A 144179-nucleotide genomic window follows, 5' to 3' on the forward strand; every position below is an offset into this window, starting at 1 on the left:
CTTCTAGAGTGTTCAATGTTTTTACTATATACGTTTAGAGAAAAATGCCCCGCCAACTGGCGGCCATGTTTTTTCACCGATCTGGACCATTTTTGTACTTGTCCGAGATATCAATAAAACCAATGTTTTGACCAACTTTCATGATGAGTGGGCAAAAATTGTGACTTCTAGAGTGTTTACAAGGTTTCTCTAAAGCCAAATAAGGAAAACTGCATCGCCCACTGGCGGCCATGTTTTTCAACGGACCGGAACCACTTTTGAACTAGACCAACATATCATTTAGGCAAACATTTTGACAAAGTTACATGAAGATTGGGCATAAAATGTGACTTCTACAGTGTTTGCAAGGTCTTTCTTTTTTGACCTAGTGACGTAGTTTTTGACCCAGCATGACCCAGTATCGAACTTGATCGAGATATCATTGGGACATATCTTCTGACCAAGTTTCATGAAGATCGGACATGAAATGGGGCCTCTAGAGTGTTTACAAAACAAATGTGGACGACGGACGGACGGAAGACGGACAAAGACCGGTCACAAAAGCTCACCTGAGCAATCAGGTGAGCTAAAAAAGCCGACGACGACCGAATTAGCGTTTAAATTCCCGAGCATGTTTTAGTATATTTACGCTCGGTTGGTCATTGTCGGCTCGGGTACTACTTACATGTACCACGGGTACTCTTAAAAAAAATAGCCGACGACGACCGATTTATATTTACCGTACCCGGGGTACATGTTAGTATACTTAAGAGTACCCGGGGTACATGTAAGAAATACCCGAGCCGAAAATGACCAAGCGAGCACTGATACACGACTGGGCAAATGACTTACATACACGGTAAGGTAGTTTTCTTCTCTTTGCTAACGACAGACATGTGTATTCAGTAACGTAATAAGGAACAACATATGTTTAAAATTATCTCTGTCCATACAAAGATCTAAGATTTTATTCATATTTGTCCTGGTGACCTAGTTTTAGACCATAGACCATGTTCCGACTCATGATGATTCGGCATTCTATTAAAGTCTCTATAACGCTCAAAATCAACGAAAATTTCGTTAAGTATTTCGTAAAATAAAGTTAACACCTAAACAATCAGTGTTCCTTACAGCAATAGCCACAATTTCAACGCTAGATGTGGTATGATTACATAGATGTTTGTAGATACAAAATGCTCGTTTTTATTTATTTGTGACACAATTAATTCCCTTTTAATTTTGCGGGAAATTAAAATGGAATTAAATATGCAAACGATAATAAAAATGAGTCTTTTGTATCTAATAACATCTATTTTTACCATACCACATATGGCGTTGAAATTTCGGCAATTGCTATAAGGAACACTGATTTTTAATTGGTTAAGTTTATTTTAAGAAATATTGTACGAAATTTTCATTGATTTTGAGTAGTAATGTTACTGCAACATATATAGATCTTTGGTGCACGTAAAGCGTAAAGCGTTTGATAATTTCTTGTCACCCACTCTCCGTATTTTAGACACAACGGAATATTCCGAATATGCACGAAACTACTTGGTCAATCTCGGCAAATGCTTGTCGGTAGTAAATCAATCGAAAATTACGATGATTTGTTCGAAATCCACATCATGTCTAAAAATAACTATGACACATGCGCACAGAAGGTTCTGGATTTGTTTACTAATATAGAACACGTGTTACGAAATGTCAAATCATTCACCAGAACTTTCGAGAAAACACACAGAACGTTCGAGAAAACGCAACATTTCGGTATATAAGGCCACATTTTTGTTATGGGATCATTCAATAAATCTACAAAAGAGAAAAGATACAGAAGAAAACGCAATAGCAGCTTTGAAATTACACGTTGAACCTATATAACTAATACAAATACGATCGAGTGCATATTTTAACTTTTGATACAAACCAATTCGAATAGCGACAAGATGGGTTTATTTTCGCGACCACTCATTGTGACAATGCCAGTTGGACACCCGTACCATGGCACGAGCGCTCAAACTTCCATGTTGGATCATCTAGTTGCGGATTTGTTTGACGGCATAGTCAACTCACCGATGTGTCGGCGCTCACAAAATTGCGGCATGGTGGGACCAGAACACGCAGCGACGCTGTTTTTCCCAGACACGGTTAAGCGGAAGAGGTTTCCGTGGGTACACAAGCTAGATTTCACTGGATTTCACCCAAAAGACATAAGCGTAAAAATAGACGGCGTGATGTTATCGGTCAGCGCTAAACGTGAGCAGCGTGATGGTGACAACTATGACGTCATTGAGCGGGTCAGACGTGTAAAGATACCGGATGACGTCGACTCTAAGAAGCTGAGTTGTTTCATGTCACCCGCTGGCTATTTCGTTGTCAAGGGTCGATACGCGGATAAAGTATGCGATACACAATGCCCTGAGAAATGTAAGGCAGGACAACAGCGATGCTGCGGGAAGAAAGAAAAATGCTGCAAAGAGGACAAAATCCAAACATCAAAAGAAAAGCCATGTCCAGAAACGATAGAAACATCTGTGAAGAACGATGGCAATCCAAACAATTCCGAATTCCCAACAGAGGTGGAGCCAGTGTCTTTGGCAGAATGCATAGTCGAGTCACCGGACCAGAGTTTGATAAATAGCCGTTGCCCGAGCCCAGCACCTTCTTCTGCTGATTTCGTTATCTTGGACGAAGACGCGCATGGTAAACCCGACTTTGAACCGGTAGAACAGCTGCACCAAACCACTACGGAAGAAAAAACCGACCAACCAGTCTGTGACGCAAACAACGTCGTTGATATTGACGGCAAGAAGCATTTCCGGGTCCAACTGGACATGGGGTCCGTTCCAGTAGAAAACATTTCCATCCGGGCGAGGGACGGGTCTCTGCAAGTATATGCCACAAAGAAAACAGAAGAAGACGATGGGGTTCGCTTAGACATGGAAGTCAGGCGCGACTTCCGCCTTCCGGAACGTGCAGACGCCGGTAGTGCTAGGGCCTCGATCAGGGACGACGGCATGCTGGTTGTAAGCGTTCCACTGAGGGATGAGCAGCAAACTCGCGACATTCCTGTAGAGCAGTAACTTCTTTGTCGACATGTTTGCAATGACAAACTAGATGATAAGTATACTATGATTGGACGTATGGTTTATGTAATAAAAATTATTTCATTAAGTTATTTCTTTTTAATAAATACAACTCTAAATGTTGATTGAATAACTGGAGCTTATTATTTCCATTATGCACTAGTATAACCATGTGTAAAGGTAAATGTTTTAATTACATTTTAAGTTAATACGTGTAATAGTATTATTAAAAGTTATGAATAATGAGTTTAACCGAACTATGTGTGAAGTTTAATATAAGTGTATGCGATAGAATTAATGAAATAAAGTATGAAGAACCACCTTTTCTTCTGGTTTGTCTGACAAAATACGACTTGATACAAATCATCAACGATAGTTTAATGTTCAAATATAGTTATGTAGAATCTGGTTTACTCATATGTTATTGTTATGTTCTTAATACGTTACGGCGCAACTTTCTTTTAACGTAACGACTATAGTTCAGAGAGCGTTATTGAAACGTTTTTTAAGCAAGCTAGGACAAGTATCCTCATATCAACATGGCATACGATGATAATATAAATATATTCAGATGTGTCAATTCATAATAAAAGCGTAAGCATTATGACACAGAAAAATATTATGATTGACTTAACCTAAACATGCTTTCAGAATGTTCGTATTTTAAACGATAACAAAATAGTGTAGAAAAAAAGAAAAATAAATTAAAGTTTTGTCACATACGGAAATGCATTTTTAGTTTTTTTGAAAGTAGTGACCTAAATTTGGAAGCCATACAGGTAAAGAGAACATTGGAATTATATGAGTTGTCTCACAACAAGATGTACTCTAAGCTGAAGACATTACGCTACCAAAACATGTTCATTTATGAAGAAAATGATCATATTTTGCAAGTGCCGATAATGCTTAAATCACTAAAACATAGGCGGCTGTAAATACGTAATCATTTCATTAGTACCCTTAAAACGAACGGGACTGAAGTTTTACCCCCGTTCAGTTGCGTCAGAATCTGGATCCTGACTTAATAAAAAGTACTTAAGCTTCGTTGATGAAACCTGGTACGTGTATAGTTAGCCAGACATAATAGGGGTTTCTCCGATTAGTGAAATAATTGAAAACTAAAATCAGGCTCCTGGGAGAATTCGTAAAGTATTCACAAACAGGTCGATGAAAGAGGGCTATGTAGGGATAACAATTAAGCACGGTATTTTTTCGTTAAACAAAAAGTGTCGTTGTTATGGTTACAAACGCTATTTTACAAATAACAATAGAAAACTAACATCTTTATACGACGTTAATTTAAAAAAGTATGAAAGCTAGGTTGATTTAAATGGTAACTTGTACACAAAAAACAATAAAACTTTACATTAAAAAAAAAATATTATAATGTCCGCGAATGTTCATCTGAAAAAGTTTGGTACAGATCAATCGGGAAATGTTAGAATGTAACGCTGAAATAACGTTGAATATTAATAGACCACATCAACTTTGCAAATAAAATTTACTCACAACGTTTACGGAATGCTAGAATTTTTAAATTCCAAACTATTTAACAAACATTTTTGAAAGGAACAATCATAAATTAATTTCATGATAGCGATTGACTTATTGTTCTGCGACATCCCAAGCGTACAAAACTAAAGTTCTGTCCTTAATATGTGAGTTTAACACAGGTGTTCAGTGTGCAGATACTTTACACATGGCACTTAACAGAACTAGGGTCGCCTATAGATTCGGGCGTCCTCTGTACACTGCGCCAACCAAAAATAACATCTCTCGCGGGGCTGAGAACGAACATTATCCAAACCAATATATACATTCAGAAAATAACGCTCGATTGGTCATTAATTGTCGGCTATACTATTAATGTGCCACGGATACGGAAAATATACGGAAACGTACCTGGGAATTCGCACGCTAAATTGTTCGTTGTCGGCTTTTTCCCCCCAAATTATTAATGTTTATATTTATGTCTATATTATGTAAAGTGACCACTATCTTATTTCAATGAAGCCCCTATCCCAAAAAAGCATGTCGAGGCAGATTTTGTTCAAATATAAATCTGTTTGTATTCCGTTGCGCGATTTACGTCATCGGATTTTGGGCGGGAATAGAACTCGGATACAGTCTAGATTAGCCGGGTACGTGTTAGTATATTTTCCGTACGCGGATAACATTAAGCTAGGTATACTAACTTAAGAGTACCCAGGGTATATTTAAGTAATATCCGAGCCGACAATGACAAATCGAGCGTTATTAACCACGACTACATAGAAAAAATAACGCGACAGTTTCATATCCGACAATAAGTTTATAAGTTATTAGGTTACATGACACAAAATATTGTTATAATACCGGTAGTTGGACAGATTTACACTAAACTAGTGGCAAACAGTGCTATTCTTAAACATAACATTACGACATAGACTATTACCAGCCCTCATACACGCTCAATAACACTGACACACACAATAGGCCTTCTTGGTGTCATGGGTCAAATGTGGGTAGATAAGGGTGCTAAGCTTAATAATTTTCAGGGTTGGTGCTCATTGGCGGGCTCTTGTGCACTGGTGGGTCTGGTTCGGCTCTGGCGGCGTGGTTGTCGTGCGCGGAGAGCGGCGGATTATGAATTCTAGTAACGCCCATTGGTCATTGTCGGCTCGGGTTTTACTTACATGTACCCCGGGTACTCTTAAGTATACTTACATGTACCCCGGGTGTGGTACATTATCATATACTTGAACGTACCCGGTCGATATTAGACTGTACCCGAGATGCATTCCCGCCCCAAATCCGATGTCGTAAAACGCGATACCGATTACCGTAAAACGATATTGTTTATCTTACACAAACTTCTCTTTTTAAACAAACTGCATCAACAGGCTTTTTGAGTATAAGTTCCGATAATCAAGAGGACATTTAACAGAAAATTGACATAAATGCGAACATAATTAATAAAAAAAATCCGACGACGACCGATTTAGCGTTAAAATTCCCCGGTACGTTTTAGTATATTTACCGTATCCGGGGTACATGTTAGTATACTTAAGAGTACCCGGGGTACATGTAAGTAAAACCCGAGCCGACAATGACCAATCGAGCTCTGAGCTCGATACACGACTTGGCAAATGCCGTACATACACGGAAAGGTAGTTTCCTCCGTTCTGCTAAAGATAGACACGCATCAAACACAACCACACAGACACATACCGAAATGTATCATACCAATCTCATTCCAAAACATTCTGTAAGGGAGGCAACTCATAATGTCAAGCTAGACTGAAAGTTATAACTGACCAATCAAGTTTGGGAACGACCGGTTTGACTCAAAACAAATTTTGTATCTACCTGTTAATAAAAATTCAAAAACTTATCTGAACCGTAACACATGTATTAACAAACTACGAATTTGCATTAATCTACTACAATTTAATACACAATTTCAAATAAGAAATCGTTTCGCATATGCGGATCGTAACGTAAATGAGTCATTTCCGGGTCAAAAGTCATGTATATTCGTGTATAAATAAATGAGGGCAAAATCACGAGATCTGCGTAAATATTAAATAGCTACTGGTGGCTTTTTTTAACCACAAGATAAAAAAATGGATCAAGGACCGCCACCTGATGTAACAAATGTCTCTGTCACATTTGCCCCGCGCCCTGACAGATCGGCCCGTTCCCCAACCCGAGATTCCCGTGCCGGTGGGGGTAGCCAGGAAAGCTCCCCGTTGTTAGCTCCTAGAGGACTTGAGTTTGAATATGGTGGCTTCGAAAATAACTATCCAGATGATCCTCTGTATCAAGAAGTGGTCCGTATGTCAGAGGAAGCAATAGACTGTGGTAGATATCCAGAACGCATTTACCAAGGATCTAGTGGCAGTTATTTTGTGAAGAACATTGATAATGTAAGTGGTGATTAAATGTAAATAAATATATAGCATCTTGTGAAGATTAAAAAAAAACATTAAATTCTCATCAATCATTACAGTAAGTTTTTAGAATTAACTAGCAATTTGGAAGAGGTCTATTTTTGCCTTACATGCCAGAAATTTTCGGGTCCAAATTGGGACAGTTCATTAAAAATGTCGGGACATTTTACCAAAAAGCAGGACACCTAAAACAATCAACCATGCCACCTTTACTGAAGTCAGTAATCAGCTAAATACTTACAAAACCTCATAATTTCTGGCAAATATTGATGATAAATGTGTTTAGAATTGCATGAACACAGACGTTCTTCATTTTCCGGAAGTTAACAAACATGTGCACAATGCAGATGAACCCATTTGTGACTAAGGCAATGTTCAACGGGATGTGTGCACATCGAGCACTGTTTTTATTCAACCGATCATCCATTAACTCTAAATTTAGATTGATGCAATATGTACAAATAATTTTCTGAAAATCAGCCAAAAAACGAAAATTAATTTATGCCTCTTGTATCGGTCAGCGCTCGATTTGTTTGACATATAAAACACTCAATACCGCGTTATAATAGTATCTTTGGACTTGATTAGGGCCATGAAATACAAAAGCAATCTGCTTAATGCACTACGATGCATCTATCCCTAGCAATTAACGACCCTTATCATAAAAAATACCCTGGTGTGAATGCCCGATAAAATCAATAATTTGCCGATATATCGCTGATAATGTGTCAACAACAATACTGGATCACTCGACTTGTTGATATGGTTTGTTAATAGGGGGCAATTAAGGGATTAGTAATGGTAATTAAAGCAAGACGGAGCTTGAATAGGGAATTTTATTTTGAATTTAAAGAGCGTATATCGTTTTGTTCGAATGTCGGGACAAATAGTGTTACATCTGGACACCAGGACAAACATCCCAAAAGGCTTAAGCAGGATTGTTTGCCAAGATCGGGACGTCTGGCATGTATGATTTTTGCCCACTTCATTAATTATTCAACCCAGGGACCTGTTTGTAAAGGTCCCTGTTCAGGGACCTATACAACAAAGGGATGCGCAACCTAGCGATATCCCGAAACAGAAATCGTTTTTATACTGGATTATCGAGTAATGGATAGAATTGGAACATGCAAAAATCTATCAATATAATATGTACAGTATACTAAACATATGAAAATCTTAAAATTTTCTATTCTTTTTAGACCTCATTTCAACTTTTTATGCTCTGAGAATAGCAGTATTTTGTCCCTAAAATGTCTAGAATTCGTTTTCGGTCGGGGGGCTTTGCCACACTGACCATACATGCCATAATTTTTTAGGTCCAAAGCGGGACATTCCATAAAAATTGTCGGGACATTTTACCCAAAAGCGGGACACCTAAAACGATTTATCATTCCACCTTTACTGTAGTCAGTATAGTACTAATACTCTTGATACTTTTATTCAAGACTTAAAACATCTGATATGAAGCATGGAATCTAAAACATAACAATAACAGTTTTATAAAATAAGACAAAAGCAAACAACGAGGATATTATTCATCTTTTTAGAGTACAAAATCTAGAACATTACGACAACAATACTCATTATATTAATTTCAATGGCAAACATTAACGCAGGGGAGGCTATCCAGTACACTGAAAGTACGGGTTACAGTAAACTATCTACCAAACTGTAACATCAGTTACACACGGAATGCGCGGCCGCACACATTTCAGAGGTAGGTTTTTGGTGGAAGCAAACCGTCTTTGTGTTCATTTTAACTCTCAACAACGCCTCAACCGTTTTTACACCAACAAAAACAAAAGGACAAAAGAAGTCTATGGATGCTTTACTCGAATTATTTTTCTCTAATGTTAATAATCATATTTTGTTTTCTTCTTATATACACAGATTAAACTGAATTGTGAATTGTCAGGCGCTGTATTGGGGTAGTGTCAAACTGTCATGAATAACAACACGTTGTTTTTATTACAATAACACAAGACAAGATGGGTGCCACTTTTACTGTTTGTTGCGATGTTTATTTAAGCATGTATCCATGCGCAGTTTGTTACTTGTCAATTGTCGCGGCTTAATTGGAGTAGGGTCAAACTGTCATGCATAGCACCTCGTGGTTTTTAGCTTAATTGGAGTAGGGTCAAACTGTCATGCATAGCACCTCGTTGTTTTTATTACAATTACACCCAATTACACTAGACAGGATGGGTATCACTTATTGGACTGTTTGTTGCGATTTTGGTATATTGCACATTCGGATTATACCGTCTGCTATTTATGAACTAAACATTGAATGTAAAAGACTCATTGATGACGTAGAGTTAATTTTTCAAAACAATTGTTTTGTAAACCGTTTCAAACAAATAAAAAATAAACACATTTTCAACATTTATTTCATATTTGTATTTTATTTATTTATTTGTATTTTATAATACAACTATCGATAGCAATAAGAGACCACTATATTGAAGACCACCATGGTGTGAATGCCTGATGAAATCAATAATTAGGCGATAAATCGCTGATAAGGTGTCATAAACAACACTGGTACACACGATAAGTAGAATCGGATTGTTAATTGGGGGCAATAAAGGGATTAGCGGGGGTAAGTGTTAGCGAAACAGAGCTTGAATAGCGAATTTTATTGGAAACCTATAGACCTTACATCGTTTTTTACGATGGTCGGGACAAATCGTCTCATATCGAGACGGCAGGACAAAGGGCCCAAAAGCGGGACTGTCCCGCCGAGATCGGGACGTATGGCATGTATGACCCTGACCCCCCTACCAGGGCCTCGCCCTGGACCTACAAGGGGGCCTAGGCGGCCCCCTTGCCCCTGGCCGAATCAGTTACTTTTCCAAAATAATCCTTTGTTTACAATCATAATGACAACCCTGTGCATGTAGCATAGACCGGTCTTTTAATTAGTTAAAAATGTTACTCTGCTGTGTGAAAAATATCAACATTATCAACGCCTGTCAATTGCTTACAATTTAGAATGTATACTTTTTCTGAAGGTTTGCATGCCATTATATTATTCTGTTGGACTCCTTTTGAACATGATATCCATAGTAGTACTGAAAGTCTTTTCGTGATTTCGTGTTCAAGTATTGAAAAAAAATCAGCAGAATTTGAAGGCGAGGCGATTCATAAAAGTCGCTCATGTTTTATTTCTCAGTATAAATCAGTAAATCACTGAAACATACACATTAGTTCATGCATGATAGGTAATCTTGGTATTATTTAATTTTAAGAGTATGTGTAACAATACATTCATGTTACTAAGTGTAATGAGTATTCTGTGAATTTCAGTTAAAGAAAATATTTGAAAAACTCAATAGCATGAAAAAAAATCACATGTTTGTAAAAGATTTTGCACAAGTAAACATTTGCAATGTGAAATAGAACAACATAAATTTGATAATAATACTAACAATTTTCTATTTATTATTTCAACAACAAAAGATTGAGATTCCTCCTGACATGGTGATGCAGAAGATTTATTCGAAGCCTACAGCAATACAAAAAGCTTACTAAAATTAAATACCAAATTATCTTGTTTAAACAAGTTTGAAAATTTTATATTTATAATGAGTTTTGGGAACACATTTTTAATTAACATGATCAAAGATCTAACAGTCACTTTTGAGTTAAGCAGAGATATTCACTGCTGGAATGTGTTCATTTATGAAAAAATGATTATCAATTGATTATTTAAAACTAATTCATACTGAATTTTCTTTTGTCTTTGGCAAGTCTGAAGGTTTGTGAAGTTTGTTGTCGCCACTGCTTTATCTAGTAGACATGAATATAGTAACATCATCTTAGTGCTGGGATGGTCAAGGTACGTCTCAGGAAAAGAAAGGAATCCAATTTCCGTGTTGAATCAGACAGTATCAGTATCCTTGGCATAGCTGTGAACACCCATGTTTGTCAGCACTATTTCAAGTCCACAATGTTTTTCAACCATTAAAAGTTCTTAATGTTGAAATGACCTGGGTTTGTACGCCAAAGTTTCGCTGGCGTCATGACATTTTCCTTTGCGGGGTCAAACTTTCCTTCTCAAAAGAGCAAGAGACCCTCTTTTGCTTCTTTTAAACGCACTGAAAATATAAAACCATATGAATTTAAACCAACATGATTAATAAAGGGCTAGTATTGACTGAGCCTTTCCAAAAATGCTGCGACATTTGTGGATCAAATTAATAGTGGTTATAAAATAAAACAAGAGCGCCGCCTTGCGGGTGCAGACGGCTCATCTATTTTCTTTTTAAAGGTGAAGGGACTCTCAATTTCAATCACAAAGGAGGGAGGGGTGGAGTGAAGAGGGGTGTATAGTGTGTGAGGGTGTGGTGGTCATTTGTGAGATGATCTTAAAAAAAAAAAAAATTAGGCGGGGGGGTGGGGGGGATTCTTGGGTGCGATGGTTGGACAGTATTTCAAAAATAAAATGAAAAAAATAAATATTTTTGTTTTTATTTATTGGGTGGGGGGGTGGGGGGGGGGGTATAGTGTGAGGGTGTGGTGGTTATTTGTGAGATGATATTAAAAAATAAAAAATAATAAAAAATTGGGGGGGGGGGGCACGGGGGATGGTTTGGGTGGAGTCTATTGTGGTATGTCAGGTAAGAGTAGTTTTGTCAAAGTATCAATCAAATCTAATCATAAATAAAGAAGTTATGGCAATTTTAGCAAAATTTAATTCGACCTTGAGAGTCAAGGTCATTCAAAGGTCAAGGTAAAATTCAACTTGCAAGGCACAGAAACCTCATGACAGCATGAAAGTATTTTAAGTTTGAAAGCATTAGCCTTGATACTTTAGAAGTAAAGTGGATCAAAACACAAAATTTAACCTTATATTCAAAGTTACTAAGTCAAAAAAGTGCCATAATTCCGTAAAAATGACAACCAGAGTTATGCAACTTGTCCTTTTACTGTCCCCTTATGATAGTTTGGGATTGTTCCTAGTATGAAAGCAATATCTATGATAATTTAGGGGTAAAGTGGACCAAAACACAAAACTTAACCAAATTTTCAATTTTCTAAGTATAAAGGGCCCATTATTCCGTCCAAATGCCAGTCAGAGTTACATAACTTTGCCTGCACAGTCCCCTTATGATAGTTAATAAGTGTTGCAAGTATGAAAGCAATAGCTTTGATACTGTAGGAATAAAGTGGACCTAAACACAAAACTTAACCAAATTTTCAATTTTCTAAGTATAAAAAGGGCACATAATTCTGTCAAAATGCCAGTCAGAGTTACATAACTTTGCCTGCACAGTCCCCTTATGATAGTTAGTAAGTGTTGCAAGTATGAAAGCAATAGCTTTGATACTTAAGGAATAAAATGGACCTAAACACAAAACTTAACCAAAATTTTCAATTTTCTAAGTATAAAAAGGGCACATAATTCTGTCAAAATGCACGCCAGAGTTATCTAACTTTGCCTGCCCAGTCCCCTCATGATAGTAAGTAAGTGTACCAAGTTTGAATGCAATAGCATTGATACTTTCTGAGAAAAGTGGACCTAAACGCAAAACTTAACCGGACGCCAACGCCGACGCCAAGGTGATGACAATAGCTCATAATTTTTTTTCAAAAAATAGATGAGCTAAAAATGACTAAAATTGTATTGTTTTTGAAGTTATACAAAATTATGGTTTTGCAAATAATACAAATGAAATTTGCACGACACAATAGAAAGCAGTGTTTTTTTATGGCAATTTCGGGGCCGATATTCGGCCCCATTCCCCTCAAAAAAGAGTTTATATTTTTTCCCCATTTTGTAAAAAAAACTCCCCTCCAGAAGTTAGAAAGTTTTTTTTAGAAAGATTTGTCTCATAATCATGATAAATATATCTTAAATTTATTTCATGAACAATTAACAAAGTATATAGCTATAATTTATATTATTTTGAATTATTATAAAGAGTTGTATTAAATAGTTTTTCCCAATCAGTGGACTTTTCACATTAATTGCATTTTTCTCCCAAAATGGCAAAGAAAAGGCCTGATGTATCTATATTGTGTCAATATTTGTTAATATAAGCATTCCAATTTGGTCCATTTTATTGAAAAAAAATGCTCAAATTTGCCATTTTATCGATTTAAAAGATCCCAATTAGACTCAAAATGGCTTAGAAAACTGAGACTTTGCATGAAGGCTGAACTGTCTGAAACTTAAATGTTGAAAAAATCATTGATATATATTTTTATTTTAAGAAAAAGGACAAAGACATTCAGCTGTGAATATTATATTCATACAAACATATGTATTAATATAATAAATATCATTACATATAAACAAGTAAATTTTTTATTTTCCCCTTTTCCTAAAAAACGACGCATTTTTTCCCCTTTTGACGGGCCCCGCCACCATTCCCCTATAAGTGAAAAAAAACACTGAAATGCAACGTTTGTAAAGATACCATCATGATTATTATAGGGCTAGTATTGACTGAGCCTTTCGAAAAATGCTGCGACATATTTGATTAAATTGATAGTGATTACAAAATAAAAAAATGACTAAATTTGTATAATCTTTGAGCTAATACAAAATTATGATTTTGCAAATAATGCAAATTAAATCTGCACCACACAATGCATTGAAATGTAACGTTTGTAAAGATACAAACATGATAACTATAGGGCTAGTATTGACTGAGCCTTTCGAAAAGAGCTACGACATATGTTGATCAAACTGATAGTGGTAAAAACTTAAAAAAATCACTAAAATTGTATTGTCTTTGTGCTCATTCAAAATCATGAATTTGCAAAAAATACAAATAAAAATTGCAACACACAATGCATTGAAATGTAACGTTTGTAAAGATACCTACAAGATTAATATAGAGATAGTATAGACTGAGCCTTGCGAAAAAAGCTGCGACATATGTTGATAACACTGATAGTGATTACAAAATAAAAAAATGACTAAAATTCTATAATCTTTGAGCTATTATAAAATAATAAATTTGCAAATAATGTAAATTAAGTTTTCACTGTACACAATCCATTGAAATGTAACGTTTGTAAGAATACCATGCAACATGAATAGTATAGAGTTTTATTTGACCAAGCCTTTTGAAAAAAGCCACAACATTTGTTTATCGGATTATGGAAGTGTAAACAATGATACGCATGATTTGGTGAAACTACCCACCGTTGTTTTTATTAGTAAATATAAAGCATAGTCAAAAACAAATAAAACAATAAGATGTCTCAAATTCAACAAACCTTTGCAATGAATACTTCTTTATTGGCAACATTTGGTTAATTTGTAATCTTAATCTGACTAGATCGCTTTGTCACGGTCTCTCTGTCAAAATGGCTGCTGTAAAAATTTGCATCGTCGCGCAAAGTCTCGTTGGGTCGCAAGTCTCGTTTCCGATTTGCATAACAACGTGTTAGCTTGTTCTTCGGTTCATTGAGTAGCGAATCCTTTTGTTTGTATAAAGGTCCCTGCCCTGTTCAACCATTGGAATGTTTCTCAGCCAAAGTTTCCATGCAATCTTTTTTGAGGAAATGATTTGTGTATGCTTTTCTGATAAGAAAACACTGATAGTGGTATAAACAAGTGTTTAACCCAGTATTTGTGTGTGGTCCTACACCACATGGCCGTTTTGACATCCTGCATTGGCCTTTTTAAAAGAAAAAGATACCACACCTCCTAATTAATAACAATCTGAACAAAAATTAGCAGTCTGCAATCCAACACTGGCTTATATAATTTATAAAAAGGATAAAGTACAATAACCTCACAGGAATCACTATCAAATATTTGAGAAGCATGATATTTAAGTACGCATTGCTTAAAGCAGCACCTTGTTAGGGCTTGCCAACACTCATTGCCACATTTACTGCCAAATCATCATTAACTGAGTCAGAACATTTGATATCTCAGACTAGTTCTTGTTGGTCATATATGGTCTCAGGGCTATAGATAACAAGCGTATTTGCGTTATTACGCAATTAAAATAACCAAGAACGTAACTGAATTCAAAATAAAGCGTACAAAAACGCAAATAAAAATTAAGTAACGCAATTCCCGTAAAAAACCTTGCGTCACGAATACACCGGGCGTATTTTTTAGGCTGGTTATTTTTCGTCCTATGAAAAAAAGAAGGCAGTCTTTCCAGCGGTTATAAATCTTTGGGGTATGATTGTAATTATTTGTTGATCCGTCCATTTTCTACTTAAATTTTCAAGGTTTTCAACTCAAAATGACCCGAAAACGGGTGCATCGCTTTGAACAGCCATAACTTCATCAATTGTTCTACAAACTCTGTCTTATTTAACGCAAAAATGAATGAACTTTGATCAGAAATTCAGTAATTGTTTGTTGTTATGTAAAGGTTCCTTTTAGTCTTATTTATAAGACGCGCAAAGAATTTAGAGATACTTTTTACATGGGCTAAATTCTTTGGAACGTCTTATCGGCGACGGACCTATTATGTAGTGGAAACCGCAAGTTTAAATTTTCATCAATTTGGGTAAAATTGCAAAATAACATTACCAACTCATTTGGTCTTAGTTCAGAAGTCCGTCTTTGCCTCAAATTTCGTTGAATTGACAGGGTTTGCACAGACCTTGAAAAGTGCTTGAAAATCAAGGTTTATCTTGAAAAGTGCTTAAAAACAATCTGGAGTGCTTAAAAGTGCTTATTTTCAACCATAGCCTTGAAATGTGCTTAAAAAGTGCTTGAATTTGGCTGGAAAAGTGCTTGAAAAACGGATAAAAATATCTAATTTCCGTGAGTCGGAAGTCGTAGTTTTTTCACGATTTATGACGGTTCTGATCTGTTCATACGGGCAGGTACTGGATCGGTACAGGTTGGTGAAGGTTTTAGAACGTAAGGGAGGCAACTACTACTAATCTTCCGCCAATTGGTCTACTTCGATTTTTGTTGTACGCATTATGCCATAACGGTGCTGACAAGTTGAAATATGCCAGTGAATAAGTACATTTTTCAGAAAGGGTGGCTTTTAAAGTACCCTTGGGTTGTTGACAATGCCGATTCTAAAGTCAAAGCATCTTGTAAAGAACGCAGAACAGGTATAGAGATCGACAGTTTGGGGGAATCGGCGTTGAAAAGCCACCTAAAATGCAGTTTGTCTGTGAAGCAAATTCATTCGGTTAACCCAATTCATTCAGGCGTACTGCAAAATACAAAAGATAAAAAAGTTGCACTTGACTGATTGTCAAATAAATAAGATGATACTGTGAAGAAACTGCAATCTGGTTAAATGAGTGCAGACTCTCAAGTCTAAACATAAACAGTACACTATTGCATCTACAACAGATTTTACATGTACATGTGTACCTGCTGTAGAAAATTACTTAATAAGTATAATTTTTACTAGCCTCAATTAATACATGGCATTTAATATTGCCGTTGCGAGATTCTGTACATTTGTAGTTTTCTATTTTTACTTCAGAATTAATTTGTATCAGATGTTAATTGTCTAACATTTTGTAGCAGCTATATTATAGCATTGGAATATCTGTTATGAACATTTAGATTACATAATGATATTCAATACAAATAACAGTTTTTTTTTGTATGTTTAATGCCTTGGTCAATTACTATATCATAATGAAATATCTTACTTTTGTTTAAACAGTTGTTACTGTAGCAGGGTAGTGCAGACTGTTGAAATTCACATAGAATGTTAGGCAAGAAGAGACCAATTTAGCGAAAATATTGTCAGTATTGGCCACAGAATAATATACAGTTTTCAGTAGGTCGTACTAAAAAAGTGCTTGAATTTGGATTTTTTCCCTTGAAAAGTGCTTAAAAAGTGCTTGAATTTCATTGGAGAAAATCTTTATGAACCCTGATTGAAGTTAGAAAGGCAATAATTCTTGAGTGAAATGTCTGCTTAAATCGCAACACAATTACTAACCTCACACCTTGTTTTGAAACAGGTTTAAATGTCAACCAATCAGAAGAAAGCATTACGGTGTAACCCGTACGCGTAATTTGCCTATTCATGTCATCTTAGTAATGCATCAGCGAGTAAATTTGGAATGATTTTTTATGTACCATATAAAAATAAAAGATGTTATTCATTTCAGAACTTGCAAATTTTTAATTGTCACTTTAGACAAAAAACCAATGCTCAATTAATCCAGAAAATTATAATAACATCGCTTTACTATATGACGCTCTGCGCTCACAACAGCGAGCAAATCGAGAGATATTGAAAATTTGAATAGTGGTTGGATTTAAATTGCTTAGGCGTGCAAAATTCAAAGTGTCATTACATAATTTTTACGGATCATTATCGAGAAATGAATTATCTTCACAGGTATCATGTAAATATTATTGCAATCCGTTGATATTAAGTGTCCGATATCGGGGATTGAATGTTGCTCACAAAATCCTTGCGCAACAATAAAGACAAAGAAGGAAAACTTTCCACCATTGTTTTGGTCCTTCTCCGGTTGTACGCTCGGCTCCAAATATTACCAATAAAAAAGTAGCTTAATATTTGAGAGCGTCAACAAGTTGGACTAAGGTACCTTTTTGAATTCCATTTGTATAAATAAAATAGTAACCTTAGTAGATTTTTAGTATAATATATATGTCATTTCCCTAAATTACCCAATTGAGCTAAAAAAAAACGGGGGTGAAAAATTCAATTAAGCTTAAAAGTAGGGGGTGAAAATTTTTGCTAAAACTATCGAATTTACAAAAACCCTATTGTTGTCAAAAACAGGGGTTGATTACCCAATATACCCCAAAAGTTATCTACATGTATAGCCCTTGGTCTAATTAAACTAGGCCACAAGGAAAAAAAGAAATAAGCTTGTGAACACTCTAGAGACCACATTTATTGCTAGAATCTTCATAACATTTAGTAAGGACAATTTTGCAGATGAAAAAATGACAAAAGTCAAAACTGGGATTATTTGAGGTCAACAATAGGTCTCAAGGTATGTTAAAAAAGGCTAGTGAACACAGGCCACATTTATTGCCCAATCATCATGAAATTAGCTCAGAACGTTTTTATGCCCTTGGATCGAAAGATCGGAGTATATTGTTTTGGCCTGTCTGTCTGTCTGTCATTCATTTATTGTATGTGTGTGTCCCAAAACTTTAACCTTGGTTAAAGTTTGATAACTTTTGCAATATTGAAGATAGCAACTTCATATTTGGCATGCATGTGTATCTTACTGAGCTGCACATTTTGAGTGGTGAAAAGTCAAGGTCAAGGTCATCCTTTTTTAAGGTCAAAGGTCAAATATAATTGTATTTTTATGCCCCCTTTCGAAGAAAAGGGGGCATATAGTGATCGGACTGTCCGTCTGTCTGTCTGTCCGTCTTTCAGTCACACTTTGCGTTTAGGTTTAGAAAAATGCTCATAACTCCTATGTCCCTTGAGTAATAACCTTCATATTTGGTATGCATGTGTATATGGACAAGGCCTTTCCATACGCACAAATATTTTGACCCCTGTGACCTTGACCTTGAACTTAGGGTCCGCGTTTAGGTTTCAAAATCTGCGTTTAGGTTTCAAAAATGCTCATTACTTCGATGTCCCTTGAGATATAACCTTCATATTTGGTATGCATGTGTATATGGACAAGGAATTTCCATATGCACACAAATTTTTACCCCTGTGACCTTGACCTTGAAGATAGGGTCCGCGTTTAGGTTTCGAAATCTGCGTTGAGGTTTTGAAAAATGCTCATAACTTCTATGTCCCTTGAGATATAACCTTCATATTTGGTATGCATGTGTATATGGACAAGGCCTTTCCATACGCACACCAATTTTGACCCCTGTGACCTTGACCTTGTACTTAGGGTCCGCGTTTAGGTTTCGAAATCTGCGTTTAGGTTTCGAAAAAAGCTCATAACTTCTATCAAGCGTTTATAGGGGGCATAAGTCATCCTATGGTGACAGCTCTTGTTCTTTCCTTAAACTTTTACCTTCGTTCAAGTTTGGTCATAACTTTTTGAATATTGAAGATAGCAACTTGATATTTGTCATGCATGTGTATCTCATGGAGCTGCACATTTTGAGTGGTGAAATGTCAAGGTCATCCTTCAAAGTCAAAGGTCAAATTCATGGCTTCAAAGCGGCGCAATAGGGGGCATTGTGTTTCTGACAAACACATCTCTTGTTTTTTAGAGCCTTTCAATTTGGATAAATATACACTTTCTATGTCCCCCACCACTAAAGTGGGGGACATATTTTTTTGCTGTGGCTTTGTGTGTTTGTTTGCCCCAACTTTAACATTTGCCATAACTTTAACAATATTGAAGATAGCAACTTTATATTTGGCATGCATGTGTATCTCATGGAGCTTCACATTTTAAGTGCTGAAAGGTCAAGGTCATCTTTTAAGGTTAAAGGTCATATATATGGGGACATAGTGTTTTACAAACACATTGCTTGTTGACATTGGAAATGGAGCCATATTTTTGCCCAAGATTTAAAAACAAAAACAAGGCTTTTTCAACAGTGGAACTTGCTGGATAAATAACATGTTACTTGGTCAAATTTAATAAGAAGCTTGTGAGCCCTGTAGAGGCCACATTTATTTTCTTGAACTTTGTTAAGAGCATTAGTTCCAACAATATCTCTATAATGAGTAAGAAACTAGATTATATGGGGTGAAAAGCTTGGTCACTGGGTCAAATTAAAGAAAAAGCTATTTTACACTCTAGAAGTCATATTTGTTTGTGCCATGTTATGACACTTGCTTTGAGCATTTATTCTGATGATTTCTCGGATGATTGACACATTGTTCAATTGGAAAAATTGACCGCCACAAGTTTTTCCTTATTTTGCTGTATTCAAACCATTTGAACATTCTAGAGGTCTCATTTCTACCCACTCTATGCGAAACTCGCTCAAAACATAAAATCAACTCTTTATATTTTTGCTGAGTTCAAAATTGTGAAACCTTGTGACAGAACCTGCTCAGAACAGATAAGTTCCTTGGGGTCTCAGGGGAGCACCTTAGGGCTTCGGCCCTCTTGCTGTTGATAACTATCAGCTTTTTGTTTATGAACCCTTTCCCCCATAAGAAGCTAAGTGAAAATGGCTTTTGCAACCAGCATAAAACCAGAACTCGCAGTCTGTTTAGGTTTTATGCTGTTTGCTGCTTTTCAGTATCTAAGGGTTCGAATTGAAGCCTTTAAAACTTGAATCTAATAAGAAAGGTCTTTAATTAAATTGATCTTTCTAAGGGACTACAAATGCATATAAATATGTATCTTAAGTGGTAAAGGTTTTACACACAATTTTAGTCAAAACGACGCCAATTTTTTCAATCCAAAGAGCCCAGCCTCATTCTAAAATTTTGAAAAAAACAACATTGGTGTTTGAAAGTCCTGATCAATGTGTGTGACAATCATCATGCTATTTCAGCGACTGTTTTGCCTTAAAAAAAAATTCTTGGGAGGGGGGAATTGTATGATTTGTTATTATGCCCCCCTTCAAAGAAGAGGGGGTATATTGTTTTGCACATGTTGGTCCATATGTCCGTCCACCAGATGGTTTCCGGTTGGTAACTCAAGAACACTTATGCCTAGGATCATGAAACTTCATAGGTACATTGATCATGACTGGCAGATGACCCCTATTGATTTTCAGGTCACTAGGTCAAAGGTCAAGGTCATTTGAAAAAAAGTTATGAGCTATTGTCATCACCTTGGCGTTGGCGTCCGGTTAAGTTTTGTGTTTAGGTCCACTTTTCTCATAAAGTATCAAAGCTATTGCATTCAAACTTGGTACACTTACTTACTATCATGAGTAGACTGGGCAGGCAAAGTTAGATAACTCTGGCATGCATTTTGACAGAATTATGTGCCCTTCTTATACTGAGAAAATTAAATAGTTGGTTAAGAAAAAAGTATACTTTTTGCGATTGGGAATATAGCCGAATTTCGGCTATAAAATCGGGCCAAAAAAAAACCCTGCCTAGGATCATGAAACTTCATAGGTACATTGATCATGACTGGCAGATGATCCCTTTGATTTTCAGGTCACTAGGTCAAAGGTCAAGGTCACAGTGACTCAAAACAGTAAAATGGTTTTCGGATGATAACTCAAGAACGCTTATGCCTAGGATCATGAAACTTCATAGGTACAATTATCATGACTTGCAAATGACCCCTATTGATTTTCAAGTCACTAGGTAAAAGGTCAAGGTCACAGTGACAAAAAACGTATTCACACAATGGCTGCCACTACAACTGACCATATGGGGGGCATGCATGTTTTACAAACAGCCCTTGTTTGTTTTTTGTTTTGGGAGAAAATGTTCGATTATAATTTGTTAGGAAAAAGCCTTCTTTTTTTGGCGTAGCTGTTTAACGTCACTTTTGACCTTAGATGACCTTCATTCATGATAGGTCCCACATGAATAAATCGGAATTGTTCATTGGCTAATAATACAAAAATCACCATAAACATTGGATGCATATCATTTGAACTGAAATATGAATATATTGTAAATAACATGTAAATGACAATAAATTAAAAACTGTCATGATACAAAACATCATCTAAACATGACATTGAAACGTTTCTCCTTAGTTTACGAAGCAGTATAGCATTAATCACATGTCTCTACTATTAAAAGAAGCTTTAAGTTTTGTTTATATGCCGTAGCTGGTCACACTAAACACTACAAAAACAGGCTAGATGCACTTTACCGGTACACAGTTGTTTACCACTATCGACAAAGTGGGGGTTTGGGGGCGGTAGCCCACGATACTAAGGAAATATATAAGTATTGGAAATAAATCTGTCTTTGATTTATTCTAATCCATATTTGCGTTTATTAGTGTAAACATGTTTCTTTGTACTTTGTTTTGTTCATTTTTTATATAAAGTTCTGTCTTTCTGCAAAAAATTCATATCACTATGATGCTTGCAATATTGAGTCTTTTATGTTTACATTCTACTAACATCTTTACACATTACATGTATAACACAAGTCATAATCTCTTATTTAATTCCAACATTATGTTCATAGCTTTCAGTGGTGAATATGTTTTCTTTTCCTATTGAAACTAATGTATTACTCATTCAATTATGAAAACCTAGTCATTACAATACTTATTGACATAAAACATACAATTTCACCTCTTCTTGTTCTTCATTTCTTATTTATTAATATAGTAAACTATATTATCTTATTATCACTCACTGCCTTCATTAAAATACATGGTCGCTTCATTCCATCTCTTTTCAATGGTCGCAAACATTACAACATCAACGCCGTTTGTCTTTTTAAAGATATTTCTTGTTTCTATTATGTGGGAAAAAACAGCATGATTTTGTTATGGGAAAAAAGTCATAGCAGTGAAACGATAAAGTTTTTCGTGGAAAACTGAATTATTGGTTTAAATTTTACCAGAAGATGACAGCATATATCAACCACTACTCGCGGAAGAAAAAAGTTTTGATTATGTGACAGCTTACTTGACTGAATGCGATGTAAGCGATCTGCTTTGTCTGGGATTGCAAATGTAATAATGCCAAGGGAAATAAGAATGTGATGTGTCCTTGTGTAGGAGACAGTATTGGAAAACAGGCTGTCCTGGTTGTTTTATTGTGATAGACTCACGTTAGTGTGAATAGGAAACTGTGTTCAAATTACGATATAGATTGACAATCCAACTGGCCTTTGATAAAAGGGAGGAAATACTGAAATCATTTACACAGGGCTGGCATTATTTTGAGAGATAAAGAGTCCATGCTCTCAGGCTTTTAAGATTGCTTAACCAGTGTTTACATGGCTTTTAATGTGTCAGAGATAACATGTTGACTTCTGTGGAGTACTTGATGTTTTGTTGTGATTCTGTGGTGAATTTCATATTAACTGTATATTCAGAAAATGCATTGTTAATGTGTGAGTGTGAAAAGCTGGTACTACTTGTACATGTACATCGTTATGCAGATACATGATCTTGAAGTATTTTGAATTAAAAATGTTGTTCATATTGAAGTTTAGAAGTTAAATTAAAGTGTTCATTAAATGTGTTTAATGACACATAATTACTGAATAAAAAATTATTTTATCATAAAGAATATATTTTACATGAAATATGAATACCAAGTGCTTGAAGGATATAACATAGTGCTTAAATCTTGTATTTTAAAACATTTTACTGTACATAATAAATTTACATTTGTATGATATTGTCATTGGAAAAATGGTGTAGGGCAATGGAGCGTAACGCTTCTCCAAAGGTAATGACCAGAAGGTGTCTGTCTGTTCATCCAAAACTTTTCATGTGATCAGTCCCAATTAGCATGGATATTAATGAATTCTGTCTTTGGGATACATTTCTACTATTAAATGAACTGGTTACAAAAGTTCTTAATCTGATACAAAAGCTGATATCAAAATTGTTAAGTAGCTTTAAGTGTGGAATGTTATTGTGGAACTACTGTAAAATAAATTCTATTGTTGCCATATGGTGGAAGTGTACAGAGTCCACGTTGAACTGATATAGTAGTGGCATGTTGGTTGATAAGGGACATAACTGCCTGACAAGTGTAGAATTATGATAGTAGGTTATATTACACTAATTCCATTTCCCATAGGGTCCCATTATAAAACTGCCAACTTTCAAAGCATTTTTCTTGTATCTCCTATATATCAAATTTTGTAAGACCGGTATCATTTTAAAGATAAATCTGTCCTCTTCCAATAAATGCAGTCAAAAATATATAATCTTGCAACTTCTAAGAAAGTAAAATTCGCTCAAAGGCAAGCCCCTTCGGAAAACAGAGTTTCGAAAGTGAAATTTCTACAAAAGCCCTGTACTTCAATAAACGCACCCCAAACAGTCATCTTTCAACGTAATCCCCAATGAAATGTGCCTAAATGTTGCAGACACACACAGGATGCAGGAAATAATCACAAAAAGCATGGGTGCCATCGCTAAATTGCTTTTAATACCGAAGAGAAAAGGAACTCTTTAGAAATAGGCACTACTTTCGAATGGCCCGGACCACGGAGGGATACAAAATGATTTAGTGTAATGTAACCTAGTAAAGTTTAGTGTACTTTTGTGTACTTATTAGGCTGTATGTTAGCTTTGATATACACCACTGTTTATAGGAAAACTAATGGGGATGAAAAAGTACCATACATAATGCGAATGGTGTCAAATTAAACATTGTTTTTATGTGAAAAAAAAATAAAAATTCATTTGTTCCATGTGGATGAATAATACAAACCATTCATCTTTATTTGCTTTTAATTTTAAAGGCCAGGTTAAGATATATGTGACCATGCAAAATTACAAATTATGTAAAAGTACTGTAAAATAACTAATTAATTACACAAGTAATCAATGAAATAATAAGTATTGAGTATAAGGTATTCGTAAAATTGGATGTTAATGGTTGTAAACATGACAGTATGATGTCTGCCAGCTAGTATACTGGTATTGATTAGTGGGTTAACTTACAGTACAAACCAATTTTACTAACAGTTCAGAATAGTTGATATTTATACTAAAATCATTCAAGTCAGGATATTTATAGTGTTGATTTTGTACACAGTGTTTTGATTGGGTTGTTCAGTTATATACATGTATACACACAACTGTTCCATTCAGTAATACTTACTCATGATCGAGTGTGGATTTAGACAAACATAATAGTGACAATGTTTTTGATGTAGTGAGATGTGATTTACTGTGTGACTGTTTGTCTTCCTCATTTTCTTATTAACATTATGATTTGATTTTGTTTACGGTAGATATGATTTTAAATTTAGATCAGTTATCATGTAATTTGATACCAGGTTAATGTTTTTAATAAGCTAAGTTGCTTTTTAGCTCACCTGATTGCTCAGGTGAGCTTTTGTGACCGGTCTTTGTCCGTCGTATTTCCGTCCATCCGTTAGTCCGTTAACATATGCTCGTAAACACTCTAGTGGCCACATTTCTTGTCTCATCTTAATGAAACTTGGTCAGAAGCTTTGTCCCAATGAAATCTCAGCTGAGTTCGAAACTGGGTTATGCCGGGTCAAAAACTAGGTTACTAGGTCAAAAAAAAAGAAAAACCTTGTAAACACTGTAAAAGTCACATTTCATGTCCAATCTTCATGTAACTTTGTCAAAATGTTTGTCATAATGATATCTTGGTTGAGTTAAAAAGTGGTTCCGATCTGTTGAAAAACATGGCCGCCAGTGGGCGGGGCAGTTTTCCTTATTTGGCTTTAGAGAAACCTTGTAAACACTCTAGAAGTCACAATATTTGCCCAATAATCATGAAAGTTGGTCAAAACATTTGTTCAATTGATGTCTCGGACGAGTTCGAAAATGATCGAGATCGGTGAAAAAACATGGCCGCAAGTGGGCGGGGCATTTTTCTCCATATGTATATACACTACGCAACCCGTGATTGTTGCCTAATTCGCGGAGTCAAGGCGGACAGTTTGCTTTTTTAGTGGAAAATCGCCGCGATTTCACGTGATTCCTCACTCCGCCGTCGCGCGAGAGCAAGATAATCTTCGCGCTGATTCCCCTCAATATTTTGCCGTGATTCGCCGCGATTCGCCGTGATCGCAGTGAATATCGGTGACATCGATGATTAGCCAATTCATGCATATAAACCGAATTGTATCGATAACTGTATACATAACGCTTTTCTAATGTTCACAATTATCAAATTATCCAACATAATTACAACATCACTTAAGAAAAAATAATCTTAAACATTTATGTCGGTAAATATGTTTTAGAATTTCATTAACACAACCATATGACTACGCCATTTTTCAGAAGTGTAAAGAGTACAGTGCATAAAGTGGGACACAGCTTTTATTGGACCAGCGTATTTAAATTTAGATTGAATGCAATACGATCTTACAAAAATATGTTTTATTGCGTCATACGCCTTCATGTAAAAAACATTTTCCTCCTGGAAATTGTGCTATTAATGCATAATGTTATCACAACATTTTTTCGACACGTAAATCGTTATAACAAATTAATATTCAATTCAAAACAAATATACCATAAGTATAAATGTTCCGTTAAATTCCCAAATGAGAATAATAATTTATAATCCGAAACACACGATGTTTTAATGTTAACACGACGTTTACAAATGCTTCCAATGTAGTCATCATGTATATTTCCCGACAAAAGAGCGCGAAAATTATGCAGCAATGTACAAGGTCAAGGTATACAAGCATGCAAGTATTTGTTTTTTTTATACAAACTGTGTAGCGCAGAGAACATTGAATTCTGTTGATTTTGGTTAAATGTTTCTTTGGTATTTTTAAAACAATTATGTCGCCATCAATTTGATATTTCTTTTAAAGTCATTTCAAATCAAACACGCCGTATCCGTATCGTTACTGATAGAAGTGAAACATAATACCTTGACTTGTATAGTTTTTTTGTTGTGAAAGACCATCTGAGTAAACGCCAAAAATAAATGCATTAGTAAACTGTTATTTTTTGTCAATGCCCTTTGATCCATTCTCGCACTTAATTGGCAGTGCCATCCTGTTGTTTCTGTGATTGTCACATCTTTTCACAGTTTGAACACGTACAAAGAGTGCCAATTAGACACTAGAACAAACGCTATCACCTGCTGGACAGTACACAATAAAAAATCAAATGTTGAGGGTTTTTTTTTGTTTTGGGCGTGAAAACCCAGAGAAATGCATGTACATTATACATCATCATCAAATTTATTGAACTCTGCGAACGCTAAGTGCTATGTTGATATACTCGTTTTTTTTTAGCAAAACAAACACAATGTTTAATGGCTTTAATATATAGGCAATGATGTTATAACAAAATATTATATAACATGATGTCATAATAACATATACTTAAAAATAGAACAGTTATGTATTTCCGGCTTATCAAGCATTGTGAATGTATGTACATGTACAACGCTCGGAAAGTATCGCGAGTAACACAAGTTATCCGCATTGGAGCCTGAAACAGATAATAAATAAGTATAGCATAATTTAGTCCAAATAATTAGACGTAATCTACCGATTACATTTAACCTTTAAATGAAAGTGTTACTTAAACAATTTTCCGTGTCTTAAGACGCGAATATTTTGCTAAACACTGTTAACAAAAGGGCTACACGTTATTATTCTTAATGAAATGCAAAAATGAGTCTTAACATAATTAATAACGTCAATAAACACACACAGTAAGATCAAAGTTTAAATGGAAAACTTATATATATCATATTTCTCGTAAAGTACAAAATTATTAGTTTCGTCTTAATCAAATACCATGTATAGAGAAACAAGGTCTTTATAACCGACCAATGACAAAACAAAGCAACTTTCAATTTACACTGTGCTACATGTATATGGCAACAATATGGAATTTGAACAGTGGTGGTGTATTCGGGCCTGGAATATAATTGCTTGTAAGTTTTAATAAACATTCTGCTAATGCAATTAGTTAAATAATGTTTACATGTTATGTTCAATAATTATTGTATGGTCATTCTGCGCTTTATATTAATTAGGAGCCGTTAAAGCTTCCGACATTACTTCATCAAGTTCATGTCGGAACAGGAGTATTTTAGCTAATACGCCCATTGTATACAACAACAACAAAATCTTTTTTATTGCAATGTATAATGTAAGTGTATACATATATGTTACATGTACATGTTAGTGTAACCCTCAACGTAAATCGCTTAAAAAGGTGAACCACGGCGGTTCGCGGTGATTCGTGCTGATTGCGTAAGAGCGAGATACATCGCGCGACGGTCACTGTGGAGTCGCCGAGACATCACCCAAATTTTCTTATCGCTCGGAATCACCGTGATTTGTCACATTGCATCGATTGCGGTGATGTGAGAATCGCGACAAAAATCACAGGTCGCGTAGTGTAGTGGCAGTTTTCCCTAATTGGCTATAGAGAAACCATGTAAACACTCTAGAAGTCACAATATTTGCCCAATCATCATAAAAGTTGGTAAAAACTTTGGATTTATTGATATCTCGGACGAGTTTGAAAATGGTCAGGATCGGTGAAAAAACATGGCCGCCAGTGGGCGGGGCATTTTTCTCTATTTGTATATAGTAAAAACGTGAACACAGCAGAAGTCACATTTTTGGCCCAATTTTCATGAAATTTGCTCAGAACATTTGTTTCCTTGATACAAGAGTTGAGTTCAAAAATGGTTCCGGTCAGTTAAATAACATGGCTGCTGGGAGTGGGGCAGTTTTCTCATTATGCCCCCCCCCCCCCCCTTTCGAATAAGAGGGGGTATATTGTTTTGCTCATGTCGGTCCGTCCGTCCACCAGATGGTTTCCGGATGATAACTCAAGAGCGCTTATGCCAAGGAACATGAAACTTCATAGGTACATTGATCATTATTTGCAGACTGATGACCCCTATTGATTTTCAGGTCACTAGGTCAAAGGTCAAGGTCACGATTACCCAAAATAGTGAAATGGTTTCAGAATGATATCTCAAGAACGCTTATGCCTAAGATCATGAAACTTCATAGATACATTAATCATGACTCGCAGATGACCCCTATTGATTTTAATGTCACTAGGTCAAAGGTCAAGGTCATGGTGACCCAAAGCAGTAAGATGGTTTCCGGATGATAACTCAAGAACGCATATGCCTAGGATCATTAAAACTTCATAGATACATTGATCATGACTCACAGATAAGCCCTATTGATTTTCATGTCACTAGGTCAAAGGTCAAGGTCACGATGACCCGAAATAGTAAAATGGTTTCTGGTTGATAACTCAAGAACGCTTAGGCCTAGGATCATGAAACTTCATAGGTACATTGATCATGACTCGTAGATGACCCCTATCAATTTTCAGGTCACTAGGTCAAAGGTCAAGGTCACGGTGACCCGAAATAGTAAAATGGTTTCCAGATGATTACTCAAGAACGCTTATGCCTAGGATCATGAAACTTCATAGGTACAATGATCATGACTTGCAGATGACCCCTATTGATTTTCAGGTCACTAGGTCAAAGGTCACGGTCACGGTGACCTGAAATAGTAAAATGGTTTCTTGATGATAACTTAAGAACGCTTATGCCTAGGTTCATGAAACTTCATAGGTATATTGATCATGACTCGCAGATGACCCCTATTGATTATCAGATCACTAGGTCAAAGGTCAAGGTCACAGTGCCTAAAAATGGATTCACACAATGGCTGTCAAGGTCACGGTGACTCAACTTAGAAAAATAGTTTCCGGATGATAACTCAAGAATGCTTTCGCCTATGATCATGAAACTTCATAGGTACATTGATCATGACTGGCAGATGAAATAATTATGAAACTTGACCAGGATGTTTGTCTGGACAATACATGTATCTAGGTCAAGTTTGACATTTGGTAAAGATTAAATGAACCGACTCCTCTCAGGTGAGCAAACTTGGGCCATCTTGGCCCTCTTGTTAAATGATTTATGACAATTCGGTATTGATTATATATGGCTAGATAATTATTCATGGCTCAATTCACATATTTGATTTCTTAATTTGTTATTCTTTTGTTAAAAAAAAAATAAAAATGGGCTTCAAGTCTTCTACAGGGATGTAATTGTAATGTACTGAAATGAAAGCATATTGTTCTGTGAATAAAGTACATACAGGAAGTTTTTTTCTTCCTGCGTGGGTCAAAAGAATAATTTCCGCATTATTGTAATGAAAGCTATGGATATAACTCAATATTTATGCTTACAAAAAAACAACATGCATGAATAATACAAAAAAAGTAAGGATGACCCAGGTATGCTTGCAGTTTTAAGCCTATAAGGGAAAAAAAATTCAAAGAAAAACTTCCATTTTGCAAAACCAACAAATTGTTAAATCAGGCTTTATTTTTAATCAAAATGTATAAAACCAATTAGCCTCATTGACAGCTAACAAGTTCCAGGAAGAAGTTTTCATAACTAATGAAGTGTTTACATTACACATATGTGGATAATTAATGCCCATCCGGTTGAAGTTAACTGTACTTAGTTTATTAGCACTTGTGCAACAAAGATACTCCCCTTGTTTTTAATACGAAACAAATATAATGTTCTCGTCAAAATGCATGTGTTTATGTGTGCTGTAGTGGGATGTCATACAAGATTATAATGACACAGTGGTTACCATATGTGTATCTTGGGTTGATATCAATTTCACCTTGTTGTGGGTTTTGGTGTTGGAAAATAATTTTTAGAGCATAGTTTGTCAATCTTTTGTAATCAGTTAATTCAGTTAAAAACAAAAAGATATTGAGCAGGTTCAAAGTTTTGTCATGGTTTATATATTATGCACCCATATGGGATTTACGCAAAAAAGTACACTTGATAACCTGTATTTTCCAGATGGAAAATTAATATGAATTTACAAAGCAATAATTGATAGTTACCAAAAAGGACTTTAAAAAAATGCCAAGTAAAGGATTTAAGTCAAAACTACAGGAATGACTTTACTATTGGAAAGAAAGAAACTTTCTGTGTGAATTTATGAAAGATCAGCTTACGTGTATACATATTAGCCATGGAAACAGACATGATTCACATAGTGCAAAGACAGGATTCAGGACCTGATCTGTACCAAGCCATGGAGTGTAAGATTGACCTAAAGACGTATTCGTCACCGTATGGGAATATTTTTGAAAGTTGCGAGGAAACTTATGCTCAGGTCGTGTATGAAACCGAGCTTGCCCTGGATCTCGGTCAGAAACCAAAACTCAGTGAGAAGGGAAGCAGTGGATGTTACTTTGTTTATAATAGACTTGGAGTGAGTATATCTGACATCGTGATGCATTTTTAGGCCACCGGCAGCTACTTATGCCAAGAGACATAATAGTGATTTGTCTGTTGTTTTGTTCCTCCGTCCATACATTGCTCTGTCATTACATTTGTCATACATTATGAAATTAATTCTAAATGACATGTTAAGTATAAAATTAATAATTCTACAAAGCTTTGATGATTGCATGTATGTTAACTCTTTGAAAACACCCACATCACCTGACCTCATTTTGACCTTGACCTACTTTTTGACTGAAACTGATTCCGAAGGTCCAAAGTCTTGGTTTACCCAAATGACAGGTTTTGTGTAACATTAATACTTCTTGTTACTAAGCTTTGGTGCTTGCATGGATGTTATCTATGAACATTCTTAACACATGTGCAACACCTGAGCTCAGTTTGACCTTGAAAGCGACCTACTTTTGGGCTTAGACTTAAGTCAGAGAGTCCAAATTTTGCAAAGTTACAAAACTTTAATTTTCTTTTTAGTTGTTTGTGTTATTGCCCTTGGTATATTTCTAATGCATTATATGGTGTGTTACAAAATTAAATTGGATAATTATAATGTGCAGATCATAACTGATTAATTATTAAAGTGATTCAAATGAAGCTTTGTATAATGATATATCTCAACTCTTACAAAAATGTCCTGATCTGAATGGCTTAGAGCCGTCACGTGCCCATGGAGTAATTTCCATACTACCCAAGTAGTCGAGTAGTTGGTTGAGATATAATCGTTACACCGTTAGTAACTGGCGGTGTATGGGATATACACCCTCAGTATTTAAATACCATACGAGAGCGAAAATTACTGAGGGTGTATATCCCATTCACCGTCAGTGACTAACAGTGTAACTAATAATACAGTTTTGAGAGGAAATGCAGAGTGTACAGACCATAAACAGTTGATAACTATGCAGTTATTTCCCTTATTTATTGTTCTTGCGCACAAATATAAATTGAAAGTACAAAAATGATAAGATCGAAAGTTCATTTCTGTATTTCAGTGGAGGACTTGAATGTCAAGAAAACACTTAAGGGTCAGAAAAGTACTTTTGGTGGCATTTAGAACTTACAGAACTTGTTTCAAAATACTTTTTGTGGTTTTCTTCAAAATGTTAACCATACATTGAGAAATACAGTTCTTATCGCCAGCCAGAATTTACTCTTAACTACTGTATAACTACACTTTTTGTTTGTTTTTTAGAAGAAATACACTAAACTTGTAATGTTTTATGTGTAGGGTTTTGTAGGAAAAACTGCCATCTAAATGATGATCAATTATGAGCAGCATCAGCAGTTCTCATGACACAGTTGCATGTCTTGATGAAAGATGTTTGGTTGGTTTTTAACCAGGTTTTCCGAAGGAAAAAACTGGTTATTAGATTGGCGAATGCGGGCGGGCTGGCTGGCTGGCTGGCGGGCGGGCGGAACAAGCTTGTCTGGGCCATAACTATGTCGTTCATTGTCAGATTTTAAAATCATTTGGCACATTTGTTCACCATCATTGGACGGTGTGTCGCGCGAAATAATTACGTCGATATCTCCAAGGTCAAGGTCACACTTTGAGTTCAAAGGTCAAAAATGGCCATAAATGAGCTTGTCCTGGCCATAACTATGTCATTCATTGTGAGATTTTAAAATCATTTGGCACATTTGTTCACCATCATGGGACGGTGTGTCGCACGAAAGAATCACGTCAATATCTCCAATGTCAAGGTCGCCACGACTAAAAATAGATTTTTTTTTAAAACAAACTTACAAAGGGGGTTAATTTTGTTTGTTCATTTCAAAAGTTCAGTTTGAGTTTTCTCCCTTTATCAGATTTTTTTTTCACAATGAAAACCTGGTTTTGTGACAATTTTGTCCCTTGTTGGACTTTATGAGCATCTTTAAGTACAAATAATTTCCCAATTGTGGAAAAACTACAAATTTCACAAGTGCCGTAGAAAAAATCTCAAAAGGAAGGAAAAATTTCGTCAATTTTAGTCCAAAAGTGCATTATCTGCAAGTAACAATTTAATTGAATGAGAACTGAAACTGAACATTCAAGCCAAAATGCATCTAAATGACTATTTGAATTAGTATGAGAAATTACTACCAAGCAATTAAAAAAAACATAATTCCCAATCTGAAGATTTCAGGAGCCAAATTTCCCAATGCCAGTTTTTTTTTTCGCGATAATTTTTCCCAATTGGTACGGTACCGACACTTTTTTAAATTGAGAAAAAAAATCCCTGGTCTGGTGGCATTTTTTGCTATCAATATTAAACAAGCCACGGTCTTGGGAAATGGGGCTTATTGCATGAGCATTAATTGTCGTCCCGGATTAGCCTGTAAAGAGGCTTATCAGTGACAACAAGATTCCACAATAAAAGCCTTTCAAAATGTTGCATTGAAGCATACATAACATTAATTTTTGTTGCCAAAGGACATGAACATTTGAATTACACGTTTTCCATAAAATACAAATAAGTGTACATGATGAGGCAGTGTGCATGAGTTTCAGTTTTTTTCACATTTTTTCCCCTTAATAAGTTGCTGATAACACACATAATATCATTTAGCATTAAAGTGAATTATTGTTTGAGATATACATGTATTTAATGCATGTTGTGGAGTTAGAACTGTCAATAATGTAGTGTATTAAACATTTTATTCGTGCAATTTAATTTAAACCAAACAATGAATCTGAGGGAACATGTTATATTAAATTAATTAAAAATCATTAGATGATGCCATCAATAGAATATTGTTTGCTTCAATTAAATTTATAATGAACAGTTTTATGCTGATTCCGACATGGTTACAGGAATTTGTTGCAGAATTGAAATATTGTGTAATAGGAAGACAGCTAGACTAATAGTGTATCCTAACAGTGTACATGTTTTGTATTCTTTGAGTTTAAGGAGTTTTCTGATGTTTAGCTGAAAATTATTTACATAAAGCTCTTTTTGTATGTTTTCTAATACTTCTAAACTGTTGTTGTAATTTTCTATTCATCAAAGTGTATCTATTTTTAAGAAATTGTATATACTCAATTAAAAGTAAAATATTTTCTATTTCACGTAGCAGGATCTAATATTCTTACATCCTTGACATTAACATGTTATTTCTTTCAGAAAATCATTGCAGTATTTAAACCCAAAGATGAGGAACCCTATGGCCAATTGAACCCAAAGTGGACAAAATGGCTGCACAAGCTGTGTTGCCCATGCTGTTTTGGACGCAGTTGTTTGGTTCCCAACCAGGGATACCTATCTGAGGCCGGGGCCAGTCTTGTAGACAAGAAGTTGCAGTTAAATATAGTCCCTACTACAAAGGTTGGTGCAGTAATAGGTATTACTCTTTTTAGTTTTAATACATTTTATTTTTGCTCAATTTTTATCCCCCTGCCAAAGGCTGAGGAATATAAAATTGGCATGGTCAGTCTGTAAGTCTGTCTGTTTGTCTGTCACAAAACTTGTAAGGGCTTTATCTCATAAAATATATAAGATATCATAATTAAACTTCATGCGTGGATATCAACTAGGAGAAGTGTCATGCAGAAGAACCATAACCCTACACTTTCTTTAATAAAAGTTATTGCCATTTGTTGTTTTTGTATGATATTTCAGAGCTATATTTCAGATATGATCCAACAATAAAACTTTATTGGAGTATAGAAATCAATGGGAAGAAGTGCCATGCACAAGAACCATAACCCTAGTCTTTCTTAACTAAGAGTTATTGCTCTTTGCTGTTTTTGAATAATGTAACTTTTCAAGGCAATATCTCAGATGCTCTACAAGATTTCAACATGAAACTTCATTACTGTATAGATATTAATGTGGAGAATTGCAACAATTGTAAACAATTATTCTACACTTAATTATTTTTTATGATTACTCTGTATATAAAGGGATTTGCACCCATCCGTAAACAAAATTCATTTGGCGGGGGATTTCAATTCAACAAATATGACTGTTTTAATTAAAAGTCTTTGGCTTAAAGAGGCACTCGAGTCCATTGCCATTTAAAAGCCAATACTCTTTTATGTCAGTTGAAAGACGTTGCAAATGCTCCCCAAGTGGCAACCCATGCGAAAGACATCGGACCTCGGACATTTGCGATAAAATTTGCCGAAGTCCTGTATTATTCCCGACATTGTCGGACCAAATAAATTGTGTGTTGTGTTAAAAAAATGAAAACAAAACTAGAATATGAACAAATACCAATTTCAATGTTCAAAACCAAAATATGACCAGTATTGATGCTAATGTGTTTAAGAATTTATAAACACAAACGTCGCCATTTTACGCAAGCGCTTATGAAAACTGAATTTTCGGATGGGATATGATTCCCATTTAACATGCGTAAATCAAGTGACGCAATGTGCGAGCATATTCATATTCACTGGTAATATTTTGTTATAACAACCAATCAATTAGCGACATTAATTTAATTTATTATTCGTAAATTTATGTATTTTGTCTATAGTTTTAATGTGTCAATACTATCTCATTGTGTGCATTAATGCAGATGTATTGTTTCATTAAAAAATACTACATGCTCCGAGTTGCACGTCTACATTATATATATATATATATATATATATATATATATATATATATATATATATATATATATATATAATGTAATATATATAATGTAATGGCTCAGTATCAATTTGAAGTGAATCGGTATGGAAATGAAGAAATTATAATAAAAGGCAATTTTGGGTGGGCGTGGCCTATGTGGGCGGGGTGCCCTAGGGTCTGTTATGGGGCCATGCATAGCTGAGATTGACCGTATTGCCATAAGCGAGGTTCAGTATCAATTTGAGGTGAATCAGTATAGAAATGAAGAAATTATAGTAAAAGGCAATTTTGGGTGGGCTAGGCCTATACGGCCGGGGCGCCCCAGGGTTGGTTATTTGGCCATGCATAGTTGAGATTGACTTTAGGGTCATAAGAGAGGCTCAGTATCAATTTGAAGTAAATCGGTGCAGAAATGAAGAAGTTAATGTAAAATAACATAAAAAAATGAGTGAAAATCTCTGACCCGGCCCTGCCCCAAGCTCCATATCTTCACTGTCACCGTCGCAAATATGCTCATAGCTACCATGTATGTAAGTTTCAAGGTTCAAGTGCTAATAGTGTAGGAGGAGCAGGTGGCCAGGACCGACAGACGGACAGAAGCACATCAATACAATATCCCCACATTTTCTCCAAAAAACATGTGGATAATAATGATCGCCAGTTAACCCTGCCTTTATGATTTATATATTCAAATTATGTATTTATATATTGTGCTTATGCATATATATAATGGTTACAGGCATTCATATAAAGATCTTTTGCTTTCATATATATTGAAGTAATGCCTTTATAAAATGGAAGATTATATATCTAGATATAAGAAAATTATATCTTTATATATTAATTCTTTATCTGTATGTATTCATAATATGTATTTATATATTGTGATTATGCATATATATAATGGTTAAAGGCATGCATATAAAGATCTTTTGCCTTCGTATAAAGAAGTCATGCCTTTATATAATGGAAGATTATACATCTATATATAAGAAAATTATATCTTTATATATTAATGCTTTATCTCTATGCATTCAAAATATGTATTTATATATTGTGATTATGCATATATATAATGGTTACAGGCATTTATATAAAGATATTTTGCCTTCATATAAAGAAGTAATGCCTTTATGTAATGGAAGATTATATGTCTATATATAAGAAAATTATATCTTTATATATTAATGCTTTATCTGTATGTATTCATAATATGTATTTATATATTGTGATTATGCATATATATAATGGTTACAGGCATTCATATAAAGATCTTTTGCCTTCATATAAAGAAGTAATGCCTTTATATAATGGAAAATTATCTGTATATAATACATTCGTATCTGTGTATTTTTACATTTTATCTACATATAAGAAAATTATATCTTTATATATTAATGCTTTATATGTATATATTAGCATTATGTATTTATATATTGTGATTATGCATATATATAATGGTTACAGGCATTCATGCACAGTCAGATTGACGTAATATCACAAGTTTTAGTATTATAAGACAGTCAAGGCGTTCCATAGTTAAGGGTCAAGTAACTTATAGGTGTAGCTGACTATAGTATTGTAATTGATAAGGATAAAGTAACTTAAAGCTAACACAATTACTGCAATTGTTAAGGGTCAAGTAACTTATAGGTGTAGCTGACTATAGTATTGTAATTGATAAGGATCAAGTAACTTAAAGCTAACACAATTACTGCAATTGTTAAGGGTCAAGTAACTTATAGGTGTAGCTGACTATAGTATTGTTATTGATAAGGATCAAGTAACTTATAGCTAACACAATTACTGCAATTGTTAAGGGTCAAGTAACTTATAGGTGTAGCTGACTATAGTATTGTAATTGATAAGGATAAAGTGACTTTAAAGCCACACACGTTGAGATGAAATACATGTTACTCAATACATATAGATGCAATTTGAAAGTGTGCAAAATTGTCATTAAATCTATAGCCTAGTTAGCAAGTAATTTACTATTTTTTTTAATTTTTAAACCGAAAGTAGGACTTCTATACATGTGTACATATATGTTCATTTCGACAAACGCGATTATTTTTAAGTTTTAAAGCGCAAAGAAAGACGTATTTCTACTTTGTAACCACCAGATATATTCTAATTGGCATAGATAAAATATGTTTCATATTTATACTAAAATTTACTTTCATTTCAATTTGTGTGGCTTTAAGCTCACTGTAGTACTGTAATTGATAAGGATCAAGTAACATCTTGCTGACTCTAGTACTCTAGTTGTCAAAGATGAACTTACTTAAAGCTTATGCAATTACTGTAATTGGTAAGCATCAGGTAACTTATAACTGACCCTAGTATTGAAAATGGTGAGAATCAAGTAACTTATAGCTTACTCTAGTACTGTACGTGAAGAATAACTTATAGGCAGGGATCATATTTTCCCGCAACATCAATTGGTCTTGGTGTAAATGGGGAAAAGGTATCTGAAAATGTATATCCGAAATCATGACAAATTACGTTAAAATATATACTCTTTTTTTTTAAACGGAAGATACGGAGTTTTCTCAACCTGTATTATTATTTGCTTTTTCATTGTTGTTTCGTGTGCTGTTTTATCCGGGGTTTTATCAGACTTTTTTCATTGTTGTCAATATTATTAATCTGTGTAAGTCCGATGTTTTAAATTGTTTTATTTTATGCTTTCCGGTGGTTTATAGCAAAATATCAGTGAATTAAAACTGATAATTTCACTGTTTCAAAGAGTGAAAATTATCAGTGAAAATTATCGATAATTTTCACTGTTTACTGTCAAATGACGTCATTTTTTGACGAAATGACATCATTATCCAAGCAAAATTCTTTAGTAAAACTCTTTAACAATGTATAAACTGTAAAAAAAAAAAGCATAAAATAAAAAGAACATTTGTTGGATTCGGTGGAATATCGATTTTAATTCACTCATGATCATAAAAAAGATATATTTTAACTCGTGGCTGCGCCATTCTTGAAAATATAATTTTCTATGATCACTCGTGAATTAAAATCGATAATCCACCGGATCCAACAAATATCCTTTATGTCAACTCGATAATAGCTTACAAACATGCACTGAACCAAACAAATGTCTGTGCGTAGGTTGGCTACTGACAATAGCAAAACCAAATAATTAAGAAATATTTCATGTATATTAAAGTTTGTTGTCAAATAACCCACGGCTGATACATGTAGTTTAGATGCATAGGGATTAAATCACGAGAGCAAAGCACGAGTGATTTGAAACCACGCATCTAAACTTCAGGTTGTGGGTTATTCAACAACAAACCATAAATTAGGAGAAGTATTTTGATTCTAACACGGTTTTTACTAAAGATTTGTACAATGTATATTCTTTCTTGTGTACTATTTTATGTGAAGTTCCGCCCATAAAAATAACGTTCGGCTGTTCTGTTGAACAGATCCGCGACTTTCATTCATAATTATATTACTGGAGTATTACTCTGGTGGAAAATGTAGCAGCATGTTTTGCTTAGTTACAGTGCGTGCTTTCAAGGTATAAGCTCCGCCCATAATTATTTCAGAATAACCCATTGACGTTTTTCTTCTTTGTTTATGTGAAAGTTTTCACGTGCCGTGTTAGAATCGTTTTTTACTTCTATCTCAGATTTTATTAAATTTATTACAGGTTACAGTGATAACAATACTATACAATCGCAACATATTGTTTTGTATCACATGCAACGTCGAAGACCGATTATAATTACACCAGTGCGCGCAGTCACATTAGCAGACAAAACAGAGAAATCGCTTTAACAATGATAACTATCAATAGACAGACAATGACACCGATAAACAATCGATATGTACATCACAGGCCTTAAGTCTCATAAATTGTTTTGCGATTTTTATGCCCCCGGATCGAATGATCGGGGGTATATTGTTTTTTGCCTGTCTGTCATTCCGTCATTCTGTCCCAAAACTTTTACAGTAAAGTTTTTCAATAACTTTTGAAATATTGAATATAGCAACTTGATATTTGGCATGCATGTGTATCTCATGGAGCTGCACATTTTGAGTGGTGAAAGGTCAAGGTCATCCTTCAAGGTCAAAGATCAACAACAAAAAACAAGCGGCGCATTAGGGGGCATTGTGTTTCTGACAAACACATCTCTTGTTTCAGTTTGATTTTTTTTTTAACACCCTCATTAATTTCGGACGCGTCTTTAATCCGCTGGTCACACGTTTTTGATTCTTGGTCTGACATGCAATAAACTGGTCCTGACCGGTTTAGAGACTGCGGCGAATGGTTTATCACACCTAATCGAGATAAGAATGTCATAAGGGTGTGTTAGCATGTGCGGTGTGTAATTGATTTCATGACATGGGAATTTTAGCAAACAGAATCGGACCGACTGTTTGGGATTTTCAATCGGTCTTTGATGACCCCCATGACAAAACCGAAAAAAATATGATCCCTGCTTATGGGTGACTCATACTGTAATTGGTAAGAATGGAATAACTTATAGCTGCCTAAAGTATTGTAATTGGAAAGCATCAAGTAACTTATAGCTGACACAATTACTGTAATTGGTAGCGATCGAGTTACTTTAGGCTGACACAGTTCCTGTAATTGGTAAGCATCAAGTAACTTAAAGCTGTCACAATTGCTGTAATTGGTAAGCTTCTAGTAACTTAAAGCTGACACAAGTACTGTAATCATGTGTAAGCATCTTGTAACTTAAAGCGGACACAAGTACTGTAATTGGTAAGCATTTAGTAACTTAAAGCTGATACAAGTACTGTAATTGGTAAGCATAGTAACTTAAAGCTGACGCAAGTACTGTGATTGGTAAGCATCTAATAACTTTAAGCTGACACAAGTACTGTTATTGGTAAGCATCTAATAACTTAAAGCTGACACAAGTACTGTAATTGGTAAGTATATGGTAACTTAAAGCTGACGCAAGTACTGTAATTGGTAAGCATCTAATAACTTAAAGCTGACACAAGTACTGTAATTGGTAAGCATCTAGTAACTTAAAGCTGACACAAGTACTGTAATTGGTAAGCATCTAGTAACTTAAAGCTGACACAAGTACTGTAATTGGTAAGCATCTAGTAACTTAAAGCTGACACAAGTACTGTAATTGGTAAGCATCTAGTAACTTAAAGCTGACACAAGTACTGTAATTGGTAAGCATATAGTAACTTAAAGCTGACACAAGTACTGTTATTGGTAAGCATCTTATAACTTAAAGCTGACACAAGTACTGTAATTGGTAAGCATCTAGTAACTTAAAGCTGACACAAGTACTGTAATTGGTAAGCATATGGTAACTTAAAGCTGACACAAGTACTGTAATTGGTAAGCATCTAATAACTTAAAGCTGACACAAGTACTGTAATTGGTAAGCATCTAGTAACTTAAAGCTGACACAAGTACTGTAATTGGTAAGCATATAGTAACTTAAAGCTGACACAAGTTCTGTAATTGGTAAGCATCTAATAACTTAAAGCTGACACAAGTACTGTAATTGGTAAGCATATGGTAACTTAAAGCTGACACAAGTACTGTAATTGGTAAGCATCTAATAACTTAAAGCTGACACAAGTACTGTAATTGGTAAGCATCTAGTAACTTAAAGCTGACACAAGTACTGTAATTGGTAAGCATATAGTAACTTAAAGCTGACACAAGTTCTGTAATTGGTAAGCATCTAATAACTTAAAGCTGACACAAGTACTGTAATTGGTAAGCATCTAGTAACTTAAAGCTGACACAAGTACTGTAATTGGTAAGCATCTAATAACTTAAAGCTGACACAAGTACTGTAATTGGTAAGCATCTAGTAACTTATAGGTGACTCAAGTACTGTAATTGGTAAGCATCTAGTAACTTAAAGCTGACACAAGTACTGTAATTGGTAAGCATATAGTAACTTAAAGCTGACACAAGTTCTGTAATTGGTAAGCATCTAATAACTTAAAGCTGACACAAGTACTGTAATTGGTAAGCATCTAATAACTTAAAGCTGACTCAAGTACTGTAATTGGTAAGCATCTAATAACTTATAGGTGACTCAAGTACTGTAATTGGTAAGCATCTAGTAACTTAAAGCTGACACAAGTACTGTAATTGGTAAGCATATAGTAACTTAAAGCTGACACAAGTTCTGTAATTGGTAAGCATCTAATAACTTAAAGCTGACACAAGTACTGTAATTGGTAAGCATCTAATAACTTAAAGCTGACTCAAGTACTGTAATTGGTAAGCATCTAATAACTTATAGGTGACTCAAGTACTGTAATTGGTAAGCATCTAGTAACTTAAAGCTGACACAAGTACTGTAATTGGTAAGCATATAGTAACTTAAAGCTGACACAAGTACTGTAATTGGTAAGCATCTAGTAACTTAAAGCTGACACAAGTACTGTAATTGGTAAGCATCTAGTAACTTATAGGTGACTCAAGTACTGTTATTGGTAAGCATATAGTAACTTATAGGTGACTCAAGTACTGTAATTGGTAAGCATATAGTAACTTAAAGCTGACACAAGTACTGTAATTGGTAAGCATATAGTAACTTAAAGCTGACACAAGTACTGTAATTGGTAAGCATCTAGTGACTTAAAGCTGACGCAAGTACTGTAATTGGTAAGCATCTAGTAACTTATAGGTGACTCAAGTACTGTTATTGGTAAGCATCTAGTAACTTATAGCTGACACAAGTACTGTAATTGGTAAGCATCTAGTAACTTAAAGCTGACACAAGTACTGTAATTGGTAAGCATATAGTAACTTATAGGTGACTCAAGTACTGTTATTGGTAAGCATCTAGTAACTTATAGGTGACTCAAGTACTGTTATTGGTAAGCATCTAGTAACTTATAGGTGACTCAAGTACTGTTATTGGTAAGCATCTAGTAACTTATAGGTGACTCAAGTACTGTTATTGGTAAGCATCTAGTAACTTATAGGTGACTCAAGTACTGTAATTGGTAAGCATCTAGTAACTTATAGGTGACTCAAGTACTGTAATTGGTAAGCATCTAGTAACTTAAAGCTGACACAAGTACTGTTATTGGTAAGCATCTAGTAACTTATAGGTGACTCAAGTACTGTTATTGGTAAGCATCTAGTAACTTATAGGTGACTCAAGTACTGTAATTGGTAAGCATCTAGTAACTTATAGGTGACTCAAGTACTGTAATTGGTAAGCATCTAGTAACTTATAGGTGACTCAAGTACTGTTATTGGTAAGCATCTAGTAACTTAAAGCTGACACAAGTACTGTTATTGGTAAGCATCTAGTAACTTATAGGTGACTCAAGTACTGTTATTGGTAAGCATCTAGTAACTTATAGGTGACTCAAGTACTGTAATTGGTAAGCATCTAGTAACTTAAAGCTGACACAAGTACTGTAATTGGTAAGCATCTAGTAACTTATAGGTGACTCAAGTACTGTAATTGGTAAGCATCTAGTAACTTATAGGTGACTCAAGTACTGAAATTGATCAGGATCAAGTTAAAAAATATCATCTACATTATAACACCCACACTCTTAGATTGCATTTACACACACTTAGTTGAATTTGAGTGTCTATGTTTATTCCTATATACACATAGGAATATGTGAACTGCTTAGGCTTATCTGAAATCTTAAGACATATAATTATAAATGCAGATTATCTGCGGTGAGCATTCTCTCTACTCACATTTACTGTGACATGCATTAAAATTAAGTTCAATGAGCGAATCTCAGAGCTCATGTAAGGATATGCCATAAGTGACTGCTGAAATCTTGTAGATTACTATTCTTGAAAAAAAGCTCAACAATATTACAAGCTTTCATTACAAAGAAGATTTACAGTTTGACTGTTTTGTAGGTTGTAAGGCTGTCCAGTAGAACGTTCAACTACAATGCTATTGACCGTGCCAAAGCAACCACAAAGAAAAACATCGCAGAAAACTTCCCACAGCTTGGCAAGCGCTTTCATAGAATAGGCCTTCCACCCAAGGTAATTGAACCTAACAAGTCAAATTGATCAACAATGAAAGATAACTCAGACTATTGTTTTTAAAATGTTACATGCATGAGTGTTCTCCCTTTCCATTATGTTCATCATTGCCACTCTCTTTTACACCAACATTTGTAAATTGTCAAGCATCATATAGATAATGATTGATAAGAAAAGTTGTAAATCATGACAAATGAGAGGAAATGTCATAGTGCACTTTTCATTTTCTGAGCAAAATTTATATCAGTCCTACATTACATTATTTTTTTTAAGGACATCTCATGTGTAGATTATATCTCTTGCTTTATTGGTTGCTTTTCTCATTACATGTACCAATATGTTCATGTCACCTTATCCAAGTTGTAGTTTCTGTGTTTTTCAGCAAGGGTCATTCCAGCTCTTCGTTAACGGGTACAAGGACGCAGACTATTGGTTGAGACGCTTCGATTACGAGGCAATTCCAGAATCCACAGCTCGCAAATTTCAGACTTTGTTTGAACGCCTAGTTATTCTAGACTACATTATTAGGAACACAGGTAACAGCATGTGTCTTCAAGGGCTTTCTGTAAATTTGCTGATTTTTATGCCCCCTTTCGAAGAAAAAGGGGTATATAGTTTTCGCACTGTCCATCTGTCAGTCTGTCTGTCTGTCTGTCACACTTTTGTGTCCGCTCTCTAATTCAAATAGTTTTCATCCCATCTTTACCAAACTTGGTCAGAAGTTGTATCTAGACAATATCTAGGTCAAGTGTGAATATGGGTCATGCCAGGTCAAAAACTAGGTCACGGGGTCACTTAGTGCATTTCAAAGATTTAGCATGGTGTCCGCTCTCTAATTGAAGTAGTTTTCATCTGATCTTTACCAAACTTGGTCAGAACTTGTATCAAGACAATATCTAGGTCAAGTTCGAATATGGGTCATGCCGGGTCAAAAACTAGGTCATGGGGTCACTTAGTGCATTTCAAGGATTGAGCATGGTGTCCGCTGTCTTATTGATGTAGTTTTCATCTGATCTTTACCAAACTTGGTCAGAAGTTGTACCAAGACAATATCTAGGTCAAGTTCAAATATGATTCAAAAACTAGGTCACGGGGTCACTATGTGCATTTCAAGGTTTTAGCATGGTGTTTCGCTCTCTAGTTTATGTGGCTTTCTGATTTATTTTGATATTCTAAGACATTTTTATGCCCCCAAAGGAGGGCATATAGTGATCAGACTGTCCGTCCGTCTGTCCGTCACCCTTTGTGTTTAGATTTCGAAAAATGCTCATAACTTCTATGTCACTTCAGATAGCAGTTTCATATTTAGCATGCATGTGTATATGAACAAGGCCTTTCCATAGGCACACAAATTTTGACCCCTGTGACCTTGACCTTGAACTTAGGGTCCGCGTTTAGGTTTCAAAATCTGCGTTTAGGTTTTAAAAAAAAAAGCTCATAACTTCTACAAAGCGTTTATAGGGGGCATTAGTCATCCTATCGTGACAGCTCTTGTTTTTAAAATATGGAATGATAAAATATATATTGGGGACTTGTTTTAATTAATGTTTTGGTCTTTTGTGAAATTGGCACTTTTGTGTACAGTGATTTTATCCCAACAGATTCCAACAGATCATGCACAAGATATTATATATTAAATGTATTATCTTTTATTACACGATATAACTATTTTTAGTGTTGATGATTCACGGACAATATATTTACTAACTTAGTCACGGACGGCAGAACTGTTATAAATGGTCTGCTTTTAAACTGGCTTTAGCTGGATGTTGTCAACTGATTTGTAACTATTAGGGACAGTTGACGCCAAGTATTTATTATGTCAATCTGTTATTTTCGCTGCAAACAGCAGGTCAAAAGGCCATTTCGGGGTTTAAGGATGAAGGGCTGGGCCTTGGGATGGCACAGTGCTGTGCCCTGCTGTTTAGGAGAAGATAAGAGTACTGCATTAACTCTATCAGTGCTGGAACCGAATTTTGAAGGCCTTTGCAAACAGTTTGGATCCAGATGAGACACCACAGAACGTGGCATCTCATCAGGATCCAAACTGTTTGCTATTCTGATAGTATTCGATCTTTGAAAAAATTCGAAGAAAATGCTAATTTAAGAAATTCAGCAGACGACATTTTAGCAGACGAAAAATTTCCCAGCATGCAAAGGATTAATAATGCATTTTCTTGTTCACATAGACTGTGCTCCTTTTCAGATCGTGGTAACGACAACTGGTTGATAAAATATGAAATCGCCCAGGTTGACACTGACAATTCTAAAGGGGTATGTATATATTCAAAGTATCTGTGTTGATTAAATAATGTTTTTTAGCCCAGATTCCAATAACATCCTTTACCTGCCATACATTACATATTATGCAAGTGAATATAAGATTATCTAGCATTGAACTTAAATCCTCAAACATAGGCTGACACTACCATTTGCAAATAAGTGCTTGGCAACACATTTTTTTCTGCTCACCTGAGCTTTAAGAGCTCAAGATAAGGTATTGCCATCAATCCTTGTCTGTCATTGTCTTTGGTGAAATTGGGTTTAACTACACCATAATTACTACTTGTATCCCCACCCAACAAATTCAACTTAGAATTTTAAAAGAATGATTATTCAAACTAGCCGCACAATAATACAATATGTGTTTTCAGTGCATTGACAAGCTTTAGTTTAAAATTCAAATGGGAAAGCCACTTGTTTCAATTAACAAAACAGCCACGTTCTGTGAAAATTTGGCTTTATGCCCGTGCATCCCAGCTGAGTCTGTGAAGTCAATACTTGCAAATCCTCGACGATGTTTTCTGCTTTTTCAGAAATTTTCTAATGAAGGAAGTCTCTTTTTAAAAAAAAAATCCAGTGTAGTCGAAAAGTGTTGTCCCTGAATAGCCTGTGCGCACTGCGCATGCTTATCCGGGACGGCTTTTCCCTCATCCATTAAGTTCGGCTTTTCCAGAATGACCCTCCTTTGAATATATCTCTTGTTTCAATTACAACTCAGACCTAGGCTTTCATTGCAGGACAGTGACTGGAACATGGTGGACAATCCAGATATCTCCATAGCAGCCATAGACAACGGGCTCGCATTTCCCTTTAAACATCCTGACGAATGGAGGGCGTGTAAGTGGCTTTGTTGCTTCTTTCTTAAGTTTATACGAGACTCATTCTCGGAAAACTGGCCTAAATCATGTGCATAAAGTGTCGTCCTAGTTTTGCCTGTGCAGTCTGCACAGGCTAATCAGGGATGACACTTTTCGCCGTAACTGGATTTTTGTTAAGAGAGACTTCCTTTAAACCAAAAGTTCCATAAAAGCGTAAAGTGCTGATAAGCCTGTGCCGACTGCAATACTCAATATTAAATCAAAATGATCTTTGTGTCATACTTATTTTAGCTGATTGTAGTGTAAAATCAAATTATGATTTGTTTCAACTATGTGTATCACTATGACTTCTCAATAGTCTCCCCCTGTTTCAGACCCGTATCACTGGGCGTGGCTGCCCCAGGCCAAGGTTCCGTTCTCCCAGGAGATCAAGGACAAGGTGCTACCCCAGCTCTCGGACATGAACTTTGTACAGGAGCTATGTGATGACTTGTACAAACTCTTCAAGGTAGGAATAGTTATATATGTTAGGACTTGTGCAAACTCCTAAATGTATTATACAATCTCTTTATTATAAATTTATATGTGAGGACTTATACATAATCTTTTTTACATTATACAAACTTTTCAATGTGTTCACTGTTGGTCTATGCGAGGACTCTTTCACATTCTCCAATGTATATGTGAGGACTTATACAAACTCCTCAATGTATAGTTATATGTTAGACCTTATACAAGCTCTCTAATGTATAGTTATATGTGAGAACTTATACTAGATATACACTGTAACTCCAATATAACGCGGATGACGGGGTCCAAGTCACGCAACAGCGTTATAAACGGACAGCGTTATAAGTTTTGAGCTTATTTATTTAAGAGGGCTTTAAAAACAGGTAAAGTATAGCCTATAATATAGGTCCTGTGTATTGTCATGCTGTGTTGTCATCCGCATATACATGCATATAAACCGAATCGAACGATAACAGTATACATACCGCTTTTCTAATGTGCACATTTATCCGATAATCCAATATAATTACAACATCACTAACGAAAAAAATAATGTTAAACATTTATGACAAGAAATATGTTTACGAATTTCGTAAACAAATTCATATGCCTACGCCATTTTTCAGAAAAATTAGTACAGTGCATTATGGGACACAGCTTTCATTGGACGAGCGAATTTAAATTTAGATTGAATGCAATACGATACATGTACAAAGAAATATTTTATTGCGTCATACGCAGCATGTAAAAAACGTGCTTTCCGTGGACTTTCTGATAACGGGCACAAATTTAAGTGCATCTCTGTTAACCATTACACTGCGTTAGCATGTAAATAAAACGCAGGATTTTTTAATTTCTTTTTCGTAAATGTACTGAAACATTAAACACACACACACACAGATATTTTTATTTATCAAGCATGTGTAGCATACAATAAACGATAACACACTTACACAGGCATAGTTTATACAATGAAATACAATACACGATAAATACAAAGCATAAACAGGTAATTGTTTTAAATAACTTTAATTTGATAATTATTCCGCTTGCACGTGCCTTATTGAAATTAGCGCACTGAACCACTCTGATAGGGAATACATGTAATAAACACGGACTAGCGAGTTTTCACACCTTTATTGACATTACACAACAGATTAACACCAATTAGCTGTCGAGTGTCGTTTAACCTCTAATCGATTAAAATCAGTTAAACGGACGGATAAAGCAATCAAGCTGTGATCGCCGGCTTCTTTGAATTTTCTGAAAAAACATGAAGTTGCATAACAAGGATTTGAATCAGAAATGGAAGGTTGGAGAAAAAATGGGATCCAAGGACACCCCGCGTTATACTGGACACAGCGTTATAACGGACCGCACTATATTGGAGTTACAGTGTATGTAAGGACTAGCGGTAATACAAATTCTTCAAGGTATAAAAAGTTAAAATATATGATGATTTGTACAAACTTTTCATGGTATAGTTATATATGAGGACTTGCAAAATCTCTTAGAGGTAAAGTTGTATGTTTAGACATACAAAGCGTTTAAGGTATAGTTTTATGTGAGGACAATATACAAAGAGTATATTCAAGGTATAGTTATATGTGAGAACTTATACGAACTCTTCAATGTATTATATAAACTCTTCAATGAATTGTTATATGTGATGACTTATATAAATTCTTCAATGTATTATACAAACTCTTCAATATACAGATATATGTGAGGACTTAATACAAACTCTATAATGCATAGTAATATATGAGTACCAATACAAACTCTTCAAGGCATAGTTATATGTGAAGACCTATAAAAACTTGTAAAGGGAAAGTTATATGTGAGGACTTATACAAACTCTTCAAGGTTATTTGTCACATTGTATGACTAAACGTGTATATATCAATCTCACAAAATATATGAAGATCAATAAATGTTATGAGTGTACATTAGTTTTACATTGGTTCAAACACTGCATGACATATGGTTCAACCACTGCATGACATATGGTTCAACCACTGCATAACATAATAAATGACATAATAAATGAAAGTTCTCCTCAGTATCACTGATATCACAAATACCAGTTTTGTAATGAATATCACATTTTAAATGCTGATTTATTTCAATACATTAAATTAAATATTCTCCGGAAAAGCATGATTGAAGGCCATTAAACATGGAAATTTTTGAAAGTTGTTTGAAAATGTTGTCAAATTAGTATAATTATAGCGAATTAATGACGGATGAACAGAGAGGATTTTTCTTTAAAGAATTCTTTAAAGGGTTCTTTGCCTGGCAACAAATATAGCAAGTATTTGCATAGCATAAATTCTTATTTCTTAGACACAATTTGCTGGCCTGATTTAAGAAGAAAAAGCTCAATCATAACACTGAACTATTGAAAATGCCTCACACATTGTGTAGACCTAACACATTGTGTAGATATTGTCTATGTTTGACTTATAGTGAATACATCAGTGTACAGTTCAAGCTTAACTATAGCCTCACCAGCATCATACAACAAGAGATGTGTTTGTCAGAAACACAATGCCCCATGTTACGCCGCTTTGAAGCCATATATTTGACCTTTGACCTTGAAGGATGACCTTGACCCTTCACCACTCAAAATGTGCAGCTCCATGAGATACACATGCATGCCAAATATCAAGTTGCTATCATCAATATTGCAAAAGTTATGACCAAGGTTAACGTTTTGGGACAGACACACACAAACAATGACAGACAGACAGACAGACACATACAATTACAGACAGACGGGCCAAAAACAATATACCCCCCGATCATTCAATCCGGGGGCATAAAAATGAGTTGTATACCATATATAGCCAGTGTAGCTCTGGTCTAGCCTGGGCAATTTTATAGTATTACCCTTTATTGCCCTATCATAAAAAAAATATACAAGATAATGATCTACACTGTCGCCCATATAGTCATGCAAGGTTTGATGGTCTAACTAGCGGAGACTGGCTGTATTTTCATAGGGATTTGTCCCCCATGTTGTTACTAATGTTAACCCTTTGCATGCTGGGAAATTTGTTGTCTGCAAAAATGTCGTCTGCTGAATTTCTAAAATTTGCATTTTCTTTGATTTTTTTCAAAGAATACTGTCAGAATAGCAAACAGTTTGGATCCTGATGAGACGCCACGTTCTGTGGCGTCTCATCTGGATTCAAACTGTTTGCAAAGGCCACCAAAATTCGGTTCCAGCACTGGAAGAGTTAAAACTTGCTAATTTTATCAATCGTGCTTATAAAATCTTATTGCATATTTCCAATTTTATCAATAATGCTTATAAAGGTTATTGCATAACTTAACAGTTTCACAGCTTGATTGTGGATCCATGTACAAAGACATTTTTAATAAGCATTTACTTGAACTAAGAAATCTGTTATACATGTAGTGCATTACGGCTTCCTCCCAAACCTCTCACAGAACAACAAGCACTACATCAAGGAGTCGTTACATCAAAATTGTTCAAATTTCAAAAGACAATTCGATGAACAAATTGTATTCAAACGAACTTTATAATATGTGAACAAAACACTTCTTAACAACTTCTTAACAACTTATCTTGACAACAAACTCACAACAATCGTTGTCAAAACATATTGCATAAGACCCATTTTGTATGATGCGGTTAATATAAATTATTACACGCAGATTTTAATTGTGTCATAATTTCAAGTCTTCTGTTCAATTAATCTGTACTCTTTGTTACATTCTTGGCGTTGTTCAAGTCTTCTGTTCAATCAATCTGTACTCTTTGTTACATTCTTGGCGTTGTTCAAGTCTTCTGTTCAATTAATCTGTACTCTTTGTTACATTCTTGGCGTTGTTCAAGTCCTCTGTTCAATCAATCTGTACTCTTTGTTACATTCTTGGCGTTGTTCAAGTCTTCTGTTCAATCAATCTGTACTCTTTGTTACATTCTTGGCGTTGTTCAAGTCTTCTGTTCAATCAATCTGTACTCTTTGTTACATTCTTGGCGTTGTTCAAGTCTTCTGTTCAATCAATCTGTACTCTTTGTTACATTCTTGGCGTTGTTCAAGTCTTCTGTTCAATCAATCTGTACTCTTTGTTACATTCTTGGCGTTGTTCAAGTCTTCTGTTCAATCAATCTGTACTCTTTGTTACATTCTTGGCGTTGTTCAAGTCTTCTGTTCAATCAATCTGTACTCTTTGTTACATTCTTGGCGTTGTTCAAGTCTTCTGTTCAATCAATCTGTACTCTTTGTTACATTCTTGGCGTTGTTCAAGTCTTCTGTTCAATCAATCTGTACTCTTTGTTACATTCTTGGCGTTGTTCAAGTCTTTAATTTGCTGTTATAAAACTCTTTTTAGTAAGCTGTTAAATATTAATGGACATTAACATTTAAATTCAGACTTACTAATCAGAATATAATTATTATGATATATGCATTTTTAATATGACATTATATGAAGTTAATGGCTGGAATAGGTTGCTGGAAATAATTTATTTGTGTTATTTCCATATTAATGTTTATGTTGACAACAATAATAATTTGACTTTATTACACCAGCATTAAAGTTTTTTTAAATCTTGATATTCCTTCATGCAAACATGTGCACTAATGACAAATTGAGAATATTAAGGTGTTATTCTCTTATATCCCACTATCTAGTGCTAATGTCCCCTTGTCTGAAAATAATTCTGGTGTGTATGCTCTATTATTCTATATCCAATAAATTCATCCAATCGGCATTCTTCATATGTACCACGAGACCGTCCAATATATTCCGGTATTGGATCCAAAAAGTATGATTTTTTCCATATTGGACAGTTGAGTATAAGTGTACTAAGCAATTGCTTTATAAGGATAAAAGCCGTTACCTAGAAAAAGTATCCGAATGTACAATAATGGACTCAAACGGGCACTTGTCTTGAAAATAGCATAGATTCAATTAAAGCATTTTAAAATCAAAATTAAAATGAAACAAAGAGCTGAAGAAAGGGATATAGAATAAAAAGCTTATTAGACTTTTAAACTGTACAATACGTGATATATTTGGACTCGCACACAGTTTGAAGTCATATTTCGACTCGCCTTAATATGACGTCAAACTGTGTGCTCGTCCAAATATATCTCTATATTGTACAGTGAAACGTCTAATAACCTATAATTATTTTAATTATTGCGTATTTGTATGCCCCCAGTAGGGTGGCATATAGCAGTTGAACTGTCCGTCAATCCCTCTGTTTTTCTGTCAGTCTGTGCGCCCGTCCGAAAACTTAAACATTGCCCATAACTTGCAATATTGAAGATAGCAACTTGATATTTGACATGCATGTGTACCTCATGGGGCTGCACATTTTGAGTGGTGAAAGGTCAAGGTCATCCTTCAAGGTCAAAGGTCAAATATATGGCTTTAAAGCGGCGCAGAAGGGGGCATTGTGTTTCTGACAAACACATCTCTTGTTCATTTATGGAAAAGTCTTTTTTCCCTGCAGTATTTCCCTGTAACAATATCATAAAAATGAACCAAATATGCACTGCATTGCAGTAAATGCCTTTGTTTCCTGGCTTAATTTCAGACTGATAAGGGATTTGACAGATCCACCTTTGACAAGCAGATGTCAGTCATGAGGGGACAGGTATGCTAGTAACGTGAGCCTTGCTCAGGGGAAACTCGACTGATTGCATGTGCGTAAAGTGCTTTCCCAGATTAGCCTGTGCAGTTCACACAGGCTTATCAGTGACAACACTTTCCACATATAACGGACTTAAAATTTAGAAGAGGAACCCTTATTAAGAAAAAAATAACCAATAGCAGAAAGTTTCCTTCTTGATAAGCCTGTGCGGACTTCACAGGCTAATTTAAACAACAGTTTATTCACATGCATTAAGCCCAGTTTTCCCAGAACAAGGCTCATATCTGCATGGTATATACAAACCAGTTCTTAGTATTAACTTAAGCAATATGTGTTATGAATTTTCTTGACACACTGTTCTGTACAAAAAAGATCTGTTCTTATTCAAATTGGGTCCACTATTGAATTTCACAGAATTTAAGTACAGTATTACCTGAGTGAAGCAGTCAGTTAAGCTGGATTTGTCATTGTCGGCTTGGGTGCTACTTAAATGTAACTCGGGTACTCTTAAGTATACTTAAATGTACCCCAGGTACGGAAAATATACTGAAACGTTCCCGAGAATTATAACGCTAAATTGGTCGTTGTCGGCTATTTATTTTTTTTCAAATTGATTATGTCTATATTTATGTTAATATTCTGTAAAATGGTCTCTATATTATCGAAACTCCTGCTCAAAAAGCATTTTGATGATTTTTTTGCAAAGAGAATATTGTTTTGTATTCCGTAGCGCGTTTTATGACATCAGAGTTTAGGCGGGAATAAAACTCAGGTACAGTTTCAATTGGCCGTGTTTGTGTAAGTATATTTTCTGTTCCCAGGTTACATTTAAGAATACTTAAGGGTGCCCGGGATACATGTAAGTAGTAACGCAGACAATGACGTATCGAGCGTCAGTTAAGTTGTAAAATTTGTCACTTAAAACAGGCAGCTGCTCAAGGCAGGTGACAACTTTTCAGGTGTTATATGTGTATGTTGAATAATGGTCAATCATCCATCTTCGTGTTTAAAAATGCACATACACTTCAACACCGTTATTTCGAACACCGATAATCCGAAGTCACCGTTATTTCGAAGTATGTTTCGGATCCCGATTTTGGTTCTTCTTTGTTTAATGTCAAATTTCATTGTTAATCCGAACTTCGTTAAACCGAAGAAATCGTTATTTCGAAGTGATTCAGTCGGTCCCAACACTATAATTCGCAACTTATTATCAATCTTTAATCCGAAGTCAAAACTGCAAAATACTGAGCGTATTTTCACACCTTGTCGTGGCACGTCAAAGGCCGATAATTACACCTTTGTCGTCTGTGCGAAAGCTGGTGTTCAGAGAGACATCGCGTATTAGTTAAAAAAAGTTAATTCATTTCCGAAAATGTATTCATATGTTTGTATGTCTGATAATTTGTGCTATTCGTTATATTTTATATGTTCTGTAATTAGACAAAAATAAAAACAAGAAAAAGATTCTTTTTATTCCTCCGTTTGTTACAAGTGGAAATCTATTGCTAAGCGACTTCCACAACGTTTTATTTTTACAGAATCAAAGAAGTCTTCTGTCAAATGTTTATTTCGAATTATCGTTAATCCGAAGTTTTTTTAACGGTCCCGACGACTTTGAAATAACGGTGTTGAAGTGTAATTACATTTATTATATGTAACACATATCAAGATTTTATTGTTGATTTGATTTTCAAAAAATTTAGCCATTAATAAACAGAACACTTTTTTTGTTCATTTAGATCTTTTGTCCTGATAAAAAGTGAGAACAAATGATTTTGCATTTCATCCTCATGTAAAGCATGGATGTATTGAATGCTGTATAGAAACTTTGTAGTAAATAAAATATTGAGAAATAGGTTAAAAGTTTCGTAGTGCATTTAAACAAAATAAGTTATGAAAGATTTGTAATTTACATTTTATCTTAATTAAAAACAATACATCAGATTTCCCCTAATGTAATGCGTATTAAATAACATAAATGTAATTAAATAGAGTTATTTATTAAGTTACTAGTTGAAAGTTTAATTCCACCAGACTGATATAAATAATGTAATTTAATATTATGTTTGATAATGATTTATATTATTGAAACATAATTGCAGGCAATCTGATAAAAATAATGTATTTATATATCAGCAATTCGTTTCAAAGGATTGTTTGACAAGATAGCACAAGCTATTAAGAGGTGACATGTGGAGGTGGTTGTTCATTTTGATAAATTCTTTGATGATCAATCAGCGTTGCTAATGTGTTTATCATGCTAAAACTGCTTAAGGTTACTTCTGGTTGTTATGCCCCCCTTCGAAGAAGAGGGGGTATATTGCTTTGCTCATGTCGGTCGGTCGGTCCGTCCACCAGGTGGTTGTCGTATGATAAGTCAAGAACACATACGCCTAGGATCATGAAACTTCATAGGTAGATTGATCATGACTCGCAGATGACCCCTATTGATTTTGAGGTCACTAGGTCAAAGGTCAAGGTCACGGTGACCCGAAATAGTAAAATGGTTTTCGGATGATAACTCAAGAACGCATACGCCTAGGATCATGAAACTTCATGGGTAGATTGATCATGACTTGCAGATGACCCCTATTGATTTTGAGGTCACTAGGTCAAAGGTCAAGGTCACGGTGACCCGCAATAGTAAAATGGTTTCCGGATGATAACTCAAGAATGCATACGCCTAGGATCATGAAACTTCATGGGTAGATTGATCATGAGTCGCAGATGACCCCTATTGATTTTGAGGTCACTAGTTCAAAGGTCAAGGTCACGGTGACCCGAAATAGTAAAATGGTTTCCAGATGATAACTCAAGAATGCACACACCTAGGATCATGAAACTTCATGGGTAGATTGATCAAGACTCGCAGATGACCCCTATTGATTTTGAGGTCACTAGGTCAAAGGTCAAGGTCACGGTGACCCGAAATAGTAAAATGGTTTTCGGATGATAACTCAAGAACGCATATGCCTAGGATCATGAAACTTCATAGGTAGATTGATCATGACTCGCAGATGACCCCTATTGATTTTGAGGTCACAAGGTCAAGGTCACGGTGACCCGAAATAGTAAAATGATTTTTGGATGATAACTCAAGAACGCTTTTGCCTAGGATCATGACACTTCATAGGTACATTGATCGTGACTCGCAGATGACCCCTATTGATTTTCAGGTCACTAGTTTATTCTGTTTTCACACTGTCCAGTAAAGAGACTTACAAATTGAATTTTTGACACATGTTAATTCATAATGATGTATAAGCCTTTGTTTCTGTGCCAGTAAATACTATGTTTATGGAAATGACGTGAGAATTCAACATTTAAAAAACCAATGTAATATGATATGTAATATTATATGGCAACAGGACAGTTGTGATTTGCTGGGTCAATTCTATTTAGCTTGACCATCCAAGCGGTTGATAGCTTTGACAAACTGGTGGTCTGAAACATTGAGAAAATGTCACGATTCACTGACAATAAATCAAACATGTAATTCTTGCTACGCAACTTGCATTTAATTTTGTCAATTCAAATTATACATAAAAATATCAAATTAATTTTTAATCTGCTTGTTAATTGAAAAACAGCAACACAGTTTGTATGTATAAAACAATGTTAATACATAAATAGGATCAAGCATATTAAAATATCAACTTAGATTTAGTTTCCTTTACTGTACAGGATTTGTAAAGTTAGGTTAATATTTGTGTATTGAACAAAAATAACAACAGTGTAAAGAAAAGTTAATTTGGGGAAGTTCTATCCAAACCCTGAGAGTTCAGATTTCCTCAAATGCCAAGGAAAGATTGTAAATTTCAACCCACTCGTCTGGTTAGTTTTCAGAGGCACATATAATCACGGAGTGTATATTGTATATTGTGTATATAGATTGTAATCTAGAGTCCGTGATATAATTAACTTTTAGGCTTAGTGTCTCATTTGTACATGCATTACTGTATTAACTCCAAATCAACTAGTACAAGTGGTAGGCCAGTATTACATGGACTGGTGTTCACTGTTTACACAGTTTCACAACCCCATCTGATACTGGTCAGTATCTTGGCAAGTGGCCAAAGTTGGGAGTGGAATTAATGGTCTATTACATAACTGACTTCTGTGTGTGGTAAACACATGATACTGGTCATGTGGTCAAGTTGCACTTATATACATTTGCCCAATACACAACACTAGCCTTGGCTATTTTTAATCAGATTGCATTGCTATCTATGGTGGTCATTGACTAGGGGAGTTAACTGCTATAAATAACATGTTTCATTACCATTAATAAATAAAACATAACAAATTGTGTGCACGTTTCACATATTGTCAAATAAGTCAAAATGTGTGAAAGGAATCCAAAAAATCAAAGACTCAATCATATAATGGATATAATTTATTAGTATAGGTCCTGATTGGTTTTTGCACTATTAATTGGATACATTTCACAGGTCATTGACATACAGTGACAAAAAACATATTCACACAATGGCTGTCACTACAACGGAGAGCCCATATGGGGGGCATGCATGTTTTACAAACAGCCCTTGTTCATTTTGATAAATGCTTGATGATCAATCAGCGTTGCTAATGTGTTTATAATTCCTAAAACTGCTTAAGGTTACTTTACATACTTCATATTACATCAATCAAACATACATTATGAAATTGAGTGTTAAAAAAAGGATGTCTCTCATACTGAAACATATGTGTTGTCATCTGTGTTTTGTTATCTCTTTGTACCCCCCAGACACACAACAAAGCCATAAATACAAATACCACAACCACAAAACCGCAAATCTATTTTCTTGATATATAATGCTTTTCCACCGTTTGCTTGCATTTTAATGTATTAAACGTGAGATTATTACTGGTACATTGATGACATGGCATAAAATTTCTGATTCCATTTCACAGTGAAGCATTGAAAATGATCTACAAATCTGTGTTATTTGTCATTGTTTCAAAAAGTGAATTATGAGTCTTTAATCATTGAATAGCTTAAAAAAAAATTGTTATATCGAATATTGATATTGATAAGTATAAACCATCATGTATTGGGAAGTCCCTTGTACCACCTGTCTCCTAGCCTCAAAGGTCAAGGTGATACTTTAAAATTTAAAGTCAAAGCAACCATAAAATGGCTTGATTTTTTTTTGTCTTAGCCATATCTTATGCCTTTTATTGATGAATTTCAAAATAATAAACGAAACATTTAAACTACCGGTATCATAAGACAAAATGTTGCAAGGAATACTTGTCTCCATAATTCAAAGTTTCATCACGCAATTTTACAAGAATTAAGCACAAATGGAAACACTGTGTAATGTGTTATGACTCTCCCTTCCTCAGAGGTGAAGGTCACAATGAGTGTCAAAGTTAACCTTTGCTACGAAACAGGTTGTTTGAAGTTTAACTTTGTCATTCATCATGCACTGTTGAATAATTATAACTTTTGTACTGTACACAGTTGTAAATTAATGTAGTGCACACCACCCACTCCTGACATATGTATTAACAACATATGTCACCTCCTTTGAAAGGCCTTGTTTTTGTCCCAGACATTGATTTTTTTTTTTTAATGGCCAATTTTCTCTATTAAACTATATGAAAGCATTACTTTAAAAATGTTCTTATTGTACAAAACACAGTAACTGTTTCCTTTTCCACTGCAGATTCTCAATCTAACGCAAGCATTGAAGGATGATAAGTCGCCAGTACAGCTTGTGCAGATGCCTGTTGTTACAGTGGAACGTAACCGCTCGTCCAGTGGGCGACTCCGCACTGATAGTGACTCATACACACAGAGCTTCTCACATAGAACTCCATTCTTTTCATGGTGCTGAGAATTGTCATTGTTATGAAAAGTGTTCCAGTGCAAGTTTACAATGTTTTTGATGGATATATTATTGAGAATGAATCGAGGCATACAACAAACTCTGAGGGGTAAAGGGAGCTTTATTCTTTAAAACTAACTTACAAACTCCTTCTAATTTGAAGCCGAATATTGAGTTAAATCATACTCAGAAATACGCATTTCAATAGTATGCATAGAATTCATGTAAAATACATATACAGTGTATCATAAATTTACTATGCATAATCTTATGTAATAAACCGTTGTACATAGCATAGTTCAAAATGTCCAAATTTCAAACCACATAGCTAATAAAAAATAGTGGAAAAAACGAGGAAAAACAGGGGTAAACCACTCCACTGACTAAGAAGCCTGCTCCCTGTAACCTACAGGTCATGACCTCGTCACATTATGTTTGTCGAGCTACATATATTTAATCAATATTTAACCTTTCCCACTCGGAAGCAACGTGAAAATGTTTATTCGCAAACAGCATAAAACTAGAACAGCCTGCGAGTTACTTCAGGTGTCATGCTTTTTGCTGCTCATCAGTATCTAAGGGTTGGAAATGAAGCCTTTAAACCATGAATCTAGTTAGAAAGATCTTTAATTAAGTTTAACTTTCCAAGGATTACAAATGCGTCAACATATGATCTTTAGAAGTGGTAAAGGGTTAAATAGCATCTGCCACATATATTTTTAGTATGACTTAAAGTATACTGGTGTAGAGCTTCTATGGATGTGTTTTTTTGTTTGTTCGTTCCTTCGCTTTTGTTGTAATATGAGTTTAATCCAAATTTGCTAGTTTTAGAGAACATCAAATGTGCTTCAACAAAGCTAAAACCTTAACATTGACTCTAACATCAAAGTGCTTCCACCTACAACTTTGAAACTTCATATGTAGATGCACCTTGATGAGTTCTACATGCCACACCCATTTTGGGGTCACTAGGTCAAAGGTCAAGGTCACCGTGACCTCTAAAAAAAAATCAACAAAAATCTGACAATCTTTAATTTATTCAAAACTGCATCCGCAGCCGAGCGTTATGAGTAATCTTGTTCTGTATCAATTGCAGGTGCATTTTTCTGTAACAATTGCAGGTGCATTTTTCTGTAACAATTGCAGGTGCATTTTTCTGTAACAATTGCAGGTGCATTTTTCGGTAAACTGTACTAAAGAGTTGCAGTTCTCATCTGAAATATAGAAATGTGAAAAGCAAGTATAATTCATTGTGTGACATACATGTTCTTGGATCAGTCCACTGGTAAGAGTTTGTCATTGAATTAATGCATATTTGATTGTGGGAAATAATCGTTTTCTGTCAGGGACAGCTAAGCTCGTTATCATACCGATCATGGATGCAAGGAAGGTAATGAACTTCTTGTGCTTTCTTTTAAAGTGTTCAAATGAATATACAAGTGCTACACAGATATGATTCTGGATCCTGTGTTACGACAAATGTATGTTACAAAACATTTGTTTAAAAAGCCGAAATGTTTTTAACAAAATTCAGTCCTAATTTAGTCTTGTAATAATTAAGATCTTTAATAACATAGGGACACAATGTTATATAGCTGTATTTTTCTTGCTTACGTCATTTGTTCACATTTCTGCTAAGCTCCAGTTGCGGAATGAGTGCTATTTTTATGCTACCTGTGTCTTATTATTTGTTGCTTCTTAATACATCTGTATGTTAATATCACCATGGCTATTTCTACCAAGTGGTCAGAACGTTTTTACCTGCTCAAAACAATGTAATGCATTTATCCAAGTCTTTGTGTTTTTATGTCCCCCAACACTATAGTGGGGGACATATTGTTTTTGCCCTGTCTGTTGGTTTGTTTGTTTGCCACAACTTTAACTTTTGCCATAACATTTGCAATATTGAAGCTAGCAACTTGATATTTGGCATGCATGTGTATCTCATGGAGCTGCACATTTTGAGCATTGAAAGGTCAAGGTCATCCTTCAAGGTCAAAGGTCATGTATATGGGGACATAGTGTTTCACAAACACATCTCTTGTTTAGTTTATGTTCACACTTGACATCATGTCATTTGTTTGCATGTACTATTTGTTTAATCCTTTTCTTCTCATTTCCTCCATGTTTTACAGACAGGTACATATAATAATACAACTGTAATAAAACTAAATCAATTGCGTTGCAGTTACATATATTATTCTCTTAGAAGGTCGCCATGATACATTGTTATAATGCTCTGAAACTTTTCACACACAAATGTATACTTTGATTGCCTTGAAAAAAAATTAAAAAAACTGCGGGGGGGGGTGTTTTACTTTTCTGTTATTTCACTTATTTGTGTACTATACATTTTCAATTAGCAGTATATTTGCATGTGAGTGGATTTAACAATCTAATTTGACAATCACTTGTTTACATTACACTTTTTTCTCTATTCTATTAACTTAAATAAGATGTTACAGATAATACATTTATAAAAGGCAAACAAATGTGTGCATGTGTTTTTGTTTTTTAATTCAAATTCATATGTTCAAAAGCATTGATTATGAAATCATTGCTTGACAATTATTGTCCTTATATAACTGATAAATTTTTTCATTAAAAGGTTTAATGGGCACATCTGCAATACTTTGCATCTTGATAGACACAATATAAAAGTTAATTTTTGTATGTTATGTATTTACAGAAACGTTAAAACACTTGCTTGTACTCGCATTGTTCATGACTGTATTTCAGGGTACATTTTGGCTATCTCAACTACTCCTGTAACTATTCTTTCTGAGCCTGTCTTAGTGTCATCAGTGACCATTGTTTGTCAAATGTTATGTTATATGTTTAGATGCTTAAAGAAGACCACCAGCTTATTTATAAATATTTCTTTTTCATAATGAATACTGTAGTTAATGGACAAGAATGACATTATGTTTATTTATAAAACATTGATAGAATAATTTGTTGTTGTTTTTTTGTATAAATTAAGAACAAATTAACCCTTTAAAAAAATATCATGAGCATTGATATTATTGAGCAGGAAAGCTGTTGTTTCAGCTTGACATTTATATATAATTAAACACACATGATTTACACTTCAAATCCTTTTTTGTCTTAATTTCATAACCAAAATATTTGGTTTGAATTCTATTCATTGCTTAGTTACAATTATGTTGAAGCATATTTTGTTATGTTAAAAAAGTGTTCTCATTACCTATGGATTTATGTGTAGTGGATTAGAAGGGAAGTATGCATGTTGACTTTGTACAATCTTAAATGTATGAAAATAATATTGTGATTGAATCAAGATACTGATATGAAATATGTTTGTTATTTATTTCCTTGCATAATATGTGCAATAAAATAATTATTTAAATATTTAGTTTATCTTGTCTGTATGAGTCGACAATGGTAATGAAAGTCCTCAATGTTCTGGTAGAAAAACACACAAAATGAGCATTGTAAATCTACCAATAGTAAATTTAAAAGAAGTCTGGGCCTGAGCTCAGCTTAAAAAGTGTTAGTCCACATTTCAATCAAATCAAAACAAATTTGCCAATATTTCTATTTATCTGTCAGTCAACAACTATTTGGCATTCTGATGAATGGTTATTTAGTAAATTTGATTTATGTTACACCTTTTGGTGTTATTCCTCCACAACAGAATCCTTATTTTTAGTTCATCTAAGAATACGGTCTTTATGGTGAGCTTTTGTAATGGGCTTTTGTTTGTTGTCTGTTGTGCATCATCAAGATATGCCTTGAACAAACTCTAGAGGCATCATCAAGATATGCCTTGAACAAACTCTAGAGGCATCATCAAGATATGCCTCAAACAAACTCTAGAGGCATCATCAAGATATGCCTTGAACAAACTCTAGAGGCATCATCAAGATATGCCTTGAACAAACTCTAGAGGCATCATCAAGATATGCCTTGAACAAACTCTAGAGGCATCATCAAGATATGCCTTGAACAAACTCTAGAGGCATCATCAAGATATGCCTTGAACAAACTCTAGGGGTATCATCAAGATATGCCTTGAACAAACTCTAGAGGCATCATCAAGATATGCCTTGAACAAACTCTAGAGGCATCATCAAGATATGCCTTGAACAAACTCTAGAGGCATCTTCAAGATATGCCTTGAACAAACTCTAGGGGAATCATCAAGATATGCCTCGAACAAACTCTAGGGGAATCATCAAGATATGCCTTGAACAAACTCTAGAGGCATCATCAAGATATGCCTTGAACAAACTCTAGAGGCATCATCAAGATATGCCTTGAACAAACTCTAGGGGAATCATCAAGATATGCCTTGAACAAACTCTAGAGGCATCATCAAGATATGCCTTGAACAAACTCTAGAGGCATCATCAAGATATGCCTTGAACAAACTCTAGAGGCATCATCAAGATATGCCTCGAACAAACTCTAGAGGCATCATCAAGATATGCCTTGAACAAACTCTAGGGGAATCATCAAGATATGCCTCGAACAAACTCTAGGGGTATCATCAAGATATGCCTTGAACAAACTCTAGAGGCATCATCAAGATATGCCTTGAACAACTCTAGAGGCATCATCAAGATATGCCTTGAACAAACTCTAGAGGCATCATCAAGATATGCCTTGAACAAACTCTAGAGGCATCATCAAGATATGCCTTGAACAAACTCTAGAGGCATCATTAAGATATGCCTTGAACAAACTCTAGAGGCATCATCAAGATATGCCTTGAACAAACTCTAGAGGCATCATCAAGATATGCCTTGTACAAACTCTAGAGGCATCATCAAGATATGCCTCGAACAAACTCTAGGGGTATCATCAAGATATGCCTCGAACAAACTCTAGGGGAATCATCAAGATATGCCTTGAACAAACTCTAGAGGCATCATCAAGATATGCCTTGAACAAACTCTAGAGGCATCATCAAGAGATGCCTCGAACAAACTCTAGAGGCATCATCAAGATATGCCTCGAACAAACTCTAGGGGAATCATCAAGATATGCCTCGAACAAACTCTAGAGGCATCATCAAGATATGCCTTGAACAAACTCTAGAGGCATCATCAAGATATGCCTTGAACAAACTCTAGGGGTATCATCAAGATATGCCTTGAACAAACTAGAGGCATCATCAAGATATGCCTCGAACAAACTCTAGAGGCATCATCAAGATATGCCTTGAACAAACTCTAGAGGCATCATCAAGATATGCCTCGAACAAACTCTAGAGGCATCATCAAGATATGCCTTGAAAATACTCTAGAGGCATCATCAAGATATGCCTCGAACAAACTCTAGAGGCATCATCAAGATATGCCTTGAACAAACTCTAGGGGAATCATCAAGATATGCCTCGAACAAACTCTAGAGGCATCATCAAGATATGCCTTGAACAAACTCTAGAGGCATCATCAAGATATGCCTTGAACAAACTCTAGGGGTATCATCAAGATATGCCTTGAACAAACTAGAGGCATCATCAAGATATGCCTCGAACAAACTCTAGAGGCATCATCAAGATATGCCTTGAACAAACTCTAGAGGCATCATCAAGATATGCCTCGAACAAACTCTAGAGGCATCATCAAGATATGCCTTGAACAAACTCTAGAGGCATCATCAAGATATGCCTTGAACAAACTCTAGAGGCATCATCAAGATATGCCTTGAACAAACTCTAGAGGCATCATCAAGATATGCCTTGTACAAACTCTAGAGGCATCATCAAGATATGCCTCGAACAAACTCTAGGGGAATCATCAAGATATGCCTTGAACAAACTCTAGAGGCATCATTAAGATATGCCTTGAACAAACTCTAGAGGCATCATCAAGATATGCCTTGAACAAACTCTAGAGGCATCATTAAGATATGCCTCGAACAAACTCTAGGGGAATCATCAAGATATGCCTTGAACAAACTCTAGAGGCATCATCAAGATATGCCTTGAACAACTCTAGAGGCATCATCAAGATATGCCTTGAACAAACTCTAGGGGTATCATCAAGATATGCCTTGAACAAACTCTAGAGGCATCATCAAGATATGCCTTGAACAACTCTAGAGGCATCATCAAGATATGCCTCGAACAAACTCTAGAGGCATCATCAAGATATGCCTTGAACAAACTCTAGAGGCATCATCAAGATATGCCTCGAACAAACTCTAGAGGCATCATCAAGATATGCCTTGAACAAACTCTAGAGGCATCATTAAGATATGCCTTGAACAAACTCTAGAGGCATCATTAAGATATGCCTCGAACAAACTCTAGAGGCATCATCAAGATATGCCTTGAACAAACTAGAGGCATCATCAAGATATGCCTTTAACAAACTCTAGAGGCATCATCAAGATATGCCTTGAACAAACTAGTGGCATCATCAAGATATGCCTTGAACAAACTCTAGGGGTATCATCAAGATATGCCTCGAACAAACTCTAGAGGCATCATCAAGATATGCCTCGAACAAACTCTAGAGGCATCATCAAGATATGCCTCGAACAAACTCTAGGGGAATCATCAAGATATGCCTCGAACAAACTCTAGAGGCATCATCAAGATATGCCTTGAACAAACTAGAGGCATCATCAAGATATGCCTTGAACAAACTAGAGGCATCATCAAGATATGCCTTGAACAAACTCTAGAGGCATCATCAAGATATGCCTTGAACAAACTCTAGAGGCATCATCAAGATATGCCTTGAACAAACTCTAGAGGCATCATCAAGATATGCCTTGAACAAACTCTAGAGGCATCATCAAGATATGCCTCGAACAAACTCTAGGGGAATCATCAAGATATGCCTCGAACAAACTCTAGAGGCATCATCAAGATATGCCTTGAACAAACTCTAGAGGCATCATCAAGATATGCCTTGAACAAACTCTAGAGGCATCATCAAGATATGCCTTGAACAAACTCTAGAGGCATCATCAAGATATGCCTCGAACAAACTCTAGAGGCATCATCAAGATATGCCTCGAACAAACTCTAGAGGCATCATCAAGATATGCCTTGAACAAACTCTAGAGGCATCATCAAGATATGCCTTGAACAAACTCTAGAGGCATCATCAAGATATGCCTTGAACAAACTCTAGAGGCATCATCAAGATATGCCTCGAACAAACTCTAGGGGAATCATCAAGATATGCCTCGAACAAACTCTAGAGGCATCATCAAGATATGCCTCGAACAAACTCTAGGGGAATCATCAAGATATGCCTCGAACAAACTCTAGGGGAATCATCAAGATATGCCTCGAACAAACTCTAGAGGCATCATCAAGATATGCCTCGAACAAACTCTAGAGGCATCATCAAGATATGCCTTGAACAAACTCTAGGGGTATCATCAAGATATGCCTCGAACAAACTCTATAGGCATCATCAAGATATGCCTCGAACAAACTCTAGAGGCATCATCAAGATATGCCTCGAACAAACTCTAGGGGAATCATCAAGATATGCCTCGAACAAACTCTAGAGGCATCATCAAGATATGCCTTGAACAAACTAGAGGCATCATCAAGATATGCCTTGAACAAACTAGAGGCATCATCAAGATATGCCTTGAACAAACTCTAGAGGCATCATCAAGATATGCCTTGAACAAACTCTAGAGGCATCATCAAGATATGCCTTGAACAAACTCTAGAGGCATCATCAAGATATGCCTTGAACAAACTCTAGAGGCATCATCAAGATATGCCTCGAACAAACTCTAGAGGCATCATCAAGATATGCCTTGAACAAACTCTAGAGGCATCATCAAGATATGCCTTGAACAAACTCTAGGGGTATCATCAAGATATGCCTTGAACAAACTCTAGAGGCATCATCAAGATATGCCTTGAACAAACTCTAGAGGCATCATCAAGATATGCCTTGAACAAACTCTAGAGGCATCATCAAGATATGCCTTGAACAAACTCTAGAGGCATCATCAAGATATGCCTCGAACAAACTCTAGAGGCATCATCAAGATATGCCTTGAACAAACTCTAGAGGCATCATCAAGATATGCCTTGAACAAACTCTAGGGGAATCATCAAGATATGCCTCGAACAAACTCTAGAGGCATCATCAAGATATGCCTCGAACAAACTCTAGAGGCATCATCAAGATATTCCTTGAACAAACTCTAGGGGTATCATCAAGATATGCCTCGAACAAACTCTAGAGGCATCATCAAGATATGCCTCGAACAAACTCTAGAGGCATCATCAAGATATGCCTCGAACAAACTCTAGGGGAATCATCAAGATATGCCTCGAACAAACTCTAGAGGCATCATCAAGATATGCCTTGAACAAACTCTAGGGGTATCATCAAGATATGCCTTGAACAAACTCTAGAGGCATCATCAAGATATGCCTCGAACAAACTCTAGGGGAATCATCAAGATATGCCTCGAACAAACTCTAGAGGCATCATCAAGATATGCCTCGAACAAACTCTAGAGGCATCATCAAGATATGCCTTGAACAAACTAGAGGCATCATCAAGATATGCCTTGAACAAACTCAAGAGGCATCATCAAGATATGCCTTGAACAAACTCTAGAGGCATCATCAAGATATGCCTTGAACAAACTCTAGGGGAATCATCAAGATATGCCTTGAACAAACTCTAGAGGCATCATCAAGATATGCCTTGAACAAACTAGAGGCATCATCAAGATATGCCTTGAACAAACTCTAGAGGCATCATCAAGATATGCCTTGAACAAACTCTAGAGGCATCATCAAGATATGCCTTGAACAAACTAGAGGCATCATCAAGATATGCCTTGAACAAACTAGAGGCATCATCAAGATATGCCTTGAACAAACTCTAGAGGCATCATCAAGATATGCCTTGAACAAACTCTAGAGGCATCATCAAGATATGCCTTGAACAAACTCTAGAGGCATCATCAAGATATGCCTTGAACAAACTCTAGAGGCATCATCAAGATATGCCTTGTACAAACTCTAGAGGCATCATCAAGATATGCCTTGAACAAACTCTAGAGGCAACATCAAGATATGCCTTGAACAAACTCTAGAGGCATCATCAAGATATGCCTTGTACAAACTCTAGAGGCATCATCAAGATATGCCTCGAACAAACTCTAGAGGCATCATCAAGATATGCATTGAACAAACTCTAGAGGCATCATCAAGATATGCCTTGAACAAACTCTAGAGGCATCATCAAGATATGCCTTGAACAAACTCTAGAGGCATCATCAAGATATGCCTTGAACAAACTCTAGAGGCATCATCAAGATATGCCTTGAACAAACTCTAGAGGCATCATCAAGATATGCCTTGAACAAACTCTAGAGGCATCATCAAGATATGCCTTGAACAAACTCTAGAGGCATCATCAAGATATGCCTTGAACAAACTCTAGAGGCATCATCAAGATATGCCTCGAACAAACTCTAGAGGCATCATCAAGATATGCCTTGAACAACTCTAGGGGTATCATCAAGATATGCCTTGAACAAACTCTAGAGGCATCATCAAGATATGCCTTGAACAAACTAGAGGCATCATCAAGATATGCCTTGAACAAACTCTAGAGGCATCATCAAGATATGCCTCGAACAAACTCTAGAGGCATCATCAAGATATGCCTCGAACAAACTCTAGAGGCATCATCAAGATATGCCTTGAACAAACTCTAGAGGCATCATCAAGATATGCCTCGAACAAACTCTAGGGGAATCATCAAGATATGCCTCGAACAAACTCTAGAGGCATCATCAAGATATGCCTTGAACAAACTCTAGAGGCATCATCAAGATATGCCTTGAACAAACTAGAGGCATCATCAAGATATGCCTCGAACAAACTCTAGAGGCATCATCAAGATATGCCTTGAACAAACTCTAGAGGCATCATCAAGATATGCCTTGAACAAACTCTAGAGGCATCATCAAGATATGCCTCGAACAAACTCTAGGGGAATGAACAAGATATGCCTCGAACAAACTCTAGGGGAATCAACAACTTATGCTTTGTGGGAACAATGTAGAGAAATCATAAACATATGCCTTGTGAACACTGTAGAGGCATCATCAACTCGTGCTTTGTGAACACTCTTAATGCCGCATCAACACTATATGCCTTGTGAACACTTTAGAGGCATCATCAACATATGCCTTGTGAACACTCTAGAGGCATCATCAGCATATGCTTTGTTTACAGTATAAAGGCATCAACAAATGTCTTGTGAACACTCTGGAGACTGCACAAATAGCCCACTTTTTTTAAACTGTTGATAGATTTTAGGCTCAATTGAGATAATAAATGTTCTCAAGAGATGATATCGAATTTCAACTTTTTAATGTTTGAATGTTTAATGATATAAATTAACATAAAAACAAAAAGTGAGTTGTAAAAATAACAGTTCTTATTTCACTACCAAGAAAAGACATGGATGTATGGTTAATTGTGTTCTATGATCAGACATTCATCCAACACACCAAAATTCACTTAACAGTTCGGCTAAATGTCGGTCTAAAAATGATAAAAGTATAAGAGGCGCACAGATTTGAATTTATTTAAAGCTATATATAGACTTACACATTATATGAAGCATTCACAGTATATGTTTGGTGTGATTAAAACGAGCATGAAAACGGCAAAGATCCGTAATAAACTTAGTAATATGAGACGCGTGCTGAGAAAACGGGGCTAAATGCATGTGCGTAAAGTGTCATCCCAGATTAGCCCGCACAGGCTAATCAGGGACGACACTTTCCGCTTTTATGGTATTCTTCGTTTAAAGGTAGTCTCTCCTACACGAAAATCCAGTTAAGGCGGAAAATGTCGTCCCGGATTAGCCTGTGCGGACTGCACAAGCTAATCTGGGATGACACTTTACGCACATGCATTAAGCCCCGTTTTCTCAGAACGCGACTCATATAATGATATCAAGATTAATTTATTCATTTTTTACCATTGTGACGTCACTTGAATGACGTCACTGCGAATTGGCGGAAGTTGACGTCGTCATGTGAACATAGCAACGTCAGAATGTCTATTGTTGACATACTATCCAAACGCTTTCAAAGCTCTCTTAGAAAAATGCGAAATTTGCAGGAATTCGACGAAGGAAATCGACAGAATTTGGCAGACTCCATGTATGTAATACGAGATATCTATTCATGCATAACAATTGCACAACATGCTTTGTATATGTAATACAAACATTATTTTCATTTAACGTTGATGGGTGGGGTGAGAAAATAAGAAATACAAAATATCCTGACATACACAGTTTTCAATTTATTTGTTATAAAGAATTTCTTAAATTTTCGCAGATGACTTAATTCACCTGTCATCTTATGTTGTACTGTTAATATTTTAAAATTCGGCTCCTTCGTCATAAATAAATTCTTAAGTTAAAAAGATACTTTTGCTGTAGCATCTTGTTAAATGAAATTAAGATAGATAAAATAAGAATGTTTATTTAAGACAGTTTTTCTTTCCGTATGCTGTAACTTTCAATCCTGTCCATATTTTATAATACCTTTAGTAAGTTTATTATTCTCTGTTCTCAAAATACTTCACTACCATCAACATCCTTGTTAAACTAGCCAAGTTTCTTTCTGTTTAAATATTTAAATCAAGGCAAATAGTGCATGGTTGTTTGCAATTGCCGTGTTTTACACATAAATGCAACAAATAATCCTTTTGTCGCTCTAATGGCCTTAATGTACCATTGTTATCAACCTCCAAAGCCAGGTCTTTTCCTGGCGTTACGGGTCCGTTTATTATCCCGCGCCATAGGCGGAGGGATATTGTTTTGCGTTGTCCGTCCGTCCGTCTTTCCGTCCGTTCGGAGTCATACCTTGGAAGTGCTTTGGCGGATTTCATTGACACTTGGTATGAGTATATATATGAATAAGAGGATGATGCACGCCAAATGGCATCGTACACCATCTGTTAATAACGGAGTTTGATCCTTTGTATCTTGACAAAAAATGATTGCTTGAATGTAAAATCTAACACTTTTGTGTCCAGAAGCATATTGGCGGGGGATATCAATTTGACGAATTTGCTTGTTGGACCCATTCCCAAACCGAGTTGTAAAAAAATCCCAATTAAAAAATAAACCCCACTATTTTTTTTAGATTTTTTTTTATTGTATCTCAATTATATTTCAATTGCATCTAACAAAGCATATAACTATAATTTATATGATTGTGTAGCTGTTCTTCAAATTTGAATTAATTTAAAGATATATAAAATTAGATTTTCCCATATCAGTGGACTTTTTGCGCGAAAAAATCTCAAGTCCGAAATTGCTTTTTTCCCAAAATGGCCAGGAAAAGGCCGGATATCCCCTCTCAGTTGAAGAATCTTCGGGCGTCCGTAAATATTGCGCTGTCCATCTACAGAAATTTAACCGGATCGTGTCAGTGTCACATCCGAAATAAACTAGAAGCTGCACTGAAATAAACGAAGCGCGTTTTTGTTTAAAAAAGAACAATTGGTATTGTGTTAACAAACGAAAATATTTAGGGCGGGAGAGCGGATTAATCTTCATTTCTTTCTGCTTCATCAAATCTAATACCAGTAAAATTACACACCGTGAATAGCGAATCACAAGAAATATACATTCCAAAACGAGAAATCCGTGCATTACACGTGAAATGGTTTTCCGCGCTAAACCATTACCATACACGCTCTGCTAAATCACGCCGGTCATCCGTTTAAATGAATATATTAATTGCACATAAAACAAATAGTGAGTTGTAAAAATAATAGTGCTTATTTCACTACCAAGAGAAGATATGGAGGTATGGTTAATTGTGTTCAATAATCAAACATTCATCCAACACATCAAATTTCACTTAACAGCTTGGCTAAATGTCGGTCTAAAAATGATAACTACCCGATTTTAATTCACTCGTGATCATAGAAAAATATATTTTCACTCGTGACTGCGCCACTCGTGAAAATACTATTTTCTATGATCACTTGGGAATTAAAATCGATAATCCACCGATTCCAACAAATATCCTCTATATGTACTGACGTTAATTAAAACCGATTCACCGAAAACTTGTTTTATTTTTCTTATCCCTTTAAAACATGATTGTGACTCTATTTTTCATGGCCTATTCAATTAAGACATGACGTTGTTTGTGATCATTTGTACTGGTACCATCCTTGGACAGGGTTACGCCTAAGTACTTGAAGCTGGTCACTTCTTTTCGCTTCTTGCCATTCATGGTGATGTATGTGTGGTGTTGGTCGTGCTGTCAACCATGATCTTTGACTTCTCCGTTCAGACCTCCTTCCCGTATGCTTTTGCTCTTTCATAGAGTCTGTTGGTGAGATCTTGAAGTTCACTGCTGGTGTCACCCGTGATGTCAATATCATAAGCGAATCTCAAGTTGGAGATGTGTCTTCCACCGATAGAGATAGAGGTGTGGTGGTCATGGGCAGTTTCCTGCGTTATCTTCTCAATGAAAAGGTTGAACAGAACGGGAGAGAGCAGACAACCCTGATGGTTGCCCAATGTTGTCCTAAAAAAGTCCCCCTTCTGTCAGTTGAGAAGTACTGCGCTGCTGGCGTTTCCGTAGAGTTCTTGAATGACTTGCACCAGCCCATCGTAAATGTTGAATTCCTCTTATAACATGTCATAGGCCACCATGCCACACGCCGTCGAAAGCTTTCTTCACTTCAGTTGTGGAAGAGGTCACCGTGGTGTTGCAGGTGTTTTTCAAGTATGATTCTGCAGTTGAAGATCTGTTCAACGATGCTCCGCCCAGCTTTGGATCCAGCCTGCTCTTCGGCCAACAGTTTCTTGGCCTTACTTTCCAACCTTTTTAGGATGATGCGCATAATGACTTTTCTTGGATGACTGATTAGTCACTGCGGTAATTCTCACACAACTTGTGGTTGTCCTTTTTGAAGGGGTATAACAAATGACTAGGTCCAGTCGTTGCCTCTTTTTCGTGCTTAATCAGCTCGGAAGAAACGTTATCAACTCCGGGAGATTGTCCTGCCTTAAGACAACGCACGGCCTCCTCCACCTCTGCCTTAAGTATGGGCGGACTTTCGTCGTCCGCTTCTGGCCCGGAATCGTTCTGAAGGCGACTGGAATCCGTTTAGAGCGGATAGTTGTAGAGGTCACTGCAGTATACACCCCATCTGTTTATGACTGTGGTACTCTTTGTATGGAGATTCCCGCCGGCGTCTGATATAAAACTGGACTTGGGCTGACTGGTCTTCGTGAGGGTCTTGAGTGTGCTGTAGGCCTTCTTACTGCTGCCTGCGTTCATCTCTTTGTAGATGATAATATATTGTTCCTCAATCCATTCCTCCTTGGCCTCTTTCATTTACTTCTTCACCTCCCTGTTCGCTTCTGGTAATTTGCCCTAAGAGTCCAGGCTAGTGTATTGCTCATACCTACACTCTCATCTTTTGTCACATAGGTCCATGATTTCGGTCGTAATCCATTGCTTCTTCAGCCGATGACAGTAGAACATCCTCGATGTTATTGCTTATTGTGTCGATGTCATTGTCTAATATGTTCAGGGCTGCAAACTTGCCACATATCAGTGCTTAAAATACATCTGCTATCACTGGATCTTTCGATTTCTTCAAGTCAAATCTAATTCGAGGGTGCTTTATAATGCACTTGCTCTTTAACTTCAGCTTGATGACGGTGAGCACTAAGTCATGGTCACTGCCGATGTCTGCGCCAGGAAACGTTCCTGTGTTCGGCTTGTTAATGCTAGACTTGAACCGTTGCGGCGCAAGTGTGAAATCGATCTGGTTCTGTGCTTGCCCGTTTGGAGAATGCCAGGTCGCTGTTCTGGAAGGTTTGTGTGGGTGCAGCGTGTTGGCCAGGGTGAGTTGGAGGCTTCTGGCGAACTTAATAAGTCTCAAATCTCTGTCGTTGCTTTTTCTTAAGCCAAATCTACATACTGTCCCTGACCAGTATTGGTGTGCGTCTGGTCCAATCTCGGCGTTCCAGTCGCCTTGGATAATTAGGTTGTCTGTCTTGGGAATATTTGCTATTATGCGCTCTAATTATGCATTTAACTGTTCACTCTCCTCGTCTTTGTAGTCGGCTGTTGGTGCGTAGACGTTGTATCGCTTCAGCTTTGCATCAGTTCATGGACCTTGCAACACGCATTGAGTGTTCCTTCTTTCCATTTTCCTATGGTTGTTCCCTTTGTCGCCAACTTGATCGATGTATTACCTCCAGTAGCTAACTTGTCGCATCCACCCTGGTGTCTGGCGGTGGAGTGCGCGGTCGTTGTTATTTCGGGCCCCGACAGATCCGGCTTTTTTATTGTATTTTTGTCATTATAATTTCTTTTCATTGAGTTTAAAGCAATCTTGGCGGTGCCCGTCTTGCCTCCAATAATGTGCAACTGGTCGTACGAGTCGTGCCAGCCCCCTCACTTCGTTTTACCCGCAAACAAAAGCGGATACCAGGGTGTGGTTGGGTAAAATGTCGCGAACCAGAAGTGAGAGTTGAGTATCAGGTAAGAACCAGTTGTGTCTGACTTCCCGAGGGCACTGCTGTCTTACCCTACGCTGAACATCCCATACGCCACTCGTATTATAAAGCATTTAAACACAATTAATATTTCAAGCGCGAATTTGAAAAATAAACAAAGAAGTTTTACTAAAAATAATAGTTATATAGAGGATATCCTGGTCTATCGTAAGTTCGTGGATATAACAAATAGAACAGTTTTATAAGCAATTATATATTTTATTTTGATCAATTTAATATAATTAAGCATAAATTAAATCATTACCTGTTTGAACAATAAAAAAAAATCAAATTCAATTGTAATCTCGTATTCCAAATTCAAGTAAACAAACACCATCCATCAGTATGAACCGCCATTTTAAAATCATGTAAGTTCGTGGATGACACGTGTAACGTCATTACTCCAGAACAGCTGATTAGGCCAAATCTAAAAATGTGTGTTTTCTAAGCATTGTTTAATACATGAATGAAAACAATAAAAACATAGTAAATTTGAGCTTTATACTATCGCTATTTTAAGATCAGATTTGGGTTTTTCCGAAAATTGGAGAATCCGTTTTGTCAACTACGGAAAAAATCGTTTTAATGCGATATTTGATAATTATTAATAGAAAATATGGAGGAAATAATAGGATAAATAGAAAATTATGTGAGTTTTTGATAAAGATCAAGTTTATCATGCTCGGCTCGAACCAAGTTAGCGCTCGGCAAGCCTCGCGCTACATCGGTTCTAAGCCTCTCATGATAAACTTGATCTTTATCTAAAACTCACATAATATTCTATATGTAACTGAACATTGAGCATTTATACAGAACATTATTTAATGAAATATTTAACGAATCAAAAAACTATTCTGTAAACAGTAACAATGCCATTGACCAGGTAATTAGGTCTATTCTTCAAAATCAACACCGTGGGGACAGTAAAATTTGTCCCCATTTTCAACATGGGCTGTTGGACAGCAGTAGGAAAGGTGGACCCAGTGCAGGCAAGGCCAACCTCCTCGCATTCCATCACACTGTGCCCACTTGGCAAATACGATGTTTTTGTTTCGTTTCATTTCAATGGGTTGGTGGAATCCACATACACAGCATGGCTCATCATCAATTATGTCTGCGTCATTTTCAGTGGGGTCCAGGCATGCAGTGTTAGATGGTCCGGGCGCTGGTGACACCACCTTTGACTGTGGAGTTGATGCTCTTGCTTTGTCTGCTGTACGCGGATTAATTTTTGTTGCTGATTGTTCATGCTCTCGCATTTTAATTAAAACATCACCAGATAGTTCTTTTCCAGATACAACTTTGCTTATTGTGTTTCGTGGTTTCCTGATTTGTGTTTTTTTCTTGTTTAGTTTCAAATCGTTTTCTCTTTTTTTCATAAACAATGCTGGGTTATTTTCATTTTCATCACTATGTTCACATGCATCAGACACAACATCACCCTCAAACACTTAAGCAGGAAGAATTTTATCATTTGATACTGCATCCGAACACAATGGGTAAATGCCACATTTACGGAAAGCTGATTGCATGTTTTCTGGAGACAGAGCTTTGGTGTATGCGCTGGACAGCTCGCGCACATTATACCTGGTGATGGTGGTGCTAGTTTGGCGCATGTATTTGTGACAAAGATTGTTGTAAATCTTCTGAAATGGTCCATAGCAGGCTAGATCTAGTGGCTGTAAGATGTGGGAACAGTGGGCTGGCAGAACATAAAGTATTATTTTATGTTCAAGTGCCCATTCGGTCAACCCAACTGAAACATGTGACTTGTGGCCATCTAACAGTAACAACACAGGATCTTCACAGCGACCAGGAGCAAATTTCGAGAAATGGTGCTCAAGCCATTGGCGAAAGACGTGCATATTTGACCATCAAGATTCACTGACAGTTCCACTGGTGCCATTAGTAGACCCTTGCAACAGTTCTGGCAACATGCGCTTTTCTGAAAATACATAATATGGAGGAATGGCGACACCACTTGCACTTCCGCAACCTAAAATGGTGATAGTTTTGCTTGTTCCAGTGGTTACTGCTGGAGGCTTCGTAGATGCATGCACAATGTGAGGAGGACTGTGATCCATTGATATGCCCTTTTCATCCACATTAAATATTAGGTGAGGTTTATCAACGAGATCATGTTCGGACAGGGTTTGGCTTAGGGTTGCAAAATGCTGCTTGACAACAGCTTCATTGGCCAATTTGGCACGCACATGTTCCAAACTTTTCGGTTTTTGCACTTTTATTTCTGGCCAACGGTTACGAAAACCTTCAAACCAAGTAAGTGTCAGGGGCTGTTCTTTTGTTCTTTTACACAGCTGGATAGCAAAGTCAGTAGCAATGTCACCAGTGTCTTGCTTAGTGTACCCATATCCATATTGGGTCATAATCTTCAGATGCTCAACAATTTGTGCTTCCTCAAGCATTGAAAGTGCAGGCTCCCTCCCAGTTGTCACACATTCCGGATTTTTTTTGCCCTTTATTCTATCTCTAAGGGTTTGCCCAGGGACACCATACATCTTAGCAGCCTTGTGAACAGAGACTTCATGTTCTTAAACAAATTTATATGCATTATGGAGACTGGTTGGTGAGTACAGTCTATATTTGTGTTTCAATTGAGTTGGATTGGCCTGTAAATTAAATTAAAATGCATAAGGAACCAGGTACCGAAAAACACATATTATTTTACTTTGCCTGAATAGCATTTCAAAATCGAGAACGAGGCTGTGTACATAAAATGTCAATAGAACGCTGGATGTAAACAAAGTGAGAAAAATACGTTTTATGTATTTTGTAACGGATTTTTTTGGCAAAGGAAAATTGTGCATTAGGAAAATGGAGGTAAAATACACTTACGTTATTCAATTTGTTTACCTGTTTAGAACGCATTTTATTTCAATATTTTGTTCGCAGTTGTAAAAAGATAGTTTGCAAGACACACTTCCGGTTTCGTCTCCAGGATGTCAAAATCTAGCGCGTGTAATTATTCAAAACTGAAAATCCACGAACTTACGCTATCCACGAACTTGGACCATGCAACGATATTTGTTGGATTCGGTGGATTATCGATTTTAATTCACGAGTGATCATAGAAAATAAGTGAAAATATATTTTTTCAATGATCACGAGTGAATTAAAATCGATATTCCACCGAATCCAAAACAAATTATTTTTATTTTATGCTTTTTTCACAGTTTATATACAATGTTAAAGAGTTTAACTAAAAAATTTCGCTGAAATAATGACGTCATTTTGTCAAAAAATGACGTCATTTCACAGTAAACAGTGAAAATTATCGATAATTTACTGATAATTCTCTATAAACCACCAGAAAGCATAAAATAAAAAATAAGAATAAAAAATATAAAAAAAATCGTTTTCCGACTTAGTTCTTATCGTCTGCACTTTCAAATGTTATCTATATCGCCTGCGTTTATCCGTCTGCGTTTCAGTAAAACCCAGAGCTGCCGACCGCTAACTCATTTACAATATGGCGTCGCACGCTTTACTGTTTGTCAATATCTGCATTCGTTTTTGGTCGCTTCAATAATGTTCAAGAACTTACAGACTGTTTTAAAAGATACTCTTTGAATTTAATAGGTGTATAAAACCGATGTAATAAATATTTACTAAAATTTTTCAATAAACAAACAACGGACAGATCTGTAGGTAAATATTTTACTCCAAATTAAAACAAGAGCATATAAAATTAGCGTCCACTCAATTAAAAATAACAAAATTCCAAATATTCAGTTGTTCGCAAAATACCAAACTCCCTTGATACGTGATAATGACCTTATACAAATGTAAAACTTGTTGCGAAAATAGTTCAATGTTTCAGACGAGAACTGTATCTTTGGACATTTATTTTCATTTATGTTTAATAATAATAATAAAACTTTCAGTATTTGAAGCAAAGTAATTGTTCTACATGCCTGACTAGCTTACACTTTCTTGCTGTATCTTTTCGTATTTTAATTTTGTTGGAATGGGTACTGATCATCCGGTTCATGCTCTTTTCCGATGTATTGTTTCTTTTTTTTCCGCAAATAGCTATAATTGTCCCGTGAAATTCTTTCTTCAAAACCCCAAAGTGTATACTATTTATCTACTCCTGCATGTCACGTGTCTCAAAACTAATGTTTAAAGATATGAATTTGAAATCACACACACACACACACACACACACACACACACACACACACACACACACACACACACACACACACACACTGATAAACTTTCGTATCGGGCTTTGCTTTTGTTTTTCTCTTTTATCGACGTGCGATCCGTATATCATAGCATCCGGATGACCGGCGTGTCATCAACATGAACAGTAATAACGCAAAACCGTATTTTTCAAATGTTAAAGAGAATGACGCGTAAATTCAAAGGTCGGTTCCATCATATATCACTCAACAATTCGGTCAACTGCAGACCTGGTGACCGATTCAATAAACATCGTAGTACACATATACGATACGATACATTTTTCAAAGATACATAATTGCTGAAGTACATATCATATGCTTATAAATGTTCAGTACTTTATGAATAACATTGGCATTTCAAGCGCCGTATTTGTTTGACTAGCATGGCGACGTAGTTCGTCTACTTATTAAGATACAAAATTCACTCGTTAAAATTATCGTATGATCGTTTATGAAACGGCCCCCTGAATGACAATTGTATAAAAATGATACAAGTTAAAGAGACGCTCAGATTTGAATTTATTTAAAGCTGTATACAACTACAATATATTCAATATATGATGCATACAAAATATGTGTTTGATGTGAAAACAATCAAGCATGAAAGCGGAAAAGATGTATACATGTAATAATAAATCGAGAGTTCATATATGACCAATGCGGGTCACTTCGTTATTTACCGCGAAATGGCGCAAGTTGACGTCGTCATCATAACGTAGCAACGCCACAATGTCTATTGTTGACATGCTATCCAAACGCTTTCAAAACTCTCAAAGAAAAATGCAAAATTTGCAGGAATCTGACGACGGAAATTGTCAGAATTTGGTAGACTCCATGTATGTAATACGGGATCTCTATTCATGCATAACAATTGCATACATTTCTTTGAATATTTAATATAAAGGTTATTTTCATTTAACGTTGTTGGGTGGGGTAAGAAAATAAGAAATAAAAATGTTTTAAAACACGAAATATTAAATTTAATTATTTTATAAACATCTCTTTAATTTTTGCGGGAACGTGTTTCATTGTTAATATTTGTCAATACCTTCATCGTAAATAAATAAAGCCTACCAAAAGCCCTTTTGCCGTAGCAGGATGTGCAATGCAGTTGAAATAAGAAAATAGATCGTAGAGTCCGCCTTAGAAAGGCTGTAACTTTCTTTCATGCCAATATTTACTAAAACCTTGAGTAAAATAAGTTTTATCTTTTCTCATTATATTAGTTATTCATTATCATCCTAATACTAACGGAGTGCCACCTCTCGTCTATATTTAAAAAAAAGACACATATAACGCGTATGTGTTTGTAATTGACGGCGTGTGGGCGTTTTATATATACACAATTCTTCTGTCGCTAAAATGTCCTGAACCCATTTAGGCCTAGTGGACTCTCCCATCCTTCTAAATAGGATCAATTTATTTCCAAAATTAGGGATGTCTAGTATATTTATTTCTATATTAAGAATTTTTCTTACAGAAATTCCTTTAAGCAAACAGCATCATGCGGCGTCTCATCTGGGTCAACGCTGTTTGCCAAGGGTAAAACGCATAATTTAGTGATGTAGACAGTCGGTCCAGGCGAAATAATTAAGAATGAAAAAATATTCATTCATGTTTCTTTTTTCAGAGACGCACAATGCATCCCAGAGATTGATGCTGATGTTCTGGAGGTCATGACCTTTCCAACTGACCTTGACCTACTTTCTCTCTCACACGACCCTGAGCGTGACCTTGATGAGGTCAGCCAATCGGAAGATTGTTCTGGAAATCTCCCTGGTTCAAGTTCTCGCTCAGGTTTCTATTCTGTCTTTTACATCTTCTTACTTTGTCTTTTACCATACTGCTTCTGTTACAGGGTCATATGAGGCAATTGTAGTAAAAATCAATTCAATAGTGGTAGTAGTAGTAGAAGTAGTAGTAGTAGTAGTAGTAGTAGTAGTAGTAGAAGTAGTAGTAGTAGTAGTAGTAGTAGTAGTAGTAGTAGTAGTAGTAGTAGTAGTAGTAGTAGTAGTAGTAATACAGTAATAGTAGTAGTAGTAGAAGAAGTAGTAGTAGCAGTAGTAGAAGTAGTAGTAGTAGAAGTAGTAGTAGTAGTAGTAGTAGAAGTAGTAGTAGTAGAAGAAGTAGTAGTAGTAGTAGTAGTAGTAGTAGTAGTAGTAGTAGTAGTAGTAGTAGTAGTAGTAGTTGTTGTAGTAGTTAAGTAGTAGTAGTAGTAGCAGTAGTAGTAGTAGTAGTAGTAGTAGTAGTAGTAGTAGTAGTAGTAGTAGTAGTAGTAGTAGTGGTAGTAGTAGTGGTAGTAGTAGTAGTAGTAGTAGTAGTAGTAGTTGAATTAGTAGTAGTAGTAGTAGTAGTAGTAGTAGTAGTAGTAGTAGTAGTAGTAGTAGTAGTAGTAGTTGTTGTTGTTGTAGTGGTAGTAGTGGTGGTAGTGGTATTGTTAGTCTTAGTAGTAGTAGTAGTAGAAGTAGTAGTAGTAGTAGTAGTAGTAGTAGTAGTAGTAGTAGTAGTAGTAGCGGGAATGCATTTGCTTTAAGCTTGCTTCTACTACAACTACTATTAAGACTGTTACTACTACTACTATGATTGATGTTTCTAAAGCTTATGTTAATTCTACCACAAGTGCTTTTTCTGTTGCTGCTGCCACTTATGTTACTGCTATTGCTTCTTCTGTGTTTGCTGATTCTACTTATAATGCTATTACTGCTAATTAATACCAATTGCTTGCTTTAGCTACTACGTATACGACTCTTTCTACGTCTACACCTAATACAAAAACTGTTATAAGCCATTTCCATGTATCGTTTTAAACGTATACTTGATTTTGGATAATGATCATCATAACACTATGCTTATAATTTATTTTTTCCCCTCAATGCTGACAGGTTTCCTGTGCGCTGAGAAAGCTGTGTCGGTCTCGGTTGATCTGCTCGAGGAAGACCTCGCACTCTCCGACTCGGACAGCGATTCCGATGATGACGTCACTAATGATGTCACTTGCTGGTCGCAGGAGTCGGTTGCTGCCTCGTTCCTGGCAGCTTCTTTCGGTTACAGCTCAAATTCAGAGAGTGACTCAGAGGACACGGTTGTGGCAAGACGCAAGTCGGTTGCATTGCCACGCCGACGAGAATGTCAGGGTGAGTGTTCAATAGAAACAACAAACAATAAATAAAACAACCCACACAAATAATGCATTTTTAGTACGCAAAAATACCTCGTTGTCTTTTAACAAAAAGCAAGAATAAAATTAGTCAATATTCCTAATAAATCACCTAGATTATGTTTAACCAGACCACCTAAATTGTATTCCCGAATTTTGCCAGCATTAGCAATTTTGCATTGATTTGTATTGTAGAAATCGTGTCCGATGATGAAATATCTGATGACGAAGGTTGTGATTTGACGGACAAACGCCGCCGGCGAAGGCGACGATACAACCGCCTGGAAAAGGAACGTACGGACTTCACACAGTCCGACAATAAGGACTCGTTAAGTCCTGAGTCCGGTTCTTCTCAGGAAAATACCAGCTCGAGTGAGAGCGAGTCAAGTGATTCGTCATGCTCTAATTCGGACAGTGACGATTCAACATCCGGGTCATCTAGTAACTCTGACTCAGACAGTGACGAGTCGTCATCTGGGTCATCTAGCGACTCGGACTCAGACAGTGACGAGTCGTCATCTGGGTCATCTAGCGACTCGAATTCTGGAAGCTGCAGTTGTAGCTCAGCGTCTGGCAGCTCTTCGGGCGACAGTGATTCTGACGCAGACGGTGATGATGCGCGGGAAATCGACCTAAGGTTTGATAGAAATCCCTGCCTTGCGACTTGCGTGTGTCGGTCTAGCAGTAATATGTTTCAGATTCCGCCCGCACGCAGACGCCGAACGGAACAGTCGCTGTACTACGAGGTTCTTAATCGACAGCTGCTTAAGTCATATAATGCAGCTCGCGAAATCGACCTCCGGTTTGAAGAAAACCCCTGCCCGGAGACCTGTGTATGTCGGTCTAGAAGAAACATGCTGCAGGTTAAACGTGCCCACCGACGCGAAACGGAGCCTCCTCTGTACCGGGTGGTTCTGTCTCGAAGGTTGCTGAGGCCCTCGAACCGGATAGTCCACGACTGCTGCCAGTACCGATGTAGCAGGAGGTGGCAGCGCCCTAGCAGACCTGATCTAGATTAGTTTTATAATAGTATATAGTATAGGGTATGCTTTGATTTGTAGAGGCGTCGTACAGATCTAAATGGACTTAATACTTGATGTGGTTTGTGATTTTAATAAGCCATGTAGATTTCTGAGCGCCCGTACAGGCCGGTTTGAGATTATATTAATTCGTATATGTGTATATCGTCATGCAATTATATTTAGGTAGCTCTGATATAAAATGACGTCGTACGATAGGATTTATATTAGTCAAATAATTGCCTAACTTTGTTATGAGGATATCTAGGTAAAGCTCTGTTTTGCGACTTCGCCCGTTCAGACTTTAACTAGATAATGACAATTGATTAGTTGTGAAGGTGTATCTAATTGGTTTCAATGGGTAAATGTATCGCGCAATTATGTAAGTAATTCTCTGTGTTACGAAGATTCCATAATGACCTGATCTTGTATACGTTGGGTGACAGTTTTGTTTGCCTTTGATATCTAATCACCTTTGACTAAGTAAAGGTTACTTGTTAGAGGATGAGCATATGGTTCGCATAGGCTCATTTACGTTAACAAAGCCACTGCTGTATCTTTACAATAACCTCACGAAAACATTAATTATTTCTTTTATATTTTCAGATATTAAGATCTGCGCAATCATCTATTCTTGAATAGACTGTTCTCACTTGATATTTGTATTCATTTCTATTTTTCTCTTCTGGTTTCAGTTTTTCTATTTGGGTTCTCTACAGGACCTGCAATAACTTCGAAAGAAGTATCTTGAAATTGTCAAACTGCGCCGCGTGTCGGTGTGCTCTATGTGAACATGTTAAAGAGGTTGATTGAGTCCAATGTGAGTATGCTGTGTATGAGAACAAATAGTTCAAAATATTGGTCATAACGGTGTATATTCTTATTTGTGAAAGATGTCTTTATAATTGTTTAATTATTTATTACGGAATTAAACCTGCTTATTCATCGGGAGTTTTATATTATTTTAGTGTGTAGTGAATTGCAATTTCATACATGATTTATCGTTGTTGACCAGGCATGGACACACGTCTTGAAGAGCACGGCTTGAGTACCACGACTCGAAACTCTGTACTTACACATCACGACTTGAAGACCACGACTTAAAGACAACTACTTGAGAATACAAATTGAAGTCTACAGCTTGAAGCCCTCGACTTGAGGTCCACGAATTGAAGAACACGACTTTAAATCAACGATTTAAAAAGCACGAAAAATCTACAACATAAAGACATAAAATTAAAAACCACGACTTGAAGTTCACAACTTGAGGTCCAAGACTTTAAGTCCACGACTTGAAGTCCAAGACTTGAAGACCACGAATTGTAAATCACGATTTGAAAAAAAACGCTTCATGTACTTAAAGAGCACGACATGAAGCGTTCGACTTGAAGCAATCGACTTGAAGACCACGACATGAAGTCCACAGCTTGAAGTCCAAGACTTGAAGACCAAGTCTTGAAGACCACGACTGAAAGTCATCGACTTGAAGCCCTTCACTTGAAGACCACGACTTGAAGCCCTCGACTTTAAGACCGCGACTTGGGAATCACGACATGGAGATCACGACTTGGGAATTAAGACTTGAAGCCCACGACTTGAGAATCACGACTTGAAGTCCACAACTTCAGGTAAACGACATTAAGTCCACGACATGAAATCCTTGACTTGAAGACCACAAATTGAGAATCATGACATGAAGACCATGACACCGCGATTTGAAGACCATGTCTTGAGAATCACGACCATAGCGTACAGGCGGGTTTTCTCCGGGTACTCATAGGATTCTGGTTATTAAAACTATAATTTAAAATTCATTAACTGCCATATATACACACACAGCATATTACCAGCAAAGGGTTGAACGTTTCGCCCCGAATTTCATAACGACTTGCCCATTAAGGGTTTCGCGTGAGGGAATGAGTGAAGAGTTCAAATGAATTTGAAAAACTATTTTTTTCTGTGCATTTGATGCACGTAAACTGTACTTCTCGAAGAGATTTGTTTGTATTTTAGCCCAGGCAACTTAATTCCAGATGTTGTTATTCCGGCCAGGAAACTAGCTTTGAAATCCTTGAACAATCAAGTGTCATTAAAATTAGCGACAGTGTAACAATTTTCTGTTTTATTTATTAAGACCTAACTTTGCCGTTGGAAATGAACCCAATCAGAATGGCCTCTCAAAATAGAAATTGTTTCAAAATGGGCAAAAGTAAAGGGCAATACCGTCAAAATGCACTTTAACAAGTCTGGTGACTTTGAGCTGAAGTCCATGTTCTCTGTAAAATATTTTTACAACTAAACACATAATGTCGCCTTATTTTTTAAGAAATTAGTGTTTATGACTTAATATGCTTATTTGACTGTATATCTAATTTTTTTAAACAACCTACAAAATATATAACCATAAGTTATGATAAGTGTTCATTTTCATCAGTGTATACATATAAAAAATAAGACCATTAGTGCAAACATTGGCTCTATTATCTTATTGACCAAAAATTACCCTCCAAGATACCCCAGACACTCACAAAATTCATGATTTTACATTTATAATTGATACATTTTGGAAAAAAATTAGCAAATTTGTGTTTTAATAAGTTAAAATGTGAGGATTTGGAAAATTATGGACCCGAAAGTCGGTGTGTTTCCTCCCAATATCACAGAAAGTAAAGTTGTGAATTTCTAATTCAAGCAAAAAAAATTAAATAAAGACGATATTTTAATTGAGGTGACCTAGATTAGGGTGTATTGATTTCATAACTTTATATTATATGTTTTCAAGCTCACATCAGTTACTTACATTTTCAGAACGAAGAAGAAAAACTTTACAGTAGTTTCAACGGTTGCTGAGGCCCTCCAATCGGATAATCCACGACTGCTGCGAGTACCGGTGTAGCAGGAGGTGGCAGCGCCCTAGCAGACCTGATCTAGGTTAGTACTGTAATAGTAGATTGTATAGGGTAATCTTTGATTTGTCGAGGCGGTGAACATGCCGTCTCTCAGATCTAAACTAGCTCAATACTTGTTGTAGTATGTGATGTTTATAAGCCATGTAGTTTTTTGAGCGCTCGTGCATGCCGGTTCTTGATTATTTATAGTCGTGTGTGTGCCTATCGTCGTACAATTATATTTAGGTAGCTCCGGTTTATAGAGACGTCTTACAGATAGGATCTTGATTATTTTAATAATTGCAAAACTTTGTTAAAGGATATCTCAGCTTAAGGAATCCGTCCGTACAGGCTTTAACTTGATAAGACCATTAGTTGAGTTGTGTAGGTCTAAATGGTTTCAATATGTTATCGAGCAATTAAATTATGTAAGTAAAGCAATTTTCTGTAGAGACATCTATTATGACCAGGTATTGTGTATATTGATAGACGGTTTAATATTTAAGGATAATTGCTAGAAGATGAGCACAGGGTTAGCATGTGTTTTGGCCTCATGTACGTACACAAACCACTTCTGTATCTTGGCAATAACATCACAAACACTTAATATTTATTTTATATTTTCAGATGCGAAGATCTGCGGAACATCCACTCTTGACAAGAATGTTCCCCCTTGTTATTAACATTAATTTCAATTTTTTTCTTCTGCTATCAGTTTTCTTCTTGGGTTTCTCTGCAGGACCCGCAATTACTTTGAAAGAAGTATCTTGAAATTGTCAAACTGCGCCGCGTGTCGGCGTGCCCTATGTGAACATGGTATAGAGGTAAATTGACGAGTCCAATGTGAGTATCAACCTCCGCGCAGAGATTTGACGGGAACCAGCATAGCTGAATCAAATTGTACGTGAGTGCAAGGAACGATAACTCTGCGTGGAGATTGTGTGAGTATGGCAGCTGTGTATGAGTGCACATGTATCCAAGTATTGTACAAATCGCTGTTAATTAGATTTCTGTATATTTATTTGTTTTGTTATGTGTTATTTTTTACGGATTCTAACCTGCTTATTCAGTGTGGTTTTTATATAGCTGGTGTGTATAGTAACTGCACTTGCATAAGCACGATTTATTGTTGTTGACCAGACATGGAAAAAGACTTAAAGACCACGAACTGAGAATAACAACTTGCAGTAAATGAATTGAAGACCACGAATTGAAGACCATGATTTGAGAATCTCAACTTGAAGACCACGATTTGGTAATCACGAATTGAAATCCACATATTGAAGCCGTCAACTTGAAGTTTACGACTTGAAGACTATGACTAGAATATCAAAACTTGGAGTTCACAATTTGAGGTCTAAAACTTAAAGACCCCGATTTGAAGACCATGCATTGAAGACCACGACTTGAAGTCCACGACTTGAGAATCACCACTGAAGTCCATGACTTGAAGACAACGACTTAAGAAACACGACTTCAAGTCCATGACTTGAAATCCACGACTTATAACCCTTGACATGAAGACCAAGACTTGAGAATCGTGACTTGAAGTCCTTATTTTGAAGCCTTCAACTTGAAGCCCTCGACTTGACGTCCACGGCCTAAAGATCTTAACATAAAAACCTCAACTTGAGGCCCTCGACTTGAAGACCATGACTTGAAGCACACGAACTAATTAATAATTATCGTGACTTGCAGTCCACGACTAGAAGTCTTTAACTTGAAGACCTCAACTTGAAGCCCTCGACTTTAAGACCACGACTTGAAGTCCCCAACTTGAAGCCCTCAACTTGAGGCCCTCGACTCGAAGACCACGAATTGTATGTCACGACTTGAAGCCCACGACCTGAGAATCGTGACTTGAATTCCACGACTTCAAGTCCGTAACTTGAAAGCCTCAACTTGAAGCCCTCAACTTGAAGACCACGACTTGAGAATCGCGAATTAAGTCCATGACTCGAAGTCCACGACTGTAAACCATTGAAAATCACAGCTTGAAGCCCACGACTTGAGATTCGTGACTCGAAGTCCACAACATGAAGACCACGCCTTAAAGACCACGAATTGAGAATAATAACTTGAAGCAAACGATTGAGGTCTTGACTTGAAGTTCATGAATTAAAGACAACGAATTGAGAATCACGGCTTGAGAATCAAATTTTGCAATGAAACAGCTTGTCTCGAGTGAAACGTTGTCATTCATCATTGGCTGTTTAAACATACCACACATTAGCTTCATGAGGAGTCGGTTTGTTGTTTTAACCTTATCGCCCCAACTCAAAGGTCAAGGTCACTATGGGAGGTCAAATGAAGGCATATAACGACCTGTAATTTTCATATAACTTTTGATATCACCTATTTTAATGTACATACTTGTTAATTAATGGAGTGGCCCACCATTACCACTGACAAATGTTTTCTTTTAGATCAAAAATGCCACATCCTTTGAAACGCCCGTTCTTGTTTGTGACATTGATTTAACAGTTGTATATCAATATTTCTCTATAAACGTTATAAAAGCATAAACAGAACAAATAACGTATCTTCACAACAAATTTTCCTTTTTTTTCATCTGCAGTTTCTCAATCTCACGCAAGCGTTGAAGGATGACAAGTCGTCAGTGCAGTTGGTGCAGAGGCCTATCGTTACAGTAGAACGTTACCGCTCCTCCAGCGGGCGTCTTCGGACAGACAGTAACTCGTACACACAATATTTCTCAAATAGAACTCCATTCTTTTCATAGTGACGGGGATTTTCATAGTTACAGAAAGTGTTCCGTTGTAACTGTTACATGTTTTTGAAGTATATATGTTTTAGTATGACATAAGGCATACAACAGACTCTGACGGGGTAAAGGGAGCTTTATTCTACAAACTTACTAACAAACACCTTCGAATAAAGCGCGTAATATTTAGTTAAACAATACGCATACATACACAATTCAATAGTACATATACCATAATATAAAATACAAATACAGTGTGTCGTAATTTGACAATGCATACTCTGATGTAATAAACCTTCGTCCATAGCCAAGTTCAAATGGTCCAAATTTCAAACAATATACAAAAAAGCTTATAATACAAAAATGATAAGGAAGGGTGGAAAGAAATTCCAAGCAAGAAAACTGTGCGACTGACAAATAAGCCGTCTCTCTGTCGGGCTACAGGTTTCTATTTGTAAACGATATTAAATAACTTAGTACCACATACATTTTTAGTATGATATAAAGCATACTGGTGTACAGCTGCAATGGATGTGTTATGTTGTTTGTTTGATTGTCTTTTGACGGTCGGAGATTAACCCAAAATGACTATTACACGAATAATGTGTCCGACATATCTTTGACACTTGAATAGAAGATATCGTTAAATACTATCAAAACCCCACAGCAGACGATCTCTTTTTGACCTTACATTATTCTTCGTTTGTACTTTTGTGTACTCAGAACTTGTTCAGAATAATTTAAGGTGTATTTTTGGGGTAACTTAAGGTTGTGGTAATGTGCAAAGCTGTTCAAAGTACCACATGTTTTCCGGTAAATTTCATAGAATTGTATGAGTAATTGTTATCTTTGATTTTACAGTTATAATATAGAAAGTCCAAAATCAAGTATAAATACTCATGTGACATATTTTTGTCAGTTCACTAAAAGGATGTTCTTTAGATTTACGCATGTTTGATTGTGGACAATTATTTTTGACTGTACAGCAAAGATTATGCTTATATTGGTTATGTTCTAATGAATTTGTAAGTGTTCAGATTTACATAATTGTGATGCACTTTCAACGTCACACTTAAATATAAACTTTGATTGCCTTGAAAAAAAGTTGAAAAAGAAACTTGATGGGGGTATTCTATTTCTCCTTTACTAATTTGTGTAGATCTACTACACAATTTCAATTAGCATGTATTAATATTTTAGTGAATTTGAAAATCGCATTTAACAATCACTGTGTTTATCTTCCGTTGATATGTTATAAATAACACTTAGAAAAAGGCATCTACATGTTGTTGTTTTTTAATTTCAAATTCATATGTAATCACTGGTTGCCTATTAGAATCTTTATATTAAGGATCATTTGTGAGTTTAAAAGGTTTAAGCGGTATTGGTATATGTACACTATTTTTCATCACTTACGTCAAAAGATACAATTCCCTCTTTACAATACACACTGCATGTTTGATGTGATAAAACGATCATGAAAACGGTAAAGATCTATTATATACTAAGTAATATACAGTAATAATTTATAGATTATTTATTTTTGACCAGTGCGACGTCACTTCAGTATTTAATGCGAGTTGGCGGAAGTAAACGTCTTCATGTTAACGTAACAACGTTAGATTGACATATACTCAACATCACTTGTCTCGCGGTACCACTAAGGACTTGTCTCGCGGTATTTCCCGGGGTTATTTCGTTGTGCGCCACCTAGCCGATGTTTACATTGTCAACAAGCTGACCTACTTTCGTTTTTCATTGAAATACTGTTTTCTGGTTGAAAATGAGTGGAAAACTGGTTAGTTGGTTCATTTTCTTCGTTATGTACATGCTTTTAATTAAAATATAGTATAAAGATAAGAACAATCGGTACTTGTCAACCTTTTCATCCATGTTTACACGTTTGTCTGCCGTATCAATTAGGTCAGACAACACTGTTTTAAAACGGTTAACATAAACTAATTCCTATCAGTTTTGTTCATATGTCGGGCTAAACAATTTCATTTAAAGTATGAATAAAAAAGTATTGACAATGTTAACAATGAAAGGTTAAATTAACCAGATCTGTTTGATTATTTTCAGAAATAGAAACCATTCAGAGACAAGACGCCATATGACAGAAATAATATGCAAATGCATATGCTGCTACATTGTCCGGGATGTCCGTGTATCGCGCAGCCAGGGTTTATCAGGTGCCTGAATCAACACTGAGGGACAGAGCCAGACAAAATGTGTCGATTTACTGTCATCATGGGGAAAACAAACTATTCACAGAAGATAAAGAAAGGAAGTTGGTTGATCATATTGTATACATGGCAGACATTGGTTATGGCTCGCCACTAATGGGTATGCAGTACATGGCATGGGACTATGCATTGTCTCTTCACAAGCCTGTAAAGGCAAAAGAACATCTAAGCCAGGGTTGGATGTATTCTTTTCTCTCCAGGTGGGATGAGCTAAAAGTTGTTAAGCCCAAATGTTTCTCTTTATCAAGGGCTAAGTCTGCAACCAAGGAAAACATTACATTAACAAGTACTTCCAAGAGTACTTGCTATTCTCAATGAACATGATCTCCACAAAAAATGAACATAAACCACCCAAAACAGTATGCGGCAACAACACCAAACCTCAAGCAGTAACATCAACGAAAACAGTCACTGTCATTGGGGCTGCGAATGCTATTGGCAACCACATACCTACCTTTTACATTTTTCCAGGGAAATGGTGGTGTGATGAATTGATGGAAGGTGCTGCCCCTGGATCACATGGAGGCATAGCTGAAAGTGGGTTTGTGAATAGGGACCTGTTTGAAAGATACCTGAAAGGTCATTTCATCAACCATGTGGGACTGGTAAAGGGCACAGACAACCCAACAACATTGATCCTGTATGACGGTCACAAATCACATGTGTCACTGACCCTGACTGATTGGGCTTAGGCACATTCAGTGGTATTGTTTGTATTACCATCCCATTCTAGCCATCTCAACCAGCCCCTTGATATTGGTGTGTTTGGACCTATGAAACACCATTACAATAATGAGTGCAAAGCGTACATGCGTGCAAACCCAGGGGTGTCCATCACATGGTATGAAGAGGTTTGGTTGACTGCAAGACCATACTGTAGAGCTTTTTCCCCAGGCAACATCACAAGTGATTTCAGAATGACTGGTTTTAATCCCTTCAATCCCGATGTGATCACATCAACAACTACAGACCCATTATCCATCTACAAACATCCACCAGAAATGCTAAGAGATGATACAGAAAGTACAAGTGCTGAAAACTCCGACAACCAGGCCAATACATCAACTGGTGAAATTAGTAAAAACTTCTTTGAGGAGGGAACAATAACAAAACAGTGACTGTAAAACCACACCACCATATAAATTACAAGGAAGTCTTAAGTCTGATGAAAACATGGAACAAATATAAAATTCCAACAACAAAAGAAAATTCAGCTGGACGAAAATGCCAAGAAAAAGGAGAAAATGCCTAAATCAAAGCAACCAAATAATCGAACAGCATGTAAATCCCCAAAGACAACAACATCTGGACTTCAAATTAACCGGGTCAACCAGCATGGGAAAGATGCTGAATCTGAAACTGATGGTGATGATGAGGATCAATCGGATCTATGCTATGAATGTGGAAGGTCTTCCCCTCCACAGCTGAAGGACATACACGCACTGAATATTAAATGGGGCCAGTGTGACAAATGCCAACGCTGGGTCCACTTGACATACTGCTGTGATTTGAGGGTCCTGAGAATGAGACAGCACATTTTTTTGCATTCGCTGTTCTGATGAAGAATGAATGACAAACACTGTTTTATCAAATAAAACAATAAAATGTATGCATAAACACCATTTATGATAAACATTATGATGGGATTAAATGAAAAATATTACATTTGATTTGTAAGTTGTGTTTGGATGTTTTATTTCCGAGGATAAGATTAAGTACCGCGACTCAACAGATGAACAGTATATTAACCAAACGCTTTCAAAGCTCTCTTAGAAAAATGCGAAATTTGCAGAAGTGTGAAGAAGGAAATGAATTCGGCAGCCTCCATGTATGTAATTCGGGATATCTCATCGTTCATAACACTTGCATACTTTTCTTTGAAAATTCAATATAAATGGTATTTCCATTGAACGTTGTTTGGTGGGGTAAGTAAATAACAACAAAAAATACATTAAAGTACCAAATATTTAATTTATCTTACATTTTGTAAAACATTTCTAAAATGTGCACGGATGAGTAATTCAACTGTTATCGTATGTTCCATTGTTTATTCTTTAAGTAATTTAGTACCCTTATGTTTTGCCGTAGCATGCTTCTTAATGAAATGAGATTTTGAAATAAGAATAGTTCTTTAGATCCGTTTGTTTCTCTCCCGTGTGCTGTACCTGTCTTTTTGTCCATATTTTCTAATACATTGGGTTAATGTATTATTTACTACTCTCAAAATACTAGGTAAATCATCACAAGCATCATTATCGTATTTTTCAAATGTTAGAGAATGACGCGTAAATTCAAAGGTCGGTTTCATCAAATATCACTTAACAATTCGATCAACTGCCGACCTGCATGCAAATTGTATAAAAACGATACAAGTTAGAGAGGCGCTCAGATTTGAATTTATTTAAAGCTGTATACGCCTTCAATAAATTCAATACATGATGCATACACAATATATGTTTGATGTGACAAAAATGCACGAAAGCGAAAAAGGTCTATTATATACTAACTTATATATTAATAAATCGATTGTTCATTTTTACCAATGCGGGTCACTTCGTTATTTAAGGGGACTGTCAACCACGACGACGAAGAAAAGAAAAGTTGTAAAATACCGTATTTTTTTACAATTATTAGTTTATATTGATTAAAATATCACGACTGGTATATTACATTACTTGAAAAAAGTTGTTAAGTTTTCCTATTTTCAGTATATTCAGTAATAAATTTTACTGGGTATGTCTACCAGGTAACTACCAGTTAACTATAAATAATGCCAGTAGATTGATCATCATCGTCACGTGGTAAACCCAGCAATGCAAATTGTACATGCGTAGTGAATTGTATATATTTATATATAAAATTATCAATCTACTTGCGTTATTTATAGTGTGTATATCGTTATGTCACCTATTTTCGTGATGTACTTTCGATTCACATCGCGAAATTATATTACCGAATATACTGAACTTTGTTCAAGTAATGTAATATACCAGTCGTGATATTTTAATCAATATAAACTAATAATTGAAAAAAAATACGGTAGTTTAGAAATTTTCTTTTTTTCGTCATTTGTGGTTGACAGTCCCTTTAAAGTTGACGTCGTCATGATATTAATCGTAGCAACATCACAAAGTCGATTGTTGACATACTATCAAACGATATCAAAACTCAAAGAGAAATGCAATTTGCAGGAAGTTGACGAAGGAAATTGTCAGAATTTGGTAGACTCCATGTTTCTTATACGGGATCACAAAAATTACATAATTTTCGTTGCATAATAAACATAGAGGCTATTTAAATTTTACGTTGTTGGGTGGGGTAAAAATATGAGAATTAAAAAAAGATCCTAACATACACGATATTTAATTAATATCGTTTTTTTATATGACATTTCTTTATTTTTTGCAGGTGAGTAAATTCAACTTCTTACTTTATGTTTTATTGTTAACTTTTTTTTTGGAAATTCAATACATTTATCGTGAATAAAAAAGCCAACAAAAAGACACATGGCTGTAACATGATGTTTAATTGAAATTTATCCAATAAGAATAGTTCTTAAGTCCGTTTTGTCTCCGTTGAGGTTGTAACTTTCTATCTTGTCAATATTTACTTATATTGAGGACATATATTACTCTCTGTTCTCAATTTACTATGAAATCATTATTATCATTGTCATCCTGAATAAACTAACCAAGTTTATATTTTTATAAATGTTTAAACAAAGACAAATAACGTATTGGTGTATGTAATTGGCGGCGATTTATCCATTAACATGCATAAACAATATTTCTGTCTCTAAAATGTCCTTAGTGTGCAATAGAGATCAACCTCCATAGAACCGCTCAGTTAAGAAACTTACGGGTGTCCCTAAACATCGCGATATCCTTTTCCAGCAAAGTGCCAGGTACTTTTCTAAAAAGGCAACAAATTTGCTGTAAACTGTGAAAACCAGTCACTGTTGTCTAATAGAAATACTGCAGTCAGTATACTAAAATATTATTGTTTTGTCAATAAATCACAAACTGTCATAGTTTTCATTAAATAATGCAGAACACAGGTGGTTAGTGTGTAATGATATTAATTAGTGAAAACATCATTTTGAATGATAAATAATCATATTATAACGAAAAATTAAATTTTATGGAAAAAAAAACCTATCAAATATATATATATAACAAGGTATGCAACTCAAAATCACCCCAAAACGGGATGCATCACTTTGAACAGCCATATCTTCATCAATTGTGCAGCGATTTTCACGATCTCGGTCTTATTCAACGCAGAAATGAATTTCCTTTCTGGAAATGTATATGTCTTGCGCTATTTTTACAAATGCTGGGTCAATTTTTAAGAAATAACACGATACACAACTCGCATGACCCAGTTGACAATGATCATGCAGACTTTAAGACTGAAATCTTCACGGAGTAAAGGGCAATTTCCCTACAAAGTTCATGTACCTCGATACCATAATTCAATAAAACGTATGAAAAAACATTATAACCGTTCTTGTCGTTACATTATGCATCAAGACTAACTGTCCAGCGCCGTTTGAAACCTTTGTTTACATACATTTCAACTAACTGACATTTTAAACACACGAGTGATTTCATTGGTCCAATGCGGAGGTGTGTCTTTACAACTGGAGATTTCATTCATAAAGACTGCATGACTTGCATAACTTGTTATATATATATGCCATCTTGGCGTTACATGGATAGACTAAATATAGCAATATGCTCGTCAAGGACATCCAAATCCAACTGATGCATTCCCTGGTCTCACCCTTTGTCAGTAGAAACCTCTGGAACTTTTTTGTGTCGTTTAATGTGGGTTTTTTTGCTGTGTTTTTGTTTTCTTCTTTGGTGATGTACTGTCTGACATCAGAAAGCTCAATGTTTTTAAAGTCATTATCGTTTAAAATTTACAAACCTATATATATATAATTGTAGCTAAATATTATCTGCAAACGTTGGCCGTAAAAAAATGACCTCATTTCAACCGTTTAAGAAAAACAAGTTAGTTTTTAGGGGTAAGTTGTTTATTTAACTATTTTTCATCAATGTTAAGCGATAAATTGTGATAGTATTGTTTGTAAGCACGCATTTGTACACGAAGGGTTATGGTTAGATCGGAGTGCGGGTTTTTGTCTTACCTAGCGAAAACTGTCGATTTCGTCCGATTTGTCAGTTTGTTATTCTTAAACGGTTGAAATGAGGCAAAAAAATGGCCAATGTATGCAGATGATATTTAGCTACAATTTTATATATAGGTTTATTAATTTTAAACGATAATGACTTTGTAATTTGCACTTTTGTTGATTTTGTGATATTCTGCCTATTTGGCATGTTCAACCCCTTGTCTATATATTATATATCATATAAGATTTTTTTGTTTGTGTGGCGGGTCCCTATGTCCACAACATATTGAATATTGTCATTTGAAAACAAACCATCCCATACCACATCAAAATTCGCTGGTTCTTTGTTGAACATTGTTGTTAAAATTTATTTAATTTGCCGAAATATGTTTTGCTGCAGTTTTATTTAAATTCTTGATTGTGTATTATTTATTTTTTCATTATTTAAAAAACAATTGACATTTGAGACTTAAGCTGACAACTCGTTTCGCTGCTGACTTATTAAATAAAATACATGAAATAAAACACAACAACATTTCATATATTTAAATATTTATTTCTGAACAATTTATTTCCAATAAAATGAAGAAAAAAAAATATTATTGCATTGTGTTGTTTTTAGCCACTCATTGACGAAAAAAGTCGATACACAAGGTAAACAATGGCGACCTACTGAACCGTGATAATGGACGTCATACAAAAAAGTAGTCCGCCGCACGTGACAGCTATATTTCAGCATTGCCGAAATAAACGAAAATATATTCCACAGTGGTTTATTTCGACATTGCACGTCTGATGATTGGATAAACACCGTTATTTACATTAACCAAGCAGGGTGGTCATTCCATGCTCGCACATTTATGTATGTAATGTGATTGTAATGTCACCGTCGTGCAAGAGTGTGTGGTCTTCACCGGTCTTTGTATCTAACATCTATTTATAATTTGAACAATCACCCCATATTCTAATTTGGCTCCCCGCATTTCTGCAATATGTATGATAACGCCAACGATTTAAGGAACACAGCCCTACTTTCGGGCTTTATATATTCAATCATATATCAAGGCAAACCTTGTCATCTTATCTGCAACGGAAACCTCCTCGGTAAGTTATGTTTCGGTTATATTTAGTTTACGAAATACACGTTTTGTTTTTAATTTATATAATGTAACTGTTCTGAAAATGCAAACAGGGAAGTTAAACTTGCGTCGAGCTACTTTCCGTACAAAATACAATATTCGAATAAGCTACGTGTAAATCTTTTTACAGCTATAATCGGGTGCACTGTACATGGAGGTTTAACCTTGATAGCGTAATTTTTATAAGATATATCAATTGTTTAAATAATCATGTATGACTTTGAATCGCCTGTTTTATATCTATTTAAGTTTGCAAGTTAACAGTAAAATGATACAGGTCAGACATTACATACAGAAATTTTGCATATGTAGCTGTTTTTAAATAAATAAATTTACATCTGTTAACATTTTCGATAGCATGAACAATTACCCCAGTGTACATGGATACTCACGGCGTAACTGTGAATACATGTCGATGGAGCATATACAAGCGATCGTCAACCACAAAATATCGGGGTGTTGGGGAACTGGTCTTAAATTTTCTGTGCAACATTTCAAAGATCTTTTACAACAACCAACGTACATGCAAAAACACAATATAAGTTTCCACATATAGCCTTTGAGCACATTTAGTCACGAAAAAAGCATGCGTTTCTTTGAAGGCATCGCACATATAAAATGTCCCACTCAGACGAGCGTCGAATCTGGGGCGGGTGGGGGTTATAATTCCGGACATAAATTAGGACATGGGATGATTCATGATTACATATTTTGACCAACTTACCCGAAAATCAGAACATAAAGATAACGAACTGGAACTTCTAAATCAATATCCAAGGCATGCATAAAGAGTAATGTGTAGTATTTAAGTAAATAATCTTTTTTTGAATACTGATGCATATTTTGCAGTCGTAAGAGGACCCCATGAACATTTTGAAGAAATCACGATTATGTTTCCTACATAAAATTGTTTTATTATTTGATTTGCATGCCGTTTTGCTTTACTTTTTTGACGATGCAAACAGCATCGTCCAAGGTATCATAACCGTACAAAACTTCTCACAATGGAAACCTATGTAAAAGACCGAGCCAGTCCGATTGAAATAACTCGATTTTTTTAGTTACTTCCCTTTTTGCATTCGCCACTGCGTAGGAGATTGCTCGTCATTGATTACATTCTCCTAGCAGAGTTGTCGTTCGTGTTTCAACATTCAACAATGGCCGCCTCCATGAGAGTCTCGAGTCAAAACTTTCTTACTGCATAAATTGGCTTGTTTCGCTATTTAGAAGCTGTCATTTATGATAAATGAATTATTTATTCACTAAATCTCCGCTAATGACAACAAAGGATGAAATTCGAAGGATATATTCAATGTGAATGGATCACTTTCTATGGCTTCGCCCATGAGAGACTTGATAACACTCATGTCAAAACTTTCTTACAGCTTAAATCGACTTGTTTCGCTATTTAGTAATGCAACAATTAATGGAATTCGAAGGATATATTCAATGTGAATGAAGCACTTTCTGGATCTCGACAGTTTGACAAGGCAAAACTGGCATACTGATGATACTGGTATTTTTAGTTATCAATTTAAGTCACATTTTGCTTTATAAATTTTGTTTAAGCATTTTGCGACTTATTGAATGGCTATGATACCCGATATCAACATGTCATATGGGATTTGCATATCACCAAGCTGTCCTGAAATACAACATTGAATAGAAACTCTTTACTCAAATTACTGGTTAGTATGAATTCTTTCTTCTTTCTAATTAAGTAGTTGATGTCATTACAGTCCAAATAATTAGACGTAATTTACCGTTTAGTCCATGTATATTGACCTCATATTTATAGGAGTAGATATTATGTTAAAAGGGACCTTTTCACAGATTTTGACATGTTTTGAAGTAATTCATTAAATGCTTTATATTGATAAATGTAAACATTGGATATTTAAAGCTCCAGTTAAAAATCCAGAATAAAATTCTTTTAAAAAAATTAGTCCGCAGCAGGGCTCGAACCAGTGACCCCCTTAGTCCTGGAGTAAAAACGCATTAGCCTGCTCGACTATTCTGCCAAGTATAAATGGTTGACGTATTTTATACCTAGTATAAGCAATCTTCGTAGTGTCACACAATTAAACAACAACAACATAACTCTCCAAATTATTCAATCGTTTCGCGTTGCAACGCTTTATAATTTTTAAATCGTTAAAAGATGCATATAATGGCTATATTAGACCATGGTAAATGTTCAGTAATACTGTTTCCTAAAAATAACATAACTAAAACGAAAATTTGCAAATCCGAAACAACTTTTTTAAATTTTTGTCAATTTACCAAAACGTGAAAAGATCCCTTTAAAGTTAAATGAACCATATCCCAGTAAAAGAGAAATTGAAGCGATTGTGGCCAGTTTAGATCCAGTTCAGCCTGCAGTTGCTTGAAAGCTGTTTGCTTAAGAGCGGTTTTCTGACAATGACAAATAGTTTAATTGGATACTGATTCGACTGCCCTTTTCCTGTGACCTGGCTAATTAAATTCAGAAGCCTGGTAACAGTTTAACGTTAATGTTACCAATGTGTCAGACCAGGACCTGGATTTTGAAATCTAGGACATGCATGGTCAGAAGATGTCATTAAAGGTAATACATTTTTTTCAAACACATACAAATGCATACAAATATAAATAGTAAAATGCACTAAGTCAGAAGGCATTTGACTTCGGCTGGTGCCTTGGCACACCAGGTGTTTCGGTTGCAATAGTGTGATGGACTCACTACTTGGATGTGTAGTTACATAATTTACAGTATGTCAAACAGTATTTAGCATGAACCAATGATTTTTTAAAACATAAATTATTGATGTAAAATGCTTGAAGGAATAATATTTAAGGTTTAAGAAGGCATTTTCTTTTTGTTTTAAAGGATATCTTTGAAAATTATATTTTCATGATTTTTTTGGCAACAAGGGGTAATGCATTTTAAAAAAATGTGATTAATTTTCTGACAAAAAACTGGTTCCATGAGTAGCATGAAACAATAATTATTATTTTAAACATTTGTAATTGATGAAAAATGATTGCAAAATAATATCTAAGGTCATATAAAGCATTTTTATGCCCCCCTTCGAAGAAGAGGGGGTTTATTGCTTTGCACATGTCGGTCGGTCTGTCGGTCTGTCGCTCCGTCCACTAGGTGGTTTTCCGGATGATAACTCAAGAACGCTTGGGCCTATGATCATGAAACTTCATAGGTACATTGATCATGACTCGCAGATGACCCCTATTGATTTTCAGGTCACTAGGTCAAAGGTCAAGGTCTCATTGACAAAAAACATATTCACACAATGGTTGTCACTACAACGGAGAGCCCATATGGGGGGCATGCATGTTTTACATGTTTATTTTATTTTAATAGGTTACTCTGAAAATTCTATTTTTCATGATTTCCTTTTGCAACAAGGTGTTATGAAATTTAAAAAATGTTACGGGATTTTTAGACCAAAACTGTACAATGATAATTCTATGATGCACTTCGCCAAAACATTTAAAATTATATTGTTTATTCTTGTATTTCCCCTATTCACTACAAATAACACTTTTGATCAGAAAATTCATATATAATGATGTTTACTTTTATTTTCAAGAATCATAATGCCTCTTTTTAGTTGTATTTAGCCACAAGTTCTCGTAAGCCACTTAAGGGTTATATGTTGCCTTTCTTTTACTAAATGCAAAATAATTCTAAACTTTGAGACATTCATAAAATATTTTATGTCTTTACAACACCGACAGGCTAATAAATTTATATATCAAGTACTTCCATACTAACAGGACCATTCTAGGTGGGCAACCTAGCAACCTTGATTTGTTCATATCTAACTATCAATCTGTTATATGTGTTATGAGTCATATGTTCGGAGAACATTTAATGTTTGTTATAACTTTTAAATAATTCAATGTTCAAAGTGATATTGTTATTGACCGATAAACCAACATACTGATTAAAAGGGAATATTTTATTAATAATTTGCATTTTATCTTACATGAGAAATATTTGCCTAAATGTTTTTCAAACTATAGAGAAATCTATATACAATTAATAATTGACGACGTTTAACAAAAAAAATAAATAGTAAAATAGTTTCCGGATGATAACTCAAGGACGCTTATGCCTAGGATCATGAAACTTCATAGGTACATTGATCATGACTCGAAGATGACTCCTATAAATTTTCAGGTCACTAGGTCAAGGTCACAGTGACCCGAAATAGTAAAATGGTTTCCGGATGATAACTCAAGAACGCTTATGCCTAGGATCATGAAACTTCATAAATACATTAATCATGACTCGCAGATGATCCCTATTTAATTTCAGGTCACTATATCAAAGGTCAAGGTCACGGTGACCCGAAATAGTAAAATGGTTTCAGGATGATAACTCAAGAACGTTTATGCCTAGGATCATGAAACAATATAGGTACATTGATCATGACTCGCAGATGACCCCTAATGATTTTCAGGTCACTAGGTCAAAGGTCAAGGTCACAGTGACTCAACTTTGAAAAATGGTTTCCAAATGATAAGTCAAGAATGCTTACGCCTATGATCATGAAACTTTTTAGGTACATTGATCATGACTCGCAGATGACCCCTATTGACTTTCAGGTCACTTGGTCAAAGGTCACGGTGACTTGACTCAGTAAAATGGTTTCCGGATGATAACACAAGAATGCTTACGTCTAGGATCATGAAACTTCATAGGTACATTGATCATGACTTGCAGATTACCCCTATTGATGTTTAGGTCACTATGTCAAAGGTCAAGGTCAAAGTGACTCAAAGCAGTAAAATAGTATCTAGATGATATCTCAAAAATGCTTACGCCTAGGACCATTAAACTTTATAGGTTCATTGATCATGACTGGTATATAACCCTTATTGATTTTCAGATCACTTGGTCAAAGGTCAAGGTCACAGTGACTCATAACAGTAAAAAGGTTTCCTGATGATTACTCAAGAAAAGCAAGGCCAAGGATCATGAAACTTCATAGGTAAATTGATCATGACTGGCAAATAATCCCTATTGATGTTCACGTCAATTGGTCAAAAGTCAAGGTCACAGTTACAAAAAAAATGTTTTCACACAATGGCTACCACTACAACTGACAGCCCATATGGGGGGCATGCATGTTTTACAAACAGCCCTTGTTTGTCTTATGTTGGTAAATGTTCATCTCTGTCAATTCTAGGTTAAGTTTGAAAGTAGGTCATATGTGGTCCAAACTAGGTCAACAAACCAAATCACAGAAAAGGTTAGTGAGCACTCCAGATGTCACATTTTCTTCCAAATCTTCATGAAAATTGGACAGAATTGAATGTTATCTCGATGAAATAAAGTTTCAGTTTGAAAGTTGGTAGTTTGTCAAAAACTAGGTCATTAGGTCAAAATATAGAAAACTTCCTCTACCTTTCTACAGGTCACATTATCTTCCTGATTTTCATGAAAATTGCATACAATGTCCATCTTAATCAAATCAAAAGCTGAATTTGCAAGTTGGTCCTGGCAGGCTAAAGCTAGGTTACAACTTAGTCAAATCATACACAAGTTTTTGACACTATAGAAGGAGTTTTGGGTGAGTGATACAGGGCTATCTTGTTTTAGACCAGCCTGTAGTAAGAAAGGGAAGGTATTGTATTTCTTTCAAAAGTAACATTTTATTGTTATTGGAAGTAACTGAGCAATTATATGATGTCATAGTTTTGGTTATTTTGCTCACTTGTTATGATGTGACAAGGTGAGCTATTGTTATCACTCTTTGTTGTATTTTATCCAAAGTTTATTGTAATCACATAAGATATCATTTTACAATGTTTAAATTTGGGTGTCACCTCTTTGCCAGATTCTTATGAAACTAGTCACCTCTATGCCATTTTTGGTTTCATATTCTATCAAAAATTAGGGAACTAGGTCAAATATAAGAAAAGGTCTGTTAATACTTTAGTGGTCACATTCTCTCTCTGATCCACTTGTAAATTGGGTTAGAACATTATTTTAAATGATTTCAAAGTCAAGCATGAAAGTAGAATATTTAACATTTAGGTCACAAGGTCTAGTCTCAGTGATTAACAGGTCACGTTCCAAAGTGGGTCATGTGCTTCCAAGCTTTTGATCAATAACTAAAATCATTAAAATCCATGTTAAAACTTACATGTTTTACCTGATCTTCATGGCAGTTGATCAGAATGTTCAAATAAATAAAAGTAGGATCTCGGTAACAAGACTTAACTAGATCGGATAGACGCAAATAGTTTGATCATACGCACAATGCCTTTTTTCTAGATCTTCATGAAAAATTAGTTAACACCACTAGGAAACAATCAGTTTCAGGTAAGCCACATTGTGCTGTTAAAGCTTTCTATGTATAGTATAGATTGTTACAAAACCTTGTTTATCAATAAAAATAAATGAAAAAAAAATGGCTTTCTAAAACTTGTAGTCTTGGATGATATATTCATCAACTTGTAATCTACGACAATCTTTTGAGAAGATGAGCAAAGTTTGATTATTATTATACCCCAACATACTGTGATTGGGGGCTAGCACAGGAATTCTCAATTATGTTCCTCGAAAAATAATGGGTTAGCATATTGTTGCTGTTTTATCCAGTTGTCTGGACCATGTCTCCCAAAAGAATTTTAAGTTCAAATATGAGATATTTAGGTAAATAAATTTCATTGAAGGGATGCAGTGTCCAAGAACGAAAACGATTGCACCACAACCATTAACTATTGACCTGCGGATAAATGACAAGCAATAAAAATTACACAATTGCGGTGATGTAGATTAACTTAAATGGGTGCTTATTTATGTTATGCTTTCCGGTGATTTATACAGAAATATCAGTGAAATAAACTGGTATCTCACTGTTTTAAACAGTGAAAAATAACAGTGAAAATATTGATATTTTTCGCATTTTTTCTGGGAAAATCGATATGCCACCGAATCCAACAAATAACCTCTATATATCCATCCTCTTCAAAAGCATCGTAAAACCAGTACTTTCAGTACTTTGATTAAGTTTGTTTGCTTACGAAAACTCATTAAAATTGTTTTCTACCGATTGGATTGGCTCCAATCCAATCTGTAAGGTCGGGAACCATGTGTAATCAGAAGCAAGTCGAACCGGTCACAAGTTAAACCGGCCCAAATGTGAAACATTCACTCAAAAGTGAAACCAGCATCACAATCACAATCCATTATGCGGCTTAAGTATTTTTCCTATATTTGCCCAAAATGAAAAGACATATAAATGTTTTGATTAACAGTTGGGATGTTTACTTCATCGGTCTCCTATACCTATTGACTATAACTAGATTCTAAATTGCATGAGTAGATTTGGTTTAATTAAGGTGAATTGTTTGCTTTTTTAAATTGGTTACTTTTATTCATGTAATATTACCCGCTAGATATGACGCGGTAAAAATATATTTCCCTGTCTGATTTTTTCACCCGACACTCAAGCATATACAGTTTTGTTAAACCATAAATAAAACGTGGTTTTTTCCATATAAGATGATTATTTTCTTTACAGATATCCAAAACGGTATTCCCAATACATGGTTTGAATTCTTATATCTTTTGTTGATAGTTTTCGCTTATGTCAACATGTTTATTTTCTTAACCGATTTCCAAGACAATAGAGGTTGGATTCTAATTGCGCTTTTTAATTTGTTGCTGAAGTAAGATAGTCGAGATCAATATTTGTTTGCACTGCGGAATCTATGTTGCCCTTAACTTACTATTCGCCAAACTGTGGGTCCAAATTTAGGTCTCTAAACCATGAAATACAGTAGCACAAGGGGTGGCGTCAGCGACGTTACGTTTGAAGAGGCATTGTTTACCGGATATGCGGCTGACGGCGGGATTATGCTTCCTGTGAGTATTCCATCCGTAAACAAGACGACTCTGGAAAAATGGAGGCAGCTTTCATTCCAAGACCTGGCGACTGAGATTGTTTCTCTGTTCATTTCTGACACAGAGATCCCGAAGGAAGATCTTCAATGTAAGACTTAACATTTTGAAGTTTTCTAGCCGCTCAGACATTAATTGAAACGCGTGCCGTCAATTGAATAAAATAGCGAGGCTTAGAACACGCTTTCGGTGTTTGAGCCGAGCAACATAAATTTCTCTCTATTCAACGCTAATCCTAGTATACTATTTACCCCCATTGATTTTTTTCAATGTGACATTTAACATAAATAGATCTAATAACCTAAACAGTAATTTTAATTCATTCTTAAAAGCGCTTAAAATCTATATCTAACGAATGTAACCATGCGTAGTGATATAGAATGTATTTGTTCTTGTATGCAAAATAGTCTTAGAAAATTTCACACAGAAACTGTAAAACGAGAAAAATATCACCATATGCCTCGATTTTACGCAGAATGCAAATTGTAACACATTTCGACCGCGAAATTTTGATTTTACTTTAATATAATTCATTTTATTTTCGAAAGAAAATGATCAAAATTCAATATGGCGGCGATTGCTCCTTACAAAATGTAGATTAACACACAGAGTCGTTATAAACATTAGTTATCAAAAAAACTATACTCGCCTTATTTTTTCATGGACGCTGCAGATCTTGAGGGCGTCTAGATCTAGCCTTCACATCCTGTAGTTTGTGACCCAATCACAAGATAATCCATAATAATTCTATTAAGCTTTGAAACATTTGTTGCAAACGAGTTATGCTTACTGAATAGACTTTAATTCTTTGATAAAATAACAAAGACAAAGTTTATTCAAAAAAGAAAAAGCCCTTACGTTTACTAACATCCAAAAGCAAAACAATTCGAATAGACTACTGAAACAAAATACACACCCATCAGTATGTTCTACACACACATCCAAATATACACATTCTGAAGATCAATAACACGAGTAGGCTAGATCTACATGTAGATCTAAATCCTTCGTCTCACCGGTTCCATCCGAAGTAAGTAGTCCATAGAATGTGCACTTTTTCATAATTACATCCAGGATACATTAACACGAAAAAATGCGTGTCTTCAATGTTTTATTCCCAGACATCGCATACTAGTTTCGAGTACACCAAAAGATGACATCACATATTATTGGAAAATGACGCAATAAGTATGACATTTTATGATGCCGTCAATCAGCTGATTCATTATACGGATGGCGCAAAACTATGTCTTTAGCGCCGTTAAATGTCGATTCGCCGTTATATGTCGCAAGCTACGAGACTTGTCGCAACGTTGACGATAAATGTCGCAAGGACCGATATATGTCGCAAATCCTACTGACGATTTATGTCGCAACTTTAACGATAAATGTCGCAAAAATTTCAACTGCCGATATATGTCGCAACATTAACGACAAATGTCGCATACCTTTGTAAGTCATGTTATAAATGAAATGGTGAAGTAAAAATGACTAAAACTTTAAGGTTAGATCTAGATTACCCGACGGGGTTCTTTGGGTCGATTTCAACCAGAATGCTCAGTTTTTAGCGAGCATTGTCCGAAATGGTCAGTTGTGGTCAGTATTGTCCACAAATGTCAGCTGCGGTGAAGATCGACCGAAGCGGTCATATTAATTCATTTTCGACCAAAAACGTTAAGTTTTATTCAAAATGACAAAAATCCTTGTTTTGAATTGATCGGAAATCGGAAAAACGAGATTCCCGTAAGTTTTGCTTTGGGTTTGAGGCCGTTTCGACAAGTTTGGTTATATAAGGTCAGTCTTACAGGAACCGTCTGGGTAAAACAAAATGTGAATCCCTCGGTTTATCTGCTGGAGATTGACAACTTTGCCATCTTTGAATAAGCGATAAAAGGCGTATATTCTTGGGTAGAATCGTCAATCGCAACGGTACCTGCTCAGCTCTTTGACTCATTGTGGGGCCGGCAAAGGACAATGCCTTTCTATGAAAACTGCCAGGAAATACGGGTTCTCTTCTGAAACGGTTGGTCGTGCGGATGCAGCTGCGCAATGCATTAGATACTAAACCCATAATCAAATTTTAAGTATGTCGTGCATGGAACTGCTGCAAACATGCTTTGCCTCTGACACTTAGTATATCTTCGTTTTAACAAATGATATAACCTTCTCACACTTCTCTCACACACCCCCTTAATTTTACGGTAATTATGAGTTATAACTTTGCTGCATGTTGATTCACACAAAAGCTCTATTCCCTTATAGTGCAGTCGATTATTTTCAATCGAATAAAACCCCTTGTATCTTTGAAATCTTCGCAGTGTATATCGTTTTAAGGTATGTCCTTTCAGCAACCATTACATGATACGTCCCGTCCGATACCACTTCGAACATTATCCTATACTCTGTATCGGACATTAGCCCACACGTCCTCCAGCCCTTTGTTAGCGCCATCACAATCGGCAACAGCAAACATATCAACCTGAAATACATAATCAAATAACAACAATAAACTAAAACTCTGTTAACAGTTATATTATCTTATTGCTTTTACTAATATGTTTCATCAACGTTAAACTGCTGTAATATTTTAAGAATACCTTATTTATGAAAAATCGCAAATTACGGGAATTTCAATCTTTATTATAAGACCTTAATCGAAAAGCAATAGAGCTTACTGTTGACCAAGGTTGACATGAAAGTACACTGTATGGCATTATTCCAATTAAAACGTTATGGTTACGACGTCATTTCCCTTGACCTGAACCGGCCGATTATATGAGACCTTAATTGTGCGTTTCCTGATTCCATAGCAAACGAAACATATTTTCCCCATGCGGTCGCACATTAAATAAGCATTTGGTAATACGATGGATAGACACAGTGTCAAGTAAATTTGTCAAGTACTTTGATAATGATTGAAACAATCTAGATGCTTTGGGGCTGACCCTCTTACCCCGTTATCTCAACATTTTACAGTACATGTTGTATTGTTTAAATTAATTTATCGCAAGTCACGCGCACTGAGTTAAAGGAAGAATTTCAACGGCACATGCGCCTCTTTAAATTAGCCAATGTAAAAGACTCGACAGTAATCAGTTCGGTGGCAGCATTATACTGTTCCGAAAAACTCATTTAGAGTAATCGCCCTTTAACGCTCGCGATATGTTATTTGGCGACGTCGACGGCTTTTGATCTGACGTCATGGATGTCGCAAAATTGCCGCTAGAAAATTGAATAATTACAAAATATGCAATCAGTAATTAAAATATATTTCGCCACAGAAAAGTGATATATTTCACCGTGGAAAAGGCAGGCGATGCAAAGACGATCCTTTTCTGAATTTAAGATTTCTCATTTTCGCACATAAACTATTAGAGTATGTTGAATCCAAATAGGAAATATATAATGAAATCGGTCATGGTCTCGATGTTTTAAGGAAAATACTAGTTGCGACAATCATTCGTATTTTTCTGTTACACATACTTTTCATGTTAAATGCATTTTATAATTATAGTTAAACCATTTAGTAAAAAGACGGTATTTATGTACCAATTTGAATATTTCGTTTAAAGACTATTGGAAAAGTCTTAATGATACAAGAAAATGAACAACCAATAATATTGCACCCGTGTTCTACGTTTTGAAGGAATTTAATGTTCGCCTCCGACAACAACAAGTAATTGTAAGCGTCATTTTTTTCGTAATCGCCTTTCAAAATTAAAATATCTTCTTTAACATTAAAAAAAAGTCAAATTTCACCAACAAAGTTCATGCAAATCACGTTTACTTTATGTATATGACTTTGCAAAGCTTTTTATGAAATCAGAGTATATAAAGGTATACTATAGTTACCATGGTATTATCACACGAGCAATCGTGGTATATTTATGCCCAACTAAAATCAAACATACAAAATAATTACATAAAAATCAGCATCGCTGTCTTCATGGTTCTTTCTCTAGTGAGTGTGCCAAAATGAAATCCCAGATAACTCTACTGTTGGATAAGATACTTCATCCAATTAAATTTAATAATCGCGAATCGTGTTTGCATCTTGTAGAAACATGTCTAAACTAAATGTCCACCGGATGGACGATCTCATTTTCACGCTGGGTATGCGGATACTTTGATAACAGGTGGCAATTCGATTCGAGATAACAACAAAAGCCACGCGCGAGAGGTAAGTTCATCAGTTGTTTTGAAGTTACATTATAAAGATTAGTTTTTTAGACAAGGCGCATGGTCGAGTTTATAAATGATGTGTATCCTTTTCTATTGCGAAGAACAAAATCACGGAAGAATGGTAGATTTGTCCCCCAAAAAATCGAAAATTCGGTCGGAAAACAGCATAAACTGGATGAACAGTAAACATTTCAACAAAATAAAACTACTTAGAAAGATTGCAAGAAATTGTTTGATATACCAGTATGTAGAGTAATAACTGTGCTTCAAATACTTAAATTTTGATAGTATTTAATGAAATATAAACGAAGATAGAGCATGTTTTAATAGGTAGTATTCATGAAGTTGCGGATACTTTGATTCCCGATATAGGGCACTTCGGATAACAGAGACTTTCAACAAATTGGGCACTCAGATAACCGACTTTTAACTTCTACCTTAAATGCATTTATGTATATTATGGCTATTCTTACCAAACATTTAAAAGTACGAATCAATTTGCATTGTCATGCCCGACACATTGAGAATTTATGCATAACGTAATTACATACACAAGTAAAATATAACCAATGGCGTTGTTCGTTTTCAAAAATCTTATTACTATTAATTTATATAATTAATATTATAAGTTCAAATTTTAAATAAGATGCAAATGCTTATTTCTGAAGTAATATATTTCAAGTGACGACCGAAAATAAGTGTCTAAATAATAAACTTGTTTTTAAGTGGTACATTGAGATTAAGAGAATTGAAGATACATCGGATCGTGTGGATCAACACGACTGTGTTCAATTGAACTTATAGCAGGACTCTAGATGAGGGTAGCAAGGGGTCTTACAGCGATCAATACTCCTCATAAAATCCTTTGTCATTGGTGCCCATTAGAATCGCATCATGAATACGATACTAATGCGTAGCCACAAAATTTAAAATAGATTGGAAAACACCCTTTATATTGAGCTCTACTTATAGGAAGCACATCCCTTTACACTTCACTTTCCATTTTATTATCATATTACAAAGGGATAAGAACATGTTTCGGTAATTCGTTGTTAATTTAAGTCAGTACATACATTTTTATGTATTGCCTGCTTACTATAGCAGTATTCCACAGCGATTTCTGCATTTCTGATTCACTAAATAGAGTGTGTTATATCAGGTAAAAAGTGTCGAGTTATCTGGATCGAAGTGCCATTGTCTTTGAGGTGATCGGTAAAAGAAGTGTCCATGAAAATTTGGCATCCGACTCTTAAAACATTTGAATTTCCTCAAATACGTTATTTAACTAAAATTTAACATGATGTAACATTAATGGACATATTGATCTTTTATTTCGATTAGTTGGCATGTTCTTGATTTATTTCCAAGTATTTTTTATTTTGTTGAAATACGTACTGATCATCGAATTCATGATGATTATCGATGAAATTTCATTTCTTTTTTTTTATAATCAACTGTTTTTTCACGACTTTCTTGCTCCGCAATACAAAGTACTATACCATTAATCGACCAAACAATGTTACGTGTCTGAAAACCAAATGAACAGAACATAAATGCACAAAAAGCTGAAGATTTCAACTCTCGCGCGTGGCTTTTGTTGTTATCTGGTATCGAAGTGCCATCTGTTATCAAAGTATCCACATACCCGGCGTGATTTTGCTGCCATTTATTTAATTAAATTGAAAATTTGTCTATTAAAATGATTGTTAGCAATAAGACTTTCGTACTGTGGCTGTCATCTGAACATCTGTAAATTTGTGATGTCATTTTTGTGACATCAAAGCAGGTGCGGGTTCAGGGTTTTCGAATACGGGGAGGGGCGTAGGTGTCAAGTTTTACATGGGGTGGGTACTTTACTGAAAAATTGTTAACCCTAAAACGGTTGATAGTAGTTTATGCTATCCAATTCCATCGCCGAAGGCCTTTTTTGTTAAGCAACCTTTGGCATTCGATTTTAAGGCCCAAATATGCACATTTTTATTTAAAAAAAAATCTAGTCTGATTTTAGGGGGGGGGGGGACGCACGCCGCTTCCGCCCTCCTAAACCCGCCCGTGCAAAAATTCGAAAACGTTCAGGGGAGCACATAAACGAAATATTTGTTTGACAACTGTGATGATTTGAATATAGTCTGGTGAAATTAACATATTCAAAAAATGACATATTCCGAGTTCTATGACGAATTGTCGTTTGTATCTTATTTTTGTCAATGACAACAGTAATGTGTCGTTAAAGAGACTTTTTTCAGCTACTGAACTTATCTTAACGCCGTACAACAATATTGAATTGACACAGACCTTAGTGCAAGCCTTTCTTCAAATTTAGGTTGGAAAATCGTACATCTTGTTCAGTTAACTGGTAATTACGACCGACAAGGAGTGCTTGTCATTTGAGACTGATTACTGACGTTGGGTGTAAAGCCGTTCACACAGTAAAGTGAGCTGTAATCGGCGATAATTTGATTATGGGTTTAGTATCTAATGCATTGCGCAGCTGCATCCGCACGACCAACCGTTTCAAAAGAGAACCCGTATTTCCTGGCATTGTCCTTTGCCGGCCCCACAATAAGCCAAAGAGCTGAGCAGGTACCGTTGCGATTGACGATTCTACCAAAGAATATTCGCCTTTTATCGCTTATTCAAAGATGGCAAAGTTGTCAGTCTCCAGCAGATAAACCGAAGGATTCACATTTTGTTTTACCCAGACGGTTCCTGTAAGACTGACCTCATATAACCAAACTTGTCGAAACGGCCTCAAACCCAAAGCAAAACTTACGGGCACCTCGTTTTTCCGATTTCCGATCAATTCAAAACAAGGATTTTTGTCATTTTGAATAAAACTAAACGTTTTTGGTCGAAAATGAATAAATATGACCGCTTCGGTCGATCTTCACCGCAGCTGACATTTGTGGACAATACTGACCACAACTGACCATTTCGGACAATACTCACTAAAATCTGAGCATTCTGGTGGAAATCGACCCAAAGAACCCCGTCGGGTAATCTAGATCTAACTTTAAATTTTTAGTCATTTTTACTTCACCATTTCATTTTTAACATGACTTACAAAGGTGTGCGACATTTGTCGTTAATGTTGCGACATATATCGGCAGTTGAAATTTTGCGACAGTTATCGTTTAAGTTGCGACATATATCGTCAGTAGGATTTGCGACATATATCGGTCCTTGCGACATTTATCGTCAACGTTGCGACAAATCTCGTAGCCTGCGACATATAAAAATAAATATGACCGCTTCGGTCGATCTTCACCGCAGGTGACATTTGTGGACAATACTGACCACAACTGACCATTTCGGACAATACTCACTAAAATCTGAGCATTCTGGTGGAAATCGACCCAAAGAACCCCGTCGGGTAATCTAGATCTAACCTTAAAGTTTTAGTCATTTTTACTTCACCATTTCATTTTTAACATGACTTACAAAGGTGTGCGACATTTGTCGTTAATGTTGCGACATATATCGGCAGTTGAAATTTTTGCGACAGTTATCGTTTAAGTTGCGACATATATCGTCAGTAGGATTTGCGACATATATCGGTCCTTGCGACATTTATCGTCAACGTTGCGACAAATCTCGTAGCCTGCGACATATAACGGCGATGCGACATTTAACGGCGCTACAATGTCCATTGACTAGATCTAAAGGTTGAAGGTCGTATAATTTTAAAGCTTAAGTTTTCTCGACTCTAGAGATTTCTTATGAAAAATCATTCAGTGGTAGAATAAAAATGAGTCCGTGCAAGCGACAGGTTTATTCAACAAGGTGGGATAGAGGCTACTTTATGCCATGGGGTTTTATACCGTCAATGTCGCGGTGAAGATGGGATAAAATTAAATGAAGCTCTAACGGTATAAATTCAGTATTTAAACAAAATTAAGTTCTATTAAAATGCCAATATGTTTATATGAAATCAAAAACTTTAATTTTCGGTTCTCTATTTGAAAAGACTCAACGGATTTAACAGTTCAAAGTTGTTTTTTTTTTCGGAATTAATTCGAACTCGCTGCACCACAACAAAATGAACTTGATGCGTCCGAATTCACTGTACACTATAACGCCATAACGCATACACATCTATCGTAAATTGTGCAAAATATATGTTTTTCATGCTAAAAAACTGTTGTAAATACAAAAATAGTATCATTAGCCAATAAATAGCAATCTGCCACGATGTTACTTTTATTGTCTAAATACAATATAGGTACGTTTAACCTTGACATTGTTAACGCATTGTTCTACAGGCCTAATAAAGAATGCGTACGCATCATTCTCCGTCCCGGAAGTAGCGCCGGTGGCTAGACTGAAGAATGACGTCACAATTCTGGAACTTTTTCACGGGAAGACGTGGTCATTCAAAGACGTCGCCATGTCGTGTGTGGGGCAGTTCTATGACTACTTCTGCTCAAAGAGAAAACAACATTACACTATTGTCGTTGGTGGGTATTTTGTGTTTAAAAGCATTTGCGTTTAGTGTGGTCCCGGAGCAGCGTGTGCAGGCCACATTTCTCCTTCAGAAGATTTCATTGAATCAGAAAAAAAATGAGTTGAAACTGTTATCCAGGATTAGCCTGGGCTCAGACTAACATGTTCATGTGTTGTCCGTGTTAATGTAACCAGCATTGACAAATCTCTTACACGTCATTTGAAACCCGTGATTAAGTAAATACAAAGTAAATACAAACATTTTTATAGTTTTTTTTTACTATTGGCACACACAAGTAATACCTCTTTTTATTGAAGGTACTGGTGGGGATACCGGAAGTGCCGCCATCGATGCTGTTCGGGGGTTGGAGTGGGTGGACATAGTGGTGTTGCTGCCCAGGGGGCGCTGTGCCAAGATCCAGGAGCTGCAGATGACCACCGTGCTCGAGGACAACGTGCACGTGTTTAGAGGTAGGATTACTTGGTATAAATCACATTTCTGATGTGTGTTTAAATTAGCGAGCATATATTTTCTGAAACGGTAAAAGGTTGTTACATTCAACAAGAGTTAAACTACAACAAATTACCACTGCTTTGTTTAAAAAACGGCTTTTCATATTAAACTGTCGACTGTTAGTATTCACGTTATGTATGCATGACAGGGGTATGTTGTAAAGCTACAACGCGTTTCGGTCTTTGGCGCGTCATTAATTATTCCTAGTATAATTATTTCTCGTAGGGGTAAGGTCGTGTTACATAACAGTCAGCACATTTTTGAAAAATTCCAATGACTTTTATTGACTCATACTAAAAAACTCACGTTTTTTTTCATAAAAACTATAGCCTGCAATTACTTCTAGAATACTATCCGCTGTCCTTAAAAAGGAGCAAAATTGTCGTTGAAAAATTTCCAAATAATCATCGCAAAAAGTATACGCTATCCTTAGCACATTATTGCAAAACATAGTTCTCATATAACCGCTGCAAAATTGTCTTTAGATTTTTAAAGGAATATAAACAAGGTATTGTTTGTTGGTCATTAACCAGCGATTAAAAGATGTCAAGCATTGCTTATTAACAAATAGTGGTTATATACCTACGCGAAAATTCTTCAAGACCAGACATTGTTTATTGACATATAAACAACAATGATGAAAAATAAGACATACCCGGTCCCATTCTAACCTGCCCAAATGCTTGCAGCGGACGGTTCATCGGACGACATTGACCTCGCTATCAAGCCGTTGTTCATGGACGCGGAGTTTCGAACACGCCACCGCCTGACCAGCATCAACTCGATCAACTGGTGTCGGATCATGGTGCAGATCGTGCACTACTTCTACGCGTATTTTAAGGTAATGCGGTCTGATACACTATATATGCGCGTATTGTAAGGTTAATCGCTTTGGCGCACTACTTCAACGCGTAATTTAATATACTTCCACGAGCCGGGCTAGCGTCCCCATTACGACTAACCCTTTCAAGTTTTGGAAAACGCCTATAGCAATGGTATTTTATTTTAGCCATTGGATTTCCTCGCAAAGAAGTTCAAATAGGGTCGACCGTCGCGCCGCGGTCCAGTTATTTGTTTTCTTCGCGTGTTCGCGGCGTTCCCACTACGTCCAAAGCGTTTTCATTCCGTTATACTTAGACCCATATGCGTTCACGCGGCGTTCATCGGCGTTCACACTACGTTAACGTATGGCGTGGTCTCTTCGACTTGTATGCATCGTTTGAGTTTATAATGCGATTGCACTACGATCAAAACATATCATACACGCACTACGAACCCAGTTGAATCGGTGTAGTGTTTTGGGGCGTATTTGAACCAATATTCTGGGTTTTCACTGCGACGTCTGTCTACGTCATCTGACGTTGCTTTTGCGTTTTAGTATCCTCAGTATGCTCCTACGTCATTGCACTCAGGACGCCTAACAATACCAAACCTTTACGTTTATTTTTAACATGCCCAAAGAAGTCGCCGTAAGGTTGCTTCATTAATCGTTTTTGACGTATGAACGCCCTTTTCCGTATATGCGTTCTCAGCACGACGTCACGGTTCTGGGTCGCCGTAATAACGCAGTAAGAACGCCAGTCCTTTGTGGCGGAGGTATTAAATATAGGCCGCACGTATGAGAAACAGCTAAGTGATTTTTCAGGTCAAGGTCAGTTCAAATATTTCAGGATGTATATGTAGCTAGCGTTTTTGATTAATCTGCAGATGAGCAGTGACGTAGACTCGCCAGTAGAGATTGTGGTACCAACTGGTGCCTGTGGAAACCTCACAGGTGAAACTTACACACTTTCAACATTCGTATCGTCGTTACTCTTTACAAGCGTCCTTAAAGCTTACAACAATATGTGTGTCCCATGTCAACATTTTTAATTTACACAATAATTTTGCGAAAATTGTGTATAATAATATAATAAGAACAATATTGATAATATTAATTATATTAATAATATTATTAATAATTAGTATAATATAATGTCACATGCAATAATGTATGACAAATTGTAAAAATATGAGTAATAAAACAAACAGGACAATTAAAATGAATTAAAATGTAAGTTCATCTGATTGCTATTGTGAACCTTATAAAGACTTACGTTTGCAGCTGGCTGCATCGCCAGCAAGATGGGTCTGCCCGTGCGGCTCGTGTGCGCGGTCACGTGCAACGACATAGTGTCACGTGCGCTGTCGAGTGGAGACTTCAGCCTTGCACAGACGGTCACGCCGACACTGGCGCCTGCTATGGATATTCAGGTTGGACATATCGTAAAATCTTTACTGTAATATATGTAATTGTCCTTTTAAATATCCGTTTTCGATTAATGTAAATATGTCACACATAAAAGAACATTTCACGTTTATCGTACGCCTATTAATTTTAGCTCGACTGCATCGAAAGCCTTAGGCTGATCAAGTCCTTTACCTGGGTAGAACCAAAAATTTGTGTTTTATTTAGCCAAAGAAGTCTCCCCAGTTGGGGTATCGAACAAATGACCTACAGGTCGATAGGCGGACACCATATCCACGACGCCACGGCGTCATGACGAAATAACATTCCTTGAACGTGAACTCTAATTCTAGACCTTTTGTCAACAAATCTCCGGCAATTCGTTTGTAATTCAATAAAAATAGAACAATTATCCTTAGGTTTTCGGATAATTGTAGTTGAATTTGTGTCTTAAGTATTAAGTTTGTTAATTAATCAACATACGCTTTTTATTTTACCTAAGTGTTCAAGTATATAATATTGATAATTTATACTTAAATTGATTAACAATATTTCTCCTTAGAACGACTCAAGTTATTAAGTGGGCATAAAGTGATCGCATGTCCGTCCGTCTGTCTTTCCGTCTATATGTCTCTCCGTCACACTTTGCGTTTAGGTTTCGAAAAATGCTCATAACTTCTATGTCGCTTCAGATGTAACCTTCATATTTGGTATGCAAATGTACATGTGAATATGGCCTTTCCATACGCACACACATTTCGACCCTTTTGACCTTGACCTTGAACTTAGGGTCCGCGTTTAGGTTTTGAAATCTGCGTTTAGGTTTCGAAAAGGCGTTTTTCGGGGGCATATGTCATCCTATGGTGACAGCTCTTGTTTTAATACGGTCAATGGTCTTACTGTGTTACACGCCGTTTCACCAAGATCGCGCTTTATAAAACATTTAACTGGTTTCAAATGTTTGCACATGCTCACGCACATAGATTTCGAGCGTTAAACATGTGCTCAACATTAGCCATCACTATTTGTTGATGTCGAAATTAGTTTAGAAACATAAACAGTGAACATTTTCATATTTAGTTACTATAAGTTAAAGCTATAGTCTTAAAAAGTTCCTATACGATTATTGTTCGCATCTTTATAGCTTCCATATAACATGGAGCGGATCTGGTATATATTCACTGGCGGTGACACGGCACTCATCAACAAGTTAATGTTGGAGTTCGAGTCTACCGGAAGTGTGCAAGTTCCGGAAGCTCTGGCCAATAAGGTTACATCGAATGAACTGATTAACAAAAATTATGATACAAAGTCAGGTACTTCAGAAGTTATAGGTATTTCTGGTAATTCTTTTTTGTTGTTTATCAATGTTTAGGATCATTCTGTGCTCAAGACTTCCTTGGTATTGATGTGTTTATTTTTTTGGAAAATCAAGTGTACCAAATTTAAACACCGTCGAGAGTGTTTAAATGTTAGTTTTTATTTAAATATGGCTTACAAACAATGTAATCCTAGATTGTTAAGTGACTAAGAACATTTTCATTTGTCACTCAAATCTCGCCACTGTCAATATAGGGCGATAAAGATGCAATGAACGACTTATGATAACGCTTTCTCGTCGCTGATTACAGATATCAGCCGTTATAACAGACGCGCACGTGGTCAGTGACGACACTGTGACGTCAACAATGGCACGGGTCTGGGCAGACAACTCGTACCTAGTGTGTCCTCACACCGCCATCGGCGTGGCGTACAGTCACGAGAACAGGTGCGCTGTGCGTAAATGTGTGTGTGTGTGTGCGTGTTTATGATCCCCCAAGAAATGAATTATTCCAAACATGGTTTATTCTAATGTGACTTCGGAAGAAAGGAACCCGGATACCAAGGGATAACTTGGTTCTTTTTCATGCTCAGAGTACACACATTTCGCGATGTTTTTCTTGGTTTCTTTCCTCAATATATCTACTTGAGTGGGAAACGCTATCCTCGTTTCACAAATGTGTAACGTTTCACGATGTAGTAAACCGAGAACCTCTGTATTGGCAGTCGAGTGATTTACCACCGTATCGTCAACATGTTAAAGCTGACAACGAAACATGCTCTGGTATCTCTTGTGAGCAAGACACAGCCAACTGAACAAAACAAAGTCATTCTTAGACTAAAGTGAAGAAAAAATGTGGACTTAAGTAGCATAATTTGCAATTTACATATTTAAATATTCATGGTAACATTTGTTCGACTAATCTTTAAGTGAAACACAAATCAACAATCTACCGAAACCAACGATATTCATTGTTCTTCTAAAACTGTGACTTCCCGATGAAAAAAAATCCATTATCAAATTTGTATTGTTCCATTATAGCTGCGATGTTTACTTTTGCACCTTTAAATGGTGAAATACACTAAACATTACAAAATGAATGTAACGGTTTTTATATTTGAGGTAGCGTGATATGAATCTTAATGGTAAAAACTTCAATTGTCGTGAGATGAAGTCTTATCATTTAAATGGGTTTTCAGTTAAATACTAATACATGTATTTCAATTTCGCGAGTTTTCATTCACACACCCGGAAACCCGATATGATGTGAAACGTTGGACGTGCTTGGAAAAGTTTCCGATAAGTTTTGCTGAATTTCGGTAGGGTAAGTAAATCCAGTTCTATAATTGTTTCATGGCACTTTTGAATTAAAATATCTTTTGGTATATGCAATGGAGGTATTATCATGTATGTTAGAAATTCCTGGTTATTATTATTCAGGATTCATTGCAATATGGCTATTTGAAGTCGACGATGTAGGGATTTGTCCCCAATTAGCACTTTATTTACAAATTTCTTTAAAGGTATGCCAGTGAAAAAGTTTTTGCACCGAAAATGATATCAACCAATGTCCCCGAGTAACATATCCGCCAGGGTTTCTTGACAAAAAAAAGGTATTGGTGGAGAAATTCGACTTTACATTCAACATGTTTATGAAAAAAAATAATATGACCTGGTGCTGTGCCAAATATGTCAAGATATGACAGGAGTGCAGTTCATATATAAACTTAAAAGTTCATTATTACAGCTGATTTATGCGCTTTGCATTCTTGTTCCTTGCACTGAGTCATTTCATACTTACTATTCGGTTACTGCTTGAAATAATTGTGGAGTAAATGATACGCTTACGTAGAAAACAAACACATAATGTCCTGAACACTTGCACTGGACTCCCTCAATTGTTCAATCCCCATTGACTGTCATAGATAATACACCTTATGAAAGTTTATACATTCTGACATTATTCAGGGACTCCAGTGCTAGATTTACTAATGAAAGGAAAGCTCTGCACATTTTCGGAATAAAAATGATTAAATATAAATACTAGTATAAAATAAATATTAATTAATAAATATAGTTGCATCCGTGCCAAATTCTTACGCATGAAAGCTGATCATGGATAAATTTTCGTGGTGTTTGGACTTCAGCCGGCTCACATATTTTGAAATCATAGTTTCATCAGTTATTACATGAATACATTATCAATTTGAAACATTGGACACGAAAAATTACTTTTTTACTCGAACATTAGCTGACCAACAAGCGAGCTCATATTTATTATTTATTATATTCCTTCAAGGCTTGGGGCTTCAGCAGATGAGAATTGCGTGTTATCTATGCAAATAAACATAAGAAGGAGGCTTGGATTGGGTTTTAAAATTTATGTTTCCATTTTGCATATATCATTACGAAAAAAAACGAAAATAAACAAACATTGACACACGTGCAGTGTAGGAGATGTTTGCAATGCTGTCAACTTTAAGTCATGTATCTTTGATCCAAATTTAGTTCAGAGTTATGAAAGTCTACCCATAATTGGAACTATAGGCAGAAAATATTATTATAAATGTTAAGATTGCCTAACTGACATATATTTTACCTGTTTAAATCAATTGCTTTACATTTACAATGATTTTCAAACAATAAAACAACAATAAATGATACAAATAAGCTGGCAATTAACTAAGCTTCAAAACGGATATAATGATGAAACCTTAAAGTTCAATGAAAATGATCTAAAATGCTTATGAGTGAGCATAAATCAGCTGTAATAGTGAGATTTTATGTTTATAAATGAACTGCACTCCTGTCATATCTTGACATCTTTAGCACTGCACTGGGTAATATAATTTTTTCGTCAACATGTTGAATGTTAAGTCGAATTTCTCCAACAATACGATTTTTTTAGAAACCCTGGCAGATATGCTACTAGGGGACAACGGTTTATATTATTTTCGGTGCAAACACTTTTTTTCTGGCATACCTTTAAATAAATTTGTTAATAAACTGCTAAATATGGGACAAATCCTTGCATCGTCGACTTCAAATAGCCATATTGAAATAAATCCTGAATAATAATAATAGGGATTTTTCTAACATACATGATAATACCTCCTTTGCATATACCAAAAGATATTTTAATTTAAAAAAATGCCTTTATACAGTTATAGAACTGAATTTACTTACCCTACCGAAATTCAGCAAAATTTATCGGAAATTTTTCCAAGCACGTCCAACTTTTCACATCATATCGGGTTTCCGGGGGTGGTTTATGTATTTTTATTCTCATACGTTTGATTGCAATTTCAGATCGAAGGATGAATCCATTCCCAGAATCTGCATTGCCACTGCGTCGCCGGCCAAGTTCAAGGAGGCGGTGGACGCAGCCGGTATCCCATGGAAACAGGACGAGCGCGTGACCAGACTGATGTCACTTCCGGTGAGATATGAGGACATGGAACGGAATGAGGACTGGTCTGATATACTTCGAAAGAAAATCATCGCTATCAACACTCCGTTATGTTAGAATAAAACAATTAAATGCAATAACAATGCGAAGTTGTGAATTACTAATGTAATAGGTTTTATGTTGTTAAAATTCCTTAACTTGTTGAAACGTTTATGCAAATAAAACGTTACACATTTAACAGGTACATATATCTCAGTTGCTTTAGTTTGTTTCTATGTAAATATTTGACTAGGCAACTCGTATACTGTATACACGTCGCGTCTGCTTTAAAAGACCCTAAAACCATCAACGTTTGTGTAATTGACATACCTTTGCAGTGATGTGATATCTTATACCATATATGGAGAAAAGGCGTTCTACAGTATTAATGTAAAATTTTATGTAAAGTGATATTCATTTGTGATGTTTTCTGAAGTTTTTCAGAATAACATTTAAAGTCGTTTTATTATTAAACTCGATTAGCTAAAGTGACTCCCCGATCAAAAAGGTGTCAGTTTTTTATCTAACTGAATATTTGCAAAGTAGCATTATATAATTTTACCAACCATATACACGACCTCTGGACATTTTGGTTACCGGGTAGAATATATGTAAAATATATTTGCTATGTAAGGTAATAAAAACCTTGTGACACATCCCTGGAAGGTTTCAAGGCTGATTTTTTACCACAAGCGCATAATTTGAACACCCTCTGGACGAGCACTTGACGCAGTAGCATAACACATAGGTTGTATATGTCAGTAGTTAGAGGACGAATTCCATTTTTTATTTGAATGCCCACTTTACACTGAATTATGAAGAAAAAAAAACATTAATAAATATTACTATGTCAGACCAAACGTACCAAAATTTATCGAACTTCCTAAGTGCAATAATAGTAAAATAAATCGAAACCTGGCAATTTTTGTTAAAAAATCTTTCACATTAAGAAATACATACTATGAATAATTTAAGCAGAATGTTAGTACATACCACTCACACGCTCGACTAACACATAACATGCTAACTGAAAAATATTTTCCTCAGTACATTTATTATTCTGTATTACGTATTATTTTACAAATGATATTTAATCGGATTGTAAAACTTTTCATTTGTTCAGTAACGACTCGCCCAATTAATTTGTTTCCTCCTGAACGCGTCCCCAATTATTTGATATGGAAACAACTGTAAACACCAGCATGTGTTTTAGTAATATTATTTTTTACACAAACACAAAACTATGAAGAACAGTACAATAAGTGTATTTGTGACCATTGCATTTACAGCTCATCGTCAAAAATAATATATTAATAATGCAAACATGAATGTAAATACACACGCGGAAAAATAACAACAACAAAACAGATCAAGAAAAAGTGAAAGAAAAGACATACATTTAGATTTTTGGGGAGAATGTATGTAGGGTGTTTGAACAATTATATTCATATGTAACATTTTTTACATAACGACTCTTCCCTTATTTTATATGCACTCGATCGGCGAATATTTTGAAAAGAATCTGCTGTCAATTATAAAATAAAGCAGCCATGCTCTGTGAAAAAGGGGTTTAATCCATGTGCGTAAAGTGCTGTCCAAGATTAGCCTGTGCAGTCCGCACAGGCTAATCAGGGACGACACTTTCCGCTTTTATAACAGTTTTCGTTTAAAGAAAGTCTCTGCTTAACAAACATTAAGTTTAGGCGGAAAGTGTTGTCCCTGATTAGCCTGTGCGGACTGCACAGGATAATCTTGGTCGACACTTAACGCACATGCATTAAACCTCCTTTTCAAAGAGCATGGGTCATTCAATTAGATGCGATCTGAGAGCCCCATTGTTATATGTTGTTTTGAATGTGTATTTCTGGGTTCATTGAACTCCAAATAGCGTATGTTTTTCATCAGTGTCTTTTTGACATAGTATTGCATTGTGATCGAGAATAATGTATGGCATTTGATGTGAAAGCACTTAAATTGAAATTAATTATCATCTTCACACCATTTAAAATGTATTTATTAACGATATCACTCGAATGCGGCCCTTTTAACTTGAAGGTGTAACTAATTAGCATGCAATGTTGCATAAGCTTACATCTAATTATAACATCTTGAACAGACATAACATCTTAGCATGACTAATTCTTGATCTGTTTTTAATTTATCTATGCATAATTCTAACATTATGGTTCCGATAATATGACAGTTTGGCGAGAGTTTGCTAGAATGTATGCTGCCACGATACTTAATCATCTTTGCATGTTGATTTATTGAAAGTTTAAACAATGATCTTCGTTTTATACTTTGAATTCCGTGATTCTGAGCATAAAACATGCATATTAATTAATAATATTCAAAGTTTCTCTATGATAATTTCTATATAATTGCATAATCTATTTAGTATGATGTATTACATTGTTTATCTGGAGTAGACCTAGTTTTGCGTTATGATATATATTCTTAACCTGTGATCACGTTGAAAATGTACGAAGTTTGCCAAACGCATTATATTTGTCGTGTTTTGAGAAAACTGGGCATAATGCATGTGCGTAAAGTGTCGTCCCAGATTAGCCTGAGCAGTCCGCACAGGCTAATCAAGGACGACACTTTCCGCTTGTATGACATTTTTCGTTTGAATTAAGTCTCTTATTAGCAAAAATCCAATTTAGGTGGAAAGTGCCGTCCCTGATTAGCCTGTGCGAACTGCACAGGCTAATCTGGGACGACACTTTACGCACATGAATTATGCCCAGTTTTTTTCAGAACGCGAACCATAATATCAGCGAACAGTTCCTCGAGGAATTCGAGAAGAAAATACGAGAATTCTACCCGTTGATGCGTCACTTTAGAAGTCGAAAGAAAATGGCCTATGAAGTTCGGAAAGAGGACAACGACAACGGGCGAGGCATGGTATTGTAATGCGCATGGGGGGTGGTAAGAGGGTTAGGGTAAGGGGCAGCTGTCTTTGTCCTCTTCCCATGTAGTTCGTGACAAACTCTTAGTTACGGCAGGGAGGTAAGAGCCGGGAAAGTTGACGTTACCATGGATAAGCAAACGACAGGAACAAACTCAGATAGCGATGACCGTGCTGGCATGAGAGCGTACCATCACATTTTTTACCGCCTATGTACGACACCGGATAGAGCTTTGCACCCGGAAGCTGGAAGTTCAAATGAAGATAAATTTGACTGTCCGGTCAGCGCAGTGGTTGGTGGTTGGTACAAGCGTTTCTCACTTAGGCGACCCGGCACATATGAGTTTGGTTGGTGGTCACCATACCGGATAGGTGGGGTTTCCTTCCTCCTCCCACAGCTCCTACACGCATATCTTTCAGTAAAAACTTAATACATGTAGTTGGATAACCCAGTTTTAAGTCAAAATTCGATCAAACTTTAGTAAGTCAAGGTCATTCATAGACTTTATTCCTTTTTACTGGGCGCTTTCTGATACCATATATCTTACGTTTAAAGATACATCTGTGGTTGAGTCCGTAAAGTTAGCACGGTTAAAGAAGTTTAGTTCTAGAGAATTTTGCATTTCGTTTTCTGATTCAAATTGCTGTCTGAATTTTGAACTTATTTATGTGACAGACCCCGAAAATAATAAAGGGTCGATTCGAGAGCAAAGTAGTTATTGGGATGGAAGTAAAAAGCATGATTTTATAAATAATATAACTAACATTATACACGGTAAATAAAATTTAGAAATTGAAACAAATGCTTTCTTATGTGTATGTTTTAAGAAACTGAACACATTTTGTTATGACCCAAGTAAGTACGCTGATGCTTACTTACCAGATTTACAAATAAACAATGATTTAAATTTTGAAATCTCTTTCATTGAAATTGAAAATGTTCATTATGAATTAAAGATAAACTTGTAAGCCCAGAGGTCTGGATTATATTACAAACTAAGGCATCGGATGATATTTTGATGCAACTGTAGTGTAAATAATTGAATGATTACAGCAATATGTCAGAACATTTACTTGATTTATCATTTGTTAAAATTTAGAAGAATAAAAGTGTAAAAGATGAACATCAAAAATATCGCCCTTTTATAATTAAAAGCAGTGTTTGAACATTATTTGATACGCGTTGCTGAGAAAACTGGGGATAATGCATGTGCGTACAGTGTCGTCCCAGATTAGCCTGTGCAGTCTGCACAGGCTAATCATGGACGACAATTTACGCTTAAACTAGATTTTCGGTAAAAAGGGACTTTCTTTAAACGGAAAATACCATTAAAGCGGAAAATGTCGTCCCTGATTAGCCTGTGCGGACTGCACCGGCTAATCTGGGACGACACTTTACGAATATGCATCTTGCCCAATTTTTACAGAACAAGACACATTTAATCTCATTTCATCTTCGCCTTTGGTCCCAACCAGCTTCCTCCAATCATCTCGGATCTGGGCGAGTCTCTCCAGCTGTCCCCACATCTTGCCAATCTGCTTTGCATCTGCATCCATGCATCGGTGCCAGGTGTTATAGGCTGCCCTACCATTTTACCTTTGTTTGTTCCAGATGAGAATTTTTCTTGTTGTAATGGATGCAGACTTACGAATGGTGTGTATATCAGTATACAATGTCTCTGAAAGATGACTCTCTCAACGAAGCTGCTCCTGTGCACAGGTGGTTAGCGTGTGGCTATGATATTAATTAGTGAAAACATCATTTTGAATGATAAATAATCATATTATAACGAAAAATTAACATTTCTGGAAAAAAAAAATTCACTATCAAATATATATATAACAAGGTATGCAACTCAAAATCACCCCAAAACGGGGTGCATCGCTTTGAACAGCCATATCTTCATCAATTGTGCAGCGATTTTCACGATCTCGGTCTTATTCAACGCAGAAATGAATTTCCTTTCTGGAAATGTATATGTCTTGCAATATTTTTACAAATGCTGGGAAATCTCCAGTCGTAAAGACACACCTCCGCATTGGACCAATGAAATCACTCGTATGTTTAAAATGTCAGTTAGTTGAAAAGGTTTCAAACGGCGCTGGACAGTTAGTCTTGATGCAGAATGTAACGTCAAGAACGGTAATAATGTTTTTTCATACGTTTTATTGAATTATGGTATCGAACTACATGAACTTTGTAGGGAAGTTGCCCTTTACTCCGTGAAGATTTCAGTCTTAAAGACAGCATAATCACTGTCAACTGGGTCATGCGTGTTGTGTATCGTGTTATTTCTTAAAAGTTGACCCAGCATTTGTTAAAATATTGCAAGACATATACATTTAGATAGTGATATACTTTGAAAAAAATAGGAGTTCAGGAATTTTGTTAGTAAGCAAGCCTGTGACGAGCTTACTAAGGAATTTCCTGGATGAGTTTAATAAACTATGGTTTGAAATGACAATGAGTGTCAGATTTTTTTATGCTTCAAATGAACAAATTAAATTATCTCTAAGACAAAATGACATTGCTGGACAATACAATTAATGTATGATTATACGGATACAGTAGGGTTTTATACTTAATATATTTAAAAACATATCTGAACAATACCAATTCAATAGCTGTACACAGAATCAAACCATACTGCAGTAATTCCATTTCATTGTGAAATCGTCTTCGTTGGATGCCACAACAAGCTACATTATTAACATGCCATTATCTGATAAAATAACCTTACTGCATTTTGTAAAATCGATCAAAGAGATCAATATCTTTTCAACAAGGTTATATACCAAACTCTGGCATATTCCATAGGTAACTTGTCAAAGAATGTTTTCCAAACAAAGGGGGATGAGATTCACTATTCGGATACAGATTTCGGATGAAAATCCTTTTTACAGTAATACGTATGTAGTTCCCCATATCCAGTTAATATTGCGTTCTACAAACTCAGTAACACTCGAAAATGAATCATAGATGTTACAAAATAAAAGAATACTTGTGTATTTTAATAGCGTTATCAGTTCCAAAAAGGGCAAATGCATTATTTTGACACGTACTTTTCTGAATGCGGCAAACTGTCACTCTAACAAGTTGTCATTTCAAATGATACAACAAAATCAAAATATGTTAATCTATATTACCTTCGTCATTGACGACAATGGGTGACTTCTGTTACATTGCGGCGATATGTCGTCCTTAATTAATTCATGGACTGTGTAGATTTGTGTTTTTGACAGTCTATACTTTCGCTGTATTTCTTGCTCTGTCAGAACATTTAGATAGTTTGGTCGATCTCTAAAAATCCTTGGATTTCTCCTTCGAGCGTTCCTTCTCGGAAATAACGCGGCCTTATTTACGAAAATACTGAATGCTTACGCATGCTTTTTTTGTTCGTAAAGTTGCGTTAAAACTTACGTAAAACTTACGTACGCATTTTTTAGTAAAACGCATTTGCGCAAAAATTTCAAACGTACGCAAGGAATTACGAAAATCGTAGACATACGCTAGCGTAACTCTGTTAGTAAAACGGTCCACAGATCTTAGCATGATCTTACGTAAGATTCGTAGGATTTTTTAGTACGCTTATCGTAAGTACTGCGTACCGTTTTATCAAAGAAATCGCAGCTAAGATGTCGTAAGATTTGTGCTTAAAGCTACGACTGGGTAAGACCACACTTAGCGTTCGTAAACATAGCGGCCGCACGCGCTTTAAACGTTGGTCAACCAAGAGAGATGAGAATGTTTCGAGAAAGAAAGGATTTAGCGATCTCCGTGATGGAGAAATATTGGACGTATTTATGTTTGATAACGTTAAATATATTCGTTATATCATTCTCTGCATTAAACGTCCAAGGGAAATGAAACTTGTGATGCTTGGATAATTAATTCGTTAAATAGGTAAGTATTTAGTTATCTTTATTTAATTTCTATCAAAACAAATGTTTTATGGTTTCTTTTGAAGTAAAACAGTTCATTTGTCATTAAATATTGAATGTTAACGGGTGAACTAGCATTCGGATATTTCACATTTCGGACGCTGCTATGTAAGTTAGTTGTCGACGCAATATCCTGATATGCCTTTTGCGCATAAAGTTTTGAAGTTTTTTTCTATCTAATGAATAATAAATAATGCACTGTATAATGTCTGCAATATCTGCCCCAACGATTATAAGTCATAAACTTTGCAATCCCAACATTTGAATATCAATGCTCTGTCAATATTAGATTTATGAATTGTACAGTAATATATACAGTAGCTGAGCAACATATATCTCACACTGCACGGTGAGATGCAAGGTAGCAAAGTTATATTTTGATCTAGTTACGCTCTTACCAATGACAATGTCACTTGTCAGTCAGAAGTGGCTTAACTAATAGTGTTAAATCATAAAACATGTGAATTAAATAGATGTCCCAATCATTCAACAAAGTTAGTGAAACACATTTCACATATTAAAGTATAGTTTATTTGCAGGTTCATTGAGATTGTGTCAAAGTGGCTTGGGTCAACACACACAACGCCTCTGTCTTTGTCCGTGGTTTGAAGGTATGACAATAAATAATGTGCTTTTATGGATATACCATTAGAGGGATTATGGCTAGTATTGGCTAGGAAAAAGTGGAATACTACTGTTATGATGATGCAAATATTTTATTTTTTACATCAATGCATTGCACATTACTAAAATATAATGTGTTTAATGTGCATACATAATTTTACTTTTAATTTCTTTCAACAACATAAAAGATTCAATTATATTTCTGTATGTGTGTACACACTGTATCAACAAATAAAATATGCATATCAATGTTAAAATTTATAATTTAAATGAATTTAAGATTGCGTTAAGCTTGCGAACATCCTATAGCTACCTTCATAAACCGTTTAACCAATGATTTTTCCAACTTAAACTTAGCTTATTATAAATTTGTTATTAGACTTTTCTGGAAGAAAACCACAAGAGACACCTACTGGGGGACTCCGGCTATCAACAATAGGTACAACAATGCCCAGTCAAGTGTACTGTGGTTGATAGGGCTTTTGGACTGCCAAAGAGTAGATTTAGGTATGTAAACTTACTACATGTATGTTTATTTAGTTCAAAACAGTTAAACACATTCAGTTAATCAACATAAGACACCATTTAATAAGCACAAAATAAATCTCCCCACAAAATATTGGATAAAAAGTGTGATGCTTTATGGTTTTAATAATCTTTAGCGCATAATTGTAATCGTCACATCTACATCATAACAATTTAGTAAACGTACACGGTGGAAAGCCGTAAGAATTGCACCTGTTCGTCCTCTGTGTCTGTCTGTTCATCTGTGGGTAGATTGTGCATAACAGCAACTGCTGAATGACCTTAATGTGTTAATGAATTGTAGCTGTACACAAATGAGTAATTAAATTTGTTTTGTTATTTGTTTTCAAGTTTTGAGCATATATACACAAGTTGTTTGTACTGAAGAAATTTGTCTTTTAATGACTGATGGACTTGTTTGTGTATCTCAACGTGACATGGGGGCATCAGTGAAGGAGACACATGTAGTTAAAAAAAACATTTGATACAGATTTTAAAGTTGCTTTCATATGCACGTGCATGTTTTGATAAAAATGGATGCCATAGATTATTGCAAATTTTGTTTAATGAATTTATTTCTTGACCCATTTTAGTCTTAAATTTAATTATTATCTGAAAATGTAAATCAATTAAATAAAATGCATAATAATCATTAGTTTTGATAATAAATTGGATATTGTAATTAAATCACTAGTTAATATTGATTGTTATTCTCTATTGACAGGTGTCCGCATAAAACTGGCGGTTGTTTATTCATGAGACTCGATGAGTGCTGTCAAGCAGTGGCTGCATGAATGCGCCTGCATGAATGCGCCTGCACAACTTATGCATAGATTAGCAGGTGCCACTGCCTGAACAACTTACTTAGGCACAAGAAGTGGATGGCGTTGTGCACAGTCCACAACAGGACCAAAATGCAGCTTATATGGACAACACATCATTAACTTATTTATGTAGTTGCTATTTTATGCTCACATGTGCACGAAGTGCTATAGGTGAGTCAATGTGGTCAGTCTATGTTCGGCGACATGTGTTAATATTCAATATTTGACTCTTTGTTGATGAAAGATGGTCATTAAGTTTCTGCTAATGATACAAAATAACTTAATAAGTTAATGATTTCTTGTCTATGAGCTGCTGCATTTCGGTGAAGTGTGGTCAACATCTTTGTAAAAGTGTGGATATTGACAATTTCTGCTGTTCTTTTTTGGATTTTTTTCATTAAAGACACACTTTTTACAATAAGCATTTATGCAATGCGTAGGATGATTACATGTTTCTTTTATAGTATAACAAAGTGAAAATAAATTATACTCCTTTATTTAATTATCTTTGTAACATAACAATACAGGGTTTTCTCCAACAACTCTACAGCTAGGGAACAATGAAGTGGAACACTATCTGAAAATGAAATACATTTTATGTTAATAAAATTTGTATTTGTACGACAAGTGATGAAATAAAAGGTTAACATTGTAACATAAAGAGATGTGGTTTCTGTTTGTTCTTTAAAGAGCATGTACTGTGTATACTGCACATCAGACAAGGTTCTGTTGGAACTAATAGTTTCATATACAAAATTCTTGAGAATGAATTGTATCATTTATGTAAAGATGGATTGTTAATTCATTATTACACATTCATGATCTACACTTCATAAGTTAATCTTTAATTTTCATGGAACTCACATCTTTTTTTTTTTACCCGCTCAAATGACTGGGCCTCACATGCGCTGTTTTGCGGATTTCCTATAATGATTATATATGAATGAATATGACTCGTAAAATAACATAAGTAATCCAATATGTTATTTTAGCTTATGTATACTCGTTAATTTATTTTCTACAAGTCCATGTAAAAAAAAACAATAACTTTTTTGTATTTACTAAAAAAAATTCATATTCAATTGATTTTTACAAATGGTATTGTGAAATGTGATTAACCTTTTTTATGCTCCCCCAAAATTAATTTTTTGGGGAGCATATAGTCACCGCTTCGTCTGTCCATGCGTCTGTCTGTCCGTCCGTGGACAATTTTTGTCCGGGCTATTTCTCAGAAACTAATGACCCGAATTCAATGAAACTTTATGGGAAGCTTCACTACCAAGAGGAGATGTGCATATTATTAGCAGGTTCTGGTCGGATGATTTATTACAGAGTTATGGCCCTTGAAATTTTCCATAAACTGTACATATAGTGCAATTCTTGTCCGGGCTATTTCTCAGCAACTAATAACCGGAATTCAATGAAACTTTATGGGAAGCTTCACGACCAAGAGGAGATGTGCATATTATCAGCGGATTCTGGTAAGATGATATTTCACAGAGTTATGGCCCTTTGAAATTGTCTATAAAAAATTATTGTCCCCCCCCCCCAACTACTGTGCCCTCAAAACGTTTCTTTTTATCTGAATATATAGTGCAATATTGTGACAAAAAACAACTTTGGGGAGCATCAACCGTCTCCGACGGTTTCTTGTTTTTAAATAACATGTATTTAATAAATCACCATAATAACTTTATATATGAGTCGCGCTCTGAGAAAATGGGGTTTAATGCATGTGCGTAAAGTGTCGTCCCAGATTTGCCTGTGCAGTCTACACAGGCCAATCAGGGACGACACTTTCAGCTTGTATTATATGTTGCGTTTTAAAAAAGACTCTTCTTAGCAAAAATCCAGTTTAGGCAGAAAATTGTCCCTGATTAGCCTGTGCGGACTAAATAGACTTTAGACTGCGGACTAAATATTCATTAATAAATAAAGACAATCGATCTTTATGAGCTGTCATACATACAAACATGTACATTCAATGACAAAAAGATATTTTGATTTATGCATTTATTACAATTTGAAATGTATCTGTAACCAAGTAACTTAATAAATAACGATATTTATGACACATAATTAATTTGTGATTATGATAACGTTGTTAAACCTTATTTATTTTATGTGTTTTGTAACATTGACACACCTACACGAATAAATGTGCTAACTTTATACTGTGTACTTGATTAATTATCTTACCAACTTTTGTTCAACTGATGTGATGGATGAGATCTCATCATTCACACATGGTTGTTTTTGTGCGTCTGAAAAGAAAGTACAAAGTGTTCAAATTCAAACATTCCACAGTTGAACGAAAAAAGTGATGAATGGATACCAAAAACCTAAATATAAGAAATAATTATGTTAAATATATGTCATAATATGTTAAAAAATATTTACATACATGAACTGGACTGGAATTGTCAATAGAAAACAGCAAACACACAATACACAACAATTATTATTCCTAATGATTATTCCGTGCAAATTCATTAGAAATGTATTTATGTATAACTCAAAGTACAAAATTAACCTTTTGCTCCCAGTCTAACTTTCATTTTAAAAATCTTACATGTGACTGACATTGTGAATTTTTTATAATCATTTTGTGGTAAGAGTAAGTTAGTAAGTAAGGGTCATGAGATTTCATTTGTTAATATACCTTAAAGTCCGTCCATTTCTTTATAACTTTGTCTATCGTGGGGCTACACAATCAAATGCTGTTCACTCTGAAATTGAGTGATAGTTTTCAGGTTTGTGTTTACAATTGAAAATTAATTATAAAGCTATGTACACTGTGTAATAAAGTAAAATCTATGCCATAAATAAATATACAGAAGGCATCCGTATATACTATCGCGGTGGTGTAGTGGATGAGGTGTCCGCCTAGCGATCGGGAGTTCGTGGGTTCGCTCCCTACTCGAGGAGCATTCTCATTATAAGTACGAAGTAGAAGAAGTACGAAAACAAATATATAGCGAAAGAAGCGGAAATGTGTAAGATTAGAATTTTCCTTGAAAAGAGAGATACATTTACTCTAAAAACAAACATAAAAAAAATAGTTTTCTTCAAATGTGGGGCATAGAAATAATGTATTGATTGATACTCGAATACTCTTCTGCCAAAACATTAGATATAAAAACACAATAACGATTTGTAATTTTAAAGGCTGACAGTTCCAAACGCCGGAAAATATGATTTCGTTATAACAGTACTTGCAACTAGAATTTTGGAAATAAATACATAAAATAAATGCATAAAACATTTCGATTCTTTGGTGTAAAATAACGATATGAATTTAATAAAAACTCAGTATCAATTACGAGAAAAATTGACAGACATACACGCTACAATATTTGAAGACATGAGTCATGATATTCCTACATTTAGTACTTCTATTAGTAAATCATAACTATCATTAACTACTTGCCTCTGTTTACGTTGTCGGCCATCTTGCTTTTTTGACATAAACGCGGGAAATCGTGTGGGGTTTTTCGACTGGTTCGCGATTTTCCAGATCGTACGCTTAATTAAAATCTTAGCTGCGACTCGATACTTACGACGGCGTTCATAAAACGGGTATTCGCGGATCGTAAATGAAATCGTAAGTCAAGGATTTAAGATAAGATCCGCTAAGATAATATCTGTTGATAAAACGGCCTCCTGGATTTGTTTTCACGTTCGTGACGGTGTTCGTCGATAATTCTGCTCCACATATTAGTATTTGCGTTAACACTGTTTTGCAGAGCCTATAAGACGGATAATGGAAGGCTTTTGTGCTTTCCCGATGCGGGGTGTGACGTCTGCATCGGTTTCTCCATGAAAGGTCTGGGTGCTCATAAGATAGGTGAAGCTTTCAACCTCTTCAAGCGCTTCGTCTTGAGTGTGTATCGGTGGATGCGTTGGTCTTCAATACCTCTTTTGATTGAAAGGCCTTGTCTACCGGTGCTGTAAGCAACAATGTTTATCCTGCATCTGTTGGTGGGCGTGAGAGAGAAGATTCAGATAGTTGGCAAAGTCAAGATCGTCCAACTGCTTTCAAAGTGTCCACTGGATTCCGTTTCCTCGTTGGTTTGTATTGTATGATGATCGACAGTATGTTGTAATAGTTGTCATGTTTGTCCTTCTTATTGTCGTTGGTGTGGGGGAGGATAGCACTAGATCATGTCCATGTTGATCAGTTTGTTGCCTATAAGAAAAGAGGCTGTCATGATCCGTGGTCCGTGCACCTCCCACCAGTTGAGTGCTCTCTGTGCCGACTGAGACAGCATCAGTCTACTTCATGGGTAAGAGCTGCATCCTCCTGCTCATGCCTCGAAAAAAAAATTGCCGGAATTCAGTCGCTAATGCCGAGAACCAGTCCATCTTGATTTTTTATGCTGTGTGGCGTTTATGTAGCTAGAGGTTTTTTTCACATGATTGGGTAAATAGCCTTTTGTTCAACCCTCCTATATTTTAAGTATGACTGAGGAACGTCCTAAGCGGGTAGGGAAATAATTCACTGTAATATTAAATCATGAAATTCAATGAATGATATCAGCTTTTAAGTACCGGTAATAACCAAGCGAGATTAAGAAAAATTCAGTACAAAATTGACTATGTTGCTGTCTTTTATATTTTTACTCTGTAAAAGCAGAAATAAAAAGTCCACTTGTAGCTTTATCGGCGTTCAAAAAGCGTTTGATTACTAGTATGTATGCAGAGTTAACTTTGGGAGTAAACTAATGAGTACTAATATTAACGGGAAAATGTTAAATTTAATTTTAAATAAGTACATAGACGTCAAATCGGGTATTTCAAATCACTAATAAGTTATCCGATTTTATTCCTGGTAAAATAGGCGTCCGCAATGTTGAACATCTCTCACCGATACTATTTTCTTCGAAATATTTTTTTTCTAAATGATCTAGAGTTCTAGTCAATGACCAATAACGATTATCGAAATATATGGCCAATCCATTCATATTTACATAAAACTAATTGTTATCTTCGTGCTGATGGTTGTTTAGTTCTTGCGCACTCGGAAAATGACGTCATATCTATACACCCAGTAGATACATTTTAACATATTGGTTTAAAGTTTTTCAAAAAGACATATTTCATCACACAAAAATATATAGTCGAGAAAGCTGGGGTTATTTAGTCTGTATAGAAAAACACAAAAATGAAGATCTTCCAATTGATTTACAACTATAACCGTTTGATTCATATATGTTTTAACCCATGACTGTGAAGTTTGGTGGGGGAGGGAGGGCGGGGTCCGATGTAAACTTATAAGAAAAAGGACATAAAATATTTGAAGAATATGCTCAATGCCATACGTAATGTTAAATTTCTACCCTATTTAATATTATGCTTGGTAAATATTCGATATGTATACCAATTTAAAACGAATAATTTGATTTTGTGTATAGTATTACTAGTATTATCGGACCTGAAAATATGTCTTCTTTTTTATGTACGTTTGTATACTTATATTTATTTGTATACTTATTTTTTTAAATAATGGTAGAATGTATAACTGTGTTCAGTCCATCTTTGATGACATTGGATGGCGTTATGTATTGATAAACCAACATGTAGCATATGTTTTAAAATGCCTTCATTGCAAGATTTGTAGGTGTACAACGTTTCAATGTTTCTACAAAACTTACATTCCAGTTTATGAATTTTGTTATTAAATGTTCGTTATGGATGCGTTTTTGCTACCTTCTATTGAAAAATTAAAATGTCCATTAAACTGACTACAAGATTATCCCATAAATGTATTCATTTAAAAAATGTTCGAATAATATTTATACCTCTAAAGTAGTATATTGATACAAAATACACGTTAGACAGTTATGTGTACATCTATTTTGAACGTTATATCAAATCATGATCCAAATTTCAATTGGAATTCAGCCTCATTTAAGAACATTTAACAAAACGTCAGGCAGGTGCTGGTTATTGCATATTTACTGTCAAATTGTTTATGAAGGCCTTAACAATTCCATTTTACAGTCGAATGTTAAGTTAAACTTACAGGTTAAGTCTTTTTACAAATAATTAGAAGGCTCGATGAAATTTTAATAAACCTAACATGAATAACTGTTATGGCCCATAAAAACGGGGCTATTATATTAGAAAAACGTCACATATTTACCAAATTAAAAGTCCTAATGAATTCAAGTTGCGTTGTGGCTCTTAAAGCTCTGTCTTAACACTGTGTTTATATAATTAACTTTTCTTCATTGGATTTTTCTATCTGCAATCCTCCTTCCCATATGGCTCCATGAACAAAACTTGAAGTCCCTTCTTTGTTAAAGGCAACAACTGTCCCAATCGACATCATCAACAATAAAAACAACGACAAAGCAATCGCATTTTAAATGAACGTATCTGGTTGACATTTATTTGTTGTGCATATCCATTTATTATTTTATTTGCCACTGCTTTTTTTCCAGCCGGATGCAAAAATATCCTGCTTGCATACCTCATGGTCAATGCTCGATTTAAGTGGATTTTTCAAATGTCGAATTTCTGATATTGGTGCTTAGTAATCTTTACGTCGTACATTTTTATCGTTTCTATTCTGCACATACTGACAGATACTTTTTAGTGCCGTAGTATTTCAGTTTATTCTTAAAGATGTCACCATTAATGTCAAAAATAATAAATATATCTCTAAATAACAGTATTCAAAAATTATATCATAGATTATATTCACTTATAACTTCAATGCCCAAGATAGTTTTAAATCAATTATAGTGGTACAATTCTATACAAAGATCTCATGATACCATATTTAAAAATGAAAGCTGATATTTATTTAATTCTTATTGATGCAACAGCCATGCGCATGCTTATGTTGCATAGTGACAATGAATGTGTTAAAGTTTCCATATGTGTTTCGTCTTGACTCGGAGAGCTCTGATTCTTCCAATGGTTTGCAGCCAATCATTGAAAAGTTAAAAGATCTAAATTGATTTTATTGTCTTTTTATGTTTTGTTTAAATTTTGATAAGTTGTGATTAATTTATAATTTTCACACACTGTTTCTATATGCATATGGACCGACATTGGATTTCTCACATTCCAATTGACCGTTCCAGGACAACCCTCCGAATTCCTATATTTATTGTTTGTGTGTTATGTGTATTATGGTGTTTTGTTTTATGGGCATGATTTAGATCTTCAGCTCAAAATAAGATTTCATCCCAACTGGAGCAGATTTTCTTTATATAATTTAAGGAAAATCAGCCAAGAAACGGGACATTTAAGGAAGATCTGTGATGTTAAGGGACACGACCATATAATGGACTGGTAAAGACGGTTTGCGGCTATGCTTTCATAAATCAAATATAAAATCTAACTCACTTAAAGTCCAGGCACTATTTTGGCAAAACAACGATTTCGACGAGTTTATCATATAAGTTGCAGAACCGATAATGTAGATCTATGTGTCGATTATTTGCTCAGAATAGTTTGTAATTCCATATCAGAGTGCATTGTTCAAATGTAGTTACGACTCCGTCAAGTTCAGGTACTATTTCTTCTGAGCTTAAAATCTAGTTTGCTAATCATCACTAAATTGATCGTCCGGTTATAACGGTAAAACATAGAAGGTTTTTTTTTAGTTTCATTAAATTAAACCTAACATGTCATTGTTAGTTCTACGCATGCGAAAGACTGAGGTTATGAGTGTGCGTTACAAGTCAGTCTGCTGTTAACTACCTACGCTAGGAACGTAGACAGCAGTGTGTGTATGTAATCAATAGTGTTTAACATCTTGTGAGACAACATTGGCCAGTTTGTCAATTAAATATGTACATATTGGCTGCTTTCAGGGAAAACGGGGCTTAATGCATGTCAATTAAGTGGTGTCCCAGATTAGCCTGAGCACACCGATTAGCCTGTGCTATGCACACAAGCTAATCAAGGAGGACACTTTCTGATTTTATGTTGATTTTTCGTTTAATGAGAGTATCTGGTACTGGGATGACAATTAATGCATATGCATTAAGCCCTGTTTTTTTCCAAAATAAAGCTTAAATCATCTTTCTATTAATGATATGAAAAAAGGATAAAAGTGATAATAACTTCAAAGTAACCTTGCTGAAAAAGCATATCACTTTTAAATCAAATAAACAACCAATGAGTTCTAAATTTTTACCTTGTGGAATTTTTAGTGAACATCTAAAAGGGACCTTTTCACAGTTTAACATTAAATGCTTAATATTGATACATGTAAACATTGAATCTGAAAAGCTCCATAAAAAAAGGGCTGTTTGTAAAACATGCATGCCCCCCATTTGGGCTATCAGTTGTAGTGGCAGCAATTGTGTGAATACGTTTTTTGGCACTGTGACCTTGACCTTTGACCTAGTGACCTGAAAATCAATAGGGGTCATCTGCGAGTCATGATCAATGTACCTATAAAGTTTCATGATCCTAGGCGTAAGCTTTCTTGAGTTATCATCCGGAAACCATTTTACTGTGTCAAGTCACCTTGACCTTGACCTTTGACCTAGTGACCTGAAAGTCAATAGGGGTCATCTGCGAGTCATGATCAATGTACCTATGAAGTTTCATAATCCTAGGCGTTAGCGTTCTTAAGTTATCATCCGAAAACCATTTTTCTAAGTTGAGTCACCGTGACGTTGACCTTTGACCTAGTGACCTGAACATCAAAAGGAGTCATCTGCGAGTCATGATCAATGTACCTATGAAGTTTCATTACCTATGCATAAGTGTTCTTGAGTCATCATCCAGAAACCATTTTACTATTTCGGGTCACCGTGACCTTGACCTTATACCTAGTGACCTGAAAATCAATAGGTGTTATCTGCGAGTCATGATCGATGTACCTATGAAGTTTCATGATCCTAGGCATAAGCGTTCTTGAGTTATCATCCGGAAACCATTTTACTATTTCGGGTCACCGTGACCTTGACATTTGACCTAGTGACCTGAAAATCAATAGGGGTCATCTGCGAGTCATGATCAATGTACCTATGAAGTTTCATGATCCTAGGCATAAGCGTTCTTGAGTTATCATCCGGAAACCGTTTTACTATTTCGGGTCCTGTGACCTTGACCTTTGACCTAGTGTCCTGAAAATCAATAGGGGTCATCTGCGAGTCATGATCAATGTACCTATGAAGTTTCATGATCCTATGCATAAGCGTTCATGAGTTATCATCCGGAAACCATCTGGTGGACGGACGGACGGACATACGGACGGACTGACATGTGCAAAACAATACACCCCCTCTTCTTCGAAGGGGGGCATAAAAAAGAACGACATTCAAGAAACAACAAAGTTACCCTCAACTGGGCTCGAAACACTGACCCCTGGAATAAAAGTCTATCGTTTAGACCACTCGGCCATACGTGCTCGTACAATGAGAGATGTATTTTATACTTTATATAAGCAATCCTCGTAGTATGAAACAATATAAAGACAGCAACAGAACTCTCCAAATTATTAAATCGTTTAATTTTGTCAATTTACCAAAACATGAAAATGTGCCTTCAATCTCTTCAGACTTGCAAATTGAATGAGTTCAATACACTGTCAGATCTTACATTATGAATAACTAACATGTTTATTGGTTGCCTCTTAGCCTGGGGCCAATAGATTTAAGCCCAGGAAACTCAATCTCAAAAGTTGGTTACAGTTGGGCTAAAAAGCAGGGCAACTTTTTAAAGCTTGAACAACTCAATCCAATTAAACATAGAATACAAATCTGCAACTGTGGATCAATTAGGCCTAGGAAATGATTCAATTCCGGCTGACAACAAGACATGATGCATTAAAAGTCTGTCATGTCGGCAAAATTGTTGCTCAATAATGTAAAGAAAATAAATAAAGTATAAGATACGCATAACACGACATGTGCATGATTCGAGGCTTGTTATTCTTTAACAAGGCAACCAACATTCTAAAGATGGTTGCCATTGCAGCACAGGTGGTTAGCGTGTGGCTATGATATTAATTAGTGAAAACATCATTTTGACTGATAAATGATCATATTATAACGAAAAATCAACTTTTCTGAAAAAAATGTCACTATCAAATATATATATAACAAGGTATACAACTCGAAATCATCCGAAAACGGGGTGCATCATTTTGAACAGCCATTACTTCATCAATTTTGCAGCTATTTTCACGGTCTTGGTCTTATTCAACGCATAAATGAATTTCCGTTCAGGAAATGTATATGTCTTGCAATATTTTTACAAATACTGGGTCAACTTTTAAGAAATAACACGATACACAACTCGCGTGACCCGGTATACATCGATCAGACCGTATTTATGACTGAAATCTACACGGAGTAAAGGGCATTTTCCCTGCAAAGTTCACGGACCTCGATACCAAAGTTCAATAAAACGTATGAAAAAAAATTCTTACCGTGCTTGCCGTTGCATTATGCAACAAAACTAACTGTCCAGCGCATTTTTAAACCTTTGTTTACATACATTTCAACTAACTGACATTTTAAACAGTGATGTCATTGGTCCAATGCGAAGGTGTGTCTTTACAACTGGAGTTTTCATTCATAAATACGGTCTGATCGATGTTAACTGGGTCAAGCGAATTGTTTATCGCGTTATTTCTTAAAATTTGACCCAACATGTGTAGAAATATAGATATAGATTAATATAGAAATAAATGTGTTTTTCTCTTTATTATAGAGTGTATATTAAGTGTAAACGATACATGTGTATGCATAGAAATATCATATATGTGTTTACCCAGATGTTTCGACTATTCAAAAAGTATAAGGCATGTTTGACTGATAAAATTTGTATGTATATATATATATATATATATATATATATATATATATATATATATGTGTGTGTGTGTGTGTGTGTGTGTGTGTGTGTGTGTGTGTGTGTGCGCGTGCGTGCGTGCGTGCGTGCGTGCATGCGTGCGTGCGTGCGTGCGTGGGTGCGTGCGTGCGTGCGTGCGTGCGTGCGTGTGTGTGTGTGTGTGTGTGTGTGTGTGTATATATATATTTGTATATATATATATATATATATATATATATATATATATATATATATATATATATGTGTGTGTGTGTGTGTGTGTGTATGTATATACGTAGATATATATATATGTATATCATATAACACCATGTGGGAAAGAAGTAAGTGTGTATAATATACTCAATATAATATAATGGAAATGTTTCCAATCCAGTCTATATTATATCTCTTGATGTTAAAAGTTATACTTTGCTAAACTACCTATCTTTTTTCGTTTTCGCAAAAGAGTGTAGCTCCGGAAAAACGTTTTTTAGTAACTAACATATAAAAAAAATTGTAGTATCTCAATATGTTTTCTTCTGTTGGAAGATTCATTCACATTGGGATCCATACAACTATTTTTTTCCTTTCTTGATTAGTTTCTCGATTGTATAACATTCATACTAAATGTATATCTGAAATATTCATAACATGATAACACTTAAACTTTAATTATATTGGATCGAATTCATTTTTTGCGAGTTAAAGTCTCACCCGCACGATACATCTACAGTAAAAGATATGATATCTTTACACTATACTACATATTGCAACTATTGTTTATCAAATGCCCTTTTATAGCACACAATTGTAAGAAGTTATTTTACAATTTTCAAAACCTTTAAATGTTCTTGTTTATTAATTAAATCCCTGTTAATATAATATGATGTGAACTAAACTTATACATGCACTGCATATTGTAATATTATAAATGATCTAGTTCATTTTATTGTCTTAACACTTTGTATGTTTCCAGCTGCATATATATATATATATATATATATATGCCGATACGTAACAAATTATATGTAATGTGTATATAGAACAAATCTATGCTAAGGCTGTCTGTCTAAGTTGTCAGTAGTCGTTTTGTTGCTGTTTTTTTTCTCACTTTTATGATTAAATTATTTTTAATTCTTATTTTCTATGGAATAATAATCTTTTTTTTGTATGTATGGATCTTTCCAGTTGTAATCTACATGCATAGGTCATTGGGTTTATGACGTTCAATTTTATTTATATTTTCTCTCTGATAGGCGTTTCTTGTTTGATTTAATTATTTGTATTATTATTATTATTATTTTTAGCAGTCACATAAACAACCAAGCAATGTAATATGATATTTTTACACCCATTATTGCTGCTTCTTCCTGTATTTGCGCGATGATTATCTAAAATATTATCTTAATGACGCTATATTCTTAAATCTTTTTCTATAAAGAAGGAATGTAGTTGACACTTGTTTGTAGTTTCATTTGATCGTTCGTCAAAAAGTTGTAACTCTGTTGCTCTGGTATCTTCAATACCATTGAGTAATTAAATGGTAATTAAATTGAATGCGTTTTAATACCCTTTTATTATTGTTTAATTTGAGTTACAATGCTATGACGTTAAATTTTATTTACACGTAAATGTATTATGAATATTGCTTGGCCAAGTGTGAGGTTGAGCGCTCTATAACCGGTTCAAACCCCCAATGCTTTGCATTGACCGTTCCAAGGCGGTGACCCCAGCTTTATTCATATTTTGTGTTTTTGTTGGTTTGTATTGTGCTGTATTGTGCTGTTTTGTACTGTTTGGGCGATTGGTCACTTGCCTTAAATAAAGGACCAACTAATTGTTTATAATGAGAATTCAATACTGTTCCAGCAGCTGGAGTTTCACTTCTTTATATTGTAATAGAAAGCAACTGGACTTTAAGAAAAATAGAAACCAACCTGGACAAACACACACAAATAATTATTAACATCACCCTCCACCTCTTTAAATGATTAAAATATGTACTTTAAATGTAAAAGGGCTAAACAATAAAGGCAAACGCATCATAATCTTCAAATGGTTAGACAAAAAATATATAGTATATGCCTACTACAAGAAAGTCACTTGACACACTCTTAAGCACAAACCTTAAAAGATGAATGGGATGGAGACATCTATCTCAGTGGACAACATAGTAATAAACAAGGTATTGCCTTTCTGATAAAAAATAATATAGGGGTCACAGGCGATAACTTTAACGAAATAATAATTGGCAGACAAGCAAGTTTAGATATCAAAATACACGAAACACAATTAACATTAGTCAACGTTTACGGCCCTTACATAGATGATTCCACAATCTACGAAACATTACAATCCTTTATTATTAATAACCAAGATAAAAACATTATAGTCGGTGGTGTTCAATACAGTTCTTAACCCACTATTAGATAAAAAGAAGGGAAACCTTTATACACATCCTAAAAATAGAAACATTTTAAATAACATAATTGAGAACTACAATATGATAGACATCTGTCGTACAGTATATCCAAACGAAAGCAAATTCACCTGGTACTCTAACACAAAACCAACAATATTTTGTAGATTAGACTATTTTTTAATATCTGAGTCTCTTTGCAACATTATTGACAAATGTAGCATTAAACCAGGAGTCATGACTGACCACTCTCTAGTTGAACTTAAACTGCACAACATACAACCTGAAAGAGGCCCAGGATACTTAAAAATTAACAACAGCATCTTATTAGATACACAATATTAAACACAAATAAAGCAAGAAATATTTAATACAGTTCAAAATAATAATGATGCAAACCCAAACACCTTATGGGAAGTAATTAAAGGAAATATACGTAACTCAACAATTAGATACACATAATTTAAACAAAAAGAAACACATGAACTTGAAACTGAAACCATCAAATAATTGAAACACTTGAAAAACAATTACATGAAACAAACACAAGCGCCACCAAAGACATTGAAAGCGAAATAACATAAAAAACAAGTATTAGAAGGAATTTATCATACACATCTCAATGAAATAAAACTACGAGTACGTGCACAGCATGTTGAACACAATGAAAAAAATACAAAATACTTCGCAAACCTCGAAAAACGTAGAGGTGAACAAAAAAATGTGCACAAATTAGTAGTCAATGACGAAGATATAACAAACAGAACTCAAATACTAGAAGAACAACGCTTATTTTTCGAAACCCTCTATAAACGAAAACATGTTGAAAATAACGCTCTTTTTAAAAATACACATTACGCTTTAAATCAAGAGGAAAAAATACTGTGCGACGAATTACTTAATGAATATGAATGTGGATTAGCCCTAAAATAAATGCAAAATAATAAAAGTCCAGGATCTGATGGCATCACAATCGAGTTTTATAAAATATTTTGGAACGATATTAAAACACATTTAACTAAGTCACTAAATTATTCATGTAACAACGGAAGTTTAACTGCGCTTCAAAAACAAAGTATAATATCACTAATTCCAAACCCCGGAAAAAACTTAGACTCCTTGTCAAACTCGCGCCCGATAAGCTTACTGAACAATGATTATACAATTGCCACTAATAGTATATCAAACAGAATAAAAAAAATATTACCATCAATCATTTCAAGATCACAATCTGGTTTCATTAAAGGACGTAACATTGGTGAAAACGTACGTCTGATACCAGAATGCATTAATTATTTCAACCAACCAAACAATTCTGGCCTCATTTTCTTTGCAGACTTCGAAAAGGCTTTCGATTCACTAGACCATTCGTTTATGTTCTCTTGCTTAAAACATATGAATTTCGGTGAAAGTTCTAATTAAATGGGGTTCGACAAGGATGTCTACTTTTATCCTCGCTATTTATTATATGCATCGAGTATCTATCTCACTATATCCAATCAAATAAACATATAAAGGGAATATCGCTAGAACCCGACGAAGAAATTAAACAGTCCCTATTTGCTGAGGATGCAACTTATTTCTTAAA

The 144179-nt window shown here is 35.5% G+C and overlaps 3 protein-coding genes and 2 long non-coding RNA genes across 17 annotated transcripts; 4 read left to right on the forward strand and 1 right to left on the reverse strand.

The window, feature by feature from the left end:
- Positions 1 to 6542: 6542 nt before the first annotated feature.
- Positions 6543 to 61799, forward strand: LOC127841989 (phosphatidylinositol 4-kinase type 2-beta-like). 5 transcript variants are annotated; one of them, XM_052371269.1, is made up of 10 exons: positions 22740 to 22872; positions 30327 to 30744; positions 33881 to 34081; positions 43212 to 43343; positions 43726 to 43879; positions 45550 to 45617; positions 46364 to 46463; positions 46819 to 46952; positions 52533 to 52592; positions 58268 to 61799. In XM_052371269.1, exons 2-10 carry the CDS (start codon positions 30502 to 30504, stop codon positions 58436 to 58438), a joined length of 1263 nt encoding a protein of 420 aa, XP_052227229.1. In that variant the 5' UTR covers positions 22740 to 22872; positions 30327 to 30501; the 3' UTR covers positions 58439 to 61799. The 5 variants fall into 5 exon arrangements, with proteins under 5 accessions (XP_052227224.1, XP_052227229.1, XP_052227225.1 ...); XM_052371265.1 differs by lacking the exon at positions 22740 to 22872 and adding an exon at positions 23020 to 23213; XM_052371268.1 differs by lacking the exon at positions 22740 to 22872 and adding an exon at positions 24624 to 24731.
- On the forward strand, positions 59805 to 85277 carry LOC127840637 (clumping factor B-like). Its single transcript, XM_052369049.1, has 7 exons — positions 59805 to 59819; positions 60565 to 60568; positions 69464 to 69580; positions 81056 to 81307; positions 81526 to 83169; positions 83365 to 84119; positions 85158 to 85277. Exons 1-5 carry the CDS (start codon positions 59805 to 59807, stop codon positions 82347 to 82349), a joined length of 1212 nt encoding a protein of 403 aa, XP_052225009.1. The 3' UTR covers positions 82350 to 83169; positions 83365 to 84119; positions 85158 to 85277.
- Positions 85278 to 96325: 11048 nt separating this feature from the next.
- LOC127841984 (threonine synthase-like 2) lies at positions 96326 to 120739 on the forward strand. 8 transcript variants are annotated; one of them, XM_052371241.1, is made up of 11 exons: positions 96360 to 96452; positions 102774 to 102821; positions 104263 to 104496; positions 112850 to 113044; positions 113349 to 113501; positions 114234 to 114385; positions 115252 to 115318; positions 115649 to 115797; positions 116916 to 117041; positions 117403 to 117539; positions 120402 to 120739. In XM_052371241.1, exons 3-11 carry the CDS (start codon positions 104274 to 104276, stop codon positions 120616 to 120618), a joined length of 1419 nt encoding a protein of 472 aa, XP_052227201.1. In that variant the 5' UTR covers positions 96360 to 96452; positions 102774 to 102821; positions 104263 to 104273; the 3' UTR covers positions 120619 to 120739. The 8 variants fall into 8 exon arrangements, with proteins under 8 accessions (XP_052227200.1, XP_052227204.1, XP_052227205.1 ...); XM_052371242.1 differs by lacking the exon at positions 102774 to 102821 and adding an exon at positions 101383 to 101484 and having other exon boundaries at positions 96438 to 96452; XM_052371240.1 differs by lacking the exon at positions 102774 to 102821 and having other exon boundaries at positions 96326 to 96452.
- A 2477-nt stretch (positions 120740 to 123216) lies between these two features.
- LOC127842001 (uncharacterized) lies at positions 123217 to 131538 on the forward strand. Of its 2 annotated transcripts, none has more exons than XR_008031450.1 (5): positions 123217 to 123447; positions 125064 to 127355; positions 127933 to 128004; positions 128397 to 128524; positions 129267 to 131538. It is a non-coding gene; the product is annotated as an uncharacterized LOC127842001 (long non-coding RNA). The 2 variants fall into 2 exon arrangements; XR_008031449.1 differs by having other exon boundaries at positions 123218 to 123823.
- LOC127842000 (uncharacterized) lies at positions 129791 to 132416 on the reverse strand. Its single transcript, XR_008031448.1, has 4 exons — positions 132029 to 132416; positions 131566 to 131630; positions 130247 to 130290; positions 129791 to 129943 (listed from the first exon to the last, which is right to left on the reverse strand). It is a non-coding gene; the product is annotated as an uncharacterized LOC127842000 (long non-coding RNA).
- Between the last annotated feature and the right edge of the window lie 11763 nt (positions 132417 to 144179).

Source organism: Dreissena polymorpha, chromosome 8 (genome assembly GCF_020536995.1).
Source record: "Dreissena polymorpha isolate Duluth1 chromosome 8, UMN_Dpol_1.0, whole genome shotgun sequence".
NCBI lineage: Eukaryota > Metazoa > Mollusca > Bivalvia > Myida > Dreissenidae > Dreissena > Dreissena polymorpha.

Excerpts from the sequence above, each read along its gene's own strand:
- LOC127840637 (XM_052369049.1), top strand. Across the intron at positions 69,581-81,055 it reads CAGAATTTGGCAGACTCCAT|GTTTCCTGTGCGCTGAGAAA; the intron begins GTATGTAATACG and ends CAATGCTGACAG. Across the intron at positions 81,308-81,525 it reads ACGCCGACGAGAATGTCAGG|AAATCGTGTCCGATGATGAA; the intron begins GTGAGTGTTCAA and ends TTTGTATTGTAG.
- LOC127841984 (XM_052371238.1), top strand. Across the intron at positions 113,502-114,233 it reads CAACGTGCACGTGTTTAGAG|CGGACGGTTCATCGGACGAC; the intron begins GTAGGATTACTT and ends AAATGCTTGCAG. Across the intron at positions 117,042-117,402 it reads CGGAAGCTCTGGCCAATAAG|ATATCAGCCGTTATAACAGA; the intron begins GTTACATCGAAT and ends CGCTGATTACAG.
- LOC127841989 (XM_052371264.1), top strand. The coding sequence starts at position 6,671 with ATGGATCAAGGACCGCCACCTGATGTAACAAATGTCTCTGTCACATTT. Across the intron at positions 46,464-46,818 it reads TCCTGACGAATGGAGGGCGT|ACCCGTATCACTGGGCGTGG; the intron begins GTAAGTGGCTTT and ends CCCCTGTTTCAG. Across the intron at positions 52,593-58,267 it reads TGTCAGTCATGAGGGGACAG|ATTCTCAATCTAACGCAAGC; the intron begins GTATGCTAGTAA and ends TTTCCACTGCAG.